General features: G+C 46.4%; 2 protein-coding genes across 3 annotated transcripts; both read left to right on the top strand.

Moving 5' to 3' along the window:
- The first annotated feature begins 1475 nt into the window (after positions 1-1475).
- On the top strand, positions 1476-16677 carry CA1H5orf47 (chromosome A1 C5orf47 homolog). The gene is made up of 7 exons (XM_043573762.1): positions 1476-1819; positions 1980-2166; positions 8353-8377; positions 9980-10174; positions 11411-11559; positions 13367-13405; positions 16263-16677. The coding sequence occupies exons 1-5, from the start codon at positions 1543-1545 to the stop codon at positions 11534-11536; spliced, it is 810 nt and encodes a 269-aa protein (XP_043429697.1). The 5' UTR covers positions 1476-1542; the 3' UTR covers positions 11537-11559; positions 13367-13405; positions 16263-16677.
- Positions 16678-39343: 22666 nt separating this feature from the next.
- NSG2 (neuronal vesicle trafficking associated 2) lies at positions 39344-94451 on the top strand. Of its 2 annotated transcripts, XM_043595658.1 has the most exons (5): positions 39347-39508; positions 40411-40561; positions 57422-57505; positions 93115-93225; positions 94145-94450. In XM_043595658.1, the coding sequence occupies exons 2-5, from the start codon at positions 40433-40435 to the stop codon at positions 94334-94336; spliced, it is 516 nt and encodes a 171-aa protein (XP_043451593.1). In that variant the 5' UTR covers positions 39347-39508; positions 40411-40432; the 3' UTR covers positions 94337-94450. The 2 variants fall into 2 exon arrangements, with proteins under 2 accessions (XP_043451603.1, XP_043451593.1); XM_043595668.1 differs by lacking the exon at positions 57422-57505 and having other exon boundaries at positions 39344-39508; positions 94145-94451.
- The last annotated feature ends 49292 nt before the right edge of the window (positions 94452-143743 follow it).

The raw sequence follows: 143743 nt of genomic DNA, 5'->3' as shown, positions 1-143743 counted from the left end.
AAATGAACATGTGGAGCAACTAGAATTCTCATGCTTTGCTGGTGGAAGTGAAAATTTGTACAACCACTTAAATACCTGTTTGTCAGTAGTTACTAAAGCTGAACCTATGAATACCCTAAGCAATAAAGTATACCCCTTGTGATATATGTTCAACAAAAGATATATTTTAATGTTCCTTGCAGCACTATTCATAATGGCCTCAAACAGGAAACAACCAAATGTTCACCAACAGTGGAACCGATGAATAAATGGTGGTGTAGTCAAATGATGTACAAACTCGTGCCATACCTTGTACCTCACAAACACAACTTGAGTGAAGGAAGTCAAACACAATGGGCAAACCTAATTGCTGCGGTTTGAATTGGGAAAGAAGGAAAAGGGATTGGGCCTGGGTGAGGACATGAGGTGCTTCTGCATTGCACCATTTCTGAACGTGGGTGGCTATTACATGGATATATTTAGTGTGTGAAAATTCATCCATCTGGATACTGATGATCAGTGCACTTTTCTGCACGTATTTATAATTCAATTAAAAAGATTCATTTTAAGAAAAATAGGTCTCTGCCTATTACTTTGGGGGAAGTCACTCATTTTGGAGCTTCAGTTCCTCTGCTATAAAATGCTGCATGGATTTAAAAGGGTGGTCTATGGGAAAACCATTTGTAAAGTATAAATGTAAAGATATTACCATGGGCACTTCATAGGGTATGTACTCAATAAATGTGAAATGTTAAGTCTAAGTCTAAAGGAACTATCTCTATGTGCCAGATGCTTAAAATGCCTTATTTTGATTTAACAACCCAGTCATGCGGAGTTTACATCTGGGGAAACGAGGTTTATAGAGGGAAAGTAGCCTCCAGGTAATCCAGCTGGGGAGCAGCAGAACCACGATGGGCCTCAAGTCGGCATGCGTAAGCCGCCTACCTCAGGCCCTTGGCCCAGCACAACATATGCCATGCCAAGGTCTCACCGGAACCCTGTGGCAGTAAAGGGTGCCGTTTCCCCTCCCCTCCCCCCAGGCCCCCAACTTCATTGACTGACACTCCAGATGGGTCAAGTCCAGGGTCAGCTCATCACTCGGAAACCTTTCTCACCCTCAGCCACGGGAAAGGGAGCCCCGGTGGCCTGCTTCCTTTCCCCCATCCTCTTCTTGGTTCAGCTCATTTCTTCAGAGGGCTGTGCCCCCACGGTCTGCTCCCCACCCCCGAGTGATCTGGTCCCCAAACCTCAACACCACTCTCCAGCGGAGTGGTCCACCATCCCCGCAAAGAAACCCTTCCGGGTACCCCGCCCTCTAAAGGGTGGTCTCCCGAGTGATCACCGGGCGTCCCTCCTTCCTCACGCACATCCCCTGCCCACGGCCTGCCCCGCGATCCCGCTCCAGCGCTCGCCCCTCAGCCCCCGCCCCGCCCCGTGGCCCACCCCCTTCCCCCTCCCCTTCCCCCCCCCCCCCCCCCCGTCCGCCGGCGTGCCCGCTCACTGGACGTCGAGCTCCGCCGGTCGCTGAGGAAGCTGCACGGCGGTTGCGCGACCCAGGCGGCGATGGCGGCGGCCGGCAGGGAGCAGGAGCGGGACCTGGCGCGCTTCGTCTACGTGACGCGCTTCGGCTCGCACCGGTGCGGCGGCGTCTTGCAGCTGGGCCGCCGCCGGGCTCGGGGCCGCGGGAGCACCGGGCGCGGGGCCGGCTGCAGCCCCGAGGAGCCGCGGGCGGCGGCCCGGGCCGGCGCGGAGCTGGTCCCCGGCCCCCGGGCTCCCGCGGCCTCCCCACCGGCGCCGGCGTCGAGCGCGCGGAGCTGTCCCCGGGCTGCGGCGCGAGCAGGTGGCGCCTAGGGGGCGGGGGGCGTGCGGGAGCGGGGCGCGCCGCCCGTCGGGGGCCGGTCTGGGAGTCGGCCCCCGCGTCTCCTGGGCCGCCGTCTCAGGGCGGTGGGGCGCCTCGGGCCTCGGCCTTCCGTCAGCGTCCTGTCAGCCCTCCCGCCCAGCCGTGGCCCGCGGCCCGCGGCCCGCGGCCCGCGGCCTTGGTGCGGGGCGGAGCACTGGGGCCGTCGGCGGCCAGGCTCCGCCTCCCGTCAGTCCGGCTGCCGACGCGGGGGGCAGAAAGACGGGTCCCTCGCGTGCCCGGCGTCACGCGTGCGGCGGAGAGGGCGCCCAGGGGCACACGCCGGTCATGTGAGGTCAGCCCGACGGACAGGGAAGGGCACCGGAGGGAGCGCCGGCGTCCCCCAGAATGAGGGGGGCGTCGGGGTGCTTGTCGGCGTCCCTAGCGCTCGCTGAATTTACAAATCAGCTTGCGCAGAACCGACGTCTTTACCCTGTTGAGTCACTTCCTCTCTGAAAACATTTCTTCCATCTGCTTCGGTGTCCTTCGGGAATGTTTTCCATTTGAAACGTTTCCATAGGTTTTGCGTATATCCTCTTAAATTTATTCCAGGTGTTTGGCCTTCTCGTCTGTTCCTCTTCCGTAAAGTCCTCTAAATGCTTGTTGTTTGTATATAGGAAACTTCTTGATCTTTCAAAAATCACCTTTTGTTTAGGATTGATTTATAGACATTTTGAGGCGGTTGACAAGGTTATATTCTTTAGTAACTCACCACCGCAGTTAAGATAGAGAGCAGTTCCTTCTGGAAAAGTCCTGCCTCTCTTTTGAGGGCTCATCCCTCTACATGTGCTTTTTTTTTTTTTTTTTTTTTTGGAAATTTTATTGAGATATTCACAGTTCATTCAACTCGCCTATTTAAAGTGCACAATTCAGTGCTTTTCAGAGTTGTACGACCATCACCACACTCAATTTTGGAACATTTCTGTTGCCCTCCAAAGAACCCTGTACCTATTAGCACGTACCCTGTATCCATTGACACTCACTGTTCCCTTTTACTGGCCTCCCCTACCCCTAACCCCAGCCCTAAGCAAGTGTTGAACTTTCTATCTGCATAGATTTGCTTTTTCTGGACATCTCGTATAAATTGTGTCATACAATATGTGAGCTTTCCTGATTGTCTTCTTTCACTTAGCCTGTTGGTGTGTTAATTTTAGGTCCTAGCACTTCACTGCATTCTTTTATTATTAGAATAAGTTTTGTCACTGTTCAGGTATACTATGGTATTATTTGTAAGTGAGATCATTTCACTTCTTTTTTACCCATTCTTATGCCTGCCATGTATCAAAATATTGCCTGTTTTATCTTACTGCGTGCGTAATACTGCATGCATCAGCTAATACCTCGAGTACAATGTTGAATAGTAGTGGAGATTGTGGGGTATCCTTGCCTTATTCCTGACCTTAGGGGAAATGTCTCTAGTGTTGCCCATTATATAAGGTACTGGCTTGAGGACCAAGGCATTTATATTTAAAATATTAAAAAGTATTCTTCAACTTTTATTTTTTCAGTGTTTTTATCATAAATGGGTGTTGAATTTTTGTCAAAGGCTTTCTCAGATCTCTGGGGATAAATATATTTTATCCTTAGATTTATTAGTATGGCATATGATATACATGGATTTCCTAGTATTGAACCAACCTTGCATTCCTGAAATAAAGCCTACTTGGTTATGATGTGTCATTCTCTTAAAGTAGTGTTGGACTCTGCTAAGAATTTGTTTAGGTTTTGGCATTGGTATTTGTGACAGATAGGGATCTGTGGTTTTTCTTTCTTTGTACGTTTTCATCTGGTTTAGGTATCAGAGTTATACTTACTTCATAAAAGGAATGAAAATAAACTTTTCCTGCTTTTCTATGCTCTGGAATAATTTATAGAACAGTGGGACTACCCGGTGTTTGAAGGTTTGGTAGAATTCTTCTGTGAAACCATCTGGGTCTAGTGCTTTTTGTGGGATAATTCCTTAACTTTCTTTATACCTTGTATGGATATTGTTCTCTTCAAGCTTTCTAAGTCTAACGGTAATCTGTATTTCCCTAGGAAATTATCTATTTCATCGTTTCCAAATCTGTTTGCATAGAGGTCCGCAAGTGGTATTTTATGATTTTTAAAAAATTTCCTGGGGCACCTGGGTGGCTCAGTCGGTTAAGCGTCCAACTTTGGCTCAGGTCATGATCTCGCGGTGCATGAGTTTGAGCCCCGTGTTGGGCTCTGTGCTGACAGCTCAGAGCCTGGAGCTTGTTTCAGATTCTGTCTCTCTCTCTCTCTCTCTCTCTGACCCTTCCCCGTTCATGCTCTGTCTCTCTCTGTCTCAAAAATAAATAAATGTTAAAAAAAATTTTTTTTAAATTTCTTGTGTTTCAGTGCTTATTTCCAAATTGTCATTTTTTTTTCTGTATGTACGTGCTTTCTCCCTTTTTCTTGAGCAAGTTAGCCAGTGTCTTGTCCATTTTGTTAATTAAAAAAAAAACAGGATTTTGATTTATTAGTGAGACATCTTGTTTTTCTGGTCTCTTCCTCATTAAAAAATGAAGATAGATAATAAAGATGAAACATGCTTTCTTTTGGTTTACTGTGTTCTTTTTATACTTATTTTCAGCAGGACATTTCATTCATTTATTTTTATTCTTTTTATTGATAAAAATATTTAGTGCATGGGGCGCCTGGGTGGCGCAGTCGGTTAAGCGTCCGACTTCAGCCAGGTCACGATCTCGCGGTCCGGGAGTTCGAGCCCCGCGTCGGGCTCTGGGCTGATGGCTCAGAGCCTGGAGCCTGTTTCTGATTCTGTGTCTCCCTCTCTCTCTGCCGCTCCCCCATTCATGCTCTGTCTCTCTCTGTCCCAAAAATAAATAAACGTTGAAAAAAAAATTAAAAAAAAAATATTTAGTGCAATGAATTTTCCTTTAACCACTATTATAAATCCCATAGATTCTACTATGTAGTATTTTCAGTGTCACTATTTTTTTTTTCATTCTGTAATTTCAGTTTGTATTACCCTTCTCACTGTGGAGTTAAAGTTTAAAAAATTTTTAATTTTCAGGACTTTTCTGTTTTGTTTCTGTTAGTAAACTCTAGTTTTATTGCACTGTAGTCAGAGTGTTTGTAAGGTCTCCACTTTATGGGTACTACCGATGTTTTCTTTGTGACCTAATTTATGATCCTTCCTTTTTGTTCTTTTTCTCCCCCAGAAGCCATGCAATTGAAAGACTGTCCCTTTAAATCATGCTTGCCCTTTTCAGTTGAGTCAGTCCCATTAAATGGCATGTTTAGTACTTTATGTGGTGTCTGGGCCTTTAAATTGACCATTGAACTCCCTTCCCTGTAATTTGTGCTATGATCCATAGGGTTTTGTCTTAGTGTTTTCAGATTTAGGGTGGATTCAGTCTTTCTGTTGCTCCAGCTCTCCTGCAGGCACTTTTTCTAGTGTCCTTCCTTTGGCTTCCCTGTTGGCTGCAAAGCCCTGCTTGGGGTGAGGGGGGAGCACATGGGATCATAGCTCTGCGATTCAATGATTTTTCTTATTTTACTTCCAGTTATTTTGCAGTTTCAGTGTTCTGTGTCTTCAAGTAATGCTGAGGGCGTGGTCTTATGTAGAATTTTCAAAAGGTGAAGTTGTTTGGGGTGAAATTTTGGGAAGTCAGTTACCACACCTTCTCCATTGTCTTCAGTGACTCTGAAATCCTAAACTGAAAGGTTTTGAACAAGAGAAGTGATGAGGTTGGATTAATTTAGGCCATGCTGTCTGTGTAAGGGAGATTGAATTGGAGGTAGGCAAGACTGAAGCCCAAGTTGAATAATCTATATTCTGTATATTCTATAATTTATATTCTATAATCTATATTTGTTTGGTATCCTTCCAGATTAAATTTGCTTTGATAATTTAGATGTATAAAATGGTACTCTGTATAATTTGATTGACTCCTGAGAATGAGCTGTGGTGGGAAGTCTTCAGAGATACCTAAGCAGGGTCATTATTTTGGACTTCAAGCCCGTCTGATGGCCTCATTGTTAAAAGGCACTCCGGTTTTTGTGTTTGGGTGTTTTTTTTCCTGGCCCCTCTGCTGGGGATTAAAAAATCCAGGGGTAGTATAAAACATTTTAGCCCTGGGTTTCCAGCTTCTTTGAATAATAGAAACAAATAAAAGTCCTGTTCTAAGAAGAGGAAAGAGTATGGTGGTGGTGGTGGTGGGGAGCTCTACAGCTTTGGCAGGAAGCCAGGACAAATACCATGGATTCAACAGAAAGCCTGTATTGCTTTAGGGCCACAAATGGTGAGGACAAATAATAGTCCCTCAGCAAGGTAGTGGATTGGAAGTGAAGAACACTGAAAGCAGGTGAAGAAGCTGGTGGGGAGAAGGGAGGGGATACATGAATTCGTGCTGGAGATCCCCACCTATGTCGGTTAGAAGTAACTGGGTAGGCAGGATTATGAAAGCAGTGTTGCACTGTTGTAACTTTACCCCGTGCAGACCTAAGGTGTCCGTCTTTCCTCTAGTTGGCTTCTCTTTTGGGATTTTTGCTGCTCCTTTGTGGCAGGGGTGACAGGATCCGATCTGGAAGAAGGAGAACTATGATGGGGTTGGCTGGGAGACACTGGAGTCTACAGCCCTGGTAGGGGGCACAGTGGTCCAGTACAGAGATGAAAGGCCTGACCTAAGGCAGAGCAATGGAGCTGGCACACAGGACCAATGGCTGACGGAAAGATGGAGAAGGAAGGGTTCATGCCAACTCTGAAGTTTCTGTGCTAGGCAGCTGGGCAGAGGATGGAGCCCTTAACTTCGGAGCCCCCCCCTGCTGTGCTTGGGCGACCAGGAATAGAGTCAAGGGAGAGAGGTCCTGGCATAGATTTATATTTAAAGCAAGCCAGAAAGTGCTTAAGTTTTACTCAATTTTGGGTGGATTTAATATTAATATTACAGGGACATTTATTAAATGCTTATGCCCAGCTCTTCTTGGGGAACCAGCTGAATTACTTGTTCAACAACATGAACGTGTCCCCCACTGTGGACACTAGATTAGGTGCTCGTGACATAGATGGATCAGACAAATATTCCGCTCGTAAGGAACTTCTAAATGAATAATGTGAATATAAGCTAGTAGACATGAATGCTGTAAGATGGACCCCTTCAAAAGGCTTTGATAGTTTAGGGAAAGGAGAGGCATAAAGGCAGGAAATCAAGGGACATGAATGGAGAAATTCCTAGTGGGGTGGTAGAAATTATCCAGGGTATTGGCTTTGAAGTCAGAAAGACATAATCTTGGCTCTGTCATTTATTAGCAGTGCGATATTGACCAAGTTAGTTAACCACTCTGATCCTCAGTTTCCTTATATGTAAAATGGGGGTAATAGTTCCTACCTTAATAAGTCACTATAACGACTAAATGCAGTATGCAATGCATGCATAGGGCCCAGCCCAGTGTTTGATATGGAATAAATGACCAGTGAATGTTGGCTTACTGAACAGAGATGGCTTGAAGGGAAGGGGGTGGTTATTCCAGTGAGTGGTATATAGTGAGAATGGACTAAATATTTGTAGAATGAATGAACAGCAAGTTTTGGACCATATTGTGGATTGCCTTGGAGACAATCATTTTATAGTCACTGAAGATTTTTGAATGGTGGAGTGAAGCTATCGGAGACAGTTACACTTCTGGAAGATCAGCAAATTTATCTTCGGCTGTTTGTAAGATGCAGTGGAGTTTAGAAATCCAGGGACAGGCAAATCAGAAAACTCTTCTAACATTTCAGGCAAGGCTGATAAGTTAGTTCTCACAGAACTTGGGAGATATATTCATAATTGATATATCACAGGGGATGACAAATACTATTGTGGAGGTACAAGTAAATGCTTTCGGAGTGGTGAGTAATTGGAGGAGGAGAGAATTAGGGAAGACTTCACAGTGGCAGAAACTCCACGAGAGTCCCACATGTTGCTGAGCTAGGAAGGAATTATATGTGGGAAAAATGTGTGAGCATAACCCTGGGAACGGATCCATGATGGAGAGTGATGAGGGAAGAACTAGAAGCATATTTTGAGTGTGTACAAACTGTGCAGAAAGAAGGCTAGAGTTGGGACAAAGCCTTTGGTATGTACTGGAGGTACCTTCAGTGAAGTATGCAAAACAAGTAGAAGAAATGATTTCATCCTTTCTCTTTTTCGCATCCCCTATACTCCTTGACACGTTTTAGATCCCCAATAATTACAGGTCGACTTGATGGCTCCTATCCTGAACCCGGGGAGTAATGTGTAGGTTAGGAAAGGCTTACAAATGGAAAACATTTGGAATGATGCAAGTATAGTATTCCAAAGGCTTAGGCATTTAGGGGAGAAGGGTCCATATGGGTAAATGAAGAACAGAGATTTCCCAGACTTGAGTTCTTTTCCTATGCCCTATCTGCATTTCATCTGTACTATCATTTGCTTAATGTATTTACTTAATATGTGCATTTTCCCCTCTCGACTAAATTTTCTTTTTAGAACACGTTACATCATTACCTCAGCGGCAAGCCTGTACCATTTGCCACAAATAGAAATTAATTAAAAGCAATCTAATAAAGGAACAACAATATTATTAAATTCTAGCCAAATAGCTTGTCTAATAAAGGTGGCCTGTGGTCATAAAGAGAGAGGAGCAAGTCTCAGGGAAGTCTTAATGACATACTACTTCCAAACTTTCTCCTTGATGTAATCAGAATGAAAAAGAATGGGAGAGAATGAGTTTCTCACTGTGTGAGTCAATGTTCTTGAGTGCTGTGTGCGTGCCCCACACGGAATTCGTGGTGTGCTTCTAAGAAATTGGGCAGTGCCATTTTACAACATACTCTAATTCGCTAACAAATGGAATGTTTACTGCATTTCTAATGTGTATGGTATTAGATATTGGATCTCTAATGAAGAATAAAACAACATGGTAAACGTTATGATTACTGAGCATATAGGGTGCTTTGTGAAATCAGAGAAGGTTCCTGGAAAGCTAAATATTGAATGAGTGGAAGAAAGCCAGGTATAGAGTGGTGATGGCAGGGTAGGAATAAGGTGGGTAAGTGTTCGGGTAGGGGAATATAAAGGCTTTCAGGGAACACATGCTTAGTGTTTTATGATTTTGTCTTTGGACACACAAGCCCTTGGGTTTTCTTCTCACAGTTAATATTTGGGAAGGCAGCATGGTCTGGTGAGTAGAGAGAGGAAGCTTATTCATTCCTGACAAACCTTTATTAGTACCTACTGTGTGTCTGGTAGTGTGGCTAGAAAGATGACTAAGACCCACATAGTTATTACCCTCTGGGAGGTCACAGCCTAGTGGAGGAAACACATTATAAACATGTGATATAAAAGTGTGCTAAGGGGGCGCCTGGATGGCTCAGTCGGTTAAGCGTCCGACTTCGGCTCAGGTCATGATCTCACGGTCCGTGGGTTCGAGCCCCAAGTTGGGCTCTGTGCTGACAGCTCAGAGCCTGAAGCCTGCTTCGGATTCTGTGTCTCCCTCTCTCTCTGCCCCTCCCCTGCTCATACTCTGTCTCTCTCTGTCTCCAAAATAAATAAAAACATTAAAAAAATAAAATAAAATAAAAGTGTGCTAAGTGCTCTGACCTAAGCATTCCTAGAGCCAGTGCTGTTCAGGGGACTGTAGAGAGGAGGTGACGGTGTGAGCTGAGTCTTGAAGAGCAGGGAGAAATTTGCCTGGCAGGTGTGTGTGTGTGTGTGTGTGTGTGTACACATGCATGCACACAGAGTGTTTTAGCCAGATAGAACAGCATATGCAAAGGCTAGGAAGGATAAGAGCAAAACATTTGAAGAACCACAGGCATTTTGAATAGTTGAAAGCATAATGGGTGTCTGGAGTTGAACGGAGAAGAAAGGAGAGTTTGGAGATGCATTGGGTTAAGATGTGGCCTCTGGTATTTGTTTATTCTATTGCTGATTTTTTTGGGACTCACCTTTCAAATCAAAAAAGAAAGGAGGTTTCTAAGGGATTTCTAGACATTTCTAAGGGAGTTTGTCTCTAGTTTTCTTGGTTTTCTCCCCCAGCATAGTATTAGCTAGTTGGTAAACCGGTAGCATCTTGTGATCAGAAATACACCAACGAGTGTAAAAATCCCCAAAGAGAGCTCAGGAGACATTTATAATTGTCTTTGTTCTCAGGATAGTGAATCCTTTAAAATATGTGCTGGCCTTGATAGTTTGCCTTTCACTCTCTCTTTTTTTAAAATTAGGTTTAACCCAGAAGAATTTAGCTAAACAGTTTGATTTCCCTATACCTTTGAATGAAGCTCCGAAAGTAATGAAGAAAAAGAAAAAGGTATATTATTATAAAGGAGAATGAGCAATATTTGAATTTTAGATTAACTTCTCTAAATACAAATGTGTGAAGATATTCAACAGTAAAAACAGTTCCATCTTTTGAAAATTTAATTTACTGAAATGAGAAAATAGAATTAATTTAGCAGAAATAGAACTGGGTTTGGAAATATTTATTAACTATAGAGAACAGTCCTTCCAGTGTTTGAAGATATGAACACATTTTAATCAAAACATAATGGGAGATTTTTCAAAGCATAAAAATATATGTTCCACAGAATATAACAAACTCTGATAGGTAGTGTAATATAAGGAGAAAATCATGGATTTCGCAGAAAAGAATAATGTATCTGTATTAATGACATATTGCTCTTTTAAAGACAAGGGACATACATTTACTTCCTAGAAGAAAAGCTAACGAGGATGAACCTTTACTGCTGAACCATTTTCACCTCTGGTTGTCCAAATGTCATGGCAACTTGAGTGTTTTAAACATATTCGAGATCAGTAGCTCTACGAATCTTTGTTTTCCACCATGGATCTTAAGCACTTCAGCTTAAAGAAATCGTTAGTTGGTAATGACACGTCAAATTGTATTGTTTCTGAGCTTTGAGTTTATATGAGTTATAATCCATGTATAGTGTAAAACAGCATTCAAGGTGACTAACCCCAAATGTCATTTGAGTGTGCACCTGATCTTCCCACTATACTAAGAAATATTTCCTCCAAGAATCAGTTCCTCTTGGGTGAAGAGAACAGAGCAATAGCCAATATTTACTTGTAACTACAATATGCCAGACATTGGGGTACGTGCTTTACGTATATTTTTCATTAATCCTAATAATCCAGTGTATGAAGCTATTACTAGATGAGATGTAAAACAGTTGCCCATTAAAAATTGAGTAATTTCCCAGTGGAATAGAAATTCAGTATTTTAATAACTGTTGAAAACAAAATTGAATGTGTTAGAACCATTTGGATAGGACCTTATAGGCATTGCCTTCATCCAGGGTAGCTCATTTAAATAGTACAGAGAGGAAATGCTAGGAAATTAGCAGAAGAGATCACTGATCATGGGAAAACCGTCACATTTAAGTTTTAGGTCTGTAAGTGCTAGAATTGCCTTAGCGTGGTTTCAGTTGAGGTACAACACAGTTCAGTCACTGCCAGTTGCCTCTGTCAAAATGTATTTCCACCTATCTGCTCGGTGTTCCTTAACTGTGTTTATATTTTTAAGGTTCGCGTATGGAATAAAGTATACAAAGTCATTTCTAGAATGCTTGAAGAAAATGAAAAATACAGACTCAGGCTGAAATACCAACAACTATCCAGTGAAAGCAAGTTAACACAGTTGATTGTATGAAAGAAGACTGGCTTTCCTAACAGGTTAGTCACCCTTGGGTCACATTAGTCTAGTAGTTTTCCTAATTGTCACATGCGTGTGTGCAGAACTGTAGAAATGAGGCTACAACTATTCAACGTAATTAAAAAGCACAAACAATGTTAAAGCACTGAGTTATAGACTAGACCGCCGATGTAGGTGTGAGTAGAGAAGAGCAGAAGGTAAATGTTGATGAGAATTTACTGAGCGAAAGGACCACACTTGCCTGTGATTTAATGGCAGCTTTAAAAAAAATTTTTTTTTAACGTTTATTTATTTTTGAGACAGAGAGAGACAGCATGAACGGGGGAGTGGCAGAGAGAGAGGGAGACACAGAATTGGAAGCAGGCTCCAGGCTCTGAGCCATCATCCCAGAGCCCGACGCGGGGCTCGAACTCACGGACCGTGAGATCGTGACCTGAGCTGAAGTCGGACGCTTAACCGACTGAGCCACCCAGGCGCCTCTAATGGCAGCTTTTTAATAGAGATTACAAAACTCATCCACATCGATGAAGACAAACATTTTAACTGCAATATAAAATTACACATCCTGTGTCACTTCTTATAGTCAGTTCCTTTCCATGGATGCTGCAGTATAATTTAATGCTTTTGACAAAACTGCTCTTGAATTATGGCCTTGATGTCATTATTTCATTCCTGGGAAACAACTCATAAATTAAACTATGTTCTAAAGCTCCATCAACAAGGAGGCAAACCATAAGAGACTCTTAAGAACTGAGAATGAACTGAGGGTTGATGGGGGGTGGGAGGGAAAGGAGGGTGGGTGACGGGCACTGAGGAGGGCACCTGTTGGGATGAGCGCTGGGTGTTGTATGGAAACCAATTTGACAATAAGTTTCATATTAAAAAAATAATGAGTTGATATTGTGGCCAGAGAAAAATTAGATGTGATCTAGTATATTTATTAAAGTCACTGGAAATTCTGGATTCTCAAACAATTAAGTTGGATACAATTTATGTAACTGATAATGCCACATCAATTGATAAATCATAATAGTTGTTTCCTTTCCTTCACATGCTTGTCCTAATACACATGTTACCATGCTGAATGCTTCTGTAGGCTCTTACTACAGTCACTCGATGACAACTTCTATTTTGACAGTCAGTAAATCTGCAGAATTTAATTTTGTGAAGAATATTTTCATAAGATAATAATTAGGACAGAATGCCATTTTGTAAGCAATGCTACACTGGAAACTCATGACTGTTGGTGTAATATTGCGTCAATAATAGCATAAGTTGTTTGCTATAGTGGCATATAAACAATGTTCAGATTAGTGATACTCGGTTTTATTTGTTCAATTAAGGAGAAGAATGAGGCAGATGGGGGGATTAGGAAGAAAAAGTAGTCCGTGATTTATTGGGAGAAAAAGATGTTTGAATAGGCAGAACAATGTGCAAGAAACCTGGACATTGTTCCAAGTGTTAATCCAGATCCAGTTACTTTAATAAACATATTAGATTACATCTAATTTTGCTCTGGCCATAACCTTGATCTTGTCAGTCTCTTGTGCCTCAGTAAGAGGGCTTCTACTAAACATCAAGTAATCTTGTAAGAATTATTTAGTAATTTAAAATAATATGCTATGCTTTTCCAGAAATAGCCTGTTATAAACAAGTATCCTTGTAGTTCATTATTTTGTATTATAATTTTAAACCAAATTACAAAAACTAATAGAAATACATTTAGAAATGTATTATGACTCTTATTTCCTAATATGTATTTATTAATGGGAAAACCAGGACTAGAGGCCAAGTTGAATTTTCCCATACATTTTATGTTGTTCGTAGACTCAGATTACACAAGATGAATCTTCTTATCATCTTCTGGTAAGAATTCATTTATATGATAATTATAAAGTATAGACTTTGTTTCCTCCCCTTTTATATCTGCACTTCTCCAACTTTTAGTGTATACCCATTGCTAATTCCAGCCTGTTTCCTTCCTTAAACCCAGTAAGGCCTCATTAAATATTTGTTGAAATTTAACAAGCTTCATTTGGGCCCTGTCTTAACAGTGCTATTGTAACTACTCTTTCCATGGGCCACGGTTTTTGGTTTTTTTGTGTGTTTCTGTTTGTTAATATCTCTTAGTTCTATTTTCTCTTTGAACTTTTCACATTTTATATTATCTCACTGCTACTTTCAGTCTTTTTTTTTTTAATTTTTTTTTCTTTTTTTTTTCCAACGTTTTTTATTTATTTTTGGGACAGAGAGAGACAGAGCATGAACGGGGGAGGGGCAAAGAGAGAGGGAGACACAGAATCGGAAGCAGGCTGCAGGCTCCGAGCCATCAGCCCAGAGCCTGACGCGGGGCTCGAACTCCCGGACCGCGAGATCATGACCTGGCTGAAGTCAGACGCTTAACCGACTGCGCCACCCAGGCGCCCCTCAGTCTTTCTTTTTTAGTGTCCTGGGAGCTATGACATGGTTCACTTTCTGCCTTTCTGACTGTATTTTCCCTCCTTCCCCTGTAATTTGTCCCTTCTGTTACCACTTGATATCCAACGCTACCCTAGGAGTAGTTGTTGGGTCGACTCTCTCTTTACATATTTATTCTGAAATAATTTACCCATTTTATAGCTTCAGTTACTCTTTCTTGATGTATGACCCCTAAATCTCTCTTCTGCCTTTGACCTCTGAATTTCTTCAGGCTATTCTACAGTTATTTTGAAGTATTACATGTTTTAAATCGAACGCATCATCTCTCCTCCATTTATTTCAGTTGTGTCTTGGTTTGCTAATTACCTGGGCTCATTAAATTTCTAGGGAGAGATGACACCAGTTTAGTGGGGTTTGGAAAGTACTAGAAAAGTAAGATGGGTGTTGGAAAAAAGAAATCAGACTTTTGTACATGGGAAGGTGGGGGAGGGAAATATATTTTAGACATGGCCGTGAGTAAGTTCATGGAGTCCAAGAAAATGTCCAGGAATATATAGTTTGATCAAAGCTCGTTTATGGAGTCCTTGTGAGGGAAGGTATAAAAGTCCACTGAGACTGTATTTCAAAGGGTCCTATGTGAGCACTGGACCAAGGATTTGTACTCAGTTAAGTAGACAGTAAAGCAACATGAAACATTTTCTTAACCCTTTATTCTAAATGATTTCAAAAGTATAGGAAGTTTGCAAGAAAAATTCAAAGAACTCTAGCATAACCTTTACCTAACTTCACTGATTTTTAACATTTTGTCACATTTGCAGGTTCATTCGTAGGCACTTTCTCTCTTTGTCTGTGTGTATGTATGTGTGTTTAAAATATTACCCCTTGGGGTACCTGGCTTAGTTGGTTAAGTGTCTGACTCTTGATTTTGGCTCAGGTCGCGATCTCATGGTTCGTGGAATCGAGCCCCATGTTGGGCTCTGCACTGGTAGCATGAAGCCTGCTAGGGATTCTCTCTCAGCCTCTCTCTCTCTCTCTCTCTGCCCCGCCCCTGCTCATGCTCTTTCTCTCTCTCTCAAAATAAATAGATAAACATTAAAATAAATAAATAAAATATTACCCCTTAATACTTTAGTGTGTATATCCTAAGAACAAAGGTATCTTTCATAAAGCCACCCAACAATGATCAAATTCAGGAAATTTATGTTTCCTTTTGTAATTAATAAGTATTTTGTGGAAACTTCATAAAAGACTATGCAAATACCTCAAACATCACCAGTATAGAACATTTTAGAGCAGTGGATTGATCAGATCTGCATTTACATCAGATCTGATGTTACTAATGTGGAAAGGTTTGGAATGGAGGCAAGATAGGAAATGAAAATCCAAGGATTCTAACAGCAGTCCAAGTGAGTGAAATGCACTTAAATGGAAGTGGCAGAGTTTGTGGAGAGGAGACGAAGGATTGGCCATAGGGGATAAGAGAGATCATCTTGAGATCTGAGAATGAGGAGATAAGAAAGAAGGAAGTCAAGAGAAAGAACCGATTTTGTGAAGCTACTGAGTTTCATTTTGGCATGTTGAATTTTAGGTGATAGTGAGGTGTTCAGGTAGAAATTCCAAGCGAGCAGCTTGAAGTTTCATACTGAGGCTAGTGTGCAGTCTATGGTGCGTGAAGGTCGTAGGTAGTTCTGGCAGTGGATGTGCATGAAAACCTCAGTGTGAGGATGGGAGGAGAGGAAAGGAGGAGAACAGAATGTCGGTGATGTCTAGGATGAAGAGCAATTCTGAGTTTCAAAGAGTGATTCTGGGTGCTTAATCAGGAGTAATGAGAAGTGATGGTGGGGTGGAGGGGGATACGGATGAAGCTTGCAGGAGACCAGGGGCTTGGCCGTCCAAAGGAGGGCAATGGCCTTGTTCAGTGAGAATGTAGGGGTTCAAAAAGTAGGAGTGTAGAAATAAATCAGCTAGGAACAATGTCAGAGTTCCTAGAAGTAAGGCACAAGTGCCAAGTGATGACATTGGCCAAGCAGTACCCTGGCTTGTGAGTGCCTTGAAGTGGCCTGGAGATGAAGGCCTTTGTGACACAGTTTTTGTGACACAGTTTCTGTAAATGGGGCTGTTGAAGTCGTCAGTATTATTGGCCGGTGCTGGAATGGAGGAGAAAAATCTGGAAGTAAAAGTTACCAAAACAGTGAATACAGAGAATGGCTAACTGTTGCTTTGCAATGTTAGAAAAGTTAAAATATTTTAGTGACTATTAACCGTTTTATAGTAACAAGAATCACTTTTGTCATCTTTTATTTAGGATTAACCTATCTTTGGATCCGTTTACCAAAGAAGATTGTGAAGAGTTTAAAGATGGAACTTTAAATTGAATCATAATTATATGTTAATTTTGGTGTGTTTTGTTGGTATTGGGACTTTAATATTTGAATAGAAAAACTACCTTCTTTATAAATTAATAGTATTTGTTTACAAATTGATTAAATATGGTTGTATGCACACAAGTGTTATGCAAGTGTTTTTCAAGTGTGAATTAGTACTTATTCTGTATTCTTTTAAGTTAATCTTATACATAAAATTTAAATTGACATAGCAATACAATTGCAGGCATTTATATTTACCAATGTTTCCCTTTAATGAATGTGTCTGCAAACCACCACTTTATTCATCCCTCATTATGATATAACTGCTTTAAATTAAACTTCGATTCATTTAAATTGTTTCTGGCTTCCTTTTTCTAAATTTCCCAATTGTCTTATGATAAAAACCTACAATTTACATAGTGACAGTTATTTTCGGTGTTAAAAGTAATGGTTATTTAAGCCATCTTTTCATCCTAAATAATGTTAGAAAAGTTATGCAAATTCTAAATTGTAATATGGAGTATTTTAGGATAATTTGGGGGCAAAGATCAAAGGAAACATTCTTCTCCTTTTCAGGCCCCTAACTAATAGATACATTATTTTTTTTTCAGTCAATAAGTGAGAGATTGAGAATTCTGAAAATAATTTAGAAATGTTTCTCCGTGAAGAACCATTATTTTCTACTCAGTATTAAGTAGTAATCAGCTGTTACGTAGATCATTTTATCTGCTTTTTGTTGATGCAGTCTCTTTCCCTGCATTGTTTTAAAGGCCTATATGGAACTGAAAACTTAGGAGGAAAAGACAAAGAGTTTGCCTGTGATAAAAACAAATAAAACAAAACAAGACAAAAAAATCCCATATGGGGGTCCTGGATGACTCAGTTGGTTAAGGTCTGACTTTGGCTCAGGTCATGATCTCGCAGTTCATGCTTTCAAGCCCTGCGTTGGCCTCTGTGCTGACAGCTCAGACCGAGCCCGGAAGCTGCTTCCGGATTCTCTGTCTCCCTCTCTCTCTGCCCCTCCCCCACTGTGCTCTGTGTCTCTCTCTGTCTCTCTGCCTCTTTCTCTCTCAAAAATAAATAAACATAAAAAAAAAAAAATTCCACATCCATCCTGAATTTCTTGCCACAAAAATTGAAGCACGTGCGTGGTAGACCTCTTTGGTTCTAAAGGCAGTACGTTCCTCACCTAGAAATATTGACCAGGCCAATCTATTAGCTGACACAGAAGGTTGCCAACTTTGAGTGGGACCCAGTTCAGGAAAGGGCTTTGCAGTAGGTCCAGCCCCGGAAATAAGCAGTCCTGCTCCTTGAATTATATGATTTGGAAGACCCTTTGGTGTTGGAGATATCATTAGTGGGAAAAGATGTAGTAGGAAGCTTATGAAAAGCCAACCAAAGGGGCCCCATAGTGGAATTATAAATCAAGGTCATACTGTCCACAGCATAAAATTAAATGCCATTTGAGAGATAGCTTTAACATGTTTGAGGCTTGGGTAGAAACAAATCGCTTGGCCATGAGGCAGAAAACAAAAACAAACAAACAAAAACCAGCAGCAGACTCACAAAATGGAAATAGCACATCTGCGAAGGAAGACTTCCCAGCAGAAAGTTCCTAAGTGGGGCCAGACAGCACAAGCAGCAGGCTGTGTGAGCAGATAGTCCAATCCTCATGTCACCGACATCAGTTGTACTAGTTCCCTTCCCTCTGCTCGCACCTGTGGCCATATAAGCGGTCCCATACAACCAGATAAAAGAGGAGGAAAAGTCTGAGCTTTGGTTTACGAATGGATTTTTCCATTGTGGGTGCAAGTCAATATAGATGGTGTTAGTACTATAACCATGTTCCAGAGTGGCCCTGAAAGATACTGGAAAGGGAAAAGGGCAGGGTTGTGAGCTGCACAAATGGTTATCCACTTTGTGTGATAGGTGGGGTGGTTCAAGGCGAGAATCCATATGAATCTATCGATGACCTGGTCATCTGATCTGGGGCGTGGTAGGAAGGACTGGAATATTGGAGACAAAAAGATCTGATACAGAGGCATATGGATGGACATACGGGAAGGGGCACAAAGTGTGAATTTTTTGTATCACTTGCCAGTGCTCATGAGAAAGTATCCACTGCTGAAGAGACACTGACCAACTAAGTAGACAGAATCATGACCAGTTGGTGTCAGCCACCTGTCATCACTGGCTGCCCAGGAACTTGATCGATTTCTTTAATTTCAATTATTTTTTTCCTCTGCCTGCTTTGGGCTTATTTTTTATTTTTTGTAGATTCTTAAACTGGGGGCTTAGATGACTGATTTGAGACATTTCCCCTTTTCTAATGTATGCATTTAGTGTCATAATTTTTCCTCTCAGCACGGCTTTAACTATGTCCCACAGGTTTTTGTATGTCGCATTTTCATTTTTTATTTAATTGTGTATTTGTCTATGCTTTATGTTCTATCAGTTTTTCTTTACATATTTTGTATATTACTTGGTGCAAACATATTTAGTATTGCTCTGTGTTCTTTGTGAATTGACCCTTTATCATTATATAATTAATGTTCCTCCCTGTGTCTGGTAATTTTCTTTACTCTTAAGTCTACTTTATGGGATCTTAATATAATTACTTCTGCCTTGTTTTAATTAATACATCTTTTTCTAGCCTTTGACTTTCAACTTGCCTATATCCTTCATTATATTTGAAATGTTTATACACAGCATATAGTTGGGTCATGTTTTTTAACCCACTCAGCCAATCTCTGTCTTTTAATTGGTATATTTATACCATTTATATTTTTTATTTTTTTTTTAATTTTAGAGAGAGACAGCAGGGGAGAGGCAGAGGGAGAGAGAGAAAAAAAAATCTTAAGGAGATTTCCTCATTCAGTGCAGATTCCACGACTCTGGGATCATGACCTGAGCAGAAATCATGTGTTGGATACTCAACCGACTGAGCCATCCAGGCACCGCATACCATTTATATTTAAGGTAGTTCTTGATATATGAGGGTTTAACTCTTCTATTTTATTTTATGTTTTCTGTTTCTTCTTTTCTCTGTTTTCTTTTTCCTCCCTTCCTGCTGCTCATGTGATGTCCATTGACACTGTGTCAACAATGGAAAGGGGGGAGTAAGGGAGTGTGGGAAGAAAGAGAAGCCTCATTACTTGCCAGTGGGGTTGAAAATTCTGGCTCCCTACTTGGCCTTTTCTGACATAACCCCATTGGGTTATGAGGGGACATTTCAATTCAGGGGAAAGGTGGAAGTCTGAAGTCTCCACTCAGCCTTTGCTGCCATGGGTGTTATTTGGGATCCAGTTTTTTTTTTCTGTGGTGTTTGGCTGGAGAAGAGAAGTTATTAAAATTTTCTGTCTTTCTAGGCTATTTTTTTTCAAGTAGAGCAGGCTTTTATTGGGAATTTTTTGTTTGTGCCCATTGGCATTTCCAGGTTGCTGGCTTCTTGGGTACTCAGGTTCTTAGCTGATCTGTCTTCTTCTTCACACCTTTCAGAGTCTTCTTATGTTTGTTATATATATAATATCCAAGGTTATATATATAATATCCAAGGTTTTAGTGGTAGGAATAGGGAAAAGTATATCTATTTTCCCAGAAGCATAAGTCTCGATATTTTATAAAGAAAAAGGACAAAGGCAATTCAGTGAAGAAAAGTAGTCTTTTCAATAAATAATGCTGAAACAATTGGATATTCATGTGCAAAAATATGAACCTGTACCCAAACCTTACACCTTATGTAAAAAAATAATCAAAATGGATCATACATGTAAATATAAAATGTAAAACCATAAAATGTTTAGAAGAAAACATAGGAGAAAGTCTTAATGACATAGAATTAAGCAAAGGGTTCAAACTGGATTGGTCTGATTTCATCAAATAAAAATACATGATACTTATAGCATCTTTATTTATAAGAGCCAAGAATTGAAAACAACTCAGATGCCCTTCAGTGGATGAATAATTAAACAAACTGCTGTCTCCATACCATGGAATACTACTCAGCAATGAAAAGAAGCAAACTATTGATATGCACAACAACCTGAATGAGTCTCCAGAGAATTGTGCTGAGTAAAAAAAAGGCCAGTCACAAAAGGTTACGTACTGTATTGTTCCATTTATGTACCTTCCTTGAAATGGGAAAATTATAGAAAATAAGAACAGAGTAGTGGTTTCCAGGGTTTAAGGAGGAGGTGGGGCTTGGGAGAAGTGCATGAAGCTCTAATAAAGTGAATTACATTGGTTGATTATAAAACTCTGAGCAAGCCTTGCATTCCTGAAATAAACCCTGCTTGGTTGTGATGTAATATATACATTTTTAATGTATTACCGGAATTGACTTGTTATTATTCTGTTGAAGATTTTTGCCTTTATATTCATGAAGGATATTGGTTTATAGTTTTCCTTTTTTTTTTGTAATTTTTGTCTCGTTTTAGTATCAAGGTAATGCTGTTCTCATGCAATGTGATTAGGTGTATACACATTTAGAATGGTTTGACCTATGGTAAAGGAGAAATTGACAACTTTATCACTAGGTAATGTCTTTTTATATTCTTGGTAATAATCCTTGTTCTGAAGTCTACTTTGATATTAACATAGCTATGCTAGTCTTCTTTTGGTAGGCACTTGCCTGGTATATCCTTCTCCATGCTATTCGTTCTAACATGTCTGTGTTTATATTTAAGGTCTATTTCTTGTAGAAAGCCTATAGTTTTTAAAATCCAATTTGGTAAGTTTTGTCTTCTAATTGGCGTGTTTAGACTATAGTAAATACCGTTATTGATATGGTTGGATTCAAGTCTGTCACCTAGGTAGCTATTTTCTATTGATTCTGTCTCTTTTGGTTCTCTTTTTCTGTTTTCTTCTATGTTGGGTATTTTTTATTACTCCATTGAATCTAAGTTATTAGTTTAAGCATTAGTTACCTATTGCTACATAGCAAATTATCCCAAAACTTAGTGGCTTAAAACCACACACATTTATTATCTCACAGTTTCTAGGGGTCAGGAATATAGACACAGCTGAACTGAACCCTTTGCTTCATGGTCTCTCCCAGTGCTTCAGAGTATCAGCTAAGTGTCTCTGTTCTTATCTGAAGTATCAACTGGAGAAAGATATACTTTCAAGTTTACTCATTCGTTATTGGCAACCTTAAGTTTCTTGCTAGCCCTTGGCTTATGGCCACCTTCAGTTTCTTGCTGTTTGGGTCTCTCCAAAACAGTGAGAGTCTGTAACAATGTGGAAGTCTGGTCTTTTATAGCCTAATCACACAAGTGATATTCCATCTCTTTTGTCAAATTATATTTTGACAAATTAGTTTGAAGCACGTCTCTAGGTTCCTCCCATATTCAAGGAGAAGTGATTATCAGAAGAAGATATCATTAGGGACCATCTTAGAAGTCTGCCTACCACAGCTTATACTTTATTACTTCTTTAAAAAAAATTTAGTGGTCTCTTTAGGGTTTTCAGTATACATCTTAAATTATTTGGTCTACCTTCAAGTACTATTTTAGAGCAATTAAAAATAATTTAGGGGCACCTGGGTGGCTCAGTCGGTTGAGCGCCTGACTTCGGCTCAGGTCATGATCTCGCGGTTTGTGGGTTCCAGCCCCGCGTCAGGCTCTGTGCTGACAGCTCAGAGCCTGGAGCCTGCTTCGGATTCTGTGTCTCCCTTTTTCTGTACCCCTCCCCTGCTCATGCTCTGTCTCTCTCTGTCTCAAAAATAAATAAAAACATTAAAAAAATTTAAAAAATAATTTAGAAGTGAATGCTATATTTACCTTAATTTATGCCATTTCTAGTGATCTTCCTTTATTTGTGTAAATTTAAGTTTCTGTCTGCTGTCATCCTGATTAGAGAACTTCCTTTAGCATTTCTTGTAGTGCATGGCCGCTAGTAATGATTAGTCTGATTTTTCCTTCTGAAAAAAAAAAATCTTTATGTTTTTCTTTATTTTTGGATAGTATTTTCCCTGTGTAGAACTCTGGATTAATTTTCTTAAGGATGTTAAGGGTGGCACTCCAGTGTCTTCTAGCGTGCATAGTTTCAGATGAGAAGTCTGCTGTGATATATGTCTTTGTTTCTTTGTATGTCAAGTTTCTTTTGTCTCTGGCTGCCTTTAAGGGTTTCCCTGTTTTGGGTCTTCAGCAGTTTGAATACGATGTGTTGAAGTTGTTGCAGCTTGTTTGTTTTTGTTTTTGTTCCTGATATCTTCTGAACTTTTTGGATGTGTGCTTTGGTGTCTTTTATTACTTTTGGAAAAATTTGCCACCATCTCTTGAGATATTTCTTCCATTTCATTCTTTCTGTCTTCTCCTTCTCGTATTCCAGTTACACATACGTTAGACATTCGGTATTGTCTCACAGCTTGTGAATGCTCCGTTCTCTTTCGTTCCATTCTTTATCTTTGTTTTTTATTTTGGGCAATTTTTATTGATTCATCTTCCAGTTCGTTAATTCTTTCCACCACTGTTTCAAGTTTACTGATGAGCCTTCAGAGAATAGTTTCCATCTCTTTACTGGCATTAAATTTTTTTATTCCAGCACTTTTAAAATTCCTAATATTTTCACTTGATTCTTTCTTATGCTTTTAATTTTTCTGATAAAATTTCTCATCTGGTCATGTATGTTGCCAATCTTTTCCACTAGAGATAGGGAAGGATCTGAACGCAGCTTTGTGCCTTTCCTGTGGTGCAGCCATTTTCCTATGCAAGTTCTACACCATGAAGAAGGCTTTCTCTGGCCTTTTGCTGTGTCCTCAATCTTTCTAGTGAGCACCTGGTGAAAGATGCGGAGAAGACCTGTGAACAGGTGAAAATTCTCATGTCTGTTGTTCCTGTGGATTCTGTACTCTCAGACTGCCTCAAATTCAGCTTTTCACAATCCATTAAAATTTTAGCTGAATTATTCTTACCAACTTGTTAAGTGTCTGGGTTCTAACTCAGGTAAGAAAGTTACTGGCATGCTTATCTCTCTTTAGATTTCAAGTAAGTTGGTTCCACTGTAGCCTCAGTACTCTGATGGGTTAAAGGAAAATTGTGATTTCTGCAGATAGTCAGCTCTCTTTTTGTTAGGATGGGAGTGATGGTCCTTCCAGGTTGGTACATACTAAGCTGAATCCAGAAGTTTGGGCCATCAACTATTACTTGATTATGTTTAATTTCATGTCATCATGAAAGTTTGATCACCATATCTCTATCCTGACACACTTATGAATCTCAAGGGTAGAGATTTCGTTAATCATTAATCTTGGTTCATCGCATTCTCATTGATCAGCGCATGGTCTGCTTTTATTTAGTGACTTTTAATAATGCAATAAGCAACTGTGAACCTATCCCCGAAACAATATCTTGAAAATAAGCAATATCAAATCACATTAACACCTTCAACCCATCCTCCCTCCCTTTCCTGTATTCCAGATACTCATCCTGCTGATCATGCATATGATTTTTCTACTTTCCTTTTTATGTAGTTTTTTTGTAATTACGTGTCCCCTTAAAATTTGTGTTTAATTTTTGGGGCGCCTGGGTGGCTCAGTCGGTTAAGCGTCCGACTTCGACTCAGGTCACGATCTCACTGTCCGTGGGTTTGAGCCCTGTGTCGGGCTCTGTGCTGACTGCTCAGAACCTGGAGCCTGTTTCAGATTCTGTGTCTCCCTCTCTCTCTGCCCCTCCCCCGTTCATGCTCTGTCTCTTTCTGTCTCAAAAATAAATAAATGTTAAAAAAAAAAACCTGTGTTTAATTTTCAAATGAGTACATTAGGCTACATATAATCTTTTTGGAGTTTTAATATTAATATTTTTAGTATCATATTGCCAACATTCATATGTATTGTTGACCATCACTGTGGTTTATTTTATTCTTCACTTTTTAAAAGTGAAGTGAAGTGTGGAAAAATATCCACACTTCTGGCAATAAAACAACTTGAGCCTGGATTTTCCCACTTTTTGTTACGATAAATTCGTATGTTCCAGATTCTCTTCTAGGCCCTGGAGGAATAGAAGCAAACAAAAGATGTAAAAATCCCTGTCTTCAGGGGAAGAGAGATAATACACAAAATACAAAAATAAACATCAAAAAAAAATACTATGGAGAAGAATAAAGGAGATGAAGGTGTGTGTCGAGGGATGCAGTGTTAGGTAGGGAGCTGAAGGGAAAACCTCACGTAGAAGGTAACATTTACATAAAAACCTAAGTAAGGAATATATGCAGATATATGAGGAAAGACCCTAAGAGCATTCTACGTAGAGGCCAGTGCCCCAAGGCTGAAGAACAGGGGGGGCAAAAAACAGGTCCAGTGGCGTGAGTGAGAGTGAGTGGGAGGAGGAGATAAGGTGAGAGGGTGACAGAGGCCAGATTGCATTGTGCTGCTTTGAGGACTTTCCTTTTCTTCAGAGTTAGAGGAAAAACTGCTGAACAGTTTTGAGCAGAGGATTGATACGAACCAAGTGACATTTAACCGAACCACCTTGGCACCTGTTTTGAGCATGGACTGAGAGGAAGCAAGGGCCCTTTTACCCTATATGGGTCAGCGAGGGATGAGTTTTCCTCAGTTCTTTAATCTAAACATAAAAAAGTCAAGCAAGTAGAACTTCTCTGCCAAAAGGAGCTTTTCATGGGAAATTTTCAAATGCCGTAAGTTTTCATTCCTTGCCGACGTATAGAGTTCATAGTCTGAGAGGGACGCTCACATCCTTGTTGCTCTTTGTTTAGGGAAAACAGGCATATAAAAAATGCTACACATCATTAATCGTCAGGGAAATGCAAATCAAAACCACAATGAGATATCACCTCACACCTGTTAGAATAGCTAAAATTCGAAACGATAAAAGATAACAACTGTTGGTGAGCATAGGGAGAAAAAGTAACCCCTGTGCACTTTTGGTGGGAATGTTAATTGATACAGCGATTATGGAAAACAGTATGAAGGTTCCTCAAAAAATTATAAATAGAACTACCATATGATCCTGCAATCCCACTTCTGGGTATACATCCAAAGGGAATGAAGTCGGTGTCTCAAAGAGATATCTGTCCTCTCGTGTTCGCTGCAGCATTACTCACTATAGCCAAGGTATAGAATCGACCTTTGTTCATCAAGGGATGAATGGATAAAAAAATGTGATAATGTGATACATGTATATATATGTATGTATACAGTTGATCTTTGGACAGCATGGTTTTGAACTGCATAGGTCCACTTACACACTGATTTTTTTTATTAATATGGTACAGTACTGTAAATGTATTTTCTTGTCCTCATAATTTTCCTAACATTTTCTTTCCTCTAGCTTATTTACCACGAGCATGTAGTCTGTAATACAAACAACATACAAAATATTGCTACTTGACTGTTTATGTTGTCAGTAAGGCTTCTGGTCAATAGTAGACCATTAGTACAGTAGTTAGTTTTGGGGGAGTCAAAAGTTATATGTAGATTTTGGACTGCTTGGGGGATCAGTGCCCCAATCCCTGCCTTGTCCGAGGGTCAGCTGTATGTATAATCACACACATGGAATATCATTCAGTCTTAAAAAGAAGGAAATCCTGTCATTTATAGAAACATGATTAAACCTGGAGGGCATTAGGCTAAATGATTAAACCAGGCACAGAAAGCCGAATACTGCATAATCTCATTTATATATGAAATCTAAAGGAGTTGAACTCATAGAAGCCACAAGTAGAATGATAGTTGCCAGGGGCTGGGAGTGGGGGAAATGGAGAGGTGCTGGTTAAAAGGTATGAAATTTGAGAGATGATACAGTTTGCTGTTATGCACAATGAATATGTTCTGGAAATCTAATGTATAGCATGGTGACTTTGGTAATAATACTGTACTGTATATTTGAAATTTGCTGAGAGAGTAGATCTTAAATGTCCTCACCACACATACAGAAGAGTGGTAACTATATGATGTGATGGATATGTTAGTTAGTTTGATTGTGGTGATCATGTCACAATGTATACACATATTAACACATTGTACACCTTAACTATTTACAATACTTATTAGTTACATCTCACTAAAGCTGGAAGAAAAAATAGTAAAAGATATTTACAGTCTATAAATCCTCTCTGGTGTGTCAGAGAGGAATAAAAGGAATTTTCCACGAAGTGTTCCATAACACCCAGTAAACTTGCACTCAACTATTTGATCTCACCATGTTGGCTGACTTACCTTACTAAAAAAAAAAAATGCTGTTGTTTAGAAAAGTTTGTTTCCTAGAACTCAGTAGAGTTTTCTCTAACAGAAAATTACTCATTTCCCTCCATTGATTTAGAAATAAAGAACATTTATTTTATTTTTATTTTATAATGTTTATTTTTGAGAGAGAGTGCAAGTAGGGGAGGGGCAGAGAGAGAGAGGGGGACAGAGGATCCGAAGCAGGCTCCGCACAGAGCCTGACGCAGGGCTCAAATTCACGAACTGGGAGATCATGACCTGAGCCGAAGTCGACCGCTTAACTGACGGAGCCACCCAGGTGCCCCTAAATCACATGTTTTGAGAGAGATGAGCAAAGAAGTGTTGAGATAAGAATGAAAATCCACCAAAATTTCATCCAGAAAAATATCCATAAACATTTTTATATCTTTCAGTCTTTTTTACTGCAATATATTTGACACATAACATTGTGTAAATTTAAGGTGTACAACATGTTAATTTGATACATTTACCTATGGTAATATGATTGCCACTATGGCAATAATTAGCACCTCTGTCACATTTCATAATTATTCTTTCTTAATGTTTATTTATTTTTGAAAGAGAGACAGAGACAGAGCATGAGTGGGGGAGGGGCAGAGAGTGACGGAGACAGAGAATCTGAAGCAGGCTCCAGGTTCTGAGCTGTCAGTGCAGAGCCCAACACGGGGCTTGAACCCACAAACTGTGAGATCATGATCTGAGCCAAAGTCGGATACTTAACTGACTGAGCCACCCTGGCACCCCATATTCTTTCTTTTTAGTAGTTGGTATTCAGCCTTTATATTTTCACAGAGTCAAAATCATAATGTCTCTATAATTTTGAGTACTCTTTTTATTCAACATTATAAACATTTCCCATGTTACTTAATAGTCTATGACATCATTTTAATGACTGCATAACAATATTTCATCATATGATGTGGACCATCTACCTCCTGGTTATTGAGATTTAGGTTGGAAGAACTCAATCCCTACTCTCATTAAGCCATATTTACACAAATAATCATAAAAAGTTTTAAGAATAGTAGGTATTTCGACATAAAAAACAGTCTTATGGGAGCCAAGAGGAGTCAAATATAGTCTGAGGTCTCAGGGGAGACTTCTCTGATGAAGTCATATTTAAGTGACTCTGAAGAATTTTAAGAAATTATTACAGGAATGGGAAAGAGCACTCCCTGAAGAGGAAGTCATAGAAGATACATCATGTGGAAAGTCTCTGGATTGGGAAGGAGTGTGTTTGGGGAGTCAGGGAAGCTGGAGCATAGCTGTAAGGGGAAGAGTGGCAGGGGTGAAACTTGTGGAATAGACAGAGGACAAACCATAAAGAGCCTTTCAGGCTAAGTTTGAAATGTTGGACTTTATCTTTAAGGAGGAGGAGGAGAGGGAGGAGTGGGGGGGAGGAGCAGGAGATGAAGAAGAAAAGCCTCTGAAGGGTTCTAAGTAAGGAAATAAAATGACTAGACTTTCATTTTATAGAAATGGCTTGGACTACAGTATAACGAATAGATTGGTGGGGAGGAAAATACAGTTGCCACAAGACTTGTTAGATGGGGAGACAGGATAGATTCAGGAGTCATGGAAATAGAAGGGTGGACCGATGTGAGATGTATTTTGGAGGGAGGATGATCAGGAGCCGGTGACTGGATGTAGGAATGAGGAATCAGATGTCAAGAAATCCTTGGTTTTTTGGTCGGATAATGGATGAATGATGGTGCAATTCACCATGAGGCAACACGGGAGGAACAGGTTTGAGGGGGAGAGATCAGGAGTTTCGTTTTGGACATGTTGTGGTTCAAGTGCCTGTGAACCATTGAAATGGAAATGTCAAGGAAAAGAGTTGTATGTGTGCGTCTGGAGTCCAGAAGAAATCTCTCTGCTTGAGACAAACATTTAGGAGTTATTGGTTTATGAAGGATATTTGAAGTCCCAGGTTGTGACTGTCGAATGAGGGAGCGCGAGGACAGCCTAGGACAGAGCCTGTGGTGGATGCCATGCTGCGCAGTTAGATCCCCCTTCAGGACTGAGAGTCTTTTGCCCCTCAGGTGTTGGCTGACAGCCTTAGCTTCTAGCCCTCTCCAAGAACTGCCCTTGGCTGAAGAAAGCCACATTGCCCAAGGTCTTGCCCTCTTGGAGAAAGGTGCCCATCTGCATCTGAACTCAGGACAACTGAGAAAGGCCATCATAGGTACTTGTGAGATTGTCTGAGGGCTTTGTTGAGATTGTATCACAGTTCAGGTTCTCCCCCTGGTCCTGCTTCCTTCCCCCTTCCCTTCTTCATTGTGAGAACATTCTCTAAAATGTTTCATGCATTCAGAGCTCTCAGAATTGGATTTTGGGGGAGCCTCTTCTACAACCAAAACTTTCCACTCAACTGTGACTCATTTTACAACACAGACTGAGAAAACTTTTGTCGGAAGGCACAGGTGAATGGATCATTTAACAGGAAAAATTTCCTTGGAATGCATTTTAAAGACGTATACTTCTAGACAAAATTTGAAACTTTTAAAAGGTTTTATTCTTATCAACTTATCTCTAGGCAGATCCCCAGACTTAATTGGAAGGGTTCTTCATAAGTCATCCTGCTTGAGTTAAGCTGATGTCAATTTCCACCCCCAAGACTCGCCTCCTTTATTTAGAAATCCTTCTTCTGCGTCTATTTCTAGCCAATCCGAGAGGAAATGTGGACTGGCCTTTCTGTCATTTGCCTTTCTGCCTCTCTATTGTCCATTTTTCCTTTAAATCAAAAGTAGGCAATGCCCTCTTCCCTTTTTTAAGAAGAAAGAGAATCTCATGCTTTTCATAGCTTTCTGACTGCTGTTGTTTGAAATTTAAATATAGAGCTGCTAGCAATAGTATGAGCATAGCTTCCTTTTATGCTGGCCTCTGGGAGATTCTTAGAACAGATTTCTAAAAAGCTTATATTCCTACCACACCATTAAAATTTGAATAACATTCTTAAACTGACAACTTAACAAGATTTATAATGAGACATTTAAATTGCTTTTATCATCTCTTTCATTGGAGATATATCTTATACATGGAAACAAAACAAAACATTAAATGCTAAGATGTAATGAAAACCTATCACAGAAGCTCACAGATCCTTTGAAACTTATGTATGTAACATTATTTTCAGATACAGTCTCACTGAGCGCTTTGGGAAAAGACTCACACTGTGTTCACTTTTCTCCCACTCTGAATCTTGACAAGCGTGTCTCAGGAAATGGAAATACAATGGGAAAATGTGCATCAGGGAAAGTAAAGACTTGGGTTTAATATCTGATAAATGTGGGAGAAATGAGAGGCAGGAAAAGGAGGAGAAAAAAAATGTATGCTAATCGTCTCACTTTACATGGGAGGAGATCAAAGGATTTTGTTCTGTTCTTGAAGCTGGGAGATGAATGTTGATTCAAATATGTCTTTGGTATATTAAAAAATAACTGAAGACATAATTTTAAAACATTATGTGTGCCTTTCAAATTAGTAAAGAAAAGAATGTATGTAGAAAACCATGAAAGAAATAGCAAGGAGCCATGAAGATTATGACAAGTATAAGACAATACATGTCTTCATAAGAGTTCATTTTAAGGAGTTAAGTTCCCATATTAAAAAGACGACTTATAATGACCTAGGCAAGAAATAAAGTCCAAGTTCAATCCAAAAACTGGGAAGAACAAATACAAACCATAGAAAGAGGAGTTTGTATTTGTAGTTTAGATAGAGAGGAATTAAAATCACAAAGCACTAAAAAGGAATAATAGGTCATTTTACATCCATAAAAGCAAAATTTACAAGAAGATGTGACATCATGAAGCTGTATGTCAGATAACATAACTTTACTGCAAGGAGAAATACCACGACAGTGATCAAAATAGCATCACCTATCTCTAATTTCCTGATAGATCAAGCAAGTGAGAAATCAGTTGGGGTACAGAAGATTTAAATGTTTTATGTAACAGATTTGACTTAATAGTTATATATAAAAAAATCTGTATTGGGACAGAAAATGATTTATTTTCTTATGCTCAGAAAATTTTAACAGAAATAGTTCATATGTTAGGCCACAAAGAAAACTTAATACATTCTGCAAATCAGAAAATTTACAGAAAACACGCTGGACTACAAACCATAAAACTGGAAATGGATCTCAAAATATACAAATTAGCAACAATGAAGAGTAAGCATTTGAAATGGAGCATCTGGGTGGCTCAGTCAGTTGAGCATCTGACTTTTGATTTTGGCTCAGGTCATGATCCCAGGGTTGTGGGATAGAGCCCCAAGTTACACTCTGTGTGAACACGGAGCCTGCTTAAGATTCTCTTTCTCTCTCTCCCTCAAAAATGAAAAAAGAAACGTAAGCATTTATAAATAAAAATAAAGCTATTTACTGAGTGACTCTTGCGTCAGAGAAACAAATCTTTAGTTATGAAATAGTTGAAGAATGATAATGAAAGAACAGCAATAACCAGAGGTAAATTAAAATAATAACATTAATTTCTCATTTTCAAACAGGAAGAAAGCAAACCAATAAACTAGATATTTGTTCCAGGAAGTTCAAAAGAGAAAAATAAAATATACTTAAGGAAATCAAGAAGAAGAAAACATTTAAGAAGTATAAATTAGAAAACTAAAAATAAAACTGATTAATATAGGAGCTAGGTCTAAAACAATGTGTATCTAATTATTGAATAAGTTGAGTAAATACTTACAAGTGTTGTTCTAAGCATCTTACAGATATTAACTCCTTATAGTGACCCTACACAGTAAGTATTAGTAGTGTCCTGTATTTATGATAAGGAAACTGAGGCACAAAGAGGTTAAGAAACTTACCCGAGACCAGAAGTCTAGCAAGTGGCAAGGCTGGGTTTTGACCCCAGACAGTCTGGCTCTAAAGACTGTATCTTTAATTTCCATAATATGCACACAATTATTAAGGAAAGTGATTGAAAACTCATAGAAACAATGAATAACAACTTAAAAATTTATAAGTGAAAAAATGCCTATGACATGCTAAACACATGGGTGATGTAAAAATATTCTTTGTAGGTCATTTATGGTGCAAGCCACCTACAATTGTCAGATAATATTTGAAGAATAATTATTTCTCTGTTTCATCCAGGAATGCCAATACATTGTCTTAAGAGTATACTATTTGTTAAGGGTGATGTTGATAAAGTTTAAACTTTTCAGCATGCTACTGTGGTATTTATTTATTTAATTTTTTAAAGCATTTATTCACCTTTGAGAGACAGAGACAGACAGAGCACAAGCAAGGGAGGGGCAAAGAGAGAGGGAGACAGAGAATCTGAAGCAGGCTCCAGGTTCCGAGCTGTCAGCACAGAGCTCGACGCGAGGCTCGAACCCACAAACTGTAAGATCATGACTTGAGCCGAAGTTGGACGCTTAACCGACTGAGCCACCCAGGCACCCCACTACTGTGGTATTTAGATATTTGTTATTTTGAGTGATCAACCCTCCTTCCCACTTTTTGGAAACACCCCCTTCCTTTTTTTCCAAGAAGCGCTTTTGTCCACTTCAACTATGTGGTTTGAATGGAAGTTGTGATCTTTTTCAAATTTTGTTTCCCTTGTCAGAAGTGGTCACTGGACTCAACTAGGGCCCATCAGAGCCCTTCTCTGGGAATTTTGAACTTAGGACCTGAGAGGGTAAGTCCCAAATTCTTGTTTGGCATGATGGAGAAGCTTGGCAATACTTCTAAACTGAGAACAACTAAAGTTTTGGCTAAAATAGAAACAGCTATTTGAAACAATGAGATACAGCTTTGGATTGGCTGAAATCCAAAACACTAACAACGCTAAATGCTAGTAAGGTGTGGAGCAGCAGGAACTCTCATTCACTGCTATTGGGGCGGCAAAATAATACAAATACTTTGGAAGAGTGTGGCAGTCTTTTACAAAACTAAACACGTTTACCATATGATCTAGCATTCCCTTTTCTTGGTATTTACCCAAATGAGTTGAAAACTTACGTTTACATAAAAACCTGCACACAAATGTTTAATGTAGCCTTATTCATAGTTGCTAAAACTTGGAAGTGATCAAGATGTCTTTCCCTGCGTGAATGGATAAATAAATTGTGGTATATCCAAACAATGGAATACTGTTCAGTGGTAAAAACTAATGAGCTATTAAGCCATGAAAAGACATAGAGGACCCTCAAATGCATATTGCTAAATGAAAGGAGCCAATCTGAAAAGGCGAACATACTGTATGATTCCAACTATATGGCATTCTGAAAAAGGCAAATTTATAGTCAGTCCTTGCGAGGGTTTTGGGGGGAAGGAGGGAGAGGCGAAAAGGTAGAGTACAAGGGATTTTTAGGGCAGTGAAACTCTTCTGTATGATGCTGTAATGATGAATGTATTATATACATGTAATGGTAGATACATTATACATTTGGCAAAACTCACAGAGTGTACAATACAAAGTAAATCCTAATTTAAATAATGGATTTTAGTTAATAATAATAATGTATCAATATCAGCTCATCCAATTTGAACCAATTTATCAATTGTGATAAACGTTCCACACTAATGTCAGATGTCAGTAACAGGAGAAACTGGATGTGTGTTTGCACAGGGTGGGTGGTGGCAGGAGAGGGTGTATGTGGGAACTCTGTATACTTCCTGCTCAATTTTTCTGTAAACCTGAACCTGCTTTAAAAAAAATAAAGTTTGTTGGAGCACCTGGGTGGCTCAGCTGGTTGAGTGTCCAACTTTGGCTCAGGTCGTGATCTCACAGTTTGTGAGTTCAAGCACCACATCAGGCTCACTGCTGTTAGCCTGTCAGCACAGAGCCCTCTTAGGATCCTCTGTCCCCCTCTCTCTGCATCTCCCCTGCTCACACTGTGGCCCCAATTAAATAAATATTAGAAAAAAAACTTTGTTAATTAAAACTGAAACAAACAAAACAGCTGTTTGAAGGAGAAGAACCGGTGAAGCAAGGACCTAGGGAGCTAAGGTTCTGAAAAGAAATTAATAATGGACTGGGGCAAACGCTCAATTCTCACTGCTTTTCCCCTTCACACTGCCAGTGCTTAATGATATGCCTAGAAACTTAGCAGAAAGACGTGGCCAAGAACTTTCATCAGTCTCTTGGGGCTAGAGAGCCAAACTTTGAAATTCATGGCTACCAAGCTATCTAGGACTGGAAGGGACAAGATCCTAGAGAAAAGGGAACTGCTGGAAAGTGAGCCCAAACTTCTCTACCATATTTTCCCTCAAGGTGTTTTCTGATTTCAACGTCGTCCTTGAAGCTGATAACCCAAATAGGGAATGGATATGAAGAGACTTAAATTGAACCTTTGATGTTTCATGGTGCCACAGAGAAACAACAATTGGAGTTCAGTGTCTGCCATGGAGGAGGAGTTTTGATGAATACCCTGGGTTATCATTTGAGACCCCCAAGGGACTGTTCAAACCAAAAGTAGATCAGATTTTACAAGAACTGAAACCTGGCCTCTAACTCAATCCCTAATTGGATCCAAATGAATTTGCCCCTATTTAACTACCTGTCAGAATAAAATTAAATGGTCTTTTTAGGAAAATAATAGAATCTACAGCCTCCATATATTTTTCATACACAGTGTGAAATAATCAATAAAAAATTAATAGGCATGGCAGGGTCAACCAAGGGATAATAAAAAGGTAATAGACCCAGGTCCATATGTGATCTGGATACTAGAATGATCAAACATGGACTTTGAAATATTTGTGAATAGTGTAATTAAGAAAACAGGTGATAAAATGCAAAATGTCAAAGACCTGACATCTACAAAAGGAACTATAAAGACTATCTTTAAATAACTAAAATTAAAACTCAATAGACAATTTGCCAGGAAATTGGGCAAGTTAAACAAAAAAGCCCATAAAAACCCTATGAGCCAATTAGAGAAGTGGAAGATAGTTCAAACAGAAAATATCTAGATTAAAGCATGAAGAGGAAAAAGAAAAACACATGGACAATAGAGAAAACACATGGACACGTTCCCTTAAGAGATGTTGGGAAAAGGTCTGACATACATGTAATTGGCATCCCAGAAAATAAGAAGAAGGAAAACAGGGCCAATACATATCTGAAGAAGTAAGCAAAAGGAAATCAATAGAGAAAATCAACAAAACCAAAAGCTGGTTCTTGAAAAGATTAATAAAATTAATAAGCTTCTGACCAGGCTACCTGAAAAGAAAATGAAGGACACAAATTACTAACATCAGAAATAAAAAAGGAGACATCATTACAATTCCATATACCCTAAAAGTATAATAAGACATACTATGAACAGCTCTATGGCCGCAAATTTAATCATGTAGATAAAATGGACCAATTCTTTGAAAGACACACTCTACCAAAATTCACACGAGAAGAAATAGTCTAAGTGATCTATATCTCTTAAAGACATAGAATCAATAATAACCTTTTTTTTAAAATTTAAATTCAAGTTAGTTAACATATACTGTAGTATTGATTTCAGGAGCAGAATTCAGTGATTCATCACTTACATATTACACCCAGGGCTCATCCCAACAAGTGCCTTCCTTAATGCCCATCGCCCATGTAGCCCATCCCTTTCAAAACAGAAAGCACCAGGCCCAGATGGATTCAATGGTGGTTTCTACAAACAGCAAAGGAAGAAATTATACCAATTAACTGCAATCTTTTCCAGAAGATAGGAACAGAGAGAATACTTCCTAACTTATTCTGTGAGTCCAACATTGCCCTAATACCAAAATCAGACAAAGAGTTTCCAAAAGAAGAAAACTACAGATGAATATCTTTCATGAACATAGATGTAAAAATCCTCAACAAATTATTAGCAGATTGAATCCAATAATGTATAAAAATAATTATACACACAACCAATTATACACACAACCATTTATCCCAGGTATGCAAAACTGGTTCAACATTTGGAAATCAACAGGCTAAAGAGGAAAAATTGCATGTTCATGTCAATAGATGCAGAAAAAGCATTTGACAAAATCCATCATTCATTTATGATAAAAACTTTTAGAGGGGAGGGAAATTCTTAACTTCATAAAGAACATCATCACAGAAACCTACAGGTAATATCATACCTAATGTTAGAAAACTGCCCACTAAGACCAAGAACAAGGCAAGGATGTCTTATTACTGTGTTTTCAACATCATACTATAAGTCCTATAAAATGCAATAAGGCATGAAAGGCAATAAAAGGTATACAGATTGGGAAGGAAGAAATAAAACTGTATTTATTTATAGATGACTTGATAGTCTCCGTAGAAAACCTGAGAGAATCAGCAACAAAACTCCTAGATCTAATAAGCAGTTATAGCAAAGTTGCAGGATACAAGGTTAGTATACAAAACTTAATTGTTTTCCTATACACCACCAACTAACAAGTAGAATTTGAAATTAAAAACACAATACCAGGGTGCCTGGGTGGCTCAGTTGATTTAGCATCCACCTCTTGGTTTTGGTTCAGGTCATGATCTCACGGTTCATGAGATCGAGCCCCTCATCAGGCTCTGTGCTGACAGCATGAAGCCTACTCGAGATTCTCTCTCTCTGCCCCTTCCCCACTTGTGCTCTCTCTCTCCCTTTCTTTCTCTCTCTCTCTCAAACATTTTTAAAGAAACCCACAATATCATTTAGAGTATCACCCAAAAATGAAATGCTTAGGTATAAACTAACAAAATATATGGAATGTATGAGAAAAATAAAAATATAATGAATGAAATCAAAGGAGATCTAAATAAATGGAGAGATATTCCATGTTTATGGATAGAAAGACTCAATATTATAAATGTCTCAGTTTTTCCCAAGATGCCAGATTTTCTATTGATCTATAGATTCAATGCAATCTCAATCAAAATCCTAGCAAGTTATTTTCTGGATATCAATGAACTAATTCTTAAGTTTGCGTGGAGGGGCAAAAGATCCAGAATAGCCAATACAATATTGAAAAAGAAGAACAAAGTTGGAAGACTGACACTATATGACTTCAAGACTTACTATAAATCTACAGTAATCTAAACAGTGTTTTACTGGAGAAAGAATAGGCAAATAGACCAATAAAACAAAATAGAGAGCCCAGAAGTAAGCTTAAATAAATATAGTCAACTGATCTTTGATAATGGTGCTGGAACAACTGGATGTCCATATGCAAAATAACTAATCTAGATGAAGCCTTTACACACTTCCCAAAGATGAACTCAAAATGGATCACAGACGTAAATGTAAAACACAAAACTATGAAATCTCTGGAAGTTAGCATAGGAGAAAATCTAGATGACGTTGGGTTTGGTGGTAATGTTTTAAATACAACACCAAAGGCATGAACCATGGAAGAAATAATTGATAAGCTGGACATCAGCAAAACTAAAAAATTCTGCTTTGCAGAAGATACTGTCAAGAGAATGAAAAGATAGGCCACAGACTGGGAGAAAATATTTGCAAAAGACATATTTGATAAGGAACTGTTATCCAATATACACAGGAATTCTCAAAACTCAACAATAAGAAAACAACAATAAGAAATAAAAACAATAAGAATAACAATAGAATAAGAATGACAATAGAATAAGAATAACAACGGTAAGAAATAAGAAAAGAAAACTCAACAATAAGAAAAAAAAAAAACCTGAGCAATAGGAAACCTCTCATTCATTCCTCCTGGGAATGCACAATGGTACAGACACTTTGGAAGTTAGTTTGGCAGTTTCTTACCATACTAAATGTACTCTTATCATATGATCCAGGAATTGCACTTGTTGGTTTTTACCTAAAGGAGTTGAAAACTTATGCCCACACAGAAGCGTGTAGAGCAGCCACATTCATAATTGCTAAAATGCGGAGGCAACCATGATGTCCTTTAGTAGGTGAATGGATAAACTGTGGTACATCCAGACAGTGGAATCTTACGCAGTGCCAAAAAAAAAAAAAAAAAAAAAAGATGATCTACCTAGCCATGAAAAGACATGGAAGACACATAAATGCATTTTATGATGTGAAAGGACCAATCTAAAAAGTCAACTTACTGATTCCAACTATATGACATTCTGGAAAGGCAAAATCACGGAGACAGTAAAAAGATCAGTGGTTGCCAAGCATTAGGGGAGAGGGAGGGATAAATAGGTGTAGCACAGAGAATTTTTAGGGCAGTGAAACTATTCTGTATGATAGTTTGATGGTAGATACATGTCATTACACATTTGTCCAAATCCATAGAATATATAACACCAAGATTAAACTCTAAACTGTCAACTCTGGATGACAATGCTAAGTTTGGATTTAAGACTATTGTTTCATTATTTGTTTCTTGTTTTCTTTGTTTTTGTTGTTGTTGTTCCTCTTTTTTTCCTTCCTGCCTTTTTTGGGGTTATTTGAATTTTTTAGTATTCCATTTAAATTTCCTTATTGCAGTTTTGACCTTATCTTTGTATATTTTTGGTGACGCTGGGGATTAAAATAGACATAGCTAACTTCACTGTTTAGTGGGGATCAATACTTTACCACTTAGAGTATAGAAACATTACCACCATAGTGGTCCCTTTATCCTCCCCTCTTTTTTTTTTTTTTTTTTAATTTTTTTTTTTCAACGTTTATTTATTTTTGGGACAGAGAGAGACAGAGCATGAACGGGGGAGGGGCAGAGAGAGAGGGAGACACAGAATCGGAAACAGGCTCCAGGCTCTGAGCCATCAGCCCAGAGCCCGACGCGGGGCTCGAACTCACGGACCGCGAGATCATGACCTGGCTGAAGTCGGACGCTTAACCGACTGCGCCACCCAGGCGCCCCGATCCTCCCCTCTTTATGTTGCATTTATCCTATATATTACATCTATACATATGGAAAACCTCATAAAGATGTCATATTTTTGTTTTCAACTGTCAAACATATTTTTCAGGACTCAATAGGAGAATAATAGTCTATAGACTATTACAGTAATAGTCTATAGTCTATAGACTAATAGAGTTATATTAAAGGGTTTCCTTGAGCACAATCTTGTCTTATTCACAACCACTCTGCAAGGGAGGAATTATTATTCCCACATCCAAGATAAAGAAATGGAGGCGGGGAGTGAATCCAAATGTCCAAGATCCTCACAGTCAGAACTTTAGAGACCTTGAAGTCTAGGACTTTGCCTTCCCTGATTCCAGACACCAACCTGGAAAGTATACGTGTGGACTGCATACAAACACCTGTGGCCATGGATCAGGGCTCAACTTTCAGTTCCTGGTACTATACCAGCTATGCGACCTTAGCTGACCTGTGTGTTTATAGTGGCATTGTGAGTATAGTAGCTTGTCACATGCAGTGCTCACCATGTTACCTGCTCTGAGCTCCCTTCCTGTTGTTATCACATTCACACCTCATACTAACCCCATCATGTTTTGCAAATGAGGGAAATAGTCTGAAAGAGACTGGAAAAGTGCCCACTGCATGGGAAATACCCAATAAATATTAGTTCCCCTTCACTCCTTACCCCAGGTCAGAGCACAGTGTAGGTCCTGTACCATTTGGGTTTTCAGAATATTGCTCTGGAAGATTTTAAAAGGTGGTCCCTCCTCCTAATGAATATGTCTCCTTTCGTTTTTCTAAAGACTCAAGGATTGCTTGTTATATGGTTATTATTATTATTACTACCATTATTATAGCCAGAATCCCTCCCACTTCTTGAAACCATTTTGTCCCATGCCCTGGTTGTGGCCATGCATGAGAAACAGCAGGTGGTGCCAGATGACAGATGGTGTGGGAGCCCGTTCCCCGGTGGGAGGGGGCGCGAGTGAGGGAGCAGGCAGGCAGCTGCCAGGAGCTCTTCCCCTCTCGCTCGCGCCTCGCTCTCAGAAACTCCCAATCCAGACACAGGCAAGGCGCTGTCCTTTCAGCACCACGAGCTCGGGCTGAGGAGGGAGGACTCCTGGCCGTCCTCCTCCTCTTCAAATTGGCTTGAATCTGCTCTGACCCCCCAAGAGTGCATCACAGTAAGTAGGCGTTTGTTTTTGCTATAACCACTGCTCAATATCCTCCGACCCTTTACCATCCCTTTCACCTCCACAACAACCCTATTTTGTCTAATAATGTTCCATCATCAGGATTGACAAGAGAAATTCAGTTGTCTGGGCTTCTAGGGTTGGGGTGGGAGTACCGTTTGACTTCCAAAGGAGCTTGAGAGAAATATATGCGATTTGTTTATTTAGTTGGCAATCTTGCAATGTGGGGGTTGCTAACTTTCCATGGAAGCAAAAAAAAAAAAAAAATGGCCCTTCGCTATTGAGGAAATGGAGGCATTCCATGGCTGAATAGAGGATCAGGTTCAAGCCAGTCCTTTTTTGTTTTAGGAAATTGCACCTCCTGTACAACCTACATATCATGTGAAAGGGTGCAGTATACATAGAGACATTGAATGTACTTATTGTATTTTAGGGAGATTGCTGAAGCAAAGCCAACATAATAAAATAGCAAGGTGGTAAGGTGTGGTGGTAAGGTGAAATTTATCATACTGCAGAGTGACCCAGAATAATGGGATTTAATTTTGCAGTACAAATAAGCTTTTCACTGAGATTATATGACTGTATTAGCTCTAGTGTCTTGGATTTTTTTTTTAAAGCTTGTATATTGTTTGTGTAAGTCTGGGATTTTCCTTGAGTTTCCCGAATTTTAAGGCTGTTGAACCCCATGGGTGGGTGGCATATTTTGATGATTAAAGAAGTTTTACTGGATAATGAGAATCATGTCAGGAAATCTAGCAAAAGATAGATAGATGACTGATCTCTATATTGAAAGCCGAGTGGAGCTGTTGAGGACAGCGCTTTTTCTCTGTCGTCAGCCCTCTTTTTCCCTGCCTCACCTCCTACTGTAACTAGAACCCCACTGCTTGCCTTAGGTCTGGGAAGAAAGGTGTAAGGATGGTGAAGCTGAACAGTAACCCCAGTGAGAAGGGAACCAAGCCGCCTTCGGTTGAGGATGGCTTCCAGACCGTCCCTCTCATCACTCCCTTGGAGGTTAACCACTTACAGCTGCCTGCTCCGGAAAAGGTAAAGCAGATACTCCTCTCTCCATCGGTCCCTCATGCTTCCCCCACGTCAGGAAATAAAGCAGCAAAAAAAATCCCACCTCTCCAAACCTTTCATTCCCTCAGCCAAATATGTCCCCTTTCTTGTAAAAGGTAGTTATTCCTTTCAGAGACATGACATTTCTCATGTTATTTCAGGTTTATGGTAAGTGTTTACTCATTTTTTGTTCACATATACATACATGGGCAAGAAAATTAATCTTTCTTTTTTAAAGTTTTACCGTAGCAGATGAGTGCTAATAAGCTTGTAGATGGTGACAGAGAAAATTGTCTTGATTATTTGGGGGAGGTGTTTCAAAAATTCACTGGTATAGATTTGAGGACAGAGAATTGGATGCAGTCCAACAAGCATTTAGTTTGCACCTGCTGAGGCCCTATCCCTGCCCTACAAGTTGGTTACGAAAAGACAAATTACAAAATCCCCATCTAGTAAAATACTTAATATAATGCATCAGGGTAAATGCTACACCTGAGAATTTCACAGGTTGTGAGAGCACAGGGGCGGAAACAATTAAATTCTGTTGGGGAGGAAGGGGGCTGGAAGGACAGATTAGGTAAACTGCAGAGGAGAACATTTGAATTTGGCTTGTAAAGGTGAGTAAAAATCTTCCAGATAGACTACAGGAGGAAAAGACATTTAAGACATAGGCAAAGCATGGAGAGCTTTGGAGAAATAGCATGACTAGAGTAGAGCCTCTTTGGGGGAGGCGTGGCTGGAAATGAATGACTGGCTGATGGCACATCTCCTGACATGGGAGTAGTCCATGAAGAATGGAGGTGGGCATTTGTACAAAGGTGGGCACTGATACAAAAGTCATTCCGTGGACAGAGGTGGGAGAAACATTATTGTTTAAGATCCAGTTGAGAGAACTTGGGGTTTTGCAATGTGAGCTTTTGCACACTGTGAGAGTTAGATTTGGAGGTAAATGATATAGTTCCCTGGCTGAAGAGCAAACAATGGATCATTCCATCTGTTTGATTTTCTCATTGGCATCTCCAGGAGGGCATTGTGTGTCTTAACCAATTGGCTCTAGCCAATGAACAGAAGAGGAGCCAAAGCTAGATAGAGGGCCTGGCTGATTGGCTGGGGGTTGAGTCATCTGTTTTGAAAGTGCAGAGGTTGTCAATCTGAGAATGTACATGGGGGTGGCAGAGATAAAGGATCCTTAAGCCATCATGAGAGACTGATAAGGCTTTTAAAAATAAAATGTGAACAGGCACTTAACACTAAAGAAATGTGAAAGAATTAGCTAGGTATGTGAAAGTATTAGCTAGGTATCTGCTACAAGTATAGCAGAGGTTCTCAGTTTTTGACAGCGTATTAGAATCATCTGGGCGGGGAGGGGGGGGGCTTTGAAAATCCTGATACCTGGGCTACATACCAGAACAATTATATCAGAAGCTCTGGGCGTGAGACCCAGGCATCAGTATTAATGAAATCTCCCCAAGTGACTCCTGTGTGCAGCCAAAGTTGAGTGTCACTGTGGTAGGTGCACATCTCCCCATGGGAGTCAGGGATTATGCACACAAATTTATAGGTGAAAAGGCGAAGGCTCAGAGAAATTTGGTTAGTTATCCAACCTTACAGACAGGAGTAAGCAGCAATGCTGGAATCCGAACCCAGATATAATGGAAATTGGAGAGGGAAAAGGAGATATTTTCTTAAGGTTTTGTGAGGCTTCGGGAAGAATCTTTACCCTTCTGCCAACAGCTATAGCCTGGAAGACCTGTATGTCCCTTAAAGGTGTGCAAGGAAAACGGATTGTGGTGAGGTCACCCCTCCCCCAATGCCTATAAACACCTGCAAATCATCCAGAGATACCATGGCCTCTGTCTCCCTTTACTCCAACACCATTCCATCCTCTCACTTTTGGGGCCTTTCTTCTCTGGTTTAGAGAGGAAAAGGAATAATAACCATTGAGTGTCCAATCCAGATGTACCGGAAAGCTGTCCCAAAGCCTGAAGGACAAATACATTGGGGACCTGAATGCATAGAAAGGGAAAGCAATGCATTCTGGAAGATGCAAATCCCTAGAGGGACACATCCTAACAGGGGCTCGTCACAGACATTCATGACAAAGTTTTCCTACCAGGCACCTCAATTTCCTCCTTTCTGAAGTGGGGAGGATCATCCCTACCTCACAATTGTCAGAACAAAGTTAGATATGGCCTCATATGTACAGTACCTGGCATAAAAGTAACTATACAAGAATAATAATAATAATTTTCTTTTTTTTTCAATGTTTTATTTATTTTTGAGACAGAGAGAGACAGAGCATGAACGGGGGAGGGGCAGAGAGAGAGGGAGACACAGAATCGGAAACAGGCTCCAGGCTCTGAGCCATCAGCCCAGAGCCTGACGCGGGGCTCGAACTCACGGACCGCGAGATCATGACCTGGCTGAAGTCGGATGCTTAACCGACTGCGCCACCCAGGCGCCCCAATAATAATAATTTTCAAGTGCTTCCTAAATACTAGGTTCTGTTCTAAGCTATATGTAAACACACTAACACACACACACACACACACACACACACACACACACTTTTCTTTCACGCTTTCAATAGTTCATAGGACTGAATAAGGGAATTGTTACTTTAATTTTTGAAGATGACAAAATTCAAGCATGGAGTGGTAAAGTAACTTCCCAAAGCACATAGTTAAGGGAGCATCCTGGCAATGTCTAGAGAACCCAGAACCCAAGCAGTGTTGTTCCAGAAGCTTCCACTTCAGCAGAAACCAGGAGCCAGCTGGCCTGAGAGTCCACCGACTTGGGCTTTGGCTTGAGCTCAGTTGCCAATCTAACAATGTGACTCATGTGACTTTTTTCTCCTCCCTTAGACCTCTGTCTTCTCTTCTCTGAGCAGGAAATTATCGTAGCGGTTTTCCATGCTAGCGCTTTGATTTTATAATATTCGCAGGAGTAAACACATTTCCCCCCGACGTGACAACGGATGCCTTAGAAGTGAAATTGCACTTGGGGTCCTCCACGTGCTGAGCTGGCAGCAGAGATGCTGAAGCCCGGCCCTGCCCCACCTTTTACTATTTTGCCCTGGCTGATGTCTTGCAGCAAGTTTCTTAAGCTCCCTCAGCCTCTTCATTGTAAAGTGGGGATACGGGTATTGGGGCTCAAGTCACAGGACTGTAGGGAAGGTGAAGTGAGTCCCGATGCAGCTTTTAGTTCTTTGGTTAGGTTGCAGTCAGATGGTGAGTGTTCGAAAATGGGCACATCAGAAGGAAGTATGTTTAACCCTCATGTTGAACAATGTTGTTGTTGTTTTTTTTTTGAAAATGTGAAATGCAGAGTGTGCTTGGTGTGTGATAGTGACAATCGTCTTTAGGTTTGTTCACTAAATGTGCTTTAGTATGAAGACGGAGTTTCAGGGGGAAACCTTTCGGAGGCTAACTGGAGAAATGAGCGTGTCTGAAGCCCTGTCTCTGGGCTGGGAATGGGCCTCACAAGGCATTCACATCCATTATTTCAGTTAATCTTCCCCAATGGCTCTGTTGGGGGGTGGATAGTGCACCCATTTCACTGATGGGGAAACTGAGGTTCAGGTCAATAGAGTGACTTGCCCAAGCCTCAAAGACAGAGTGGGAGAGCTGGGGTTGGAATCCCAGTGCACCTGAAACCCCGATTTTCCCCTCTGCACGGTGCTGCCCTCAATAACAAGAAGCCTCCCACCCCCAAGAATGCTTCCTCAAACTCTCATCTGCGGCCCTGCTCCTCCTTGAGCTCCCTGGATCAGCAGGTGAGGCCTGGGCACCATCCTCCAGAGAGAACATCCCAGCCTCCAGTGCTCCCTCTCTGCCCAATACTGGAGGGATTGGTGCCTGCCTCAGGAGGGGAGATGGGCCAGCATCCCACCTCCACACTGCACCTGAGGGGGCCTCCCTGGAAGATGGGACCGGGCCCTTCTCCCACAGGAACCTTTTTCAGTCATCTCCACAGTCTACACTCCTCAAATCCTGACCTTGGCAAATCCTTCTCTGCCCACTGGCTTCCATTCTCACCACTCCTACTTTGTACTTTGAACACCAGCAGGTCAGACCTACCTAGAGCAGTGGAGGGTGATTTTCCCCTCAGTGGGACATTTGGCAATGTCTGGAGACATTTTTGGTTGTGAAAACTGTAGGTGGGGGGACACTATTGGCATCTGGTGGGTGGAGGCCAAGACTGCTGCTAAGTATCCTACAGTGCATACGATGCACCCCCCAAATGTCAACAGTGGCAGGGTTGAGAAACACTACCCTCGAGTTTTCCACACTCTCCAGAGTGGTTCCTGCTTCCTCCTCCTTGCACAGGCCATTCTTTCTGCCCAGAATGCCCTTATCACCCCTTTGCCTAATAAGCCAGAACTCATCTTCCTAAACCCAGCTCAGATGGCAGCTCTTCTGGGCACCTTGCCTAGCCACCCATACTTATAGCTATGGTTTTACTTATCAACATGGAAGGTATTCACTCACTCAGTCACTCCCTCGTCCAGCACATCTTCTTGGGCGCCTTCCATGTGCCAGGCACTGTGCTCAGCTACGCATAGCCAGCCATGAAAAGTCAGGCGGGACCACTGCTTTCACGGAGTTTCCAGTCCAATGGGGCAGACTTCAAGCAAGCCATCATACAAACAGCTGTACAGGGACGCAAGCTGCAGGAAGGGCTCTAAGGAAGGAATATGGGGCTGTGATGTGAGAAAGAATAAGGCGCAAGAGACCTGATTGTGATGCAGGCTGGTCAAGGGAGGTCCTCCCGGGGAAGGTCCCTGCTTGACACCTGGGGGATGGGTGGTAAGGGGAGTAGAGGCAGAGGGTCATGCATGTGGATAGGCACTGAGGGAGTTGGAGGAATAGGCAGGAGGCCAGGTTGGCTGGGCATTCTGAGTGAGGGAGAGACATTTGAGAGATGAGGTGAAGTGGGCCCAAGTTCATGGGGGGCTCAGTGTATTTTCTGAAGGGGTTTAAAGTGGGAGAATAATGGATCAGGTTTCTATTTGAGGAAGATTCCTCTGGCTGCTGTGGGCCACCCTAAGGACGAGGGACCCATGCTGGGTCTCCTGGTCTCCTCTTCCTTGTCCCTTCTCATGGATCCTTCTTACAAAACCAGAGTAGTTTTCCCAAGACAGAGGTGACTGGGTTTCCTGCACCATGCCTCTCCCATGAGTGGTGGAAGGAGAGAAGTGAGTGGCAGGCAGGAAGTCAGCTAGAAGGCCACTGCCATGTTCATGAGGGAGGCGGTGGTGGCACGCACTAGGGCAGTGGCAGTGGGAATGGGGAGGGGGGCGGACTTAGGTTGACTTGGTGTCTGGTTGGCACTGAGGGTATTTGCCCACTAGGGCCTGAGGGCCCTGGCTCTGCCTCATCGTGCAGCCTGGCATGCAACGGGCAGTGGGAAATGCTGGCTGAGTAAGGTCCCCTGTCCCTTGCGTAGCCTAAAGCTGGGCTTTAGTTTCTCCACTTGACAGATGTAGGAATAGACTTGAATCCAAGCAGTTGGGTGGCTTCTGCAGCCCATGAGCACAAGCTTTCTAGAGGCTGGAACATCCGTCTGCAGATACCATATTGTAGGACATGCCTTTAGGGCCCTGCTGCCTTTGGTGTATCTAAGTGACCACAGTAACTCGGATGTCCCCACAACCCATCTGTGAGGTTGCAAGCATTATGGCCATTTTACAGATGCAAAAACAGACTCAGAGAGGTGAAATGCTGTCCTAGGACACCCAAAGGATCAATGCACCAAGACCTGCACACAGGTGTGCTAAGAGATGCCAACGAATGGGCGGCAGGTCTGCAGAAAGCGAGCCACAAATGAACACAACTCCACCTTGGCAAAGCCCCAGATGAATCATGTATTTGGCAAGCTAGCAACCAGGCTGTGGGCAAACGTTCCTTTCCTTTCTACTGATTTAGTAATCAGTAGTCTTTATATGTCCTGGACGAGGCTGGCTCACCTGCTTGTGGGAGGAAAGGAATGCAGACTTTTGGAGATCCAGTATGGATGTTTGGTACACTTTGTATTTTGCGTGGTAAACCACAGGTGCTTTGTAGCCCCAGAGGCCTGGGTTTGGGTCTCAGCTAAGCTATTTACTTACTGTGTGGCTTTAGGCAAGTTGCTTAGCATCTCTGGGCTGTGTGTGTGTGTGTGTGTGTGTGTGTGTGTGTGTCCTATAGTAAAATGAGCATAATTCCTACCTAACAGGGCTATTGTGGGGAAAAAGCATGAAAATGGTCTAATGGCACACAGATAGCTTCCTACCTTTCACTGGGCATCCTGACTGTGTTTCCTGAAGGTCACATTTTTGGACGGTGACTATAAAAATAAAAGATGCTGAGAAGGATGGGGTTTTCAAGGTGAGGGTACAGGGGGGCCCAACAGGGTGGACCTGGATGAATGTGGCCAAAGAAAATGCCTCTCCTGTCACTGAGTCCTGTGTGCTTTCTTGGCCTCTCTTGTGGCTTTACCAGAGGGTTCTTCTCTCTGCAACACAGGATCACAGAACCGTCAGCCTTTCCTTAGGGAGCAGCAGAAGTGCACGTCTCTGCAGATTTGAGATTCACAGAGCCCCCTTATTCTATTCTTCAGACACTCTCAAGAAACAGTTTATAAATCGCCCCGAATTGGGGCAAAGGCTCTGACCAGGCAATTCCATCAAATAGATATAAAATGACCACTAAGCATATTTAAAATTACAATTTATGGGGCGCCTGGGTGGCGCAGTCGGTTAAGCGTCCGACTTCAGCTAGGTCACGATCTCGCGGTCCGTGAGTTCGAGCCCCTAGTCGGGCTCTGGGCTGATGGCTCCGAGCCTGGAGCCTGTTTCCGATTCTGTGTCTCCCTCTCTCTCTGCCCCTCCCCCGTTCATGCTCTGTCTCTCTCTGTCCCAAAAATAAATAAACATTGAAAAAAATATATTAAAAAAAAATTACAATTTAAAAATATAATTTTAGGGGCGCCTGGGTGGCTCCGTCGGTTAAGCGTCCGACTTCGGCTCAGGTCATGATCTCACGGTCCGTGGGTTCGAGCCCCGCGTCGGACTCTGTGCTGACGGCTCGGAGCCTGGAGCCTGCTTGGGATTCTCTGTCTCCCTGGCTCTCTGCCCCTCCCCCACTCATGCTCTGTCCCTCAAAAATAAACATTAAAAAACGAAAAAAAAACCAATTTTAAGCAAAATATAACTTTTTACCTATTAGATTGGCAAAAAAGAAAAAAAAAATCCCCAAATGACAACGTTTGGTAACGTCTGGTGCTGTTAGCAGAGCTAATGTCTGGGGCTAAGCAGAGCTTCTCGGCACACTCTTGTTGGTTACATAATGTGGTGCAGTGTTCTGCAGAGGGTGTGTTGACATCGCTTATAAAATTTAAACTATAGATACCACTTGATTGGTATGCTTCTTACCGGAAGGTAGTGACCTTAGGGGTATATTTTTTTCAAGTACGCCAAGGCTTATGTATTTAAAAAAGGCCTGTTGAACAACTGGAATGTTCCACGCGCTTGGATGGGTGGGATGAACTTGAGTGCAGGGCTGTGGAAGGCTAAGTGGCTGTTGTGAGAACGAAGCATCCTTGCTTGTGTGATGTGGAAGGAGTGACAGACATCGCTCCGTTAAAACAGCTTTCAGGAGCACGGTATGGAGTCATCCTATTTGTGGAAACACATCTGTGTGTATGTTTTGCCCTTAATTTCACAAAACAGGTTTGGAGAGACTCACAAGACACCATTCAATGTTGAGGGAGTAGGGATAGGGGTTGGAAGGTGGCCCGTTTGAAGGCTTTCATTCTCTATTTTTCATACTCTTTTTTTTTTTTTTTTTTTTTACCATGAGCATGTACCAGATTTTCCGCTTCTAAAAAGTCACCCCCATTCTCCCAGATGGTGAGACAGTCTTGGAGCATGGAAGTGACTCGCACACTCACACAAGGAGCAAACCGGTGTCCCCGCATGTGGCGGAAGGCATTGTAGCAGCGCGCTTTGAATCTGAACCCTAACTCTGTCACCTACTTGCTGTGCGACCCTGGGCAAGTTTATTAGCCACTCCGTACCTCTGTTTCCTCGCTGTTAAAAATGAGGACAATCATCTCTTCCCGTGAGAACTGTTTTAAGGGCGAAATGAGCCAATGTAAGTCGCATGTTCACCCGGCTGTCCAGCGCGGAGTAAATGTGAATGAAAGGCTATCGTTCTTGTTGCTGTTGCTATTCTTATCGTTCTCAGCAGCTGAGTCCCAGAATCAAGATCATCGTGGAGAGCACAGGGCTGGCCTCAGACCACAAGCAGTGCTGAGCGGTGAAGTGGGCTGGGCCTCTGGACCACAGAGGACAGGCTCAGAGGCAGACCTGCGGACCTCTACTCTAAGGATTCTGGCCCAGGCAGCGAGTTTCTGCTCATAACAGGAGCTGGAAGCCTCCCCTTTCCCCGCAGAGGACTGGGTGGAGGGTCCGTCATCTGGCCACGTGCTATGCACTGCCACGGAGTTGGACACACGTAGTCTTATTGGACTACAGCTGGTGCATCTGAGGCCAAAGTGGCCCAGCCTCCATTCTGCCTCTGAGCAAGGAAAGGAGACCTGATCCTGTGGAAAGAGCCCTAGACTGGGAGTGACGAGACCCATACTAGAGTCCTGCTTGTGACCCAATCTTTCTGTGTCAGAAGGGGCAGCAAATCCCTTTCCCCCCTCTGGGCTCCCATCTCCCCTGTGAGAGAGGGGGTTGGACAATACTACCGCTAATGTCCTCTGAGCACTAACATTTTAGTCTGTTCTGAGCCCTCGCCAAGCTTTGAGGGCCCAGAGAAAGAGACTCAAACCCCAAAAGACGGAGTATGGGTTAAGAGGCGAGCGGGGGAGCTGGGAAAAGGTTCCCAGCGAAGTACTCAGGCCCCATCTGATCAATTTCACCTTGTCTCTTTAGAGATAGGACTCATTCATTCAACAGTAATTCATGGAGCTCCTAATGTGTGTCAGGTGCCATGAAAGCAGAACCGGAAGGTGATAGTTCTTGAATGGTGGCGTTCTTAGCGGGTGGTACTTGGAGCTGAGCCAAAAGCTTACATTCGAGGTCTGGCCCTGCTTTTTCGTAGCCGTGTGTGAGGTGGTGAGGTCATTTCTGCTCTCCAGGACTCAGGTCCCTCATCTGTAGAATGGGGATAATCACTCCTACTTCAGACTCACTGAGAGGGTTTCCTGAGAAACAGGCTGTAAAGCTTTTGGCACAGTGGCAGAGTCAACGACAGGAAAGAGTACGGGGATCTTGAGTTTGAACCACCAGTTCAGCCACTTACCAGTCATTTGGTCATAGGCAAGTGGCTGACGTCTCTGAGGCTAAATTCTCTCATCTGAAAAGAAATGGGACCACTAATGATTTTAAAGGGGTTGCATGAAGATTGGGGAGAACGTTGTAAGGAGAGTTAGGAGAATTAACCAACTACACATCACCAGGGCCCCTAGCAATAGGGCCCGGCACACGGTAGGTGCTCAGCAGATTCATTGTCCTGCTCTGAACTTCTCTCTTAGCTGCAGAGACGAGCTTCAGGGTGCAGCTTCGATCTATTTTCAGCCCGTGCAAGTCCAGCTCATAAAAATACAATCTTGCTCCTTGTCAACACTTCTGCACTTTTATTTATTGTTCTTGCCAATCCTGGGGCCTCTCCATGTGGGAACCTCTTCATTATTGATAATCCCAGGAAGTAGTATTTTAAATTTTTATGATCTGTACTTTGTGCCATCTGAACCACCATGTATTATCTGGCCTTGCCAGTGAAGGGGGAATATATCCAGACGAGGGGTCCTTTCGGGATGAATAATTTATCCCGTTTTCACAATGCCAATTATGTTAAATTATGTTCTTCATATCAGCCGCTGACAGGACAATGGGGACTGATGTAAAATATGAAAAGAAAACAAACTTGTATCGGGGCCCAAATCCACAAGGGTATTTGAAAATCTGGAGGTTCATTTTTTCCCAAATATTTGTAAAACCCTACTTTAAATAATAAGAAAGAATGTGTCCTCTTCTCTCTCCATTTCCCCACCCTCCCCTCCCCATTTCTGTTATTAATCAAGGAGCTCAGGGCTCCGGGTTTTTTTTTACCTTTCTTTTTTTTTTCAACTGCAGAGAATAGAGCCTTTCTTTGCAAATTTATTTTCTCTTCTCTCTTTCTTTGCTTATGTAAGCTGATTCCTCCAAGGTACAATTAATGATTGGCTCACATTTCTTATGCTTTCCCCTTCATAGTACTAAAAAAAAAAAAGGCGACTGTTGCCATATCTTCTTTTATAGAAGGGAAGTGTTTCTGGCTTCCCTCCACGGGAACAGAACATCAAATTTCATGACACGCCCAATAGCCAGTTGATTCCAATAACTCTGTAGGGTTGTATTTTGTTCTCCACATCTTTTTAGTGTATCTCACTGTGGCCAGAGGCTTCTCCATTATTTGTATGATACATCTGGAAAGCCACTCTCTGGTTTATAATCCTTCCTTGGCTTTTCACTGCTTTCAAGTTAACCTTCAAGATGCTTGGTGGCATTCAGAGCTCTGTTTCCCCCTCACTTCACCTGCTCTATGTTCTGGCCACTCAAAACCGCTCATTGTGGCTGCTCCGTGTGCCAGCCTCCTGAGTGTTTTCTGAATGTGTAGTGGTATCTTCTGTTCCCTCGATCTAGAAAACTCTTTTCCCTAAGTTTGGGGAGGCAAGCATGGAAACAAGAAGCTGGCCAGAGAAACCATTCATGGAGAGATGATGATGCTCTGGACTAGGGTGGTGGCAATGTAACTGGACAGGTGGACTGATTTGAGAGAAATGCTTGAGAAGCCGGAGCTGGTGCTGAAGTGGATTTGGGGAGTGAAGGCAAGGGAGGAGTCATGGGAGAATTCCTGTATTTGGTTTGACATGAGCACTAGCCTGGATAATACTGCTGTTTGGGGGAGATGACTTGAGGAAGAAATGTTGAGAGGCAGGTGGATCCACAAAGAGCTTTGCTGCGGACGTGGTACATTTAGGCATGTTGGTCCAAGGGCAAATGTCCAGTAGGGTAAGCTGAGTTCTAGATGAGGTCTGGATTAAGTTATAAGGATAAGGATGGGCTTGGAAGTAATAGGAGAGCAAATACTCAGAGGGGACTTGTAGGAGGGAAGCATGGCCATGACCTCACCCTGAGAGATTCTAACACTGAGAGGTCAAGCAGAGGGGAAGGATCTTGAAGAGGGAACTGAGGAGAACTGGTCAGTGAATGGGAAAAAAACCAAGAGCGATACTGCCATGATCCCAAAAGAGAAGGGCGTTTCAAGGGGGAAGGAGTGAACAAGAATACTGAGAGGTCAAAGAAGAGAGCAGAGGACTATTTGTTCTAGGTACATGGGCAAAGACCTGCTTTTGATGTGGATATGGAGTTCTAATGAGCTAACACTTCCTTAGGGGCCAAGGTAAAATATTACACGGTAATCTGGGTTACTTTTAGAGAAAATGTAGCTTAGTTAAAGAGAGGAGATGACTGAGGACCAGCATGGGTCACCAGTGTGACCCTTGGCCTGTGTTTGAACTCAGTGGCTTGAGGAATGGGATTCCAAAACCAAAATAACTGTTTACATTAGCAAGCCACTCAGAGCAGGGGTGCCTGGGTGTCTTAGTTGGTTAAGCATCCAGCTACAGCTCAGGTCATGATCTCACGGTTTGTGGGTTCGAGCCCCGCGTCAGGCTCTGTGCTGACAGCTCAGAGCCTGGAGCCTGCTTCGGATTCTGTGTCTCCCTCTCTCTCTCTGCTCATGCTCTGTCTCTCTCTGTCAAAAATGAATAAACATTTAAAAAATTAAAAACAAAAAAAGAAAGTCATTCAGGGCATAAGTAGCCAGTCATAGAGGTTCAGGGAAAAAGCAGGACACGGTTTTTAAGGAGGCCTATGACCCCCACTCTGTCAAACTCAGCACCTCCCATTACTGCAAGTGGTAAATGAGATACTTTAAGAAGAAATATGGTATATAATTATAAATACTATTATTATTTATGTATTTATTGTAAATATATATAAATTATATAAATAAATAATATATAAATTTTTAATATATATTTTGAACTTGATATACGTGAAATCAATCATATAATATATAGAAAACATTTGTGTCTGATTTCTTTTGTTCAATGTAATGTTGCTAAGATTCACCCACGTGTGTGGCATTCCATTTTATTATGAATAAACCGCACTTTATGCATTCTCTTATTAATGGACATTTAGATTGTTTTCAGTTTGGAGATATGAAAAAAGTGGCCATGAACATTTTTACTGTATCTTTTGGTGGACGCATTATATTTTGAGGTGATTTTTTTTGCTGGTGCCCCCCCCAAAAAAAAAACCCCTATTGATTTTGTGATGCTTCTTTGGCCATCTTGCTAAATTCTAACAGTTTTCAGTTCATTTTTCTTGGAACACATTTTTATCAGATAGAGCTTTTTACCTCAAGTAACAGAAAACCTAACCCACATTGGATTAAGGTCCAAGGAGTATATATTTGTCCCTAGAACTGCAGAGTCCAAAGTGGACTTCAGACAAGGTATGATACAGAGGGCAGCATGTGATCAGGGCCCATCTCCGTTTCCCTAGGTTCCTCCGGGCTCCGCCCTCCTTCACCTGCTACCTTTGTCTTCATCTTGGGTCCTCCTCATTGGGACAATAATCTCTACAGAAGTTTCAGAACTCAAGTCCTCAATACACCAACCAGAGGAAGAGCATGCTCTTTGAGGAACACCCATAAAGAGCAAGGAGGCTTCTTTCCCCAAGTCCCTAGTCAATACTGCCTCCTATACTATTGGTCCAAATTGGGTAACATGACCATTTCTGAGCCAATCAAAGTCTATGATCAATAGGATGGTATGCCCTGATTGGCTTAACCTAATTAAGGGACCGTTCCTACCATGAGGGAGGCATCGGCCCGACCAGACCACATGGCTGCCACGCACTGGGGCAAGGGTGAGTTCCCAAAAGGATATCTGGAAACTTTTGATCTAAATGGATGCCAGAGATGCAACCACAAAATGTTTATTATGATAATTAGAATGACAGGGCCTATAATGATTATTCATTATCTCAGTCCAACGGTAATATTTTTAAGGTTCTGTCACCCATCTTGAGGTATCAGAAGACATCTTTCTCAAGATGTCAGCTATGCATAGGGTCTTTTAAATTAATGTGGAATGATGAAAATGGTTTTGGGCTTTTTGAGCTTTGGAAAAGATGTTTGTAGAAATAGCGGGGCAGAAGAAAGGTTGAAGAAGCAAATGTTTCTTCACGTTTGATGTGTGATGTGTAGATGGCCGAGATCTGATGGCTAAAAATCTAGCAGCAAAGGGATCAACCCAAGAGATGGTTGATTGTTGAGATGGACTTGGCCATGTGGGAAGGCACATCAGTTTTCTAGTGTCAGACAACAACTTTTCAAAAAGGAAATGGCTTAAAACAACACCATTTTATTATCTCACAGTTTTTGTATGTCAGAAGTCCAGGCACAGGTCAGCTGGGCTCTCTGCTTGGGGTCCCACCGGTCTGAAGTCAAGGTGTTTGCCACTCTGCCTTCTTGTCTGGAGTTTGGGATCCCCCTCCAAGCCCCCTGAGGTTGTTGGCAGAATTTAGTTACTTGTACTTGTAGGACTGAAGTCCCCATCTTCTTGAATGACCTGGCTGTCAGGCTGGGTCACTTTCAGCATCTAGAATCTGCCCTCAGGTTCCAGCTGCATGGCCTTCCTGTAACATGTCAGCTTACTTCTTCAAGGCCAGCGGGAGAATCTCTCTCCAGTCTGCTGTGATGGAGTTTTATAACAGCAGAATATCACCAGGGAGTAACTATGCCATCAAAGGCCATCATCCTATCCACACTCTTGAGGGAGGAGACTATCCTGCACACATACACTGGGGTGGGGAGCGGTGGGGTTAGGAAGCTAGAGGGCCATCTGAGAATACTACTTACCAGAAAAGGCAAAGGCATTTATTGCCCCAAGCCCTATGGTTCACATGACACAATGACCAGGAAATTCACTATGTCTAGAAATAGATACCAAGATGCATTATAATACACACACACACACACACACACACGTACGTATATATACGTACATACAACATGAAAATAGGGAAAAGACATTATAATTCCCAGCTTGTGAATATTTCAAAAAACGTCGATCAGAATGAGCAGACATCTACGTTTTCCACACCACTTTATAACCTGACAGTTGATCTAGTGATATCCAAAATATTTTGAATCATTAACATTTGTAGAATAGCCTCTAAGTTCACAAAGCACCTGTACATACCCAGAACATTGAGTTAGGTAATAATAGAAGCACCTAGCATACGAGCTATGCTTTAAGCAGTTGCTTCCTTAGTTACTTTAGCTCCCGACTCTCAAGTATCCATTGAAGTTCACATGAAAGCAAACAGCAAACTGTGTAGACCACGTGGTATCTCACACTTTTCTTTCTCTGGCCACATGGTTCACTTTGCAGAAAATGTCTTTCCTTGGCTTGCTCACCCAGTAAACTTCTGTTCATCTATCACCCCCTACCTTTTTTTTTTTTTTCCTTTTCCAGACAAGGAGGTCAGGAGGAGCATGCTTGAACAGCATTCCTCTTGAGAAGTCCTTGCATTGCTCTTGATGGGCTGGGTAGGGAGGACCTACGGGCTGACAGGTACAGGACAGCTCAATTCCACATCTGCTTCAAACATCTAGGGAAGAAAATTTGTCAGCACTCAGAGGCAGTGTTCAAATAAACATTTGTTATTGAATGAATGGTCTGAGTGCTTATCCTCTACTAACTCATTTAAACCTTATAACAACCTAATGAGGTATTTATGGTCACTGCCCCATTTTATATGTGAGAAAACAAAGATACAGAAGGCTTAGCGGAGCTAGTATTCAAAGGGTATTCATACCCTTACACCTCCCTACAATACCGACAGTACCAGTATCTACCCCACAGGATAGAATTGAGATACAGACGTCAAATATTCAGTGCCCGCTATCTGCCATATAGTCAATTTGCAAAGAAGGAGACCTGCTTTTATTACCTGCAGGCAAAGAGGCATCTGCTTTCCTGTCCTTTGGAATAGGAGGCTGAAAGAAAATAAACAATTAACACAACGATCCATCTCCCCAGTAGCCCTCACCTTTATTTGGCTGCCCCACTTCCCTATCTCAAGGAGCCAGGGCTTGCTTCTGTTGTTTGGAGAGAGGTGAGATACAAGAGGAGAACTGACATCTGTCAATGGGCTCTCGATGATGGGGAGGAAGAGAGGGGCTAGATGGGCAGGGCCCCGAGCCTCCTTAACTAACATATTGAAGTTATCCACACGGGAGATGTTCAGTAAAGTAGTCCTTTCCCCACCTTTTCCTTTTTGAGCTACATTTAGTCAATGGCATGCCTCACAGACTTAACATGCTTCACAGGAGAAATTTTTGCTCGAGTCAGTACAATTGACTGCTGTCTCCGGGAAAACGTGGTGGGAGTTTTCAGTGAAGATTCAGTTAATCTAAGCTCCGGCGAGAAGTAAGAGTGATCATGGTTAGAGGACAGCTTCCTTGTAGCTGTGTGACCTTGGGCAAGTGACTTAGTATCTCTGAGCTTCAGTTTCCTTGTCAGAAGAATGGAAACAGTAGTGGTATGTAGATAAATGCATATGAAGTGCTCGATCCAGTTCTGGCACATAATAAATAATTCCAGAAATATTACCCATTATCATCTCATTTAACCCTCAAAACAACCTTGTTCAATAGGGGTGACGATTATGGCTATTGCCCATGTTTTACAGGTGAGGCCCTGAGTCTCGGACAGCTTCGGTGTTCTTCCTGATGCTATGGCACTCAGCCATTGTTATTGATTACCTGTCAGGTTCTTTTTTCTTCCACTTTGCATACACAGTGGGACGCAGTTCCATAAATGCCTTGGCAGGTTGACAGCGTATCTTGATAAGATATTAACCACCTCTGCAAAATATTCAGACTTCAGAAAAATATGATCCAAGAGATTCAACGACCTTTATGTTTTTCTTGGTGCAAGCCCTTAAATCAAATTGCAGTGAAGTGTATGTAGAAAGGTTGAGCTTCAGGTTGTTCATCATAACTTATTTACATCACCCAAACTGTGGAAACCACCTAAATGTTCAACAATAGAGACCCATCGGACTAATTGTAGAGTACGCATCTGTGACATATTATGCTGCATCAAAAGGCAAAATACAATTGCGTATTTGTCTACATTAAAAAATGTTAGGGGCGCCTGGGTGGCTCAGTCGGTTGAGCATCCGACTTCGCTTAGGTCACGATCTCACGGTCCGTGAGTTCCAGCCCCTCGTCAGGCTCTGTGCCGACAGCTCAGAGCCTGGAGCCTGCTTCAGATTCTGTGTCTCCCTCTCTCTCTGGCCCTCCCCCCATTCATGCTCTGTCTCTCTCTGTCTCAAAAATAAATAAATGTTAAAAAAAAAATTAAAAAAAAAAAAGAAAAATGTTAGTATATTGTTGTATGATAAAAGTAGGTTATGATTCACAAAGCACGAACCTGTTACATAAAAATATATATGTTTGCATAATAGCACACATATACATCATAGACGCATATAGACACATATAAATACATCTGGAAAGGTATGACCAAAACTGTCACCTATGGTTGCCTCTGTTGCAATGGGGAAGTATGGATAATTTGAATTTTCTCTGCTCTTGTGTGTTTGAGAGGGAAGTTCTTTATTTTCTGTTCTTTGTGCGATGTATAAAAATTCTAGTTACTGAGAAAAAGAAAAGCAGAGAACTGTTTGAAGTCTCCACGTGTGCTAACACTGGCTGAACATTTCAGGTGATTGTGAAGACAAGAACGGAATATCAGCCTGAACAGAAGAACAAAGGAAAGTTCCGGGTGCCGAAAATCGCTGAATTTACGGTTAGTTTCTTGACGGGGTGACACAAACTGTAAAGGTAAGGCTGGTTTCCGCCAGCTCAAGTTTCTTCGTGCCAGTAGAGTAGCTGCTACTGAAGAGTGGGAAATGGCATAGGCTTTTTCTAGAGGATTTCTCGAGGCCACACTGTCCGGGGGCACAGAGTCTAATCAAATAACAAAAGCTCTGCCTCTCGAACACTACTTACGCTCTCTTCTGCACTGGAATGCTCAGATAATTTGATAATTGATACATGTGTCTCCTTTCCTCTTTCTCCGCCTGTCCCCGTCTCTCTGTCTTTCCATCACAGTCCCCGGGAAATGTGATGGAAATGTATTTTTACAAAACCCTCAAATTTCAGTCAGTGGATGGTTGCAACAAAATGCAAAAAAGACAAAAGGAAAGAAAAGCTGACCTCTTAGTGGAAAAAACCAAATGGATGACTTTCTATTTCTTGGTCCTCCTCACTCGGAGGACTGATAAGTATATATCACTGTGATAAGTTGCGTGAAGGAGCCATGAAGCACGCTGTGCAAGGAAGACCTCAGGGAAATAACCTGGAGAAGTCACTTAGGTAGCTGGGACGAGCACAGCTTGTGCAAAGACCCTGAGGTTGGTCCCAACTCTCAAATAGGAATAAGGGCAACGAGGCGAGACTGTCGGCAGTGGGTAGGGATCAGGCAGATATGAGACAGGAGAAGTGGGCAGAAGGCAGACAGTTCTAGGCCTTGTAGACTATATGTGGGAATTTGGGTTTTATGCTAGAAGCATAAAGGAAGCCTCTGAAGGACTTCAAGGAGGGGAGAGACATGATTTAAGTGGGTTTTTTTTTTTTAACGTTTTTATTTATTTTTGAGACAGAGAGAGACAGAGCATGAACAGGGGAGGGGCAGAGAGAGAGGGAGACACAGAATCGGAAGCAGGCTCCAGGCTCTGAGCCATCAGCCCAGAGCCCGACGCGGGGCTCGAACTCACGGACCGTGAGATCGTGACCTGAGCTGAAGTCGGACGCTTAACCGACTGAGCCACCCAGGCGCCCCAATTTAAGTGGGTTTTAAATAAAGCACGCTGGCTTTTATGTGGCTGATGGACTGCAGCAGACACGAGGGAGCGTGGGGAGACTATTAGGCTACTGCAATCGTCCGAGTAGAAAGAGACGGTGGCTTGAACAAGGATAGCAAGCAGATAGAGAGACACGGGAAGACCTAAAAGATATCTAGGAAGCAAAATCAGCCATGATTTTACTAGAACCAGTGGTTCTGACAATGGATATGGGAGCAGTCTGACTGGGTAGGAGCCCTGTCTCCACCTTAGACCAGTCAAGGGGCCGCGCCCAGCCAGCAAACCTCATTTGTCGAATGGAGGTGATACTAGGGTTGCTGGGAGGGTGAAATACAGAAGACATGCAGAGCCTTTGGATCTGTTCATGGTAAGTACCCAACAAACCGTAGCTATTTAGTGTCAACCGTGACTGGGGATTTTGAAAGTAAAAACAGCTCTTGGTTGGTTTTCTGGGACTGGAGTGTGTATATGGTAAACAAGCCGTTCCCCATCTCCCTGCTAAATCTGTGTTAGCGCAGCTGGGTGTGTGAGCCCGGGAGGGAATGCGGTCCCTCTGTATGCATCCCTCGGGAGGGTGAGAATTCCTTGGATGCTGACCACCTCCCCCACCTCTGAGGGCCGGGTTCTCTTACTTTGGGCTGTAGCTTTCCTGTCTGGCTCAGCGTGGGCCCGGTGACTATGGGCGTGGCCTGAACTGCAGACCTTAAAAGAATGAGCACTGAGCTTCCAGGGGAGGCCGGGGCCATCCTGGAGCATAAGGACGCACTGGGCCAGAGAGTGAGCTGACCTGTGCCTCCCCCCCCCCCCCCCCCCCCCCCCGCAGCGGAGACCATCAGAAATATGCCCGGATTCACGAACCACAATGTGCACTGCAGTGTTATTTATAAAATCAAAATATTTGAAGCAATGCTACATTGTCACCAACCTCCTCAGGATTCTGTAAACAAGCCCCGTGTCCCTATGATGGGCTATTTTGGCAGTTTCTCAAGGTTTCCTTTTTCTGAGAGAGTAGTTAGTTTACTCTGAATTACCCATGAGATATTTTCGTCTTCTTTTGACTTTCCCCTGCTTTCCAAACTTGATATGAGCATGCATTATTTCAGTAATCAGAAAAGAAGTAGAATTATTATTTATTTATTTATTTATTTATTTATTTATTTATCTTTACCAAATAGAGTGTTACAAGCTTCTGGTGGAATTATTCTTTATTTGGCAGTCATTTTAAAATGACGGTGATGAAGACACACAATAATTTGGGCAAATACTTCAGAGAGAAAGTTAAGTGAAAAAAGCAGAGATTAAAATTGTGTGTTTTCCAGGATTGGAACTATGGAAAAACACACACACACACACACAAGTAAACAGAGGGGGGAGAAACGTGGAAGGAAATGTATCAACATATGCCGTCTGTGGCCGTGTTATCTGGGGTGGTGCTGGATGATCTTTTTTTCCTCTTCTCTGAGCACTTTTGGTATGTTGCCATTTAATCCTATTTAACGTCCACAAGCCCCCGAGAGACTGATGTATCCCTCCGTGTCTCCAAGGGGAACCATGGCTCAGGACAGTGACCGTGACCTGCTCCTCTAGCCAGCAGGTAGCAGGGCCAGGGCTCAGAGCTGGGCCAGACTGGCCTTTCTGTTCATCCAGGTTGCCCACGGTGGTCACTTCCCGCTCAAACAGAAGTGGGTCAACTAAGAGAAAAGGAGGGGCTCAGTCAGGGTCTGGGCCTGTGGAAGCTCCCCATGCAGCTTGACTCGATTGGTCCTGGGAGTCAGGAAGGAAGGTATTGGGTTTGGGGGCACCTGTCCTTCGTCAGCACTGACTGTCAGGTGTGGGCGGGAGCCCCGTTTGTTTACGTAAAGCAGTGAGCATTCACAAGCCTCTCTGCTTTCTCAAAGAGAGCTGCCCCTGAGCAGTGTGGAGGGTATATCTGTAGGGGTGAGGGGGCCTGTATCTCAGGGGCCTGGGAGGAGGCTTTGAAGGCAATTAGGAAGAGTCTAGGGTCTGAGCTGTTGGCTGCAGCAGGGTTCAGGGATCCGGTGGAGAATGAGAGGACAGGACCGGGCGGGGGAGATGAACCGAAAAAGACTGGCTGAAAGAATCACCTGGAATGTTTGCCTTTTCTAAAACCAAGAAGGCTCTTGCGAGGGGTCACAGACTTGAGAAACTGTTCATCAGGCTATTTGAGACAACAGGAGCATGCAGAGAGGAGCCCTTCCTTCTTTCTTAGTCCTGGGACCTAGGTGTTCTTCTAAAGCTGATTTTGCCGTGAAAGGTGCTATGGAGGGTGCTGGCACCGTGCAAGGTGCTGGTGCTGGGGAGGATGTTGGTGTTGTGGAAAGTGCTGGTGCATCTGGCCATGCTGTCAGACCCGCTTGTCCCCCAGGCTGGTGTGAGAAGGAACTGAGTGTTGCATTTGGAGGCCAGCGTGTCAGGTGAATGAGAGGTGTTCTGGGTCTTTGGGGCTAGGATGACCTAGGCAACTGAGATCACGTCCCTGTCACCTCTTGGCTCCGTGACCTTGGGAAAGTCCCTTCACCTTTCTGAGCTCCTGATTCCTCAGTAATAAACCAGGCCACACAGTTGACATAACAAATAGTGTAAGTCCTTGGTACCCTCTAGGTCTTAATGAATGATCATTTTATCTCCTTCCTGTTCAGATCCCCTTTCTTCCTCCTGGGTTCTTAGCTTCCTGCCTAATTAGCCAGCTTTTGTCTGCTGGCTGGAGGCAAATCTGGGCCTCCCCTTCCAGCTTTCCCCCTTGGGAAAGTGCAGGAATTGTTCAAGGAGAAGCCAGTTCAATGTCTGGATTCATGGGCCGTCTCTCTGGCTATCTACAGGGACCTCTGGAGCCACCTTTTTGCCTACTGAGGAGTGTAGGCAGATTTTTTGGTAGGCTGTTCCTCAATAGATCGGTTATAATAGGAATAATCCTAGTATTTGTTAAAATATGCTTTTAATCCACTTTTCAGCCTAATAACAACCCAGAGGTACTCCTATTGTTATCTCCATTTTGCAGATGCGGAAACTGATGGTCAGAGAAGTGAAGTGGCTCCGAAGGCCATTCAGCCCGGTTATGTTAGAACAAAATAAGAACCCAACCCTATCCCACTCCCTCTGCCACACCTTCGTGCCACCCTGGGATTGCCCTTGCCAATTCTGTGGCTGGCTTGCCTTCTTTCCTTCCTTGTTCTTCCTCCCCTTTCTTTTTTGTCTTTATCAGTATTTGCTCCGAGCTGGGGCCAAAGGCCCGTTGCCGGGAGACGAAGAGTGCATGAGACAGAATTCTCTCGCTCTGGAAGGAGCTCACAAATGTGGATTAGTCGAGAACATTCTGGCCACCTTCTCAGCTGTACTGTCCCTGTCAGATCAGCAACTCTGGGCTGCTTCCCCTGATCCTCTCAGCTGGGTTTGGTGCCTCCTCTTGGTTCTGCAAGTAACACGGGGGCCTTGAATGCCGCTGTAGGGTAATTGGCTGCTCTCGCATCCGCAGCCTGGCCCCCAGCCTCTGATCCCTGGAGGGCCTACCCACACGGTTCCCAGCACAGGGCCTGGCATAGACTGGGAGTCTGGTGTGTGGCAACTGGAATCCCAGTCTTTTGGAACTGCCTCAGTATTCATGTCTGACCACATCCTGATTCAGGGTCTAGAAAGTCTGACTCTGGTGGCCATGGCCTAGGCAAGCGCAGATTGGGGGCCGTCCAAGTGCGTGGGGAAAGATCCTGGGGATATCTGGAGGACACCCAGAGCATGATCAGTGGGAGAAGACGGAATGGGAGGAATGCATTAGTGCAAAGGGACCAGAACTCAACGTTCCTGTCAGACAAATGGACACATTAACAGGAAGTAGGGTGGGGGAGCCCTGAGAGTGGGAGGGCTAGTAATTCTTAGAGAACAGGGGCCTGTGGGTTATTACTAAAAGCAAGCAACAACAAAGAAACAACACAAAATAAACAAAAATCCATCCACTGATCCACTCAATTCTTTGACCCACTCAGTTCTCAAGGCTGCTTACAGTGGAAGGGAACTGAGCTACGAGTGAGTAGCTCCCCGGGGACGCTGCTAAGCCAATTTGCCTGCCAGGTTTTCCTTTCCTCCTTCTCCTTCTCTTCTGGGTGACCGAGGGACGGGGTCTCGGCCCTCTGTCTCAGGCCTCTGCTCCGCTCGTGCACCAACATAAGAAAGGACATAGTGCCGTGCCAGAGCCAGCCTGCCAGGGTCGGTGGCCACGTCTAAAAGCTGGAAGAGTCCAGGCCTCTTTCCCTCCTGAAAGTCTCCAATAACTGTACTCTCTTCTCCGTTCACCCATCCTCTCAAGGCCCGGCCTCGTCCTGGGTCCCCCTGCCTCCTTTCTCAGGCGCCTGTCCTCACCGCCCCAGAGAAGGACTCTTCCGAAGGAGCCCATCCCATGAGGGCTTTGCCACCTTTAAAACCCGTCTGCAGTTCCGCTGCTCGCCTGCCTCTCCCACAAGCTCCGACTGCCCAAAGCGCTCCCCCCACTGCCTGCCTTCCTGTCTGTTCGTGCTGTCCCTTCCAGCCAGAATGCCTTGGCTGCCTTCACCATTGCACACATTCCCTACTCATCCCTCAACACCCAACCCGAGTGGCCCCTGGCCCGTGTGGTTCTGCCAGCTTGCCCGCATGGTCTATCCTTCCTTTTGGGTTTCCTGCACCTGCTGTACGAGCCTCTGTTCTAGCACCAGTAACATGGTGTGGACGTCATCGAGTTACCTGCCGCGTCTTGCACTCACTGGGGGCCACAATGGTATCTTCTTCATCTGCGGACCCCAAGAGCCTAGCCAGTGTCTGGCCACCTTAGGAACCAAAAGATGGCTTCGATAACTGAGTGAACAGATGAATGAGTAGACCAAAAAAAAAAAAAAAAAAAAAAAAAAAAAAAATCCCCCTGGCTGACCGAGAAATTCTGCCTTTATTAATAACACCAGAGCTCTGCCTGCCTCATCTTCAATATCTTTATTTAAAATCGGGGCCTCATCTTTGCTTCTCAGCTCCTTGACAATGACACATTCTTATAAATGTCTCTTTTTGACGCCACATTCCGAGGGAGGTGAGACCCCATTTCTACCTTTGCCATTTGCTTCTGCCAATTTTTCATCAAAACCCCAGGGGCTGCTTTCCTCGGGAGGGATTCTAATCTTTGCTGACAGGGGCAAATGGAGATAAGATGCTTTACTTTATTATCTGTTGTCTTGGTTTTTATGGCTCTCCTATTTTTTTATTGTGAGGAATGTCATAGGTGAGTTATTAAAAACATTGCCTGCTGGGTTAAGAGCAGAGTCATTATCTGGCACGGGAAGAATCTGCATATGAGTACCCGGTGGAGAAAGGCCATGATAGTATTTGATGTTTATGCTTGCATTTTTGGCTAGGGTGTTACTGAAAATCAGAATAAAGATGCTGGCCTATGCTTTTGTCTGGGCACTTTCTCGGAGCCTGATGGAATTGTACTGTTAGGGTAGCTTTCAGAAATGCGTGTTGTTGTTAATTGATCGTTGAAAACCAATTGTGGCTTTTCTGTTTTGTTTTGTTTTTAACAAAAACATCCATGGTGCTGTCTCAGAAGGAATGTGCTCAGGGTTTCAGGGAGGGCCGGGGCGACTCAGTGACCACTCCATAGTCAAATAACTGAAGCTGCTTTTAGTGCTGGCTTCTCATTCTCGTCGATGCAAACAAGCCTTGGTAAGTAAGTGCTACAAGAAAGCAAGTGACTGGGTGAATACATCTGATGGCCAAGAAGACTGCTAGAGTGTTGTGAACATTCTTCTTTCCTATGGGACTCCTGCAGGGTGGGCTGGAGCTGGCTCACACCCTGTCCTGAGAGCCAGTTATGAAAAGTCTGCAAACCAGTTGTTAAACTGTTGGAAGCTCGTAACGAACCATGGAAATGGGCAAACATGACGAATCACGCCCCGTCCCCAAGAGCGTGACGAAAGGCCACACGGAAGAAGGGGGAGTACATGGGTTGGGGATTTGTGTGACTAAAGCAGGTCATTTCACCTTTCTGAACCTCTGTTTCCCTATCTGTAAAATGGGCTAGTGATGTCCACAGTCTAAGCCTGGTGTGAGGACGGAGTTAATGTAAACTAACACCGTACCATGGGCGCCCTTGTACTTACGCAATAATATATTTCTGGGGAGTCGGTCACGTGACCCGATGGGATGCATCCACCTAGGCTGGGCCTCCAAGGCAAAGCCGTGCCTCGTTCCATCTCGGTTGGCCCTCCGTCTCAACTGACGTTGTCTTGGCACACGTGTCCCTCCTCACTCACCCTGTCCACAGTGCCGGCTTTTGAACTTCTGTCTCCATCTCACCCCCTTCCACCCAGCATGAGCAAAATCGCATCAGATCACTCTATCTTGCTTGAGGAATCTTCAGTGGCTCCCTACTTCCTACAGGCCAACAGCATGGCATTGCAGGCTTGTCCAGAGGTGGTCCTTGCTGCTAGTTCCTGTCCCTCTGCCACTGACCTCCTGCACGCCCAGGGCTTCAACTTTCACATAGTTCTGCAAGTCTGCCGTATGTATGCCCGTTCTCACCTCCAGGTCTTTGCCCGTGAACTTTTCACTCGACTCTACCCCACGTGCTCTGCCTTGTGGCCCAGCTCAACTGTCACCTCCTCCAGAAACCAGTCCTCGATCCCCCACGTTAATTCTTCACCTGGGAGCCCCACGGTCCCAACATTTCCCTCGGCCCCTGTGCCCGTCTCTGCTTCGGCAGAGATCTCTTGCTACCTGGCTAGGTTGCTGAACGTGCCACCGAAGGCAGGACTTCATGATGTTTTCTCCAGTCCCACATTGGGGTCATAAGAGGAAGGTGTTCGTGGAAAGTAAAACAATATTTAAAAATTATTGTTTGCAATGAATTAATTAATAACAATAACTTCCATTTTATTGAGCTTCTGTATGTGTCAGGTAGTTTGCTAGTCACTTTCCATGCTATCTTCACAATAACTCATGAAGGAGAGATCAGTTTTCAACGTACAGAGGAGAAAACTGAGGATCAGAGATGTTAGTTAAGATACTCAAGATCACACAGCCAATAAAGGGTAGAATCAGGCTTTTCTGACCCACTGTGATGTGTGTGTCTATGGATGTTTTCCTTCTTTCTTTCTTTTTTTTGTTTTGAGAGAGAGAGAGAAAGTCGGGGAGCGGCAGAGGGAGAGAGAGAAAGAGAGAGAGAGAGAGAGAGAGAGAGAGAGAATCTTAAGCAGGCTCCACGCCCAATGCAGAACCCAAGTCGGGGCTCAATCTCACGACCCTGAGATCATGACCTGAGCCAAAATCAAGAGTCAGACGCTTAACTGACTGAGCCACCCAGGCACCCCTCTATGGGCGTTCTTGGGTGTATGTGTGAGTGTCTATATGTGGTCTTTTGTCTATACCCATCTTCCAAATTGGGAAAACCTACACATTTTGGGAATTGGCTAAATTCAACTAAACTGAGAAGTGTTGTTCTGTTAGAATGCTAAATTTTGCTGCCTGTCCTTGCTGTTTGCCAAGCATTAGTCTAATTTTGCTTTGGCTCTTTTCTTCTTTCTTTTCTTTGAATACACTGTTTGGCCAAGTGCTGAAATGCATTGATCCAAGAAGGAAAAAGAGAAGCAGAAGTTCCCAAGGGAGAAATGCCATTTTCCTCACTGCTTGTCACGTGGCTTTGCCTCTCGGTCCCATCACATGGTGGGAGGGTTCGTCTCCTGACTTTCTTGCTCTCTGGGCCTCCGTTGCCACAATGCGTGATTATATGAAATGTGATTTAAAAAAATTTGTGATGTTTAAGCTCCTGGAACTGTCAGAGGTAGACAGGTCCTAACAAAGTGACTGTATGTGCAGCTCATGTGTCCCCACCATGTTCTATAATTATAAGAAAATTAGTTGTCATAGCAACTGCCACACAGGCCTAGCTTCCTCCTAGAGGTGCTGACAAGCCCCTCAGCTCCACGATCTGAGAAACTGGGAGGGAATTCAGTTCTCTGGGAACAGTCAACTCTTACTTGGGTGTTAATCGTGAGCTCATTCTAATTCTCCACAACTTGAACTCAGTCGCGTTATGCAATCTGACAGGTGCTGGTTTGAACTTAGTTCTAGAACACTCATTGGCTGTTTGACCTTGGGCAAGTCACCTGACCTCCATGGGTCTCAGTTTCCTCTTTTGCAAAATGGGGTTACCCATGCCCACCTCCAAGGATTGTTGTAACGTTTACTTTTTTTTTTAATTTTTGTTTTTTTAGTGTTTATTTTGAGGGAGAGAGAGAGACAGGGCACCAGCAGGGGAGGGGCAGAGAGAGAGGAAGACACAGAATCTGAAACAGGCTCTGAGCTATCAGCACAGCGCCCGACGCGGGGCTCGAACTCACAAACCGCGAGATCATGACCTGAGCCGAAGTCGGACGCTCAACCGACTGAGCCACCCAGGCGCCCCTGATTATGTTTGTGATGTGCCTGTCAGAGGCTCTGGCACACAGTAGCCCCTGGTATATATTAGATATCTTCCGCTTACCCTCTTCACTGTGAACAAGGGGAAAACAAACAAACAAAAATGCCGAATTAGAGAGAGTGGATGTTTTACTAATAACATAATTATAATAGGGACACCTGGATGGCTCAGTCGGTTGAACGTCTGACTCTTGATTTTGATTCAGGTCGTGATTTCACAGTTCGTGAGTTCGAGCCCCAGGTTGGGTTCTGTACCGACAGCACCAAGACTGCTTGGGATTCTCTCTCTCTTCCCCTCCCCTGCTTGCATTCTCTCGCTCTCTCTTTCCATAAGTAAATAAACAAACTTAAAATTTTTTTAGATAACAACAACAACAACAATAACAATAATAATAATTTTGGTCGCATTTGTGGCTAGAAAACCAAATCAGTAAATAGAAGTTCTAGGATGAATCATGTATATCAGGGAAAGAAAGAGAGAAGGCAGAGAGAGGAGAGAGAGAAAGTATAAATGAATACACACGTAGATGAAGCTGACTTGAATGAAAATTCTGCCGATTTGTTTTTAACTGCATTTCTTTGAAGCTAAGAAAAAGATCTCTAGTGTCCACAAAAAATCTCTAACCTGGGTGAGGATGCCTGACTTCCAGGCTCAGTCTCTGGACCTCAGTTTTCCCATCTGTAAAATGAGGAAGTTGGGTAGGATTGTCTCCAAGGGCTCCTCTGTCTTTGATGTTCTTACAGTGGTTCTCGACCAGGGGTGATTTTGCATCCGGGGGACACTTGGCAATGGATGGAGACATTTATGGCTGTCTCGGCTGTGGCCTGTGCGTGTGTTTGTGTGTGCACCCGTGTGTGTATACTATTGGCATTTAGTAGGTAGAGGCCAGGGATGCTGCTAAACAGCCTGTATCGCACTGGATGACCCCTACAAAGTATTATCCTGCACCAAATGTCATGGGTGCCAAGGAGAAGAAGCGTTGGTCTAGGATTTGCCACCATGTTTATTGGTCGAAAAACAGGAATCACGCCACTCTTGCCCCACTGAGATGTGTCAGATTTGTTGAGTTATTCAGTTTCTTATCCTAGCCATCTCCTGGAGATTTGAAGCCCTGGAAAAATTAGTTAAGGTAAAGACAAAAGACTTCTCAAGGTCCTAGGGGTTCAAGAAAAATGAGATGGCCATGGGGCGCCTGGGTGGCGCAGTCGGTTAAGCGTCCGACTTCAGCCAGGTCACGATCTCGCGGTCTGTGAGTTCGAGCCCCGCGTCGGGCTCTGGGCTGATGGCTCAGAGCCTGGAGCCTGTTTCCGATTCTGTGTCTCCCTCTCTCTCTGCCCCTCCCCCATTCATGCTCTGTCTCTCTCTGTCCCAAAAATAAATAAAAAACGTCGAAAAAAAAATTAAAAAAAAAATGAGATGGCCTTGGGAGCTGGGAAAAATACTGCCCTTTGAATTTTCTTTTCCCTTGGTACTGCATAACTCTAAACAGACCAAATGTGATTGTTTCATGAGCAGAATGCAATTTAAGACCCATAAATAGCTTTCTTATTATTTCTCTATAGAGGCTAAAAATAAGTCTTGTATATATTTCAACTGCACCCTCACTTCCGCCTTCAACCTTTGATTTTGACTTTCCATGTCACAGCCAATGTGTGTCTCTTCTCAAAATCATTGTGATCACTTTTTACACTTGCTTGAAATCATTTTGGGGCTTTCCCTGGCCTTCACAGTGATATCTGAACTGCTTAGTTCATTGCACGCGGTCCTCATGACCTGTCTTTTGCTCATCTCTTCAATCTCCCCTCCTTCCTGCCTTCAAGTTCCTCCCGCCAACCTATATTACTCACAGGCTCCTGGGCACACTCTGGCCTATCTCCTCCACTCCTCGGCTTAGCTGTTTCCTGCACCCTGAATACTTTTCTCTCCCCCAGGGTCTAGCGCCCACCTATTTATCTCATTGACCTGGCTCAAACATCACCTCCTGGATGAACACCATCCTAGTAGCTTGTCCTCCCTTCCCCTCTGTCAGATGTGGAACTGTTTCCTCTGGGATTTTCCTCACTGGAGAGAGCTGGTCAACTTCACCTCCTTTGTGCAGCTATTTTCTTAACTACAATTTTCCAATGCCCTGTGAAAGCCTGGGCTCTTGAAGACAGATGTCACCCCTGCCTGAGTTCTACATCCCCTGTGGCCTTGAAAACAATAGGTGGTCCGTAACTTTTCTCTTTAAATAAGAGTAACACATCTACATGTGCAAAGTTCCTACAGTATAAGAAGCATAAACTGAAAAATGTCTCCTTTTCTCTCCCTTCCTAATCCTTCCCACCTCAACTAGCCATTGTCTATGTCTATGCTGTCCAAACTGGAAGCCTCTAGCCAGATGTGGCTATACTCACTGAAATTAATCAAAATGAAATAAAATTCAAAATCTAATTCCTCAGTCACACAAGCTACATTTCAAGTGTTTAATAGCCACAGGAGTCTAGTGGCTACCATATTGGATGGCTCAAATTTATCGGACATTCCCATCATTGCAGAAAGCTCTATTGGATGGTCCAGGAATGGTTTATGTTCCCATCTAGAGACATTTTCTACATGTCAGCATATATAGATTTACGTATGCATAGATACATTTGATATCCTTTTTGTTTTCTCAGATGGGACCATTTTATATATATTCTCCGGCACCTTGCTTGATTTCTCTTAATAATACGTCTCAGAGATCTTTCCACATCAGCACATTGAGATCCTTTTTTGTTCTTGTTAATGACTGTCGACTGAGGGTTTTCATAATCTTTCAAAATCAGTGCCCTATTGTTGTTCTAGCTTTCAGTCTTTTGTCGTGAGAAACTCTGCTGCAGTGAACCTCCTAGTGTGCGTGTCCACACACACACACACACACACACACATCTTTCATATATTTTTCAAGTATATTTGTAGAATATGAGAATCTTTATCTTACAAGCTTTGCCAAAGAGTCTTTGGGTCTTCAATTTTAATAGGTTTGGCCAAGTTATCTACTAAAATGTTTCCACCAGTGTGTTCTTCCTCCATCATGCCTGAAAGTGTGCTCTTCCCCACATTGCTGATTTTAACAATCTTTAAAAGCTTTACCAATCTGATACGTAGTAAATGGCACCTCACCTTTGTTTAGGTTTGTGTATCTTTCATTATCAGAAAGGGATGGAGCCCCTTTCTGTTTACTAAATGACTGTTTGACCTTTGTTTCCTTCCTGGAAAACATCGTATTTGGTTGGACCACTTGCTGTTCCTTCCTACTGATGGGCGTGGCCTCTTCCCAAAGCTGAGAACTTAGTCATTCTCACTTATTTGGTATTTTCTCAGTTGACCTTTGCCTTTTGGTTTTGTGTAGGGTGTAACTTATTTATTAAGCCTGCAGGATTTCCTACTTTTGCTTTAACTTAAATTAATCACCAACTCCAGAAGGCATAAGGGAAAATACTGATACATTTGATTCTATAAAAATCAAGGCCTTCTCCCACCCTGAACTCATGTTTTCTTCTGACACTTTTATGATTTTATTTTCTATGTTAAAATCTTGATCCATCTGGAATTTGCAATGAGTAAGGTAGGAATCCAGCTTTCTCTCTTTGTGAATGGCAGTTTGCCACTTGTTCCACATTCATTAGTTAACCTTTCCTCTCCCGGACTTGTCATGCCACTGTTTTTAGATACTGCATTCCCGTAAATATTTGAATTTACTGCTGGGCTCTCTCTTCTTTCATTGATCTTATAACTGTTTGCTATTGAAAATGGAGACCATACCAAGTTGTCTCCATTACATAATTTTATGACACATCTTACAATCTGTGTAAACTGTGCTTCCCTCATTCCTTTGATTTTTCAGAGACACCTTACCCCCTTCTAGTGTGTTTCCTTTTCCAGATAAATACTAATATAATTTTCAGGTTCCAAAAAAACCCATGCTACTTTTTCATATTAGTTACAAGAATTAATAGATTCATTTGAGGAGAAGCTACATCTGTAAAGTATTGGGTCTATGTAGCTACACATTTAACCTTGCATCTGCCAAAGTCTTTTTTAGAGGTTCTAGCTGAACTTTAAAATCATCTTTACAGTTCTGATTAAGTTTATTCCAAAGTATTTTATCTATTTTTTTGTTGATATTGTAAAAGGGACCTTTCCTTCCATTATATTTGCTAACTGGTTGTTATTTACACTTGATAAAAATCCTTTTGAATTTTGTACATTTCTTTGCCCACCGGGTAGTTGTTACTAACTTCTCCTGTTTTTAATACTTTGTTTAAAAATGTAACCCTTTGTGTTCTCTACATATGTAATTGTACCATCTGCCACTAATGCTAATATTGCTCTCCTATCTGATATTTAGTCTCCTTGTGCTCTTTCCCCTGTAGTTTGTTTTTAGACTCCTCATGTCATTTTCTTGTCTAATTGCATTGGCCAGTACCTTCAGGTCTGCTATTCCTAACATTTCGCCATTTATATTTTCATGGATTTTTTTTTCCCCAAATGCCTTTTCTGCATGTATGGTTTGTCTTCTTTGGCCTGGCATTATGGTAAATTATGCAAACAGATTTTTAAATACTAAGCCATTCTCACATGTCCACATTTGGTCACGGTATACTCCTGAATTCTGTCTGATAATATATTATTTGGAAATTTGGCTTTAATAATGTTGTGAGGTTACGTTGAGTGATTTTGTGTGTGTGCTGTTTTTGTCAGGTATGGTATTATTATTATGTTGTCTTTGTAAAGAGAATGAACATGACTTTTTCTTTCTCAGTGCTCTAGAAAATTTGAAAGAACAGAGAAATCATCTGTTTCTTTGAACTTTTTAAAAAAAGAATTAAAACATAAAGTCATCTGGCTTAGTATTATTAGGAGGGTGTAGGTAGTTTTCAGTAAATATGTGAAAAATTAATAAACAAAATTTGTTTGTACCCAGCTACCTCTCTAAAGCTTTTATTTCAATATATGAAATTTATTGTCAAATTGGTTTCCATACAACACCCAGTGCTCATCCCAAAAGGTGCCCTCCTCAGTACACATCACCCACCCTCCCCTCCCTCCCACCCCCCATCAACCCTCAGTTTGTTCTCAGTTTTTAAGTCTCTTATGCTTTGGCTCTCTCCCACTCTGACCTCTTTTTTTTTTTTCCTTCCCCTCCCCCATGGTCTTCTGTTAAGTCTCTCAGGATCCACATAAGAGTGAAAACATATGGTATCTGTCTTTCTCTGTATGGCTTATTTCACTTAGCATCACACTCTCCAGTTCCATCCACGTTGCTACAAAGGGCCATATTTCATTCTTTCTCATTGCCACATAATACTTCATTGAATATATAAACCACAATTTCTTTATCCATTCATCCGTTGATGGATATTTAGGCTCTTTCCATAATTTGGCTATTATTGAGAGTGCTGCTATAAACATTGGGGTACAAGTGCCCCTATGCATCAGTACTCCTGTATCCCTTGGGTAAATGCCTAGCAGTGCTATTGCTGGGTCATAGGGTAGGTCTATTTTTAATTTTTTGAGGAACCTCCACACTGTTTTCCAGAGCGGCTGCACCAATTTGCATTCCCACCGACAGTGCAAGAGGGTTCCCCTTTCTCCACATCCTCTCCAGCATCTATAGTCTCCTGAGTTGTTCATTTTGGCCACTCTGACTGGCGTGAGGTGATATCTGAGTGTGGTTTTGTTTTTTGTATTTCCCCGATGCCTCTCTAAAGCTTTGAAAGCTTTTTTTTTTTTTTAATGCACCCATTGTCATTCTCTTAATTGTAACCCCCTTCAGCAATTTTTTTCTAAGTGGCCCCATTCAGTCAATAAGTATTTACCAAATAGCCACCGTGACCCAAGCCTTGGGGTAGGTGGTATGGGTGATTCATGGAAGTACCAGACCTGGCCCACAATCTAATGTTCTGGAGATGATGGCATACAGTTAAAACCTCCATGTGTTTATATTTATTTGATTTTAAAGCAACATCACTTATCATTGAATACCAATAGAGCTCGGGGCTCTGTATTTACAGTTTACCCTTTAGGCACACATGAATTATTTTTGGCTCTAGATTACAGCATCTCACTCTGAAGAGACAGCACATTGTCTCTTCTTTCGTGTTGGAGCCTTCTGTCATCTCTGACGCTGGTCTGCAGAGTAGGGCCACACTTATTTTCAGCCGTGGAGCTCCCAGTGTGATTCACCTCTCTTTACTTCCCTGAGCTAGGTTTTTTTTTTTTTTTTTAATCTGTAAAATGGAGACACCAATCTTGTTTAGTAATACTTAGACGAGAAAACATTTGTAAAGCATCAAAATGCAGCGGGCACCCAGCAGACCTAGGTTTATTTCCCCAGCTACCTAGCTCCGTGCTAGGCCCTGAAGAAGCCACTCGTGGAATATGTGTTCAGGGCTGGACTATTTTTAGAGCCCTTGACTGGTCTTCCCACCTCCCAATTTTACCCCCTCCAATCGAATCTCCATGCAAACTGCCAGAGCAATATTTAATGTTCAAATGGAAGCATGTCAGCGGACACCAGATATTACACACATGTTAGCTCTCCTGTCTTCCCAATAAACTCTAGTCTGACCCCATACTCCTTCTCGAGCTTGCCTCTATTTACCCATCAAGCTTCCTCTTTCACCGTCTGGTAACATCCACATCCCCACGCCTTTACACACGCTGTTCTCTCTGCCCACGTCACTCTTCCCGCTCTCCTTCCAGGCTGGCTTCCTTGCGTGGTGCTGTCTTCCTCACAGCTTTCCTTCTAAAGGGCTCTTTTGACGGTAGAGACCATGTAGCTGTCCACGTCCCTGAGGCCCATGTGCCTGGCCCTGGATCTGCCATGGACTAGGTGTTCCGCCCCTATCTGTTGTCGGGTGCATGATTAGTCTTTAGGTTACATGGTAACATATGAATGAGATTTTTCTCCGTTTCAGCTCTCAGAGGAGCCCTGGGGAAATAGTTCTTTAAAACACGAAAAATGAGGCCAGGAAAATCAATTGCATTTCTCGGCTGCAGGAGATGTCGGAAAAGCGTGACTTTCCCGAGCCTCCCAGGGCACGGCACCATAATGGGGAGTTGGAGGCACCTTTCATTTAACGTGGATCTCAAGCAGGGCCCAGGCTGGAACTCACCAAACCATTCAGCCACCCACTGCTCGTGAAATTCAGGAGCAGGCGTGTTTGAAAAGCCCCGAGACGCCTTGCACAGCTCCTTTCTTCTTTTTAAGTAATAATGAGCTGGCTGGGCAGCCTTGCCGATGATTTTACAGTTAAACACCCACACTCCAAGATGCCTCCTTCAATAAGTGGATGGGGAAAAAGGCCAGAGAAAATATAGGAGGGCGAATATTGATGGAGTGTCTTCTGGGCTCCAGGCACTGGGCTTGCCGTCTTTATCGTCGCCTGGACCTTCATAACTGCCCCGGTAGGGGGACAGTACTGTAAGCACTGCCTTTGTACAGAGGAAGACACAGAGGGTGAGACAGAGCTGATTTGCCCAAGGCCACACAAGTCAGACGAAAACCATTTGTGCATCTTCCGAGCGGTTTGTTTTTATCTTCCGGACTCTAAGACATCTACTTCCTTTCTTTGGTCAGGCTGCTCTAAACCCCGAGTCGATTTTTGCCCCTCTGCTCCAAGTATGGGCACTGTGATAACACCTGCCTCCCATTTATCCCATCTTTGTTCCTTCCGCTTACTTCCTTACTATTTTCCTCATCTGCCAAATGTGGGTAATCCTAACAATACCTGGCACAAAGGATTGTTATGAAGACACAGGGGAGAAGCCGTGTAAGGGACTCAGGGCAGAACTTGGCACACTGTGAGCCCTCAGTGAATGTTAGTGATTACTAGATCACGTAGCATGTAGGTTGCTTTCGATCACTTCTGGGAAAAGATGGGCGGGGGAGGGGTGTCATAAAAATAAGACAAATGAAACTAGTTAGGTGGCATTTACTTACTTCATACGGATTTATTGAACACCTACTGCAGCCAAGCCCTGGCCAGATACAGGGGCTGCCAAGATGAATCCTCAAGGCTGGGGACTCTCAAGGAGAAGACGGCACAGGCGAACGTCGCACTGACTACTCAGCCACGGAGCCTGTTGTTAACAACGTCCTACTCTCTGCGTCTTTTGCCCTGCTTGATTTCCACGTCTGGGAAGCAGCCCTGACCTGAACCTCACTCCCAACCCTTTGGTTTTCTGCAATCCTGCAAAGAGCGGCGGATAGGAAAGGACATGACCCTTCACTCTGGGTCACAATGCCCAACTCATCCTACCGGGGAGGGACTGCCGAGAGGGGAAAGCCTGAGGTCACAGCCGAATGAGCACACAAACAGGAGCCCAGACTGCAATCCCCGCAGGGAACTCGGCAGAGGGAAGGTAATTTCATTAGGTTCCAAGCCTTTGCTTTAGTGTGCTGCTGGGGAGAGGTCTCTCTGCGGCCTTGCAGGCTGGCTGTGTGCACTACTTTGTGTGTCTACTGGGTGATGGGCTCGTGTTTGTAGAGTCAGAACAATTTATGAGGGACATGCACTTCCATTATTGGGAGCCAGGGAGAACGGGCGAAATGCAAGGGCGCGATCCCTGCCCCAAAAACACCGTGCAAAAGTTAATTAAGGCTCTGACTCACCAGACCATTTCTGATGAAATTAAGAGGTACAGCTAAGCGTCGACGATTTCAGTGACAGGAAGTGAAGCAGTTGCTTCTACGGGTGACCGCTTCGGGAATGTATTTCAGTAATAACGACAGTGATGATACTCAGCGTTGTTGGAAGCTTTACATCCAGTGTCTTTGCGAGTCCTTCCAATGTGGCTGGTAGGTAGCTGGCATGATAATCCCATTTTTGCAGATGGGAGACTGAGGCTCTGAGAGGTGGCGCTACTTGGTTAAGGTCACACAGCCAGGAGATGGTGGAGCAGAGACCGGATCCCAGGCCAGTCTGGTGCTTGAGCCTACCTCCTTCTCCCACCTCCCACTGCTTCCCTTTTAAGCCCCTGCTTCCCCGTCTCTGCGAAGCCAACACTGAACTTCCGTGCCACCTGTATGCTGATCCCTCAGAAGCCTTTTGTTTCCTTCACACCAAATTAAAATCATAATCGTGGCCGCAGTAAATAAAGCGCCTGACCTACCTACCTGCCCACAGCCCATTTTGCCTGCATGTTGGGTCAGATTTGTAGCTACAATCACTCCTTGTGGAAACAGCAAGGCTTGTGTGACATCTTAATTTCCTGAGTTTCACCTTGTGCAAAAGAGCCCTGGCCAGATTTGTGAGCGTCTCCTTGTCTGGACCCTATTTACAAAATGCTGGTGAGTGACAAGGTTGCTCCAGGACTCACCTTGCTCAGCAGCCCAGGCAGGAAGAAGGCCCGGCCCAGCACATGTTAGAAAGCAGGCCTTGACCTGGCCTTGCCGTGTGACCCGGGTAAGTCCCCTCACCTCACCTCGGTAAAACAGGGACAGTCATATCTTCATCAAACAGTCGTTGTGTCGACTCAGTGGAGTGATGCGTGCAAAATCCAGGGCCTGGCTCGTAGCAGATACTCAATAAATGTCAGGTCCGTCTTCTCCACACCCCCACATCCCCCGCATCCACTGTGGTAGAAGGTGCTAGGCCTCTTTGGAGATGTTTTGTGGACACATGCTCCAGAGCCCTTTAATACCAGCCCCCTGCCCTGTCCAGTAATTGGTCATACGTGTTCATGGTGCCACCTGGGAGCTGGCTTTCCACTCAGCTCCAAACCGCTCACCTCGGACCTCATCCCTTCCCTCCTAGAATCCTTCCAGGGGCCAAGTCCTCGTTTCAACCTTTGTCGCTACCTGACCCTGACCCAACCACTTTTGGAAACTTATTTCCTATAAAGTAGGGCCGCAAAGGCCAATTTTATAAGGTCTTTGGAACATTTAAGATGAGCAATGAAAGAAAACATAATTTTGCACCTGCGGCCCCTAATTTGAAAATTGGGATGTTTCACTTGAAGTTCAGAATCTCCGTCTTTTCTTGAAAAAGCAGAAAATCAGCTGTAATAGGTCCTCATTCCTGTCCTTGGCGGCATTTGCCTGGGTCTGAGCTGCCGCTGTCCCCTGTCGATGTGGCCTTTCCCCCCCACCTCAGTTAACCCAGTCCTATGGCCCACCACCAACCCTCTTCTCTCATTTATGTTGCTTGGCTGTTCTGTACTTGCACATAGTAGATGACCAGGAAATGCTGACTCCTTGCATCCTAATAGGTTGTTTGGATCAAGGATGCACTTTCTTATGTCTCTATTCTGTGTTTGTGTTTCATTCGTCAACTTAGAAAGGCACAACCTTGTGAAGTAAGCCCTCAGCCTCTCCATCCTGTAACAGCCTCCCTGTCAGAGGTCTTCACGTCCTCTGGCCCAAGTCGAACAATGGTTTGTACTTTGGAAATGAAAAATACTTCAGGAGGCCAGAGGTTTGTCTCCCACATAAGCTGGGCCCCCGACCCTCATTTCTTCTTTCTCATGATTATGCCAATAGCAAATTAAACTGAGAAAAGAATTGCTTTGGAATGTTCCAGTTTAAATTCTGCTTTTCCTCTTTCAAGGGCTCTACAAACATCAATGAATTCCTGGCTCTACCTCGGTCCACATTTCTACACCTCTTCCATAGGGGGTTTCCCTTTCCGGGTTCTGAGAAAGACCCTTGAATTATTGTTCATATAAAGTTTCAGGCCACAGATGTTTCCTTTTCCTTTTCCTTTCAAAAAGCAATTTACTTAGCGGGATTCATTGGGGCCCAGGAGAATAGGTTTTTTTAATGGGTTTTTGGGGGCTTCTGTGGGGAGCTGGCCAAAGAGTGTAATAATACAATCCTTTTGGTTTAGGGATGGAGAAGACCTTTGTATTCCAAACAGCCACTCTAATAGTAGCCATTCCAGAGGAAGCAGAAGGAGTGGAAGATCCCAGCCTTTGGGATCATACCTGAGTTCAAATTCTGCTTCTCAGTTCATTATTTGAGTTTACTTAGGAGAGTGACTTAATGTCTTTGGGTCTTATGTTCCTCATGTATTTTATTAAAAAAAATTTTTTAAATGTTTATTTATTTTTGAGAGAGCATGTGAGAGAGACAGAGCATGAGTGGGGGAGGCCCAGAGAGACAGGGAGACACAGAATCCGAAGCAGGCTCCAGGCTCTGAGCCATCAGCCCAGAGCCCGACGCAGGGCTCGAACCCATGAAATGCGAGATCATGACCTGAGCCAAAGTCGGACGCTCAACCGACTGAGCCACCCAGGAGCCCGTTATGTTCCTCGTTTATAAATGATAAGACCTACCTTATAAGGTTGGTTTTAAAAGTTACAAATAAGAAATGAGGTTAAAACGACTATACTGTGTTTAATAATTCTTACTGTCCCCCTTAAACCTTTGCAATGCAATCATCTTGGATATGGAAGCACAGCCTATAAACAAAAGCAACTCCTTCTCCAGGAACTGACCCCGGCAGGGGAATTAAACAGAATATGGGCGTGAACAAAACGAATGCTCACTCTCGAGGCCTATCACACCATTTTAGGGTCAGCAGTTCTGTCCAAGAGGTAACGTGACAGAAATCATTCTGCCATTTGCTGAATGTGTACTGCTTCAGAGCAAAGCTAACCCGATCTGGATCACCTCACGGCACCTTTCAGTGCTTCTGTGGGCTAGGAATCATTGTAACGCCCGTCTTAGAGATGAAGACACTGAGGCTTAGAGACGTCGCAGAACTTGTCCAAAGTCATGCAAAAAAGCAGGGGGAGGAGCTGGAAGTAGAGAGCACGTCCGTTCTGAGTCTGCACCGGCTTCAGACCAGCCCTGGCCTGTAGTGATGGCCGTCTTCAGTCTTGGCCAGGTATTTCCTAAGACCCAAACACTTTCTTTCCTTCTGACTAGGCAAACAGACCTACAAAAACATCATGGGTCTTTGTCTGGGTCACTCCGCTTATCTCTCCTTCACAGGTCTGTCCTTCAGTCCAAGGAATCTAAAAATAAGAGAATGAACTCATTAGCATTCAATAAGTGCAGTTTGTTTGGCATGAAAAACAAACAGACAAACCACCATTCAAAGCGTGGGACTGTGGGGCAGTCAGAGGAAATAAGATTTTAGATCCTGAGGTATGTTTATTCCTCCCAGATCCTTGATGAGGACTAAGAAGGGGATGGACATCTCTGGGCACTGACTCCGTGACAGGCACTGTACTCAGTATTTTCACATAGTGATCTCATTTTACCCTGACCCCGGGGCTTCGAGGTAGTTATTATGATCCCAATTTCCAGATGAGAAAGCTGAGGCCGGGGACGTGTAAATGGGACCACCACTGCACTTTTCTCTCTTCATCAGGACAGAACAGACTGATGGAAAAATATTCCACCTTGAGGCCACACTGAAACATCTCCGGCTGACCCGAGAATATTTGGGCCTTGAGGGAAGGCTCAGCTTCTAGGTATTACCTGAACTTGACAATGGTGAGCATCTTGAATGGGCCGAGAGGCTGTGGAGTCAGTCCACATACCCACATCCGTAGATTGACCAGAGCTAGGAAGAGTTTTGGGTGCCAGAATCTTTTCATTCTTTCCTTCCGAGGCTCCCTGCCACGGATGTCCGTACATTAGGAGGCAAAGTACTCCTGGTGAACACCCGATAACTGAGAGACAGCTTCTTCCATGAGCAGAGTGGGCTTGTATCTATTGGGGGGAGGCCTAGAGAGTCACTGGCTTCTCCTCTTGGTTTGCCCACCCTCACCCCAAAGAGGGATCTTGTACTACGGTCGGAGGAAAGGGCAATCGAAAGCATCTGAGGGAAGATGCTTCACCAGAGGGAGGAAACATGAGCCGGGAGATCGGAGAGAGAGAGCGTTTGCTCCCAAATCCTAACGTCAGGCTGACCCAGTGATCACCTACAGGGAGAGGAGGTACAGACGGGAGAAGAGATGGCTCAGACTCCTCCTGTGCAAGAAGGTGGAGACCCTTACCCTGTCATGATCCACGAAGCAAGAAAAGAAGAGATATTCGTGGGGCCTGAACTCAGAGGGGCAGGGAGGGCAAGATTACGGGCTGGAACCTGGGGCCCGTCTTTGAAGACATAGCGTCCATAGATTTGCCTGCTGGGCTCTGAAAAATAAGATCCACGATGCCTCTCCTTTAGGGGAACCAGAAAGGGGGACAGTGAGGGGCGCTGTATCAGAGGTCCCCGGGACCACCTCTAGATTCATTTGAAGGGCTCGCAGGGCCCAGGGTATGGCTGTATTCGGCACTATGCTTTATTATAGCGAAAGGATACAAAACGCTGTTGGTAAAGGAAAGAGGTACATGGGATAAAGCCCAAAGTCCAAAGCCAAGCACGAGCTTCCAGAGTCCTCTCCTCTCAGAGTCACACTGGACACACCCAATTCCCCCAGCAGTGAGCTGTGACATGCGTGAGGTGGTGTCTACCAGGCAACTCGTTAGAGACTCAGCGCCCAGGGTTTTTCCTAGGAGCTGGTCGCATCGGCACCCCTCGCCCAGCACGTACCCAAGTTCCAGAGCCCCCGAAGGAAGGCCGGTGTTCAGCACAACCCATGTGATGTGTACAGTTAAGGCACAGTGAGCCACTCTTCTTAGGTCTGGGAATGGCGGGGCCCTCCTGATGCGCAGGCTCCCAGACACCAGCCAAGCGCCAGCCTTGCAAGTGGACCTTTCCAAGGGTGACGGTCTCTGTAAAGAGAAGATGGGACAGCCGAGCTGCTGCCTCCCCCAAGCACAGCTGACCCCCGCCCGAGGACCCTCTGCCGTGTGGCTGTTGTAGCAATGGCAGGCCTGCTTTTGCACCCTTGCAAGATTTATGGGAAGACGTGGGGTAGCTTATGTGGCTTAGAAACGCCCTACTGGCGTTCCCAGCAATGCCACACTTCGGAGCTCAGAGGATGATTTCTAATTTCCCAAACCAGTTTTGCTGACCTGATTCTCTCTCTCCTTTTTTTAAAAATCAACTCTTCCGCCAAGAAAGGGGATTGAGGAATGAAAGTAGCTTAATGGAATGGGCTATCTGGGCTGCAGGGCCGGTGTTTCCATGGAGATACGGCTGCAGGCTGCGTCTAGACGAGGTCGGCTGCGATGCAGGGAGACAGCTGTGTGCGTCTGAGGGTGGCCGTGATGTGCACGGAGGGCTTCCTGGGTGGAGGAGACCCGCCCTGCTCTGGGGTCTGGCTCTGGCTGTGGCTGAAGCAAATGGGTGTGAGTCCTTCAAAGCTGACGCGTATGTTCTTTGTGGCAGGGCCGGAACAAGAACTGGGCAGGTCACTGAGGCACAGCCCCTGCCCTGGAGAAGCTCGTGGTTCCGGTGGGGTGGGTTGTTGGAACAAGAAGTCGTGTAAACACAGAGCAGTAAGTGACTGTGGCCAGGACTCAGCACATGGAGCTTCAGAGAGGTGTCCCTCCGGAGGGATAGGTCCAGGAAGGCTTCCTGGTGTGTGTTGTGAGATACCCTCCAGGGGGAAGGGAGTGGAAAGTCATGCCAGTAGCAGGAAGTCTAAAACTTTCAGGAAGTAAGGAGGGAAATGGGGAGGGCGAGAGAGAGGGGGAGAGAGGGAGTGTGTGTGTGTGTGTCCGTGTGTAGGTCTCTGTGAATCTCTGTGTTGGTGTGCATATGTGTGTCTGTGTTGGTGTGTGTGTGTTTGCCTGTGTGCATCAGTGTGTGCGTGTGCATGTGTGTGTGAGGGTTCCTGGGGCCGTAGCAGTTGGTGATGTGGGCCAGGAACACAGGGGCCAGGGCAGTGCTGAAGAAAGAAAATGTGTTTTGGATCTCAACAGATCCGGCTTCTAGATCTCGCTCCACTACTGATGGGCTGGAGAATTCTGGCAACTTACCCAGTGCCTGCAATGCTCAGGCTCATCGTCTGAAAAGCAGGAGCATCAACCATACGCACTCTCTGGGATGCCGGCTGGGACTGAGCGAGCTCGTATGCGTAACGTGTCGAGCACTTGCCAATCGAGGATGTGAGCTTCTTGCTCTCTTCTCCTAGAAGCCGGACAAAGTTTTGGTCTTTGCCTTGCTCTAACTACAGTTTCCAGGCCATCTGCGTCCCAACCTGTTGGGCTTGCGTGGAAATGCTGGTTTCTGGGTGTCAGGGCAGATGGAGGGAACCAGAGTCTCTGGGTGTGAGGCCCAGAAGCCTGCAGCCGGTCAGTCTCCTTAGACGGTTCTGATGCTCAGCAAATCGTAGACGCACTGTGTCGGGACAGGAGGTCAGGCTCGCCGGAGGCTGAGATGGGATCTTCAGCCCCACGATAAAATGCGCTGAGGGGTAATTTAGGAAGATCCTTTTGGGGGCCAGCAGGGATGGTGGATTGGGAGGGGAAGGCAGGAAAAACCAGAGAAGGGATGCCCCCCATCAGAGGTGCCTTTCTGCCCCAGCGACAAGAATCACCAGTAGGACCCTCAGGCCCTTGGAAGCCCAAAGACAGATGCCATCGCCCTGTCAGTCAGGGAGGACGGGCCACAGGTGAGGGCAGCCCAGGGGAACACCCGATGGTCCTCACGCCGAGGAAACACCCGGACCGAAATCAGCTCTAATCCTGCACGATTATAACAGCAACAGTGACGGCCGCAAGGAGTGTTAGCATTTACATGGTGCTTTTGCCTTTTGCATTATTCATCTTGGTTGTACCTCGTGACGGTTTTGTGTGGATTAGGGTAATGACTCAGAGCCCTTCGGCAGGTGATAGATACAGTGGAGGTCTGCCTTGGGCAAGGAGGAGTCAGACTCGGTATGTGAGGATGCTTTCTATGTGATCACAGGAAGTTGGATGGGCCACAAATGGGTAAAATGGGAAGAAGTGGAAGGAATCGAGATTTATGCGGGGATGCGTGTTGATAAGAATAAATAGCAAGTGTGTAAAAACAGACTTGAGATGATGGCGCGATTGTAATGGGTGTTTTCCTCTTGGATTTCCAATGTTGTTCTTATTATAATGGTGCCATGCGCTTTGAATAAAAATAAACTGTAACAAAGTTATAGATTTATCAGCAGTATAGCATATGGTAAGGCAGCTGTGTTTCTGAGTTAGGCAGACCTGAGTTTAACTCTTCACTCTGCCTTCACATATGTAAAGTCATTGCCATCTGTGAAATGGGCACATTGATAATACCTTCCCCACCGAGTTTTGAGGACAAGAAATGTACGTGCTCCATGGGTGCTAACTAAGCTCATTATCACAGGCGGGGCCCATCCCGAAGGCTTCATGCATTACCACATGCTGTCTTACAATAGCCAGTATGAGGTAGCCATCAGTATCACCCCCATTTTAGAGACAAGTAGGTCAGGGATTCCCAAGGGCAAGCAACTTGCCCAGGGTCACACAGCAGGTTAGTGACAGAGCTGGGCTTTCGGTCCAGACAATCTGGCTCTAAAGCTCTACTCCAGTTTAGAGCTTGGTGCTAGGGAGAGGGCTAGCGGAACCAGAATGTCACCGGGGCAGAATTTATGGAAGCTACCATCCCCTCGCACTTTCCACTCAAGGCCTATTGTCAGGATCTTTGGGACCGAGCCAGGAGCAAGGCACCGGGTGGCCTAATTCCGTCTCTGGAGGTTCCAGCTGTCACACGCAAAAAGATGAATGTGTGTCGGGCAGCTCCGTTTTTATGTCCCCACAAAGTTTAATTTCCCCGATGTGAGTGGTTAGATTGCTTTGAGGTTTCCAGGGTTTGCATTTTTCATAAAAAGGGCGGTTTATTGGGCATTGTGATGCCGCGAGGCTCTAGTACATGAATGTTAATGAAATTCATGGTTCCTGCCCTAATGAGGATCTTAGATCCTTGGCAGTCGGTGGAAGGGTTCTGTTTTTCTCCTCTGTCTTCCTAACTCCTGGGATTTCCACGTCTAGGTGACATACCCCTAGCAAGTTTAGAGTCCGCGCTGTCTGTTGTTTCGTTGCACTATTCCAAGCCAAGGCAGCAGCAGGACAGAAACATGTTTACCAAAAGGCAGTGGTTAGGGCGGGGGGAACTGCAGGATCAAATATTCCAGACTTCCAATCCGGCTCCGCTACTCAATAACCAGGTAGCCTGGGGCCAGCTACATTGTGCCTCTGTGCCTTTGTTTGCACAGCTGTCAAGTGTGGGTAATAATTGGGCTTGTAGGTTTACCGTGAAAGATTTTAAAAGATAATACACAAAAAGTGCTCGACACAGTACCCAGCACAGTACTGCACAGGCGGTAAGTGATTGCTGTTATTGGTTAAGCTCCCCCCCTCCCTGCCCTCCCTGAGCACCAGGACAGCCCCAGGCAACGTTACAGGCGTCATCTCATTTAATCCTCCCAGCGGTCCTGTGGGCTGGGATATTTGTCCCCATTTAACAGATGAGGAAACGGGCTCAGAGAGGTGAAGTGTTTGCCCCAGATCACACAGCTCACCAGAGACAGATGCAGGGTGAGAACCCTATTGGGTTGGGATTCCCCCACCCCCTCCAAAGAACTTCGTGGACACTGCCCAGAATGGCGGGTCTGTCCTCCCAGCCATCTGAAGGAAGCCTCTCATCTTTGACCGGCACAGCAGACAGGCAAGGAAATCGCTTCAGGGGCAACCAAGAATTCTTCCAGCAGCAGGCAAACGACTGCAGACGACCTCGTGCAGTGATTGTATCCAGTCACCCTGCAAGGCTGCAGAACAGTTAAGAAGGGCCCTGGAAATTCGCTGCTGGCAGTGCTTTGTGCCAAAAAATGAGAAAGGGGGTGTGGGGTAGGGAATGTGGGATATGCATTCGCATCCGCCTGGCCCCGTACCCCGTGCCAGCTCGTGAGCTGGAAGCTGGGGCCAAAGAGACAAACAAGATCAGGTCCCTGCCCCCGTGACACACACTCAAGAGAACAGACAACCGTGGTACGGTACGGGAGCTGAGCGCTAAGTGGTGCAGGAAAAAAAAAATGTAGTGAGGGCACAAGTAGGCAAGGGAAGGCTTGCCAGCAAAGGCAACGTGCTGTGAGTTGGGTTTTGAAGCATGACTAGGAGTTCACTAAAGGGGGAAGGGCTGAGAAAGCGCACCAGAGCCACACACGTTGAGAAAAGTGACGGTCTTCCCGAGTGGCCGGAGCTTCTGAAGAACACGCCGAGGAACGTGGCAGGTGACAGGGAGAAATCAAGGAGCTCTCCCAGGTGCAGCATGGCCGGCCACTGTGGGAGGGCACTACAGTGGCCGTGGCAGAACACATTACCGCAAACCGTGTGGCTTAATGCAATAGAAATTTAGGCTCACGGTTCTGGAGACCAGAAGTCCAAAATCAAGGCAGGCTTGCGCACCCTCTGAAGGGTCTTTCCCTGCCTCTTCTGGATTCTGGTGGCTTCAGCTGTCCCTCGGCTCACCAGGGTATCATTCCAGTTTCTGCCTCTGTATTCAAATGACCCCTCTTCTCCTTGGGTGTTCGTCTTCCTCTGTGTGTCCCGTAGAAGGGCACTTACTCTTGGATTTAGAGCCGGCCTGCATAGTCCAGGATGATTTCATCTTAAGATCTTTGACTTAATTGTACCTACAAAGACTTCATTTCCGAATAAGGTCACATTTACAGGTTCCAGAGATTAGGACATGCACGTATCTCTTGGGGGGCCACTGCTCAACTCACTCCAAGGCTTCGCATTATCTGATGTAATCCTCCAGCCTCTGAGAGGCAGAAACTATTGTTGTTCCCCTTTTATGCAAGAAGAAACTCGCTAAAAGGGTAACCTTTATGAGAGCAGGGACCTCCCCTGTCCTTGGCATTGGATGCCCAATGTGTAGAATTATTTTTGGCACATTGTAGGTGCTCAGCTGATATTTAGCAAATAAATGCCTTATGGGGAATATCGCATGGGCTGAAGAGCCCGGGCCAATACTTCATTGAGTTAGACTCCAGACTGTATTGTTTAATTAACTGTATGAGTCCGACAATGAGGTAGCCTCTCTGTGCCTTAGTTTCCTCATCCAAAAAAATGAAGATGTATCTACCTCAGAGGGCTGTTGGGCGGCTTACAAGGATAAATCCATATCCAGTGCCCAAAACAGTGCCTGGCACATAACCAGTGCTTAGTAAATAGAAATGTGAAGTGTTATTCCACACTGCCGCTCAAGAGGGGAAGCAGACCAGGGGTGGTTAATTATGGCACACTGAGAAAAGTGCCAGGGAGCTGTGAGCAGCCAGGGGAGGGGCTAAGAAGACTTTTGGGGAAGACTTTGGGGAAGAGGAGCTACCTGATCCGGGTCATACAGGGCCAGCAGGTGCAAGAGCGTAGAGGTGGGGGAGTCAGGGTGCATCAGGCAGTGGGAGGAAGGGGGCTGAGCCCGAGGGGGGATGTTGAAGACAAATCAGGAAAGGCCTTGTCTTCTGACTGAGGTGGAAGATACCGGGCTGGTTCTGGAATGGAGAGGTCAAGGTGCCGTTTAGGCGCCTCAGTGTATTGTCTGCACCTAGCTGCTACCAACTGTGGGAACTCGGGCAAGTCACTTAACCTCTCCGAGCCTCAGTTTACCCGTTGGCTAAGTGGGGATAATAATGCTACCTGTTGCCTACAATTGTGCCAATATTCATATACAGTGAGTTCCCAACAACTCTTAGCACCTATGGTTAGTATTGCTATTCCTACCACTGTTACTGTCATTGTATGGACATATGGCTCATGGTGGGTGGTCGTTATGGCCCCTGTCTTGGCACGGCTTTGCCAGAACTGCGAGCTGCATACCCCGTGTTGAGTTCTTTGTCTTCTCTCTCTCTGACCTACACTCGAAAGTTTGAGGAGAAATCTCAGGCAGGTGTTAGCGGATTCCAACCCAAATCCTGATCCTTTTCAAGGTTAAGGTGCTTTCGTTTGAGCGCGTGTTGTGGGGGCTGTAGTGGATGGGATTGAGAATAGGGGATGGAAAAGACCAGAAGGCCAAGTGCAGGTAATTCAGCGCTCCATCCAGGATACACGCAGCGTGGTTTGGACCAGGTTGCATGTCTGTCTGCTTGTGTATGTCTGGGGAAGAGTGTGTGTGTGTGTGTGTGTGTGTGTGTGCATGTGTGTGCGTGCGTGCACGTGTGCATTGCACGGTCTTCATTCGATTCAGCATTCCAGTTCAGGAGATGTTTACTCGTCCCCCTGTGTAGGAGTCATGGTGCTGGGCACAGAGGAAAAGATGAGATATACTCACTGCCTGAAGCGTTCCCTGGGAAACGGAGGGTTCAGAGGTATGAAGAGGTCATGATGACAGAGTAAGCACCCTCAGAGCAGCCTCAGAAGACCCTGTCCAGAGCCGGGCAGAGAGGGGACAGTGGGGCTGGACGGAAAGGCTGAGGAGCCATTCTCCCTGACGAGGAAGGACACACGGGAGTTCCGGGCTGAGAAGCACAAGGACAGGAGAACTCTGTGGGGCTGGGCATGGCTGGAGGGGACCGTGTGGAGCCAGGGAGTGGTGGCCGGAGCTGGAGGCTGGCAGAGACGGGCCAGACTGGCCCTGGGGGGCGAGGCTGAGCAGGTTGTTAGCTGAAAGCACGGGGATGGATGTCGTGGGAAGTGCCTCTCCTGGACAGGACAAGGGTGACCTTGGTCTCAAAGCCCTATGGTGCCTCATCTCAGCGGCCTCTCCTCTTGTCCCCTGTCTCAGCTACACTGCTCCTTCCAGGCCCACTGGGACCCTAGACTCTCTCTGTGGGTCTTTGGGCTGGCACCTCATCCTGGGCCACTCTCTTAGGTGGAGCCCCTTCTCCCACCCTGGCCCACCCTATCCCTGGTCCGCACAATTCCGGGTCCTGCTCAGGGCTCGTTTCATAATTATTTCTTTGTGATTCGCTTGTTCAGCATCTGATCCCGTCTCTGCCATAGGCTCTGGAGGCGGTGACCGTATGGCAGCAGTTGGCCCGCTGTGGGCCCTGCATCAATGTGTGTTGAGCGGATGCTCGGATGAACGCGCGAGGGGCGGGCCCGGAGACGGGGAGCGGCGGGTATTCCCAGCGGTGAGGATGCCATCCCTGCAGAAACCCAAATCTAGCCTGGATTTATTTCTAGTCCCAGGTTGTTGCATCGAGAAGTGGGGCCGAGGGCTTTGGGGCCTCTCTGAGGCTAGATGATCGAGTCAGTGACTCCTGGCGTGTAGTTAGGTCTTCACATTCCGAGGTGCTCGTGGGGAGGTGAGAGCTTCTCTCTGGGGTCCTCTCTGGGGATCCCCCTCTGTGCTGGGAGTTTTACTGTAGGGACCAAAGCACTAACGAATCTGCCAGAAAGGGATAGGCCAGCTGAGGACGGCCGGCTCCCCCGGATGCCCCGTGGAGACCCCTCCTCAGGGAGTAGCTCATCCAGGTACCACAACGGGAACCTTGGTCTACTCCTCCTCCCCATTTCCCTTCCGACAACCAATGCTGCTCAGCTCACAAGAATCCAGACCAGCCCTAATGTCACCCTTCGTCCCCAGAGTCCCCTCCCTCCTTCCCTTTCACCTCACTCTGCTTACCTCCCAGGAGCTTCTCAAAACATCCATCCCTCCACCCTCACGGCCCCAGGCCCGGTCTCAGCGCTGGGGGCATGGCCTCACGCATCAGCTATCGCTGGCCTCTCTGCCTCCAGCCCCTGCAAACCTGCCTCCGTGTTGCTCACAGAGGCATCGTTCCAAAACATAATTTGTATCCTGTCACTTCCCTCCTTAAGACCTTCAGGGGCTCCCTGTTCCCCTGGAGATAAAGCCCAAGTTGTAGCCTGGCCCTTCCTTATCTGTTCTCTTGCCACCATCCCGTTGCGCCAGACCCCTCTCTCCCTCATTTGCATCCTCTGGGCCAGCCACGGTGAACCATGTGATGCTTCCAGAACAGTCCCAGCTTCCACCCCGTGGCAGATACGACTTCTCTGCTCAGAACCTTCTTCCTTCCCTATCCTGGCGTTCCTCCCTGGAGTCACTTCCAACGTTGCCTCCTCCAGGAGGCCTTCCTGATCCTCTCCCCGGCCCCCCACTTCCAGACTGGTTAGGCCCAGGAGTCCCCCGTGCTGCTGCCCTCACGGTGCCAGCCCTTGTGTTGCACGTGCCCGCCCCCATCTGTCCACCTCTCCCTCACCCAGTAGGCTGTGAGGCTCCGAGGGAGGGCCTGTGCTTCATTCACAGCCCTGTGTTCCCTGACAGGCTTTTAGGAAATGACTGGCTTCCAGCTGCAGAAGTTACCAAGATTCAGGACAGGGACACACACTCTTCTTTGGTTCAAATGGCCTCTTCTCACCCTAGTTCTGGGGCTACGGAACATGTGGAAGGAGTTAGACTCGCTCAGCAAAGCCCCTCGGGTGGGTGGCACTTCTGGCGTCCTTCTCAGCGCCAGACCCTTGTCTCTGGCAGTGACATAGGGCACCCTGCCCAGCGCCTACGTGCCACACTCTTCCCTACACTTCTTGTGCACGACAGCCACCTTGGGGCTTGGACTCGACCATCAGAGACGCTGGGGTGATTGGTCTGGGGCAGGTCCAGAGCATCAGCATTATTTCAAACACTGCCCAGGTGATTCTAAGAATGGGTAGCCAGTTTGAGAACCACTCACACCTAGTCATGCTACGGTGGCGGTCCTCGTCCCTGGTTGTGCGTTACAATCACCCAGAGAGTTCATAAGATTTCCCATGTCCGGGACCCACCGTCCCTGACCCAAAACATCAGAATCCTGGCCTCAGCACTGATTCCTACAGGACCTTCCCTCCCGCCCTCCTCCCCTCCCTCCTTCTCTCTTCTTGTTCCAGAAACACTTGTTGTGCTTAACCGGTCCAGCTCTGGGACTGCTATGGTAAATCACACCCTGCCCCTCCTAGATGGGGGTTGTTCACTCAGGGACATTAGGAAGGGAAGGGCCTCCGTCCCCTTAAGGGGAACGTGTCCCATGGGCAGGTGTGCTGGGCCCTGCTCCAGCTCCCGGTGCTTCCTCCTCCTCACCGACCTGCTGCTGACTTGGGGATGCGCATGCTGGGCTAGGCAAAGAGACTGTCTCTGCCCAGTCAGGGATCGCACATGGTCACATTAGGATGGGGGCTTCCTGGGGGTTCCCCAAGACCCGGCATCGGGTCAGCAGTGGTGGCGGGGGGGGGTGCTGCATGCACCTTGCCACGCATGAGCTCTACAGCTGCCCTTTGTGGGTGGCTGCGTCTGCAAGCATGTCTGGGTCTGTCTCACACGCAGCTCTGGTGAGGGGATGCTAGCAGGACCTTAAGGTCCTTTTGAGGGACAGAATCAACCTGAACTCTCGGCATGTGTCTTTCAATCGGGGTAAAATTCGCATACAATATTAACTGAAGCAAAGAACTCGGGGCCATTTAACGCATTCACAGTATTGGGCAAACTACCACCTCTCCCTAGTTCCAAAACATTTTCGTCACCCCAGAAGGAAACTCGGTTCCCATGAGCTGTCACTTGCCACTCCCCTTACCCCCAGGCCCTGGCAACCACCGATCTGCATTCCGTCTCTATGCGTATGGACAGACGATGTGCTTCTTCATCCATCACTTGATGGACATTGGGGCTGTTTCTGCCTTTGGCTATTGGGAAATCTGGGCATTGAAAATTCTTTCCGTCTACTTCACACATCCGCTGACCAGGTATTCCTAGGTCCTTAACATTAGCTAGTGGCCTTGTACTCATCAAGTACTATCTTCAGAGTGTGTAAGGGGGTGTATGCGGGTTTGGGGCATCTCTCCCTTGCTCCAGGTTCCAGCCTCTGCTGGTATCTCCAGCTCTCTCCACATCTCACCCGAGTGCTTCTGGTCTGATCTCTGCGCTCCCCCACGCCAACCTTGGGCAGGAGGCTGCTGAGGGTTCAGCGTGCACCCGGAGGGGGTGCACAGTGCACTGTGCTGACGAGAGTTTAGAAGTGACTTTCACATGTCACCATCTAGAGCTACCTTTTCCTCCATGCTTTCACCACTTCTGACATCAGACGTGCGGTGGTGTTCCCACACCAAGTAATCCTACGATTCTCGGTGGACGCTGAGTAGACGTCCTAGAATTTAGCTGGACTCTGACGGTGGCCGCTGGACTTAGTGCAAACCCCCCCCCCCCACAAGGTTAAGGGCTCAGTCCCACAAGCCTGCCCCAGTTCAGATGCGGGTCCCAAGTCCCAGGTTGCATCTGTACTCCTCACCGACTCGCCGTTCACTGGGGGCTCCTATAGCCTCCTCTCCGGTTTTGATGATTTGCTAGAACGGCTTCCAGAACTCAGTAAAGTGCTTTACTTAGTATTACTGATTTGTTACGAAGGATACAAACGAACAGCCCCCAGGGGAGATACACAGGGCAAAGTCTGGAAGGGTCCTGAGCACAGGGCATCTGTCCCCGCGTGGAGTACAGGATGAGTCGCACTCCCCCCATATGGACGCGTTCTTGTTCACCAACATGGACGTTCTCTGAATCTCTTCAGTTGAGACTTTTATAGAGGTTTCGTTACATAGTCGTTATTGATGAAATCACTGGCCATCAGCGATTGAACTCAATCTCTCCCCTCCCCCGGGGGGCGAGGGGATGGGGTCGAAAGTTCCAACCCTCTAATTGAACTCAATCTCTCCCCTCCCCCGGGGGGCGAGGGGATGGGATCGAAAGTCCCAACCCTCTAATCACTTGGTTGACTCCCTGGCAACTGACCCCTATCCGTTGGGATTTTCCAAAAGTCCCGTCATTAACATAAACTCAGGTGTGGTCGAAAGGGACTTGTTATGAATCCTAAAAAACACTCCTTTCATCTTTATGGATCTGGGCTATTTCAGGAACTGGGCACAAAACCCAAATATTAGAACAAAAGATGCTTCTAGTACTCTATCATTTAGGAAATTACAAGGGTTTTAGGAGTTCTGTGCCAGGAACTGGGAACAAGACCCAACTATATATTTTTCTTACATCATCATAGCACACTGTCCTAAAACTTGATATACACATGCAGCCACATAGACTTCCATCCCCTCTGTCCTTCCTGGTTTGGGAAGGAGATAGGATTGGGGACCCCCTAGGTTGATTTGATTTTTATCCTGAATCAAAGAAATCTTCTCTCCGTGAGAGGAATTCTACCCTATTTCTGGGCCAACTGACTCAAAAGGCCACCAGCTTTTAAAAATAACACGAAAAGACATTCTGCTTGTGACACGAGGCACCCAATGTCGTGGGGGTTACCCCACCACTTTGTACACGGAGTGGGATGCGGTCAGCGCAAGCCTGGAGGGAACCCCGAAAGTAGACATTTACTCCTTTCTGATAAATCCTCATGGTGCCCTCAGTCTGTTTAGCGTTGTGTTATTTTTTTAAAGCTTGCTTGTAGATAATGGTTAGGAGCTGGGCTTTCAGTGTGAGTAATTTAGAGACGGTTAGATGCTTCTGAGCAGAGAAGGGACGTGCCCTGACTTAGATTTTGAAAGGACTGTGCGTGACTGCGTTGCCTGGGTCGAGGAGGCTGCTAGTCAGGGGCTGCTTTGGAACTGCACACGAGAGAATTGTTGCTGGCTTGGCCGGGTTGGAGATGGCCGGGGTGGTAAGAAGCTGTCGATTTACGGATATGTCGGAAGGCAGAAACAGTAAGTTCCACTGTAGATTGGATGTCGAATATGAGAAAAGGAGTCAAGGATGACTCCCAGGGTTTTGGCCTGAGTGGAGCTGGGGAAAAAAGGCAGGAGGAGCAGGGGGTTGGTCTGGTAACGCGTCCACGGTGTGTCTGCGGTGCCTATGGCATGTCCAAGTGGAGGTGGAAGAGGCCGTTGTGTCTGAGATGGGAATTCAGTAGTGGTAGGGAGGGTGGTGGTGGAGGAAGGCGGGAGCGCCGGAAGGGACAGGTGGCTTAAGGATCACCGCCCCCCCTACCCTCCGTGCACGTGCACACAATTAACAGGAAACGTAAACGGGGAGAATCACGCTTGGGCCGAGAAGGGGCTTCGGAGAGTATCTAGCAGACGGGGGAAACGGAGGCCCAAAGAGTACAGGCGCTCTTCTCCAGGTCACCCTGCAGGTTAGTGACGGAGTGAGACAGAGCGCGTTCTCTGGGCCCCAGGCCCCTGCCCTTTCGGACGCGCCACGTGGCCTACAGCTCCGGAATTCGAAGGCGGCTGTGCGGCGGACGGAAGGCAGGGTGGGCTGAGGCTGGATGACTCCCAGTTTTGTGTTCCTCCAGGTCACCATTCTCGTCAGCCTGGCCCTCGCTTTCCTCGCCTGCATCGTGTTCCTGGTGGTTTACAAAGCCTTCACCTATGACCACAGCTGCCCAGAGGGATTTGTGTATAAGGTAAGGGACTTCTGGCAGGTGAGTGGCCCCCAAGTGACTGCCAGCTTCAGTCAGAGGGTTAATCAAGCTCACCCAAATTCAGGCAACCTCCCTGCAGACTGATTAAAATGGAAGATGCGTCACGCAAGGAGTTTCACGAAGGACTTGGCTTCCTTCCGGCAGGCCGTAGAGTTCTTCCTCCCAGATAGTGCTCTCCAGAGTCAGGAGTCCGGAGGTGGTCCCACTTTGGGGTACAGGCTGGCGGTCAGGGAGAGCTCACTCCTGCTTGAGATAGGCTGGTCCCTCTACAGAAAACTTGGCCCTGGGCACCAGTCTTCCCGGTTTGATGTCTGATTCCCAGGTCCTGTGGTGGCCCCGTAGAGATGCGAGCACAGGGGGCGGGTGCTTTTGAGGTCTCCCTGAGTCCTACTGGTGGGCCCTTTGCCCTGCACCCCGCTCTGGGCTCCTTCCCTTGAAAAACCGAACCAGCTACGTGGCTTTAGGGCATCTCCTCGCCCCTCTGAGCCTCAGTTCTCTTGCCTGCAAAATGGGCTCCGGGAATACCTGCCCCCAGGATTTTTGTGAGGCCTTAAAGGAGAGAATTTAGGTAAAACCAGTTAGCAAAGGACCTGTTAGATGATGGGCTCTCGACAAATATTAGTTGCACTAAAGACAGAATCTGCTTTTCAGCAAAATCAGGTGATAGAAATATTTATAAATTGCCATTTACCGAGTACCTATTATAAGTCACACCCTTTCTTAGCTATTTGCATAAACATTACCTGAGTTGTAATGTGGCCTGGTCCAGGCCAGGTGACATCGCCTGGCCTCTGGCTGAGAACCCTATGTGGCGGTGGCCCCCAGACGGGGGGGCCCCGGCGTAGGTTGGGTTGGAAGCAGTCTGCTGAGCTCCCCCTGACTCTGTGTCTCTCGTCCTCAGCACAAGCGCTGTATCCCGGCCTCTCTGGATGCTTACTACTCATCCCAGGACCCCAATTCCAGAAGCCGCTTCTACACGGTCATCAGCCACTACAGTGTGGCCAAGCAGAGCACTGCTCGGGCCATCGGGCCGTGGCTGTCGGCGGCTGCTGTCATCCATGAGCCCAAGCCGCCCAAGACCCAGGGCCATTAGAGGCCCACCCCCAGCCAGAGTGGGGGGTGCAGAGGGGGACCCCCCCATTGGCTAAGCCAAGCTCCAGTTACAAGACACCACTGTACTCCTGGGATATGGGGGTGGGGGCGGGGCCGGGGTGGGTAGGGGGAGGGAACTCACCGAAAATATCGTGCACTGGAGTTGTCTGAATCGATATTTCTTTTTGTCTTTTGGTATTGTTGATTCGTCCCCAAGTCAGGATTATGTACAAAGGCATGTTTCGTGTTGATTGTTCCCATGTAAGATATTTTCAAAGCCACTGCTTATTACTTGTTAGGAAAATTTAAAAACAGGAAGGGAAACAAAATGAACAGAAAGAGTCAACTGGCTGGATCTGGAAGACGCTGACGGGCCGTAAAGAGCACAGCCTCTGGGCTTCTTAGCAGAGAAACTGTAGTTTCAGCATGGGGTTTGGAAGGTACCGAAAATGTGAGTGATGCAGGCTGGGGCTGTGTGGCTGGCCTCTGGTCTGCAGGAGAGGACTATGGGAAGTTAGGACCGGCCTAGCTGGAGAGAAGGGCTGATTTCGGCATTGGTAAGCCCGGAACACACACGACCCAAAGTGAGGAGCTCCCACCACCGGTGTGTTTGGCCAAATTAGCACAAACTGTCCATATGGGAATCTAAGCTAGGGCTCGGGCTGACCCAGGGAGCCCGGGGATGGATACAAGCAAACTCTGAGCAGCAGGCAGACGTTCTCTGTCTTTTTCTAGTGTTTCTAGATCTACACGTGGGTACCGCCTATGTTTAAGAGACAGCGAGGGTGGAGAGGAGAGGAGAGGAGAGGCTGCGGGAAGAAAGAAGGCACAGGACAGGCAGATATAACATTCGGCCAAGCTAGACCACATTTTAAAATTCGTGTTTGTTCTTCTTATGATAAGGGTCATAACCAGGAGCCTCAGGTGACAGCCAGGGAGACGTAAAGATGGGGGCTGCAGCAATGCCAAATCGGTCCTCAGAGAAGCTGAAAAATGTGGACCTTCCTTTGCCCACCTGTTGCACTGACAGCCGTTGGACAAGCACCCAAAGTCCCCAATCTAGTTTCAGAAGCTCCTGGCTAGGGGGGCAGCATCTGGCATTGGCCGGGCCTCCTGCTGCCTGGGACCACATCAGCCTGTGCCTACTCCCACCCAGCTCTCCTGCAAAGGGTTCCGGGAGGCCCATGCTGTGGCAGGTGGCTCCAGGGCCAGAACGGGCTGGGAGAGTTGGTTGTTCGAGATGCAGTACCGTCTCCCCATGAAGCGGTGACAGGCCGTTTAACGGGCATTTTCTCCTGGCTTGCTATGTTGCCGAAATCTTCGTACCCAACAGCCGGGTAATAAGACTGGCATAGCTCAAACTATCCTGCCAAACGCGATCATCTGACGTTCCTCCTCCCACCACATCCCCTCCAGTCACCTGTAAATTCATTTGTCATCGAAGCGGGATAACAAATTGTCCCTAGCAACACCGCTGAGCGCTTTATAATTTTGTGGCGTATTTTTGTCAGTAGGCAGCAGAGGCTGAAGTATTTTTTGGTGTAACTCTTGAACTTTTCTGACAGGAGACAAATAAAGATAGATGTGTCTGAAAAGTCTTGACCTCCCTTTGCCACTTTCTTTGTCTTCTGGCTCGGTGAGCCTGGTGGGGGAGGGAAGATGCTGGGGCCAGAGTGGGCTCTGGGGGCAGAGTATCCTGTTAGACTGGGGCTGGAAATGGGCTGTGGGGGGAAATCTCGGGCAGGCGGGCCCGGAAATGATGCTATGGTCAGAAGCTGGGGCTAAGAGATACACCTGGTCCCTTGTCTTACAGTGCAGTGTCCTTCACCCCTTCAGTGTCAGCTGAGCACCCGTGGAGGGCCAGGCTGTGCCGGGCACGGGGCATTCAATGATGAATGATGCATAGTCACCGCCCTGACGTCTGGAGACAGACCCGGATATGGGCACAGATATGGCACAAGGCAAGTTTGAGGATGCCACTGAGATAATACCATTGGCTGTGAGCCAACAGCTTGAGGAAGGAGGTGATGAGTGATCACTGGGGTCCTTTGCCTAATTAGCTGTAGGGTTTATTATAACCACGGCAGGGAGGAGCTGGTGACCCTCATTTTACAGAGAAAGCGACTGAGGCTCGCTCAGAGGGATAAAGACCCTAGGGCCATAGCAGATGAGCTGGGATCCGAACCCAGGTGCGTGTGATTCCTTTGTCCCCCCCCCCCCCCCCCCCGCCAGCCTGCTTTTGTAAGACCTTGAGCAGCCCTGTCAAGGTTATAGTTCATTCCCCCCAAAGTCGAGTCACAGCTATCACAAAAGCAAACCGGCTCATTCTCCGCTGGGGCTTGGCATCAGTGGGTAAGGTTAAGAAGAGCCAACACGTGGGGCGCCCGGCTGGTTCACCTGGTAGAACATGCAAATCTTGACGTCAGGGCTGCCAGTTGGAGCCCCACGTAGGGTGTCGAGATTACTTAAAAGCAAAAAATCTTAAGGAAAAACAAAAGAATAACCAGCACATGGATGCCCTTTGCTGCGTGCCGGGTGCTAAGCATGTCATATAACCCTCCACCAGCTCCATGAGGTAAGGACCCCCCCCATTGTTGGCGTCACTGTCGCCATGCCGACATCGTCCTCCCCACTTTGGGATCGAGGAATGTGGAGGCACGGAGCCGTGCAGCACCCTGTACCAGGCCATGGGGTTAAGAAATGGCCGGGCCACGATTCTGACCCACAGGTTTTGGTACTGGGGTCTTAACCACGGTGCCCCTGGGCAGTAACTGCTCATCCCTGTACTTTGCTTGGTGGTTTGTGGTTTGTGTTCATGGTTCTTCTCAAACTTGAATGACCAGATATTGGAGGGAGAGACCGGGATTGACTCTGGGCAGAGTTGGAAGCTGAGGCTCCAAGCCCATTGCTAACACTGGGGATTGGGGCCATTCATGCATGCCTGGTGGGAAGGGGAAAGAAGATAGCAGGCCTCCTGCCTTTGGGGTTGCACAGGCTGCTGAGCTCCGGCATTAGACAACCCTACCCGCACCCACAGAGCCCTGGAATTCAGCCTCTGTTCAGGGCACCGTGAAGCCAGGGCAGGGATCTGGGCTGGCATCCCAGTCATCGAGGCAGGCTGACCATATGGCCAACGTGTAAACACCCGCTATTTTTTTCAATTACACAAAGTCAACTGAAGACTTAATGAACACATGTTCAAACATTGTGTCATAAATGGATTTGCCACTCCATCGCCTCAAAAAATAAGCCAAAGTCATCTTTTCTCTGGAAGGAAGAGACTGTGAGTGTGTGACCGGAAAGAAGGGAGTGGATGACAGATAGGAGACGGGGGACAGACACTTCTGGTTTTAGGGGCAACCCTGGGGCCATGTGCTATTCTTGGTGGAGTCACAGCTTCCCCAGCAGAACAAAAAAGAGGCTACCTAACTCCTCCCACAATACCTAAGGAATGGGGGGATTCGTTCTAGAACAGTTAACCAGAGGGGCTTGTCAGGGAAAAGCAGCTCTGGGGTTTGGAGGATGGGGTTTTGAGCACTGCTAGCTGATGGAGAGTTACGGGAAGACAGGAAGTCGTGATAAAACAGCACCTTGGTTCACAGAATAGGTTCCGTTTGTGGCTTTGGCACACTTTTTAACCTACTCACCGACATTGGGAACCGCTCCCTGGAGAGGCACACAATTGACAGGGAGATAAGACAGAAGGGAAGGTGTGAAGGAAGGGTGGAGGGGAGAGCGTGACAGTGTGGGCGTCAGTCAGGGGTCCTTGGGGGAACTGGCTTTAGAAGTAAGCCTTGATGGGGCGCCTGGGTGGCGCAGTCGGTTAAGCGTCCGACTTCGGCCAGGTCACGATCTCGCGGTCCGCGAGTTCGAGCCCCGCGTCGGGCTCTGGGCTGACGGCTCGGAGCCTGGAGCCTGCTTCCGATTCTGTGTCTCCCTCTCTCTCTGCCCCTCCCCCGTTCATGCTCTGTCTCTCTCTGTCCCCAAAATAAATAAACGTTGAAAAAAAAAATTAAAAAATAAAAGAAGTAAGCCTTGAAGGACGAGTTGCATTTTGATGGTGAGAATTTATGAGTGTGGAGAGAAGACACCACTGAGCAGAGTGCTCCCCAGTAGCAGGAAGAGCACCACAGAGGTGTAGGGGAGAGACAGCTCTGGGCTGCTCCTCACAAATGCTCCTGGGATGTCTCCTCCTTGCCTGTGCCGGATGCAAAGATTAAACACGCACAGGAAGTAGGGGCTGCTCCCCTGGGGCTCCCGACCCAGGCTGGGGGGGGGGGGGGAGGGGAAGGGACAGGCATGAAGAGACAATTGCTGCACCTTGGGGACAGGCAGTGACGGCACCAGGATGTTCCCAGCTGTCAGTCACTTCAGGAGACATTTAGGGAGACATACATTTTTCTGGAAAATCGAAAGACTACCTGTCAGAACTGCTGTTGATCAACTTATCCTGCTCCCCTCCCCTCCCCCCTACATTGTGTTCTAATCTGACTGGGGCATCACGTGGAAGGAAAAGGAGGAGGAGGAGGAGAAAGGGAAGGAGAAGAAGAAGAAAGAAATCCCTGACAATTTTTCCAAGAAGCACACATCACCATCTCTTTAGAAAAATAGAGCTCCTGAACAGTTGAGGCGAAAAAAAAAAAAAAAAAAGACTGGTTTCCATGGCAACATCAGTGTTGTTCCCCACAGATCAGACTCAGATCTGGCACAGCCGGGTGTTTATCTGATTCTGCCCTTTTGTCAGAAATGGTCTGTTTCTGAGAATCCAGACCCAGAGTTCATTAGTCAAAGTTGCCCTCAAAGATGGCCACCCCCTCTCCAGACACTCTCTCCCTCTGTCTCTCTTCTCTCTTTGTCTTTCTCTGTCTCTGCCTCTCTGTCTCCTTCCAAGGGAAGGATGTCCAGAGGCTGTGGACTGAATTGCTGTAATTTCTATTTCAACTCAAGGTCCCTGGTGAGTGCTGTGTTGGGTGTGGGTGGGCATGTGGCAGAGGGGAAATGGAGTCCCTGGGAGGGGCGCTGCCCTTCCTGGATCTGTGGCCTTCCTCCCTCTCAGCTTCAGCCTCCCCATCTTTAAAATGGAGACAATAATGGTACCTAACTTACTTTGCCAGAACTCAATGAAATAGTTAAAGATTTACCTATGAAGGGCATTCAACAAATTATAGCTACTTTATCTGGAATAACCTCCCCACTCAGCCTCAGTTCCCTCATTTGTAAATTGGAAATATTTATAAATAACCCCTCCCCCTAATAAGATTGCTATGGCTTAAAATAAGGCAGTTCTGTAAAGTGCCCATAACACAGAAATTGGTTACCTCCCACCTGCCCTTAGGAAGTTCATGGGCACCGCCCCCTCCTTCCAGGCATCCTTTACATGATCACCCCAGATGCCTTAACACAGACCACATGTCCTCATTTTTCTCATGTCTTCCAATAATTTTTTTTATTAAAATGATTTTTAATGTTTATTTTATTTTTGAGAGAGAGAGAGAGAGAGAGAGAGCAAGTGGGGGAGGAGCAGAGAGAAAGGGAGACACAGAATCCAAAACAGGCTCCAGGCTCTAAAATGTCAGCACAGAGCCTGATGCAGGGCTTGAACTCATGAACCGTGAGACCATGACCTGAGCTGATGCTTAACCGACTGAGCCACCCAGGTGCCCCTCCGATAACTTTTAATTTATAAATTCAGTTACACAAATATATCATTTTAATGATAACATTAATTTAGGCAATTTTGATCAAACTCTTTACATGTATCAAAAAAAAAATAACCATCCTACAGATTTTATTCAGATTTCGCCAGTTTTCTACTAAAATTCTTTTTCTGTGCCAGGATATGTTCCAGGACCCCATGTGGTATTTAGTTGTACCTTAGCCTCCGTCGATTTGTGACAGTTCCTCAGTCTTACTGTCTTTCACAACCTTGATACTTTGAAGACTGCGGGTCAGGTATTTTGTAGATTGTCCTTCAGTTTGGGTTTGTCTGATGTTTTCCATGGTTACATCGAGAATATGGATTTGGGGGAAGGATGACACAGACGAAATCTCCTGTTTTCAGAGCATCACCTCAGGGGGTAGGTGATAGTGATCTTACTCCTGGTGATGTTAACCTTGATCTTCAAGTTTAGGTGGTATTTGTTTGGCAGGTTTCTCCATTGTGATGCTACTATTTTTCTCTTTAATTAGTAAAAATTTGGGGAAGGTACTTGGAGAATATACAAATACCCTGTATCTCCTTAAACTTGCACAAACTATTTTTAGCATTCATCAGTAGATCCTGCCTGTAGCAATTGCTACTGGAGTGTTCTAATTGTCATTTTTTATTTCCCTCATTTCTTCTACATTTATGAATTGGGATTCTTCTGTAAGAAAGGGTTGTTGTCCCTTCTTCTCATTGATTTGCTGATTCCATCATTTATTTATATTATTATGGACTCAGATATTTATTTATACTTTGGGTTATCATCAAATACTATCACTATTTATTTTACTGCTCAAATTGTTTCAGGTTTGTCTTTGGGAGTGCTTTCAGGTTAGCTCCCATGTTCTTTAAATACATTTTTTTTTTTTTTGGTACTTCCTTATTTTCTGGCACCACGGATGTTCCAGGCCTATTGTGTGTTTTCCCTTTCCCGGATCTGGAATCAACCATGTTTCGAAGGAGCCCTGGTTCCCTCCTTGAGGAGTGGTGTTTAGCAACCAAGACCTGGGTATTGTGTGAGCTTATTGCTAGAGGGGTGTCATTGTTTCCAGACCTTCTCAGCAGGCAGGGTTTGGAAATCATAAATGTATCATAAATCATGTATACACCTCTGTCTCTCTTTTTGTCTATCTATCGTCTACAATTTGTCCATCTATAAAAATCAAACACGCATAAATTTATTTTGCTAACTCTGTTTCTCATGCAGAACCAAAGGGTTCATTCTAGCATCCCCCCCGCCCCCGCTTGCTTGCTCGCTATCTCTGACAGTGGAAAATATGATGTCATTATCTACTATGTATTTACTTATTTATTTGTCTCTAGTATACAGGTAAATTCATTTTAGATACATGCATTTTTTTGACACTTAGCATTTCTAACATCACTAGAGAGTTTTTGAATCGTTAACTTTGTGTTTGAGAGTCTGTCACTTTCCTTTGTGTTTAATTGTAAAGACTCACAGATAGAGCCATTTGTTTTCTGAACGTTAACACTTTTGGAGGTCAATGCCTTGTGTTATATCGAAGCTCGGTTTCCCAAGGCCTCACCAGTGAGAGTAACGATGGGATCTTATTAACAACAATACCTTAAATGTCCTGAACACATGCCTCCATCTGCTCATGGAGGATTCCAGCTCCTCTTAAAGACCTTCCTCCCTGGCCCAGGTGGAGTCTCACATGTGCTTGAGACCAGATGTGAACCTGCTGGGTTCTGCTGGTCTGCTGAGCCCCACGGATGCCCCAGACGTTCTTAGACACTGCTGGACAATGTCACAGATACCTTAGAGTCCATGTGGTTTCGTTTCCTCAGGCTCTGGTGAGATAAGGGAAGACAGTGTTCCTTTGAATTTCTCTCTATTACCAGGGGCCCAGCGCACGACTGTTTGTGCCTCTAGAGCCCTATAGAGCTTTCTTTATTCCTTTATTGTACCCTCAGCATTCCTACCTCCTCTGTGCCTTACATGGGACCACTGTGTGAATCCACAGGGATTGCACTGAAAGACAAATGGGAGTAACATGCTTGGGTGAGAAGGAGATGACCACCACCCTCACTCCTCCTATCTGCACCTATGGCAGGCTGTCAATCAATTGCATCTCTCTTTCTCCCTGGGCCCTGTTGCAGCCAAGGAATCTCTCCTTATACCAGTTTTCCATACTTCCTCCATTGCTCAATTTGTTATTGTTGGTGACGGACATTGCTGGCTCTCTAAAACGTGCCCTGACCCCATGGTAGAGCGTGCAGTTATCCCTAAGAGGGCCCTGACGGACTGATGAGGGATCGTCTGTCCCAGCCCACCTTGTTTCCCAGCTTGATGGCAGACTAGTGTTCACCATTCAAATGTGAGTGAAAGCGATGTGTGCCACTTCTAGGTTGGCACGTAGAAGCAGGTGATGGGGCTTCTCTACTCTCTTCCCTCCCGTTCCCCCCTCCTCTGCAACATCTTGAAGCCAAGGACCCTCGGGCTTTGGAATAATGGAAGGAGCCTGGACTCCTGAATCTCCATGGGGAGGAGAGCCACCTGCCTATACCGGGTTATTACATGAATGAAAAACAACTTTTATGATGTTATTAATGGAATTTTAGGTTTCATTATAGACAGCATTGTCCAGACCAATACGCAAAGAAGTCCATTTTCCATCTGGACCCCATCTCTTGTTTCAGGTTGATTGTAACAGTGGTGAGGCCTTACACGGGGCTGGGCTCATGACCAGCTCCGTGATCCTTCAGATGAGCAGTCTCCAGACAACTCCTCAGCCTCCGACCTCTCTCACCCATCATGCATATTCTAGTTCATGCTTCAGGATGCAGTTCAGGCATCACTTGTTCTGTGAAGTCTTCCCATCTCTCCCAAACTGGGTTGAATCCTCCCCTGCATCACAGAGGCACACAATCTATTTTTATGATCAAATGACTTGTCTGTGAACTCCTGGGCGGATGATTAAATCAATGGATGAAAAAAGTCTCTGTGTCAATAACTCCTCTAAGTGTCCGTCCCCGGTGCACACCTTCTCCCGGAGAATCACACTCACATACACCTCTTCCTGCTGATCTCTAACTGAATACCCTTGCCTGCACCTCAAACTCAGTATGTCCCTCAAAAGCTTCATTGTATTTTATCCAAATACGCTTCACTTTTCACAGCCCTTAAACTGGGTGATGACTTCATCACCTACTTAGCTTTCCAGACTGGAAACCGAGGTATCGCTTTAGATGCGTCCTCCCCACCCCGCCTCCGCCGCCGCCCAAATCAACCAACATTTGGTCAGCTGCTAAGTTCTGCCCACTCCACTTTCAAAGCATGACTCGAGCATGCCCCTTCACCTGCCAGAACCTGAGATCATGACCTCCTCACCTCTTGTCTCACAGCCTCACTGTCTCCCTCCACTCTCTCAAGGGCTTGCATTGACCCTATCATTCACCTGCCTCCAGTCTCTTTTGGCTCTTCCTGGCCCTCAGGATCAAATCCAGGCTCCGAAAGCCCATCGCAGTCTTAACCCTGGCTCCTCCTACCCCCTTGCGTCTTCTGTGGATGACCCGCCCTTCCTACCCACACTCAATCCCACCAAACTGGCCCTTCATGGATGGCACCCACAGCCTCAAATGCCCTTTCATCTGGGATGATGTTTTGATTTGATTTTTTCCCCTTTCTCCATCCTCCTCACCACGCCCGAGTGAAATAGGCAAATGTCTTTGTGTTCATTGTGTGGGAAAGGGATATGGCAGGGAGTAAAGCAGAAAGTGCCTTCCTGACCTTCTTGCTTTTGTTTCCAAAATCTATACCACCGAGGGGAGATAGTTCCTGCATACAGATGAAGTGTCTTGAAGAAACATGGGGAAAGATTTGTCTTAGTCCAGAAAAAAGGATCCTCTGAAGGGAGCAGACGATAGAAGAGATAGTTCTGTGGGTCATGGAGAGGAGGGAGCCCTGCATACCGCTTACCCCCACCAAGGGTGACCCCCTCCCAGAGGAATGGCTATGGTGGCATGTCCAAGAGGATGGATGGGACTTCAAAGACTGGAGGCAGCTCAGAAGACGCCTGAAAGAGGCCATGGAGACAGGCACACTTGTTGCTAAGAGATGCCTAAGATTCCAGAACCAAATGCCTCAAAGGACTGAGGTTATGTCTCTTGCTAGCCTAGCAGACTGGGGGCTCAGATAAGAATGTAACTGAGTTTGGGGGAAAAAAAGAGGGAGATCTTGTCCACTTGAATTTACAGAGTAAGGTTCCCACTCTTTTTAAACAATTTTTAAAAATAGTTATTGATTTATTTTGAAAGACAGCAAGCAGGGAAGACAGAGAGAGAGAGAGGGAGAGAGAGAGAGAGGGAGAATCTCAAGCAGGCCCCATGCTGCCAGCACAGAGCCCAGTGTGGGGCTTGTACCCATGAACCATGAGATCATGACCTGAGCCGAAATCAGGAGCCAGACGCTAAACCAGCTGAGCCACTCAGGTGCCCCAAGGTTCACGTTCCCTCTGCCCTTCTCACCATTTCCATCTCTTCAGTGTTTATGTGCTCACTCTGCAGGAGATTTTCTCCGAGTTAGCCCGTCTCCTGGGCCCTCACTGCATCTCGTCTATCTTTCTAGTGTATTACTTATTTTAGAATTGTTGATTCACTCCGTAGAATATGTGCTAGGTGTTATCATTATCATTTCAGTTTACGGATGAAGAAATGGAGGCTCAGAGAGGCAAAGATGGGGTTTGAACCTGCCCTGCTGCTCCAGCTCCTGGGTTCGGACCTTTGAACCCCCGTGTGCTGTCATTTGTGTCTGCCCTCGCCATCCGCCATCCTCCCCCCTCCTCACAGCCTCTGCCCTCTGGCTTGGAGGCTCCCGGGTCCTCCTCTCCTGCAGGACTGTCTGTGGGGCTGAGCTTTTCCCCTGGCAGCTTTTTTTTATTTTTTATTTTTATGTTTTTAAATAGACGTCACGTCCAGCTCAGAGCGCAACACGGGGTTTGACCTCGCGACTGTGAGATCAAGACCTGAGCTGAGACCGGGAATCAGACACTTAACGGACTGAGCCACCCAGGCATCCCTCCCCCTGCAGCTTTAAACAAACACATGTGATTAGGAGGATGTATCTCTTCATGTTGGCAATTTATTCCGTTCTATGCAAATTGTCCAACTAATTGATAAAGAAAAAACAACGCAATTCGGACCAGTGAGCTTTTGAAAGAGAAAATGAAGGAGCAAATCAGTGGCATCCAAATAGTCCTGGGCTTGAGTCTGAATCCCAGCTCCACTGGCTTCTGCTCTTGGGACCTCGGGCAGGTCATATCGCCAGTCTGAGTCTCACTTTCCTCATCTACGAAGGGAACGTGCTGGTCCCTACTTCACAGCGCTGCTGGGAAGGTCATTTAAGAAAGTATCCAAATGGTTTGGGAACTCCAAGATGCTACGGAAGGAGCAGTATGGGAGGGAAAAGTTCTTGACATGCAATTGCAGAAAAGCCCGTCGGGGGTCTTTGCATTCTCTTCAAGTCTGTAGAGCATACGGTCAACACCGCCGGAAACTCAGGGAGTCGTGACCGTACTCAGGTCTCGTAGACTCTGTTGCGGCTGAAGTGTGTCCGCCACCAAAAAGGTATGCTGAAATCTCAGCCCTTGGCACCTCAGGATGCCTTATTAGGAAATAGGGTCCGTACAGAGGTAAGCAAGTTCAAATGAGGTCATTAGGGGGCGCCTGGGTGGCTCCGTCGGTTAAGCGTCTGACTTCAGCTCAGGTCATGATCTCGTGGTCTGTGAGTTCGAGCCCCGCGTGGGGCTCTGTGCTGACAGCTCAGAGCCTGGAACCTGCTTCGGATTCTGTGTCTCCCTCGCTCTCTTCCCCTCCCCCCACTCATGCTCTGTCTCTGTCTCTGTCTTAAAATAATAAATAAATATTAAAAAAAGAAAAAAAGCGGGCCCTGATCCTGTATGACTGGTGTCCTTCTCAAAAGGGGGAAATTTAGATGCAGAAACATGGGCGCAGGGAAAACACCTGGTGAAGACAGAGGAACAGAGTCATGCATCTGGAAACCAAAGCTGCCCGCAAAGCAGCAGAAGCCAGAGAGAGGCCTGGGCACCTTCTCTCTCATGGCCCTCAGAAGGCAACGACCTCGCCAGCTCCTTGACCTTAGACTTCTAGCTCCAGAGCGGTGATTTTCAGCCCCTCGGCCTGGGGTCTGGGTCAACAGCGGCCCTGGCCGACTCATCGAGGCCCCGGAGGCTGTGCTCTTTTCTCTAAGCTGCATGCCACAACCGTTCGCTGTGTGCTTGTTCTAATAAATGAACACGGGTTTGAGTAAATCTATCCGATTCAGCGTCAGTCCCCTGAGCCATGTGCCAGGTCTCTGCTAGGAACTGGGGAGCCAGTGACTCCCGAAATGCAGACCCCCACCACCTTCAAGGTGATGGCGACGGATGCCAAGCACAGCTCCAAAGCGATGCCCTCCATTCTTTTAAATTTCCCGCAACCACTGGAGCAGTGCCCAGGCCTGGAGCGGCTGCTGGGGACTTGCAGAGGGGAGCCCCCGGCCTCCGCCACAGCCTCTGGTGTCAGGCGTTTCACAGCGTGGTGGTGGGGACAAGCACCCCCAGATACTAACAACCTCCTCGCGTCCACAGGCACACATCCACGGCCGCCAGCCCTGAACTGGCCAGGAGAGAGACCATAGGAGCGAAATGAAACTTCATTTGGACTGGATGAGCTGGAAACAAACTCTCTCGCTCACGTCTTTGCTGTTAGCTCTCCAACGCCTTTGCAATCAGGAGCTAGATAGAATAGCATCAGCAATTTGGGCTTGGCATCAGCAATTTGGGCTTGGCATCAGCAAAGGTACTTGGCACGTAATTGCCTTTGGAAGGGACACGGAAGGAAAGATTTTAAAGTCATTGTTGTGCTTTTAAAGTCATTGTTGTCATTTTCTCCCGAGTGAGAAGTGGTGCTTTTCATTAGTTGTTCTCTGACCCCTTTCCTCAGCAACCCCGGGGGAAGCCCGGTGGGGGCCCGGTTCAGGCCAGCCCTAGGCCGGGCCGGTCTCCTCCGCCCTTGCCCGGCGATGCCCGGCTGGCTGCTGCCGTAGGGGGACAGCAGGCCTTCCAAGGGAAGGACGACAAGGGCGTTGGGGACTCAGCATTTGCCATTGACTTGGGCTTCGGCCTGCAGCACCTTCTTACAACTCTGGGAAGAAAGCCTCTTTCAACTGAGGCCTGGAAGTTATGTATGCCCAAGAGGTGGGCCTGAGAGTCTGCTCCTCTGTGATAGGTCTGTCTTTGATCCAGGCCTATTAGACAGCTTTACTGTGGCCGATTGAATCTTTTGCAAATACATTTCTTTTTCCCAAAGCGAAGGGACAGTTTTGTTAGTTTTATTTCATTTTTTTCCCCTGCAACAATGAAGCAGGGAGAAGTCAACACTCCAGATTTCCTTCTCAGAAGGGCACGGTGTTTATGTGGAAGAAACACCTTGAGAAAGCAGCTTGGATGGATGACAGGTGACATTCCAAGACACAGGGCTTCAAAATATTTCACGCCAAGTCCCCTGAAAACAATAATAATTTAAAAAGCTTCGTTTTCCCCTGTACCTTTTCAGGTCGATATGTAAATCACAAGTTTAAATAGTCGTAAAAGATGCTGCTTACTATTTATTGTATGCTAAGTATCTGCTTTAAATACATTTCCTTTGAGGGGCGCCTGGGTGGCGCAGTCGGTTAAGCGTCCGACTTCAGCCAGGTCACGATCTCGCGGTCTGTGAGTTCGAGCCCCGCGTCGGGCTCTGGGCTGATGGCTCAGAGCCTGAAGCCTGTTTCCGATTCTGTGTCTCCCTCTCTCTCTCTGCCCCTCCCCCGTTCATGCTCTGTCTCTCTCTGTCCCAAAAATAAATAAAACGTTGAAAAAAAAAATAAATATATTTCCTTTGGAACGTTGAAGCTGCACATTTAAGCTTTTTCAGTTTTGAAAACCCGTCTGCTGCCTTGTCTAAATGGCAAGGCCATTTATTTAAACTATCAGCCAAATCAAACCGTCAGGAAGCATCTGACTTCACCGCTTCGTTGAAAAAACTGAACCCTGACACGATCGCCCTTCTGAACTCCAGTTCTAAGTTGGACAGACAGACACACAGAGAGACAGACAGACAGGTAGATACACAGACAGAAATAGACCAATGAACAGTTGAATAAAGCCAGAAGGAAGCCCCGTAAGGAATTTCTTCACTGAAGGTCTTTGCTTTGCTAAGGGACTCTCCCCCTAGAGCTGTTCGTCTCAAATCTTTCCCTCTATTTGGGCCTGGCAACCTTGGCCCCCTGTGGCAAAGCCTTACAGTACTAATTATGATGGAAGGGAAGCAAGCCTTTCTTCTGTTAGGTGCCGGACAGGGTTTTGTAAAAGGGGAGGTGGGAAAGGAGAACAGAGACCCTACAAGCTGGTGGGGAGCCCATTTTGGAAGGATGCGCTTTTGCAAGCCGAAGATCTGGCAACCGGTTCCCTAAAGCACATCCAAGTCTTTGTGCACTCCCAGGGCTCCGCTCCCCCAGTTGGAAGATTCCCAGATAGTATAAGGAGAAAAAGCGATTGATGACAATTTGCGAAGAGGTTCACCGACGCGTGGAGAGGGCTGGAGACCCCAACTCCGGGCTTAGCTCCCTGGCCAGCGCTCAAAACCATGTTGAAGGGAGTCCCGATAAGGAGGCCAAATGCAAGGACTCCATTCACGGCAACAGCTGTAGGGCAGGGAAGGAACGGAGAAGCAGTGTTGGAAGAGTCTCCTCTCTCAGCCCGTGCTATCCCCCCTCCCACCTCCCACCCGGTATGAAAGAGTTCAGACATTTTCAGAGTTAAGAAAAGAATGCACTGGCATGACCTTTAAAATAGTCCACATTTGTAAGTCTTTTTGGTTCCAAGAAATGACTGTCTAAAGAATGGAGCCCTCTCTCTCTGAGCTCCGTCTTGTGTCCTGGTCAGAGTTCCGGGTTATTCGAGACAGACACGGAGGATCAAGGTTAGGCTGCATTATAATTTTTCTTAGAAGAGACGTGTTTGTGATTTGGGAGGTACTTGTCCAGCCTCTGTCGCCCTGCCCCAGAATATTGCAAAGTCCTCCCAGTCAGTCACCTGCCTCCCGGTTGGTCTTGTTTTCTTCTTCCAGCCCGTCTTCCTCAGAGGCCACCAGAGCGATCTTCCTTTTTCGGAATCTTAAGAAATTGTTGGTGGGAATATACACTGATGCAACTACTTTGGAAAAAGTTATGGGAGTTTTTGTTTTTGTTTTTTTAATGACACGAAACATAACCCTACTGCGCGGTCAGCAATGGCACTCTTCAATATGAAGGCACATGTCTACACAAAGACTCGTGTAAGACTCTCCATAGCAGCATTTTCCACAATGGCCAAAACACGGGAAAGAGCCCAGGTGTGCGTCAGTGGGAGACTGGGTGGCGGAACCGTGATGTCTCCACATGATGGAACACCACCAGGAAACCAAAGGAAGGAACGCTGGTCTATACAATAACGTCGATGAAAACCAGAAGCATGATAGTGTGTGAAAGTAGCTTGCCTCCGAGAGTACAGGCTCTATGGGGCACCTGGGTGGCTCAGTCAGTTAAGTGTCCCGCTCTTGATGTTGGCGCAAGTCATGATCTCACAGTTTGCGAGTTCCAACACCATTAGCACATAGCCTGCTTGGGATTCTCGCTCTCTCTGCCCTTCCCCCCACTCACCTGTGCCCTCTCTCTCCCTCAAAAAAAAAAAAATGAGTGCAGACTATCAGATTCATTTACATAAAGTTTTTCAACAGCCCAAACTAATCTGTAACGATAGAAGTTAAGACAGTGGGGGGGGGGGGGGGGGAAAGAAAAGAAAAGAAAAGAAAACCCTTTACAGCACTCATAGAAATAAATAAACATATGATTTTTCTATTTATATCAATTAATGGGAAATATATTAATAAATATATAAATAGTGAAAAAAACAAAACAAAACAAAAAGACAGTGGCTGCCCCTGAGGGTGGGTGGGTGTGGAGATCGAGGGGCAAGGAGCACCAGGAAGGTTCTGGGGTGATGTGAGTGTTCTGTCTTGACGCCTGCTTGCGTTTCACAGGGGCGTCATTTGTCAAAACCCGTCAGCAGGTACTTGGAAGATTTGTGCATTTCGCCATATGAAATTCTACCTCACAATACATAAAAGAACTGTAAATGGATATTGAACACTGGTTGATGACACGCATCCTGAAACGTTTAGGAGGGAGTGTACTTTGAAATGCATGAAAGCTAAGGTAGGATAGGGACCGGATGAAGGGTGGAGAGATACGTGATTAAGGAAACGCAGCCAAGCGCTGGTTACATCTGGGTGGTGGGCGTGGCTCCTCCCCGTATGGGTCCTTTAAGGTAGGTTTGTCTCAAACGTCACATTCTATGCCCAGGGCTCAGCACAGCGCCTGCTTTGAGCGGCGTCTCAGGCATTTTGCTCATTGGGTCACCATAACAATCTGATGAGGCATGGGTCACCCGAGGTTACAGATGAGAAAACAAAGTTTCACCTGTCAAGTCAGATAGTTGGTTAGAGGTAAGCCTGGGTTGCAGCCCGGGGCTCCGCCCCCAGCATGCATATTCTAATCATCTCCCCAAGCCCATTCTTTCAGAGGGCAGTAGCTACTTTAAGTTCCGCTGGCCACGTCCAAAAGTGTTTCCTGTTCTCCAGCCACAGACCACGAGGACTTCACAGAGGCTGGCTGACTTTGGTGTAGTAGCTTAGCGCCCTGACCTGCCACCTGATCTTTCTCTCCTAAACATTTTGACTTTCAGACAGTGACTCTAACGGATTGACTCGTGTCCCCCACGAGTTCATGGGTTTAAGTCCTAACGCTGAGAATCTCAGAATGGGACCTTATTGGGAAATAGGGTCTTTACCAATGACCAAGTTACAAGGAGGTCATTAAGGTGGGCTCTAATCCAAGGTGACTGGTTTCCCAGTAAAAGTGGGAAATGCGGACACAGAGACAGACATGGCCACAGGAAGATCGCCACGTGAACGTGCAACAGAGATCAGAAAGATGCGCCTACAAGTCTAGGAATGCCGAAGATTACCGGCAAATCGCCCAGAAGCCGGGAGAGAGGCGGGGAATACGTTCTTCCTCAGAGTCAACAGAGGGAACCCACCCGCCTTGACCTCAACTTCTGGCCTCCGGAACTACAAGACAATAAATTTCTGTGGTTTAAGCCACCTTTCTGTGGTATGTGGTTACAGCAGCCTTAGCAAACTCACATCGCATTCTTAGTCCCAGGCCATTTTATTCTGTGACTTGTTTTGAGAGCCATCTCTCACATGCACTCCAGGGTGCAATACTGTACGTTTAGCTGAGTCCTTAAAGACAATATGGCTTAGGGGCCCCTGGGTGGCTCAGTCGGTTAGGCATCCGACTTCGGCTCAGGTCATGATCTCACGGTCCGTGAGTTCGAGCCCCGCGTCGGGCTCTGTGCTGACAGCTCAGAGCCTGGAGCCCGTTTCAGATTCTGTGCCTCCCTCTCTCTCTGCCCCTCCCCTGTTCATGCTCTGTCTCTCCCTATCTCAAAAATAAATAAACGTTAAAAAAATTAAATAAAAAAAAAGACGATATGGCTTAGCTACATTATGCTACATATCAACATGTCTGTGGAAAAAAGCAGTTCATGCTCATTTAAAACAGTGAGGCTTAAAGGGTGAATGGCATTTTTTCCCCCCACCTAAAGGGGAAGGATAAGTCACATTCTTTTCCTCTGTCCTCTTTTGCTTCCTTCTTTCCCTTCCTCAGCCCAGCTCCTCTAACATAACATGTCCAGCCCTGTGCTAGCTGCTCGTGACAGTATATGGAAGACTGTCCACACAAGATTCATGTATCCATTCCCTGGGGCAAGAAAGCAGGCATTGAGCTCTGGACTACATTTCCCAGACCCCCTTGTTTCTAGGAAGGGTTCATATGATTGAGTTCTGGACAACAGAATATGGGAGGAAGTGATGTATGCCAATTTCCTGTGAGCTCGGTTCTTATTTTATTTTATTTTATTTTATTTATTTTATTGTATTTTATTTATTTTATTTTATTTTATTTTATTTTATTTTATTTTATTTAAATTTAAGTTAGTTAATATGTGGTGTAGTATTGGTTTCAGGAGTAGAGTTTAGTGATCCATCACTTACAAAAACACCCAGCGCTGATCCCAACAAGTAACCTCCTTAACACCCATCACCCATTTAGCCCATCCCCCCACCCGCCTCCCTACCAGCAACATTGTTTGTTCTCTGTATTGAAGAGTCTCTTATGGTTTGTCTCCCTCTCTGGTTTTGTCCTATTTTTCTTCCCTTTCCCTATGCCCATCAGTGTAAGCTCAGTTCTTAATAAATTAGAACAACTGTCCCTTAACTTGCAGATACTTCACTTTGTTATGATGCTTTTAGTTGCAATGATCGGAAACCTATTATCAGGCATAGATGAAGGGGAAAGAAAATAAAAAGCTTATCAGGGGACAGAGAAGGGATTCATTAGAACTCCGGCTTTTAAAAATACCGCTGATACAGGGAGGTGTTTTAGGAGATTGGAGAAAAGGTATTAAATAACATTGAATCACACTAAGAAAAGGTTACTGTTTTTGTATATCTCTATAAATCCTGATTACATTAATAAGGAAGTCTTGGGGTGCCTGGGTGGCTCTGTCGGTTGAGTGTCCGACTTCGGTTCAGGTTATCATCTTATGGTTCATGAGTTCGAGCCCCTCATTGGGCTCTGTGCTGACATCTCAGAGCCTGGAGCCTGCTTTGAGTTCTGTATTTCCCTCTCTCTCTCTCTCTCTGCCCTTCCTGCTTGTACTCTGTCTGTCTCTCTCTCTCTTAAAAATGAATAAAACAGGGGCGCCTGGGTGGCGCAGTCGGTTAAGCGTCCGACTTCGGCCAGGTCGCGATCTCGAGGTCCGTGAGTTCGAGCCCCGCGTCAGGCTCTGGGCTGATGGCTCGGAGCCTGGAGCCTGCTTCCGATTCTGTGTCTCCCTCTCTCTCTGCCCCTCCCCCGTTCATGCTCTGTCTCTCTCTGTCCCAAAAATAAATAAACGTTGAAAAAACATTTAAAAAAAATGAATAAAACATTAAAAAACAAACAATAAAAAAAACCAAACGACAGGCTGAGTAAAGATTTTTTGCTGTATTCCATTTCAACCAATCACTGGAACATGTGCTATGTAAAGAAATCCTACAAACCAATTAAAGAAAATACAGAACTCAGGATATAGGGCAACGAGATGAACATTTTCTTCATAGACGGGGAATCCCAATGGCCGAGCCATATGCGAAGAAGGGCTCAGTCTCACCATCAATGGGGGAAACGGAAGTGAGAACAACACCATGACGATCAATTTGTATGATTAGTGCGGCAAACATCGGTAAGCGAATAATTCCAAGTGCTGGTGAGGATGTGGGCAACCAGAGCGCATGGGCTTAGAAACAAGAGCCCAGCTCGGGCGGAGTCCTGGAGAGTGATCTGTAGCACGTAGCAAAGTTAAGGATGCATGTGCCATGTGTTGGCAGTTAGTACGTCGCTGGGTATATAGCTCAGCTTGGTTCTTTCCAAGGTCTGCAGGGGAAACATGTACTAGGATAGTCATTGCTAGGATCTGTGTGGAAGGGGAGGCGAGGATCTAAGGCAACCTGGGTGCCCATTAGGGGCAAACACAAGTCAGAAGTGCGGTGGGTGCACACTGTGAAATACTACCCAGGAGCCAGGTGCCGCAAGACAGGTGCATATCCCGCTGCATGGAAAGATCTCCCTGCAATGAAACAGAGAGAGAAGGGAAACCCGATGGGGTTCACAGCACAATACTATTTTTTTTAACGTTTATTTATTTTTGAGACAGAGAGAGACAGAGCATGAACGGGGGAGGGTCAGAGAGAGGGAGACACAGAATCTGAAACAGGCTCCAGGCTCCGAGCTGTCAGCACAGAGCCCGACGCGGGGCTCGACCTCACGGACCGCGAGAGCGTGACCTGAGCCGAGGTCAGCCGCTTAACCGACTGAGCCACCCAGGCGCCCCAGCACAATACTATTAAGTTAAGTTGAAACACGTTCCCTCCAAAGCAATGTGACTTGGCTGGCAAGAATCAATGCACAGTTAAGGCCATATGAGACACATCAGACTGGGGTCAAGAGAAGCAATGTTAACAAAGAATCGGGAGGAAAGAGAGAAATGCAAAATAAAGAAAAAGTAAACAATCAGCAAGATGTCTGACCACTGGCCTGGGTGGTGTTTAAGTTAGGTGGTGTATGGGACACGGCTGGGACAGAGGACCCAGTTAGGGCACCATGATACTAGTCCAGATGAAGGAAAAGAAGCCTTGAACTAAGTAAATAGTAAGGCTGGAGCAATGGCAACTGACTTTTTATGAATATAATTTATTGTCAAGTTGGCTCCCATACCACACCCAGTGCTCATCCCAACAAGTGCCCTCCTCAATGCCCATCCCCCACTTTCCCCTCTCCCCCACCCCCCATCCGCCCTCAGTTCTCTGTATTTAAGAGTCTCCTGTGGTTTGCCTTCCTCCCTCTCTGTTTGTAACTATTTTTCCCTCTTCCCCTCCCCCATGGTCTTCTGTTAAGTTTCTCAAGATCCACACAGGAGTGAAAACATATGATATCTGTCCTTCTCTGGCTGACTTATTTCACTCAGCATAATACCTTCCAGTTCCATCCACGTTGCTGCAGGTGGCATGATTTCATTCTTTCTCATTTATGGCAACTGATTTAAGAGAGATATGGGAGGAGGCAGAAATGATGGGGCATGCGACAAATTGGACGTGGGGGATGAGAGAGAGGGAAGAGTCTAGAATAGTTCTTTGTTTCCAGACACCTAAGTGAACTACCCTGGCCTTACTAGGACAGGGAAACCAGGAGAACCAGGTTTGGAGTGAAACTAACGAGTTCCTTTCTGGTTGTCAATACATGATGGTCCACGACGAAGTGTCTAAATGTTTTATTATGGCTAAACATTTGGGCAGCACATTTGAACAGATTCCCTGCCTAATACTACACATGTTGCCATACTAAATTAGCCTTAAAAAAAAATGTTTAGGATGACTTAGTAAAACAAATTTCTGGACTCAAGAAGAAAGAAAATAATATTTATACTCCAGTGAAGGTTGGAAATTGGACAGACCCAGACCGAATAAGAGATTTTCATTTGAAGTTGAAACCAAAATGCCAGGGCTCATTTTTAAACCTTAGGGTTTGAGACCTGTGCAAAATATTTTATTCCCCGCGGACTCCAAATCGTGAAGAACAATATTTTAGAGCTTTCATAGTGTAATGCCTGAGTTTACTGAAGGAAATAAATGCTCACGCCGGTGATCAAAATTCAGTCCCCAAATTCCCAAGCCATGTGGAAGTTGGCAGCAGCTGGGGATGAGGGCTCGGGGGGGACATGAATTTGACCGTTTGCAAGGAATCCCCCCCGCAAGAATGGCTTTGAGGAGGATTCATCCTTGGCTGATATCCTGGACTCCACAAGGGTCTTGCTAGATGTTGGCGGGTAGCAGAGAGGAAGTTGCGTGAGAAGCAGGGGAAGGGGGCTGAGCTCGCTGCTAAGAGGCCCAGGTTCCAGTTCTGCCACAAACCCCCGGGGGGGCCTGGGGCCAGGCACCTCCCACCTACTGTCCCTGAGTCTCCTGTTGCCTCGTATACGGGGTGAGCCTGTTCAACGCTTGACTCCAGCCCTTTCTGCTGTACCCCAATCTTCTGCGTGCTACAGCTGTGTCCAAAATTCACTCCCACGTGCGCCGTCCGTTACGAAGACTTTCCTTGTCACGACCTCCTTGGATTCCTCGTCACGTATCCGTAAGGCAGAGCGTATAGGGCTACGGCTCACTTTTTAAGGGAAGAAAGTGTAAGGCACCCATCTTGCATTCTGGTGGGGGAAGATGGGCAGTGAGTATACAAACAAATGAACAAGGAAACGCGTGCTAGGGGTGAGTGCTAGGCTAGAAACCAAAAAAAAAGTCTAGTATGGTGGCAAGTGGTCAGGAAGGGGTGACTCAGATAGTGGCTCAGGAAAGGGTTTTTAGACAAGGCTCAGAAAAGGGAAACCACGCCCCCAGCGCGACACAGCTACGAAGCAGGATGGCCAACTGCCTCTGTCTGACCAGGACTGTTCCAGTTGGAACTCTGTCACCCTCGCCACAGCCCAGGGAGGCAGGTGCTGTTACCATTTTCGGCTTGTGGATTCAGAAACCGAGCCATGCAGAGGCCATGGGACTTGCCTAGGGCCACTCGATTAATGAGAAGCAGGGTTGACTTTTGAACCCGGACAGTTGGGTTCCAGAGCCCATGCTCGCAGCTACTGAGCTGTGTTTGCAAAGGTGTAACAAGCTGTCTGGGACCTGTCTCAAGCCCCCAGCCCCCTCTGTGGGGGCCCTTTCTCCACGTACCAGGGGAAGCCCTCCGGCTGTATTGGCTATTCCTGCCTGGGCATGGGACAGGACAGGACAGGTCAATGGAGACAATCACACAAGCATCTCTGGTCCACACCCTCCAAGCCACTGCTGGGGTGGGTGAAAGGAGTCAGGCTCCAGCAGGGCTCGCGTCGTGAATTCTCTGGATGTTTGGAGAAGAGAATTTTCAGCCTCTCTTGCACCCAGCTGTCTCCAATTCACGAAATTTATGAAGTTCCAAGATCTCACCAAACATACCTGTTTGTTCTGTCAGTCATTCATTCATTCACTCATCCGCTAAGTCACTCGCTCGTCGATCGGTTATTTATTGAGCGTTTACTGTGTACCGGCCATCATACAGAGGGCTTTGGAGACGTCATCTCGTGCAGTCCTCACAGCCCGCTTGTAGGCATCGGTATCTCCATTTACAGGTGCAGACACGAGGGTTCGGGGGCTTAGAAGCTCATCCAGGGTGGTGGAGGTGGGGTTCCAATCCAGGTCTGCTTGACATGAGCGCTTTCAATGAATGGGCCCTTGAGATAAATGGTGACCTGGCCCCAGCCCTCTGAGGATGGGACAGCAGGGAGAGGCAGTACCGCAGGCACAGCTACATATTTGCACAGCAGGGGTGATTCCCAGTGTGCTCGAAGAACTCTGCTGGGGCGGGGGTGATCTGGGGGGGGGGGTGCAGGAGAGGGTTCAAAAGATCCTGACCATGAGCTTCCCTAAGCAGAGTGAGGCAGAGGACGTCTCTGATGGTCTCTGTGCTCCTCCCTGCCACAGGTTCCGGCAACCCCCCTCCGGCTTTGCCCGTGACATGTCTTCTGTCTGGAATGCTCTTTTTCTCCCTTCCTCCCTTCCAGCCTGAGCCTCTTTCAATTTCAGTTACTTAATTCGCTCACACGCTCATACAGGCATTTGTTCAATAAAGATCTACTGAGCACCTCTGCTGTGTCAAGGTTCACCCACGTTTGGGCATGCAGCCATGAACAAGACAGACTGGGTTCCTGCCCTCAGGGAGCTTACATTCTAGCAGGGTGAAAGGGGACTCGACTTTTGAAGGAGGTATTAGAGGGTGCCTGGAGCTGGAGGAGAAGGGACCAACCATGTGAAGAGCTAAGGGCAGGGCGTCTCAGACAGGGGAACCACAGGTTTGGAGGTCCCCAACAAGAAGAGGCAGAGAGGGTTCTGGTAGCTGCAGAAGGCAGAATTCATTGATCCCCCCTCCCCCCCGCCCCCAGCCAAAAGGGAATTAACCAGGTCTCCATCTGTGTTCCCACAGCATTGTGCTTGCTTCGGTTCGAGTTTGTGCCATATGGTAATTATTGACTCAGGTCTCTTTCGTGTCTCTGTCCGCTCCCCCCACCCTCCCGCCCCACAGCCCTCGGAGTGCCTCTAGGTCAGGGACCATCTGTAACATGTGCTTGGTAATAGTTGCAAGCCTTACAAACCACACAGGGTCGTTGGGGAGATTAAGGATATCATCCATATGAAGCCTGTAGCACAGTGTCTGGAACTCGTAAATGCTCAATAAAAGTTAGTTGTTATTATGGATGGTAACCAAGTGTCTGCCCGCCCAGGTGCGACACAGACAAAGGATGAAATGCCGTTTAAGAATGCCCAGGAACGAAGGAAGCAGGCAAGCTGGGCCAGCAGTAAAGCCATTGAAAGGTCACCTCCGACGAGCGGGGGTTTCTGCTTTCAGGACAGTGTGCCTACTGTGAATCCCAGTCCACAAACCTGGTGCAAAAAATACAGCCTCGCTTTCAGTCGTTTGTATCAATCCTATTTTGAGACTCCTTTCTAGAGGGGTAGGCGCAATCAGTCTTCCCTCATGTTTTCCTAGGGCGGTACCTAAGATCTGGAGAACTCAGATATGGCACAAGGCTAAAGGAGCTACTCCTCTGGTCTTTGCTAACAGCCATCAGGACTCAGGATTCCCCTCAATGGACCCTTGGTTAGCTGCCAACATGGGAAATTTATTTATTCAATAAATATCCAGCCATCATAGGTGAAATGTCAGGTGCTGTCCTAAGTGCTGGAGATACAGACACGAAAGAAACAAAGTCATGCTCTCACATCAGGTACTCAGGTAGTGTTGGAGCTAGAATGAATGAAAGGAGTAGGTCCCATGTCAGCTGGAAACATTCCCAGTCATGCGCAAAGGCTTTGAGGTGGCCTGTGAGGTCGGAGGAACAGCCAGAAGGAAATGATGGGGGATGAGGTCCAAGAGGGGCACAGGTAAGACCTTGCAGGTCACAGAGGGAATCTGCGTTCGGCACCAGGTGAACTGAGCGCTTGCTTTAGGATTGTGAGCAGAAGGGGACTGCGTTTTTAAGGGATCACCCTGGCCGCCGTGGGCAGAAAGAACTATGGTGGGGTAAGGATGGAAGTCAGTTAGGAGACTATTGTATGTAGTAGGTCAGTAAGAGATGGGGGTGGTTGGATCCAGGGTATGAGGAGGGTGAGAGAAGTAACAGAAATAGGAATCCTGGTGAGACAATCCCTTTCGTACTCATGTTTTGAAAGATCAATGCAAGATTTGCTGATGGGGCGTGTGTGTGTGTGTGTGTGTGTGTGTGTATAAGAGAGAGAGAGAGAGAGAGAGGAAGGGAGAGATAAGGGAGGGAGAAAGAGGGAGTTAAGGCTGCTTTCGTTCAGTTGTGATGAATCTGCCGGACCCCTGATTTGGTGTCTCCTCATCGGATGCCTAAAAGTTATTTCATTGCTTCCGCAGCCCCCGGTTCACCAGCACGTCCGTGTGAGGCTGTCCACAGCCTTGTTTCCAGGACACATGCATCCCTTTCCTGGGCTCCCTGTGGGAAGCCAGGGGTGGGTGTTCTCTCTCTGGGATCCACAAACCTCTTAGGGATTTTGTCATCCTTATGGGGGGAGGGGGGCGGGCTCAGCCTGGAGAGAGATCAAGGCTCTTTCTTTAGGACCCAGCCAAGGTATCTTGTTTCCCCTCTCAGATCCTCTCTCCAGGGAGACACATGCCCAGTCTGAAGAAATCGGTTCTGATCCGAGGGGTAGCAAGCTGCAAAGGAAGGGGAGACCTTGTTCCTGCAGCCTCATGTTTCCTCCTAAATATTTCGTCGGTGGGTGACACTTCCTTCTCCTGAGGGTTTAGGTTGTCAAAAGTTGGAAGCTAAAAACCAGCAGAAAGCCCCTTTTCTCTGCTTTAGGCACGATGTTCTGTTCTTGAGGCAGGGGAGGGGAGGGGAGGGCCGGGAGCAGGGAAAGTGACAGGGGTGGGGGGTGGAGGGGGGTGGGGGTGAAGGGGCAGATATCAGCTACAGAGTTTCCAAAGATTATCCAGCTCAGAAGCAAGAGGAGGAGTCTGGTTTGGATCTGAGCACGCACGTTTTGAAATGGCTATGCTCATCCACTTGGTTATTGGATAAAATACCCTCCAGCGTTTTGCCACGAGGCTGTTGTGCTTTTCTGTTTTGGAAGAAAATAGACTGTTCATGCCGCTGCCTCGGAGGAAGAGGTTGAAAAGGGCAGGAATCAAATGGTGAGGTGGCCGTAGACAGAGGTCTACAGGGCTGAGGATTGAGAGCTTATTTAGGGTGAAGGCAGGCAGGCTGGTTCATTGTCCCTCGTATCTTCCCTTTTTTGGAGTATCCGAATTCCTGCGGGAAGAATGATACTCTGTAAAGTGAAAAGGCTGTAGTAGCAATAATATATAACTGATGAAAACAATGGTAAATAAGTAAAATGGATGATCTGAGAACAGGCTTTTTGAGGGAAGAAAACTTAACAGACGAGCCTCCGTATCTTCCCCCGTTTGGAGCCTTTTAATACCTCCCTTGACCTTGACTTCCACACCCTGGCAGCCTTCCCTCTGTGCTTGGGGCGCAGGCAGAGGCACCAGAGGCTTAGCGGTCTCTCCTTTCTCTGCCCCCAATCTCGGTCCATAAACTCTGCACCAAGCTTCCTGCAAGGGCCACCCGGTTGGTTCCCCGGAGCCTATTTTGGGAGTCAGACAAGTGCATGCCAGCTGTGTCCTCCTCTACAATCCTGATTCCCCTGGAGCAACCTGGAGGCATCTCCCTGTCTAGGGGAGGGTCAGTAGAGACCCGAGTCTGTGCTACCCCCCAAATGACCATTTAGACATGTCACTCTGATCCTAGCGTACCTGCTGCCTGCACACCGCCAGCCGGTGACCCCTTCCCCTTCCCCTTCTTTCCAAAGGAGATTTCTGGGGAACGTGAGCTTCCTTTAGTCAATCAGGGCCAAGCTGGCTTGGCCGGAGGAAGGGGAGATTCTGGGGGGGAATTGGGAAACAGACTAACCTAGCCCTGCCACATGCTAGTCACTATGTCTCTATGAGCCTCTGTATTCTCACCTATAAAATGGGGATAAAACTCTCTCCTTGAAAAGTCAGCTGTGAGGGTATAATGAGCCACTGCTTGCAAAACTTTGTAATTGGAAGGTGCCATTCAAAGGTGAGTCGTTGCTCCTGAGAACGGATTGATTAGTTCGATGTGTTCATTTGTTTGCTTCTCCTGGATCAACCAATTACTTTAGAGGCTGAGCAGTGACCTCATGGGCATGGTGACCACTGCAGCTTCACCTTACCCCTTCCCTGTGTCTGACCGGTGGTCCAGACCTTTTCAATCTACTGGGGAGTTCCTGGGAAGTATATTTTCCACAGTAAGAAGGAGGCATGTGGCAGTAAACTCTTTGCTTCCTCCCACCGCTGCTCTCTGCCCTCTGTCTATGAACGTGGTCAAGTGAGGCCATGATGCCTGGTGCTGTGGCAGCCATCTTGCAACCATGAGAAGGACAAGAGAGTCAAAGAAGGACAGGAGAGTGATGTAGCTCGCTCACGTTGTGGAGTTGATACACCAACCCTGAGCCACTTACCTCCTGACTTCTTCCGATGCGACAGAAATAAATGGTCTTTGTGTGGGAGTCACAGGCAATGGGCTTTTCTGTCACTTCGGCTGAAGGCCACCCAGTTGCATGCTCATTGTGAGTGATCTTGAGTGGCATCATCTTCAACTTCTCATTAGGCTCAAGTTCTTGTCCGTCCTTATAGCCAGCCCATCCTTCCAAGGTCCAAGAAGGAAGCAAAGAGAAACCTGCTGGTTTTTCTCTTTTCTGCCTCTGTATGACCCTCACAAAAGCCTAGTCAGGTAAAAAAAAAAAAAAATCACGTCTACATGGCAGACTCCGGCCACACTTTCCTTCTTGTTGTACCTCAGACATCTTGCTAATGTCTGCCTCAAGATCTTTGTCCCTGTCGCCCTCTCGTCCAGTCACATGACCCTGCCTCGGTGCAAATAGAATCTCCGTATGTGCCCGGGGAGGGTCTGGTGAGCATACGAGCCTGTCTTCTTCATGGTGGCCTTATGCCAACCCACCTTCACAGCGTTGACCCTCTGTGTCCTGCTGGGTGGGGACAACTCTGTTTTCTGGGTATATTTTTGAATGCAAGCACGGGACTCACTGTGAGGGCATGATTGGTCAACAAACTGAGATGGAACAAACATGAGGTAATCAGACACTAAACTTGGAATGAAAATACAAGTCTAGAAGTTGATGTCACAGTGAACAGGATCCCATCTACCAACATGCGTCTTGCGAACATTTGTTGAGTATCCATGCTGCGCCCTGTGATGAAGAAATGGCCACGGGCCACCCACATGGTGGCATGAGCCCAAACGATGGATACGATAAGCTCAGTCTTCACTTCCTAGCGTGACGCTTGTGTGAAAACGTCCCCTCTGAGTCTCAGCTCTCTCATCTGTAAAATGAAGATAATCATACGTCACGATTCAGCAATCTTGCACGCAAAGGCCCCTAGAGTAGCAGCTGTCTCTTGGGTGTTCAGTTACTGGGCTTTCCCTTTCATTTAAGAGTTTAGACTATCTGCTCTGGAATTCTCATTTGAAATCCCAAGGTTTTGCAGAAAACCACAAGAGAGGGAGCAAAGCGGGTCAGAGTTTAGGGGTCCACAAACTCACTTTGTATTCACAAAAAGGGAAACAGTGTCTGAACCTAGGACTGAAGAAGGATTTAAGATCTTTGATGTTAACATAATCAGTATGGAAGAAAAAGGACGCCTTGTTCTCTTTACTATTGACATTTAGGCAAAATTGGATTTGGCCACGAGAAAGAAGAACCCCAGAACGTGAGCTCCAAGCTTGGTCCTTCTGAGCTGCACTATCGAAATATCACTGAGTGGGTGGCTTATTAGCAACAGTGACTTACTACTGACAATTCTGAAGGCTAAAAGGCCAAGTTCAAGGTGCTGGTACGGTCACTTTTTGGCAAAGGTGCATAGCGTGTGCCTTTTTGTTATGTTCTCATGCGGTGGAAGAGACAGGGATCTTTCTGGAGCTTTTATAAGGCACCCGTCTCGTTCCTGAGGGCTCCACCCACTTGACGTAGGCAAAAGGCCTCACTTTCTAATACTATCATTTTGGGGAGTCAGGAATTCAATGTATGAATTTGGGGGAACACATTCAGACCACAGCAGGCAGCATGATTTTGCTCTTTGCTATTTTCTGCTCTTCCCCTCCTCTGAGTACCTGTTCCCCTTGAGGCTTCTGGGAGGTCGGAGATATAAGGCAAGGAAATTGGCTTTTGATGTCAGAAGGACCGGGATTGATTCCTGGCTTTGCCTTACATGTGAAAACTTCTATAGATGTTTCACAGAAGTGGCCTTCCTGCCATCTGACCACTTCACACTTCTGCCCAGAAGCTCTCAGAGCTCCCCACTGCTCTGACAATGAAATACACAGGTCCTGACCTGATTTCAGATACCGCTCCCCCTCCCCAGCCCCACCTGCCTCTCCCGGTGGAACCCCGGGAACCCTGTGCTCTAGAACGTATCCTACTACAAAGGCAACCTGTCATTCAACACTCGGGTCCTTTGTACCCACAGCTTCCTCGTCCACCTGGCTAACTCCTACTCATCCCTCCTACCTCCTCTTGTTTTGTCCTTACTATTCCTGTTCACCTGTTGTCACGGCACTGAGAGCACTGAACTGGGACCATGCCCAGACTTGTCTGTTGTTCCCCACCAATAGGAAGCTGCACTCGGGGTGCCTGGGTGGCTCAGTCGGTTGAGCGTCCGACTTTGGCCCAGGTCACGATCTCACAGTCCGTGAGTTCGAGCCCCGTGTCGGGCTCTGTGCTGACAGCTCAGAGCCTGGAGCCTGCTTCGGATTCTGTGTCTCCCTCTCTCTCTGCCCCTCCCCTGTTCATGCTCTGTCTCTCTCTGTCTCAGAAATAAGTAAACATTTTAAAAAATTTAAAAAATAAATAAATAAGAAGCTGCACTTACTCACCATTTATTGATAAATTCAGTCAATAGACGTGTATTCAATCTCTCATAGCCCAGGCCCCAGGCTGGCACCGAGAAGCGGGTGGGAACAAGACAGACAAGGTGCCCGTTCTAGCAGGAAAGGACGGATAGTAGACAGATGGGTGAGTGAGAAGCGTCTGATGGTGATAAGCACTGGAGAAAGAAATATTTCGGCAGGAGACAGAGTAGAGGGGTGGGGTGTGTTGAGAGATCTGGTTGTTTCTCAGTATCCCTCATAGAAGGCACTGGAATGCTTGTTGACAGACACAAGGAGGATGGGGAGGGAGGATGGGAGCACGTCCCTCTTTCTGATGCACGTGGCCTCGTGACTAGTGGCAAGTTCCTTAGTGGGGAGTCATGGACTCCAAGTGCGCTCCTGCTCAATATTTTTCCAGAGTGAAAATTCTCAGATTGGACCTGAGTCGTAATAAAGCTGACAGAACCTTCTCTTTCTCACCATAACCACTGTGATTAACCCCCGGGTGGGAAGACCGAGGCACAGGTGCTGGAGGAGAGCAAATGTGGGCTCAATTTCAGAGAAAGCTCCGGAACGGTTAGCGTGACATCCTCATCATAATGGCAATTATGATAAAAATAACCCTCACCATCCACATGCAGCTTGCCATTTCAAAATTACATCCACAGCCGATATCATATTTGGATCTCTCCGCAGACCTGTGAGATCACAGGCCCTATTTATGGAAAAGGAAGCTGAAACCCAGAGGAGGGAAGCAGCCTTCCCGGGGTCATATGCTGAACTGGATGTCCAACCCAGGGCTCTAATCCCAAAATCTGGGTTCCAGAAAGGGCCGTCTTGGGAAGTGGTAAGCTCTCCGTCAGGAGGGTATGCAAAGAGAGGCTGAGCTCCTCGGCGAGGAGACAGAAGAGGTGGGACATGTGGCTTCCTGTGCCCCTGCTCAGATGCCGATCTTTTCAGCCTAAGACAGCACCGAGAATGTATCACCAGGCACTTAAAGCATAGCCCCCCTTCCTTGCCTCCTGGAGATCAACCAAAAAGCAAGCCTGCCCTAACTGAGGGGTACTTGAGCCTTCTGTGGGGTTAGGAGGAACGTCTGTGAAAAGTAGCCCACATTTTGGCAGCTGAACCCTTTGAATTTTCCAGTTTGATGTGCCTCACACAGATAATGGAATGTTGCACTGATAAGACCCAGGACAAAGGGCCAGAAGAGACGGGTGTCTTGGTGAGGCCACTATTTGGGTCCCAGCCACAGATGGCCACCTCTTGGGACATCTGGAATGGTGTTGACACAGGAACTGGTCAAACAGACGTGTCCAAGGAGGGTGTTGGGGGCAGTACTTTGAATCGGGAGACCAGAGCCACGGAGGCGGCCCCTCTTCAGCTTCCCAGTACCGCGGACCATCGTGACATCTCAGTGAGGTGACATCTCAGCGAGGTGGGCACCAATGCCCCCGAGATAACTGAGTGGCACTTTCTCTCACTCCGGGGTCTTTGACCTTGCTCTGATCGGGAGGCCTTACGACAAATACAGGGCAGTGGACGGTGTGGGGATCGGGGAGCTTGTCAGCCGCCCCATGTGCTAGCATCCCACAGCAAAACGGGACCCCTGGCTTCTGGGGGATCCTTGAGTCCCCATGTCCCTGAAGTGCAGGTAGGAGAGTGTTCTCAAGATGTCCAAAAGGAGTGCCTCTGACTTTAGGGCAGGCGTTCAGTTCCTGCCACAGCCAGCGTTCGCCCTTCTGGAAGCTTCTGAGGTGGGAGGTGGGAGGAGGGTGTCCACTCTCAAAGCTCCTCGTCGCAGCGGCTGTTACATCAGACAGAGCGGGTTTGTGTCCTGACCCCACTGCTGGCTCACTGGGGACCTTGGCCATAGCACTCTGCCCTCTGGGCTTCGGTTCCTTATCTGTCACCGGACCCAGCATTCCTACATGTGAGGATCTGTGTACGTTAGGCACTCAGCAGAATAAGAGCTTGGTCCTGAGAGTGGCTGCCTGTTATTATTACTGTCGTTCTTTATGATTATTGTGATTCCGGACCGTATCACTTGGAAGGAAAAGGCCGGGAATCACTAGGCTGAAACGCCTCCCTAACAAAGCAATGGCCTTGACTTTCAGTGATCCCAGCATCCAGCTTCTTGTGGCAGGCGTAATCAGCCGGGTACGGAGGCAAGCCTTTGATGTTTGGGTCTCACTTCAAGGTTTTGGAAATGAAAAAGAAACCTTTTATGAGAAATAAAATAATAATAATAATAATAATAATAATAATAATAAATAGCTGCTATGTGCTGAATGCTTAGTACATGCCAGGCCTTGTGCTAAACAGTTTTTAATCATGAACTCATTTCATCTTTTCAACAACACCATGCACCTGTTGGTATCGAACCATCTTCTAGCCGAGGAAGTGGCGGCGGAGTGAGGTGAAGAGATTGCCTCCAGGATACTGGATTAGTTATCCATCGCTGTGTGACAAATTGCCTCCCCTTGTCCCGACTTGATGGCTGAAAACAAATGTCTACTATCTCCGTGTCTGTGGGGCAGGAAGCCCAGACTGGATTAGCTGGCTGGTTCTAGGTCGGGTCTCTCCCGAGGCCATGATCAAGGTGTTGGCAGGTGCTTCCAGCATCTGAGGGAACGGCGGAGCAGGGGACCCACTTCCACGATGGCTCACTCACATGGCTGCTGGTAGGTGGCCTCATTGCCTCGTCACAGGACCTGTGCTAGGACACGCGAGCATCCTCATCACGTGACAGCAGTCTTTCTCCAGAATGAGTGACCCAAGACAGAGGACAAGGCAAAGCTGGGGCACCTCTTAGGACCTGGTCTCAGAAGCCACGCCTTGTCATTTCCCCTTTATTTTTATTTCCCTCTTTCTTAGAGCAAATCACCAGGTCCCGCCCACGTGCTGGAAGAGGGGCATTTGGTTCCAGCTTGAGAGGGACCGTCAAAGAATTTGTGCCCATGTCTTAAAACCACCGCAGTCACAGCACTGCCTAAGTTGCTTCACTGGGATGCGAGCCTAAGTCATCACGGTCCGCAAGCCTGGGGTCCTTCTTCCTCTCCGTCCACCCTTTCAGGACTAACGTGACGCTGGTGGTCGGTGTCACTGGGGTAATTGAGGATTGCGTGATCTGAACGTGACTGGAGGGTCCAGAATCAGGGAAGGGCTGCCCCTGACCTAAAACCCAGGACGTGTTTTTCCTGGAAGACTGCTGGGTTGCAGTCACTTAGGTGCCCAGCTGTGCTCGGCTCATCTGTCACCAGCGAGCAGGGAGAAGCTCCGTCACCCACAGTCAAGAGGGAAGGGTGTGCCTGTGTGCGTGCATGTGTCTTTGGGGGTGAGGGTGTACTGTGTGTGTGTGTGTGTGTGTGTGTGTGCGTGCGTGTGATGAGCAGCAAACATGGGGACTAGATTGTGTGAGGCCTTGCAGGCCCTGGCTGAGTTTGGGCTTCGGCTTTGGTAGGTGGAGCCATATAGGGGTCAAAGCCAAGAGTGCCGTGCCGAGGTCCCATGGGGCCTTTGGAAGGAACTGCGTGGGGGAGTGTGGGCTACGCTGGGGAGAGGAAGCCATGGCCAGGACTGGGCTGGACAGAAGAGTTGGGAGGACAGCAAGGGAAGGGAAAGGTTGCTGGGATTTTGTGACCCGTTGGCCTGGAGGTTGGGGGGCAGGGTGATGGGAAGGGCCCAGGATGGCAGTTACTTTATTAGACACTGCCTGGGGGCATCTGTGTCATCACTGAGAAGACAGCCCAGGAGGAAAAAGATCTGGATGAGAGAGAATGAGGAGGCCAGCCCTGATCATCCCGAGCGAGGGGCCCACAGCTCATGTAGGGTGGGCCAGGAACGCTTGCCCATTTGGCTCTGGAGCCCTGTGGAAAGGTGAGGGTGGCTCGCAGGATCTAGGAGTCCCTCTGTGACATAGTCAAGGGCACGATCTTGAGGACACAGTCTTGAACTTTGGATGGTAGTCCTCTCGGGGCCTCTGTGTCCTCAGCTGTGAGTGGGGGACAAACATTGCCCTCAAGACTGTGAACACGCATCGCACGGCAGAGTGTTCTGGCATACGGTTGGCACACAGCCAACTCCAAGCCCCCTCCTTGCTCCGGAAGGCCCCGGGGGGATTGTGAGGGGGCAGGTCTCCGCGGAGAGAAGGAGGGAGCTAGAATTGGGGGTTGGGCCCCGCCTAGAGACAGATTCTGGGCGTATCCGTTGCGATGCAAGGATGCAGCTGCTGATGCTGTCGCTAGGCAACCGAGCTGCGGCACAAATCCTCTGAGGCCGCTGTGCCCCTCACCCCTCAACCCAGAGCTGCTGACGGTGGCTAATTTGCAACTGGCTGTAGGAACGGGGAGGGGCTCACCCGCAAGTCCAAGGGTATGTCAGGGCAGTGGGTGTTTATGTGCACGGTAGGGACAAAAAAGGCAGCGACGGGAAACAGTTTCCGTTTATCGAATGCTTGTCCTACAATCGCCTCTGTCCACGAATTAGCTCATTTAATTTGTATAACAGCCCCAGGATGCAGGTTCTAACCAGCCCCACTTTACAGATGAGAAACCCAAAAGTTAGAGAGGGAGAGAGGCTTGCTCGAATCCATCCAAATGCTCAGCGGCGGGGCTGAGATTTGAACCCGGGTCCGTCTGATTCCAGGGCTCAAGAGAGGACGTGAGATTCAGCTTTGATTTCTCACCTGACTTATTTTCAGCACTCCCTGCTTCATCCACCGTCCCTGCAATTCCTTCTCTGCGAAGCAGCCAGAAATCACAAGTGCTCCTGCTACGGTCCCCCCGTGCTGCCCAGGGCCCCCAACACACTCCTGACATGAAATAGTATTGCCGTGTGTGGCCTCACGTGGCCCAGCCCTCCCACGGCATCGCTTCCCCTGCCCACTCACGCCTCCTGCTCCTTCTTCTTTGTGCGTGCCTCTTCTCGAAGCTTCATGTTCTGTTGCCTCAGAGCAGGTGACATCCCCCCTCCAGACCTCGGGAGTTCTTCCTCCTTCGGGTGTTAGCTTGAACCCTCTCCCCTCCCCAGCGGCCTTCCCCACGGCCAAGTGCAGGGCCCTTTTGCTCCCAGGTCACCCTGCTTACCCCTCTCTGCCACTCGCGTGACTCTTCTCCAGCAGGCCCTGGGATTTCCTAGCTTCCTCCCCACTTTGTCGACTCTAACACCTGACTCGACTACGTAGGTTCCGAATGAATGAACGTCTGAAAGGTAGACGTTTGAATCTGTGAAGCGACATTCCTGGGGTCTTTGGTCTCACGTTCATTTGGGGGAAAGCAGAGCATTGACATTAATCTGCCTCTGTTGTGCGCCAGACTCCGTCCCTAGGTAAACACTCAGGCCTCACGAGTGGCCCATTTTGCAGATAAGGAACCAGAGGCTCAGAGACAGGAAGCAACTTGCCCAAGACAGCACAGCTTGTAACTCACAGCGCCGGGATCCCAGCTCGAGTCGATCTGGTCTCACAGCTCTGCTGTGAGGTTCCGGGTCTCTGAAGAGCGTTTGAAAAGAAGCGGCACAGAAAGATGAGCCCTGACGTTTCCACACATCCACGGTGCTCGCGGACACCTTCCGTTCGGAGACGACACCTGCCAGAGAATGAAAAGGCCAACGGAGGGTGGGAGCAGAGGAGGGTGGAGAAGAGCAGGGTGAGGGCCTACGGGCAAACCACAGCGAGGGCAGCCTTGCCCCGCATCCGGCCCGGCCCTCCCCGGGGACACCGGGAACACCCTGCGCCTCCCACCCACCGTGCTCAGCGGGATCCCAACCAAAATGCGCTGCGCAACGATGGGTCAATGGGCCTGGTGCCCTCAGCGGCTCCGGGCACTCGGACCCTGCCACGCTAGCAGCGGGGCAGGGCCTCCCCAGCCGAGAAGGGGCCTCAGCCAGCCCTGGGCCGCAGCAGGTATTCTCAGAACGTGGAGCAGGAGCTGCCTGGAGCCTGGCGAAGCATCCGGAGGGCTCTGAGACAGAGCACTTAGAGGGGCTGTCTGTCCACGATGGTTTGCCTTCCAGCTACTTCTTGGCACGCTCATGCCTGCCCCAGGGCCCTTGCTTTTGGATTCTTCCTGTAACACCGCACCCAGTCTTTGCACAGCTGACATTCATGCCTCAGCGCGTGTCATGGTAGCCATGAGGACTTTCCTCTTCTAGTAACTGTTACATCACCCTATTTATTGGAATCTTCCTTATTGTCTTTGCTGTCCCCCCTCCTAACTATGATATAAGCTCTCTGAGAGTAGGAATAGGTCCTGGTTACAGCACCTAGGACAACGTCAGGCACTATGCAGGCAGGGCTGATGTACTCTATAACCTCAGGGAGCATGATTCCCATCATAGTCTATAGGAAGGATGCTCTGGAATAGTGCAGTGCACAACTTAGGCAATTGTATTTGGCAGCCCTGGGGATATATGCTAGTGAACAAGAAAGAAATAGTTCCCGATCTCAAAGACCCTCCAGTTTAAGGGGCCGATTTCAACAAGCAGAGCCTTTTATAATAGTAAGTGCCGGTCACTAACAGACAGTTCACATTTATAAACCACATTTTTCTTAACAGAATCCACTGCCTTACAGATTAAGAAACTGAGGCTCAGAGAAGTCAGATGGTCCGCTTTAAGGTCACCTATCACTCATATGTGGAACTTGGGAAACTTAACAGGAGACCGTGGGGGAGGGGAAAGGGAGAAAATAGTCACAAACAGAGAGGGAGGGAGGCAAACCATAAGAGACGCTTAAATACGGAGAACAAACTGAGGGTTGGTCAGGGGTGGAGGAGAGGGGACCAGGGGTGATGGGCATTGAGGGGGGCGCTTGTCGGGATGAGCACTGGGTGTTGTCTGTAAGCGATGAGCCACGGAAATCTACCCCAAAAACCAAGAGCATGCTTTACACACTGTATGTTAGCCAACTTGACAATAAATTATATTTAAATAAATAAATAAATAAATAAAGGATTTAAAAAAAAAATAAAAAAAGGCCACCTGTCTAATAAAGGACAGAGCCAGGACACGAACAGACTTCAATCTGGTGGCAGTCCTGGTCCTTCGAAACGCACAAGCTAGAGGGTCACTGTCCTCACAGAGCTCGCCATCGTCTCGGGGGAGGGGGGCGGCTCATCTTGACTGTGGAGTTTGCACGTGCCCATCATGATGACAAGCGGCAGCGGATGTGCGTTTTCTTCTCATGCTTGAAACCTCACGGCACTGGGGACAGAGACCCAAAGAGGGAAGGGGACTTGCCCAAGGTCATGCATAGTGAGCGGTAGCGTTAGGAAAGGGAGCCCCAGATTGTCTGATCTCCCACTTCCTCCTCCTCTGTGGTGCTGACCGGAAGTGAGCACAATTAACCGTGGCAGTTGCTGTAACCGAGGAACGAGCTGAGGAGCGACGAGGAAAATGTCCACCTCTGCTCAGAGTAGGACAAGAGTGGCAGAAAATGGCCTCAAAGCGAGCAGAGCCTCCAGGTGAGCTGGTGGCCCCCCAGGGGACGGGCCTGGAGAAGTTAGCTCCGGGGTAGTGACCATCATTAGACGTGACCATCATTAGACGTCCAGGCCGGCCGTTTGCTTCCCCCAGGACCCCGGGTGCTTTAAATATGCATCTCCCCACCCTCCTGGGCCCTCATCAGACATCGGCGGGGATCAAAAGGGGGGTGATTTTCCAGCGATTTGAGCCCTGCTGAGGGTTCTCATAAGCCCTGTTTCCATTTCTTTCCAGGGGTTTCCACCATTTACATAAGGGTCTTCCAAAGGTGAGAGCTGGCACTTAAGAGAAAGAGGACAGTTACGTGACTCTGCCTCCAAAGGCTTCAAGTACTCGTGAAGTTCTCTCTGCGGTGAGATTGTCGGCACCGATGCTAGGCTCCTGCTTTCAGGGGACTTCTAATCATCCCCTCCCTCCATGACGTCCCAGCTGCCTTCTTCCATCTCATCTGAGCAAATGGCAGCATCGTGCACCTTGGAAGAGAGCAGAGAGCTGGGAGCATTCACGCCTCCTTCCTCCAGCGTCCCAGCTCTACTCCGTCTCCACATTCTGGGCATTCTGCCTCCCAGTAAAGCCCAGCCCTGCGCATGGCCCCCGTCCTGCAGGCCTTTCCCTCCAAAGTTCCTTCAAGGGGGTGAGCCAGCTGTGAGAAGCTGCTGGAAGGGGGCCCGTGGGCATGAGGAGAGACTGACTAGCTCTTTCTGGGGTGGGACAAAGGGGTGACATTTGAGCCTCGCCTGGAAGACTGGGTGAGGAGGTGGTCACCGACGACAAAGGAGCTGCTGCCTGAAGGCCCCAGAAAGTTCTGGAACCAAGCATCCGCTACCCCAACCCCACCGCCCCTGCCCCAGGGAGGCAGAGAAGGCACAGGACAAGGTTCTACGTGTGGAAAGAGGGGATGCCCTCACCCCAGTTTCCTTGTCTGCGCAGTTGGGGGGCTCATATCTGCCGCCTGTGGGAGGGTTGAGGGGGTCATGGCTGACCGTATCCTGTGGGAGGCGAGGAGACTTGGGTGGTCATGGGGGGAGAGCCCGGGGTTGGGGGTGTGCACCTGGAGGGGGGACCTGGGAGCCCAGCCGCAGGGTTTGAATCCCCCCCACCACTGCCCAGTGAGTGGCCTCGAATGAGCAAACTGCCTCTTCCCACCGTTTCCGCAGCGAGGCCACACAGAGAAAGCTCCGATGTGTCTGTCATCCTGGAGAGGCCAGATGAGTTTGCGCCCGGTCACGGACTCGGGCCATCGTCAGCACTGAGGGCGTGGGTGCCGTCTCGGCCCACCCCGACCCCACCTGGGCCACTTGGTGGGAAGCATGACATAGCTCTCGGAGCTCCGGACTCCTCACCTGTGCACGGGGACATTGACAAAAACAGCATCGCCTCCCGCAGTCGTAGTGAGGGTACAACGAGAAAGTCTATGCAGCACGCTCCGGCCACGGGACGGCTTCAACGCCCGTCCACTCTTCTCGTCCCTTCGCTCCCCTTGCTCCGCGGCTGAGATCGGTCCGTTCCCTGGCCCTGCTCTGCCTTAAGTGGGCTTCTGATGGCCCCCAAGAGTCTCCTCACACGTGGCCCAGCCCCTCTGCCTCAGGGAACGACAGGAGTGGCTTGTGGTCTACGCATCCAGCCCCGGTGAGTCTGGCGGATTCCAGCCCAGGCAGCTGCAGGTGTCCTCACCAGCTCGTGCCTCTGGTCTTGCCAAGCTGAGGCAAGGCCTCTGACCTGTGCATACACGTGCGCACACACACACACACACACACGGGGGGGTGTGGGGGGATTCGGAGAGGGGCTTGTCTGGGGCAGAGGTTACTGGATCCTCGGGTTAGGATTCGATCCTCATCTGGGCTGCTTCAACTCTTCCCCGTGCTCCCATGGGGTTGGGCGGGCACTTGGTTGATTCCAGTTACACACGGAACCTGGGACACCCCCCCCTTCCCTGGCTCCCTGCATTTCTAGCCTTTTCCCCTCACTTCCTGGTGGCTGTGGCCGCCCTGGGTTCTGCCCTCTCGTTCCTCAGGCCATGTAGACGGTGTCTTTTGTTTGCTTGCTTCTTTGAATCAGAGCTATGGTTACCTCAGACCACTCCAAGTTCACAGCCCGTCTTCAGACCAAAGCTGCAGACGTGAGGATTTCACGGGGTGCTAGTCCTTTCTACGGTTTGGCTCCCTCCCAAACTGGCTGCCTTGACACCCCCCCCCCCCGCCCCACCTCCAGAGTCCTGGGGGGGGCTTTACCTTCAGCGGAGAGTCCCTTTTGTCTTGTGTCCCTTGTCTGTGCTTATTGTTTCTTTTCTTTTTAATTTTTTAAAAATATTTATTTATTTATTTATTTTAATTTTTTTTCAACGTTTTTTTCTTTTTTATTTATTTTTGGGACAGAGAGAGACAGAGCATGAATGGGGGAGGGGCAGAGAGAGAGGGAGACACAGAATCCGAAACAGGCTCCAGGCTCTGGGCCAGCAGCCCAGAGCCCGACGCGGGGCTCGAACTCGCGGACCACGAGATCGTGACCTGAGCTGAAGTCGGACGCTTAACCGACTGCGCCACCCAGGCGCCCCGTTCTTTCTTTATTTTTTAGACAGAGAGAGACAGAGTGTGAGCAGGGGGAGGAACAGAGAGAGGGAGACACAGAACCCACAGCAGGCTCCAGGCTCCGAGCTGTCAGCACAGAGCCCGACATGGGGCTCGAACTCCTGAACTGCAAGTTCGTGACCTGAGCCGAAGTTGGACGCTCAACCGACTGAGCCAGAGGACTGATGTCTGCTAGCAATTAACTCACCATACTCTAAACAGACTAATGAGCTGCGTTTTAAAGGGAAAGAAAAAGTTCCTTATGGACAAGTAGAGGGAAAGGACATCGAAGGGAAAAGCGTATGCAGGTACAGAGGGACGGAGGTAGCAAATGTGACGGGCTCAGGTCTCCCCTACAACGGCTTTCCTTGGATCCACATACAAGAGAAAAGGCTCCCAAGCAGATACAGCTAGGTTTTGGCATCACTACAGCCTGCTTTTCCCCTAGAGAGAAGAATTGAGATAATGAATGCATTAAATTCTTCCGCATTCCATCGCGCGCACGCTCTTGGGCACAGTCCGTTAGCCGGGAGCCCTGCAGGGTAAATGATACGTTCCGGGCCCATCGCTTGAGACAAGGTCCAGAAATTTATTTCTGGCACCCGGATACTATCAAAAGGAATACATCGTTTTCTGTCTCTTTAAAATTCCTTGCAGACTTCCGTGACATATACACGCGTTTATCCAGAAACAGGATGGCGGCAAGCTCAAAGTCAATGATTGAGATGAAAATGCGGCCCTCTTTGGACCACCCCCCCTCTCCCACATCTCTCCACCCACCCCAACCTGGCACCCGCCTCAGGAAAGCGGTCTCCCCCGTAATCGATGCCGTGGGCTGGAAATGTGACCAGAGGGTGTTATATTTCATCCCCAGAAAGCTCGCCAACGTGCCACGGCAGAGTGAAAAGCAGAAATAAAAAAACCGGTTAATTTCACCTGACTCATGCATTTCTGACCTTCGTGAAAATACTTCTGAAGGCTAAATTTTTCATGGGTAAGAAAAAAAAAATGGGTTACTCTTTCTGCTCATTTTTTTTAAAGTAAAGGAAGAAGTAAACCTAGCGGGTTGTTTCCACTCCACACACATCCGCCCGTAGTATCGGGGACGAGTGAAGTCAGAATGGCTTCACAGAAGACGAACGTGATGTTTTATTTATGGAAGTGTTGGCTCACTTTGCTTTTACCAGTTAGGATTTACTAGGAGATGAGTGGGGTGTGCGTGTGCGTGTGTGTGTGTGTGTGTGTGTGTCTCCTTTCCCTCCCTAACCTCTTCCTGTGACAGCTGGTGCTAAGACTGCAGAGACCTACGTAGGTTACGTGCCCGGCTCCTGGCCTCTCTCTCTCAACAGGAGCCCAGCATGTGGCCTTCGGCCCTGAAGGCAGGGTACACAGGGTACTCCGTGGGCTTCCGTGGAGGCTGCTCCCCTCTCGGCACCCTGTGGGCCGTGGAGGGATGGGCATGGAGGTGTTGGGGCCACGTGCCGTTCCTGGCTGTGTCCATTTCAGCCAGCGTGTCCCCGGGTCTGTGAGGTGGATGCGGCATTGTTTAGTGGTAACACTCTGGGCTGTGAAGGTCAGGCTCATCTCTGACCCTTCTTGGCCACGCAAGTACCCAAGCATGCTTCTACCTCAGGACATTTGCACATGCTGTTTTCACTGCCTTGGATTAGGAGTCTCATCCTCTCATTTCATCTCTCCAGTGTCAGCTCTTCATGGAGGCCCTCTGCTGACTACTTTCTCCCTGCTTCCCAGTTTTGTTTCGCCTTCCAAGCACTTGTCAACCTGTGACCTATTTTATTTTTATTTGGTCATTGTATGTCTCTCCCCACAAGAGTGTTAGCTCCACGAGGGCAGGGGCTTTGTCTGGCTCACTGCTGTATTGTCCTTTGAACAATGCCTGGTACGTGTAGGTGACATTGAGAAAAATACCTCAGTAATGGAGGCCCTGTCCACTCTCCCTACCCACTGTGCCCTCCTGTCTGGGGACATTCAACAACTCCTGGAAAATGTGAAGCATCACCTCTCCGGCTGAGCTTCCCATGACCTCCCCAAATCAAGCAGCTTCCTCTCTCCCTGGACCCTCCACAGAAAGGCAGCACCCAGGAGTGCCAGCTTGGGAGTCAGATGTGTTTGCCTTCAATTCTCGGCCCCCTGCTTGGTCACCGCCCTGTGGTCCCACCCATCAGAGCCTCGTTTTGTGCGGCTGAACACGCACAAATGCCTCCTTCTCGGGGCTGTTGGGAAAGAAATGAAGTAAGTTGGGCAAAGTTTCTGGCACACGGTAGGTGCTCCATATATAATGGACCAGTCCTCGTTATTATGATCGCCTCCTTTGTGCTCCTTCTTCTCACAGTGTGTTACCACCTTCAGTCTTCACGTCCACACCCGGGCCCCCATGAGGGTACCTGGGTCTTCTGCATCGTGGCCCAATGTCCGGAGCAGGAGGGAACACTCTCCAGCCTGCCTCCGGTTTCGACAAATAAAGTTTCACCGGAACACGGCCACCCCCGTTTGTGCATGTGTTGTCTCTGCCACAACAGCAGCATTGAGTAGTTGCAGCAGAAACCGAACGACCCACCAAGCCTTAAATATTATTCACAGTCTTGCCATTTACAGGAAAAGTTTGCTGACTTCTGTCCCAGAACAATGCTAGCACCTAATAGCTAGGTGCTCGTAAATACTTTTCAAGAATGAATAAATGGGGGTGCCTGGGTGGCTCAGTTGGCTGGGCGTCCTCCTTTTTGGCTCAGGTCATGATCTCGCATTCCGTGGGTTCGAGCCCCGCGTCGGGCTCTGCGCTGACGGCTCAGAGCCTGGAGCCTGCTTCGGATTCTGTGTCTCCCTCTCTCTTCCCCTCTCTCCCCACTTCCCTCTCTCTCTCTCTCTCTCTCTCTCTCTCTCTCCCCAAAATAAAAATAAACATAAAAAATATTTAAAAAAAGAATGAATGGGGGTGCCTGGGTGGCTCAGTCGGTTGAGCGGCCGACCTCGGCTCAGGGCATGATCTCGCGGTTCGGGATTTCGAGCCCTGCATCGGGCTGTGTGCTGACAGCTCAGAGCCTACAGCCTGCTTCTGAATCTGTGTCTCCCTCTCTCTCTGCCCCTCCGCCACTCATGCTCTGTCTCTGTCTCAGAAATAAACATTTAAAAAATAAAAAAAAAAAGAATGAACGAATGAATGCAATATAACCATATCCTATAGCTTGGGCACCGTGGACTGTGGTAATGGGTTAGCTTAACCAGAATTTTCCTCTTGTTAAGTTTTTGGATTTTTTTTTTTTTTTCTGGCAAGTAGGCTCTCTCCCTTGAGTTAACTGGTATTTAAAGCTGACACCCTGATTATTAACTTCATCAGAATGTGGCTGCCTGTGTGGGTGGCGAATCCCTGGAGAGAAGAAAATAAGAGGGGAATAAACGAGGAAAAGAGAAGTGGAGAGGCACAGAAATGGCCCATCCCCCCCCATCCTTCTCTCCTGCTCTGGCCTCGGGCAGGCCCTGTTTACATCAAGCCTGGACTGGTGCAGTAGCCCAGCCCACGGCCTGGCCCAGGGGAGGCTCTCAGCAGACTTTTATTGGGTGAATGAAGGCGATGGCTCAATGTGGAACATTGGAAAGAGCACCGGAGTGGAAGCAGAGACTCCAGCCTTCTCTGGCCGAATGACCTCACACAGGCCAGTTTCTCTCTCTGCTCCAGTGGGAACACAGATCCTTCCCCTGCTTCCCTCCTAGAAGTGCACAGTGCATGGCTTAGTGGGCACCGGAAGGGAGAAAATTCATTTATGGAGCAGTTACCATGTGCTGGGCATCGAGGAGGACATTTCATATACTTTCCTCACTAGGCACGACAAACCGGTGAGGTAGAGACGACCGGCCAATTTTACGGATGGAAAACTGAGGCCCGGGAGCCTAGGCTGACGGTCTTTTCGTATCTCTTTGAGCTTTCCGATCTGGGCTTCTCCCAGGCAAGGGGAGTGACTTCCAGGCCTGAGGGGGTGACCTTCCTATCTGGACAATGAGCGAGAACACATGGAGAGGAGTTGACAATGGACTAAGAGCATGCATAATTTATCATCTTAAGTTGATGAAATATCATGCTACCATTCCGTGACTGTCTATTTTGTGCCAGACTGTCTGGGACCTGCTTTGCTGTGCATTTTTATTTTGTTGTTGTCGTTAACCTCATCGGATGGTGGGAGGGAAGCCATTCCATCCCCATTCTATAGATGAGGAAACTGAGACTCAGATGCTAGGTGACTTGTCCGAGGTCACAAAGCTAGTCAGGACAGGACTGGACTGGAACTGTCATCCGGGTGACCCAGACCGCTAGGCTGCTGCCTCTCGTTCTGCAACATATTTGCGGCTGAGAAAGAGTTTGCTTTGTTTTCTTCCAGAAAAGAGGTCCCTCCCCACTTAGTGCTTCGAGAGTATTGATTATGATAATTATAATATTGTGCAAGTTAAGTTTTCAGGGCAGTCAAGTCCGACACCATAAACACAGCCCAAGCAGCCCCACTTTTCGAAAGAGCTGATAATTACGTTGCTGTAATTACACACCCTGTTTTCACGGAGATACAAAGGGGAAAAAAATGGGTCTCTTAGGCTGAGGGAAAGCCCTTTGCCCATTGTCAGAAACAACTATTTTAACCAAACTGGGAAGATGCAAAATGTGAAAATATGCCTTCGAGGGCTGGAGTACCGGGAGCGTGTGGCTAATGATTTTACATCTAGAAGGTTGTTTTCTTTGTCGTTGCTGGGTTTTTTTTTTTGTTTGTTTGTTTGGTTTTTTCACGTTTAGTGACTATAACTGAAACACAAAAAGGCTTAGGCGAGGCTTAATTTGAGATTGGATTTCACCGAATCCAGTTGGTGCTAAAGGCAGGCGTTGGGTTACACTGTGGCTCGGGGTACACTGGGCTGTGGACCCGGGTGCTGCTCTCCCCAGCAGGTGCCCCACCTTCTTCAGGTACTAGAGCTTCGTGTGGGGGCACACCCCTCCCCTACTCAAAGTTCTTTGCGTGTGAAGAGCCTGGGACATAGCAGGTGATCTGGGCAAGCAAGCTGGCCTCAGGTTCTGAATCCGTGCAGTGGGCAAGGTCATCATGCCCGCACAGCAGAACTACTGGGAGGGCTAAGAATGATAAAACTCGTCAACGTCCGGCATGCAGCAAATGCTCAGAAATGGTAGCTATGATCATGATTATGACCGCTTATCATGGTTTATGAAATTAAGGCCTATTCGTGAAACTGTTAGACGCACGTAGGTCCTTACGAACCCCTCTGAAGATTTCAGCCATCAGTGCTCCTTGCCTGGGGGCTGGGTGCATGCCTCAGCCTCCTCATTCTGTCCTCTAATCGTAGCGCCTGGCCTTCTTCTCCGTGTCCGTTTTCCTTCAGCCTCTCACAAGTTGGGCTAAAGGGCCAGTGGCTTTTCCAGCGTCCTCCTCTCGTGCTGACAGTGCCATGAAGGGCGTTCACCATTTGGGGAAACAATGTCCATGCAAGCCGGCCAGCAGGTGGGGTGCTGGGGGGTGTGTAGGGCAAGGGAGGTACTTGACAAGGTGTCCTTACAGGTGAATATTGCTCTGTTGAGCTCCTGCTCGGAGCCGTGGCTGGGGCATCTGCGAAACGCTCTCCTTGGGGCTTAGCCCTCATGCCTGGACCCCCGGAGGGCTCCCCCTTTTCTCCTGTACCATCCTCTTGGCTGGGCGCAGCTTCTCCCTGTACCAGGGCAGGGTGACCAACTGCCCCGGCTTATCTGGGACTGAGGGGGTCTCTGGGGCTCACAGGATCTCATTTCCCTTCTCCCTCTTCCTGGTGTGACGCTGACTCCCTTCCCAGACCCTTTCATACTGCATGTGCAAGGGTCCTGTATCTCTCTCCCTTCCTTCCCTCCCTGCCTTTCTCCCCTGCTCCTCCCCAGCACCCCAGGAAGCCCCAACCCTAAAGAGAGACAGGATCGGAGCCTCTCCTGGGATTGGGACTGGCTCACATCTGCTGTCCCTCACCATGGTCCAGTCCCGGGCAGCCTGCACTGTTTCATCCTGTTCCACCCTGTGCGGGAGGGACGGACATCACTGCCAGCCTACAGACATGGAAGAGTGAGATCTAGGAGATCTATCTCTAGGAAGACGTAGCCAGGGTCGCCCAGCAGGTGACTTTGACCCTGTCCTGCCCCCAGCACACATCCACCTGCTTACCCATGCACCCTGCCTCCCGGCTGGGAAGGAATCTAGGGCCACAGTCACAGCCACAGCGAATCAAGACATGGGAACCGCTGTCCATAGTGACTCAACCGTTTTCCATTCCCTTTCATCTCCGGCAGCTCCACCGGATGTCGGCTGCATCGCACTTCGTTATTCCCTGATTAGCTGGTTGTAAAATTCAAAAAGCATTTTCGGAGTGTCGGCGACACGCCTGGCACAATACTAAATGTTTTACCTACCTCATTCAACGTCTGCTTTAGGGGGCGCCTGGGTGGCTCAGTCGGTTAAGCGGCCGACCTCGGCTCGGGTCACGATCTCGCGGTCCGTGAGTTCGAGCCCCGCGTCGGGCTCTGGGCTGACGGCTCAGAGCCTGGAGCCTGTCTCGGATTCTGTGACTCCCTCTCTCTCTGCCCCTCCGCCCCTCCCCCGTTCATGCTCTGTCTCTCTCTGTCTCAAAAAAAAAAAAAAAACTGTTAAAAAAATATCTGCTTTTGTAAAATCCCACAACAACCTCAGAAGGTGGATGTTAAAGAGCCAATTGTACAGATACAGAAGGAGGCTCCGCGGCGCTAAGTAAGGGTCCACGTGGCACAGCTGGTGGCCGTGGGCCTGGGTGCTGGTCTCCCCTGGTCTCTGTCCCCAGGGCTTTGGCCTGAAAGCCAAACTGGGGCCTCGCCTGGGGCGTCCATCTCCAGCAAATATTCCCCTTTTTAAATCATCAGGCAAATGACAGACTCTCCCAAGCACGTCTTTATCATCCCCAAGCTGCTTTGACCTAGTACTAAGCACAAAACCCATGCTCAAAACGAGCCTTTGCATCGATGTTTCCACACAATTACCAAAAGCTGTCGGCGAGGCTTGTTTCCTTAGTGGAGGGATTAGTTACAGGGTTCTAGAAGTCCAGAGGGAAAGGACGGTTGATGGGCACCCGGGCTCTGCTGGGGATGCTGGCTCATGTCGCCTCACCATCCCAGAACTGCAGCCGCAGAGCGTGGTTATGGCCATTTCAAAGATGAGGAGACCGAGGCCCGGGAAAGTTAGTTCTTGTTCCCTGGATCCCACCGATCACGCAGGGACTGCTTTTCTTTTCTTCTTCTTACACACACTTTGTTTTCCATGCTTCAAAGCCGCCTTGACCAGAGTTGTCACCTCAGTGCAAAGGGGGCCAATTAATCAGTCTCCTTCCTGGGCGACTGTATTTGGTCAGATCCTGTGACAAAGTTCTCCAAAATTCCTGCTGGGACACAGAATGACAGTGACTCAGGTTGGCAGAAGCGTTTCTCATTAGCACCTTTGGGAAGGCTGGAGCAACCGTGGCTTTTCCTCAAGAAATCAAAATCAATACTTTTGGTGAGACCAAACCCCGGGGAAGAAACTCCCTGAGCCCCGGAACTCTGCAGGAAATTACAAATTCTCCTTGAGTTTGGTTGTGGGACGGAGATAGAGAAAATCTTTAGTTTGACGAATCTTCAGCCAAGGGTGTGCAGGGGGAATTTATGAGATCAAGCTTGCGGAAAAAAATGCAAATTCCGTGACTGCTGTCCCAGAAGCCACCAACGGTGCTGGCGGAAGAGGCCTGACTTGTCCTTGACGTGGCAATTGGCGGATTACATTATTCAGGAAATGCCAACTGAAGGCCCAGAGGAGAAAAATGGCCCAAGGCCCACCAGCAAGGTGGTTGAATTGTTGAAAACTTCCGGGGAGAAGAAATGAGACTTGTCTCACAGGAGGGAGAAGGGAGTCTGCTCCTGACCCTGGGAGGTCACAAATCAAAAGGAAGTGTCCACAACTGCCATCTTGCCAGGAATAGTTATCCGGTGACTACTGAGTGCCTGTGGGGCCAGGCAGGCTTCTAGGTGCTGCGGACGGGACAGACAGGGAACAAAGTGTGGTCCTTGCCCTCCCCCATTCCAGCAGCAGACAGAGAGTTTGATGTATAAAATAACGCCATAAGAACCGAGGAGCGGGAAGGACACAGTAAATGGGTGCTCAGAGCTTGCTGTGTGCCTTTTTGCTTTTCCTTGGGGGGGGGGTGGTGGCCTCGGTATGCACTTTGCACACACTTTAGATGGGGGGGGGTGTTCTGATTCCCCAGTTGGGCTGGATGAATCAGGAGCAGTGGTAAATACAGCTAAGGAATATCAGAAGACTAGAGCCCAGAGGTGAAGGCTATCCCAGAGACGGGGGTCATCGGAGTGAGGACCAAGTTCAAGGGGGCCAGACAGAGACTTGGAACTGTCTCCTGAGGAAGTGGACTGTGCCTGGGGACAACAGACAGGCAGGGGTGGGGACAGCTTGTTTAACTCCCCATAGCTCCACATCTATTTTGCTGGCACCCAAGGTCTTTTCTATGGTGGACGATGGAATTCTTCCTTTTTTTTTTCCTGAACAATTATTATTGAATGCATAAACTCAAGAAATGCACAAACACATTTTCAGCATGAAAGATTAAAGTAATCTAGAATACAGAACAAAATGGGAAAATTTCTCACCCGCCCTCCCCGTTCTAATTTCCTCCCCTGGAGTATCCACTGTGAACAGGCTCACATCCATCTTCTGAACTCTGCTGTGCCTTTATGTTCCAAAATGTCCTGCACCTTAAATCAGAAATGGAATTACACTAGGCATATTGTTCCATGACTTACCTTGTTTCACTTTACAATATGTATCGGAAATCTTCCATGTTTGTGAGTATGTTTTTCATTATTTTTTAATGAAATAATTTTTTCATAAATTATTTATAATTTATATATATATATATTTATAAATTATTTATAATCCATATAATTATGAATATATATTATATTCATAATAATTTATTTCCATAAATTTTTAAATACCATCTTCCCTTTCACCTACGGAGAAAGACCTCTTGTTTGTTGAGTCGTCCACGTGTTATCATGAAATAAATTCTAGAGGCTCTATTGGTTGGTTTTCATATTCTCTATTTTGTTGTAGTAATGGGTTGTCTATTTCAGAGGTGCCGAACTCATTGTTTTAACTACTGTAGCTTTACAGTATGTTTTAATATGTGGTATGGCAAAAGTTCTATCTCATTGTTCTTTTTGAAAGGTTCCTTAGAATTCTTACGACAGTTTTGATGTCAAGTTCAGAATCTACTTCCCAAGTTTCATTAAACATCAAGCTGAATTTATGATTGAGATTACATTACATCCGAAGATTATGTGGAGAGAAAAGACATCTTATCATTTGTCTGCCGTCCAGGATTATGGCATGAATCTCCATCATATAGGACATTTCGCAGTTGCTAGCATTCATTTAAGTAGGGTTAATAATTTTCTTCATGTAGGTTTTGCACAGTCTTGTCAGGTTTATTCTTGGATGTTGTATGTATATTTTTTTTGGTTTTTTGTTACAAATGGAAACCTTAGTTCCATTTTAGAGTTGATTTTTATGTAAGTAAAGGAAATTCTTAATTTTTAAGTGTTGCCTAATCTCTACCTACTCCCCCTTCATTGATGCGTCTTGTTAGTTCTCTCATTTTGTTAGCTAATTTTCTAGGGAGATAATAATATTGCCTACAAATAATGACAATTTTCTTTGTTTAGAATTTTGATGTTTGTTAAATATCAACTGTTCCGTTATTGTTTTATTTCAGCAGAAACAGGTATTTAATTTTGTTGTGCTTTTGTGGCACCTATTAAAATAGTCATATATGCTTTTCTCCTCTTATCTGTTAAACTGGTAAAATATATTAACAGATTTTTC

The sequence above is a fragment of the Prionailurus bengalensis genome, chromosome A1 (assembly GCF_016509475.1).
Source record: "Prionailurus bengalensis isolate Pbe53 chromosome A1, Fcat_Pben_1.1_paternal_pri, whole genome shotgun sequence".
In the NCBI taxonomy this organism is placed as follows: domain Eukaryota; kingdom Metazoa; phylum Chordata; class Mammalia; order Carnivora; family Felidae; genus Prionailurus; species Prionailurus bengalensis.
Note: the sequence above shows the minus strand (reverse complement) of the source record. Positions and strands in the feature narration are given on the sequence as shown.

Excerpts from the sequence above, each read along its gene's own strand:
- CA1H5orf47 (XM_043573762.1), top strand. The coding sequence starts at position 1,543 with ATGGCGGCGGCCGGCAGGGAGCAGGAGCGGGACCTGGCGCGCTTCGTC. Across the intron at positions 2,167-8,352 it reads CAGGGGCACACGCCGGTCAT|AACACGTTACATCATTACCT; the intron begins GTGAGGTCAGCC and ends TTTTCTTTTTAG. Across the intron at positions 10,175-11,410 it reads TAATGAAGAAAAAGAAAAAG|GTTCGCGTATGGAATAAAGT; the intron begins GTATATTATTAT and ends TATATTTTTAAG.
- NSG2 (XM_043595658.1), top strand. The coding sequence starts at position 40,433 with ATGGTGAAGCTGAACAGTAACCCCAGTGAGAAGGGAACCAAGCCGCCT. Across the intron at positions 57,506-93,114 it reads CGAAAATCGCTGAATTTACG|GTCACCATTCTCGTCAGCCT; the intron begins GTTAGTTTCTTG and ends GTGTTCCTCCAG. Across the intron at positions 93,226-94,144 it reads CAGAGGGATTTGTGTATAAG|CACAAGCGCTGTATCCCGGC; the intron begins GTAAGGGACTTC and ends TCTCGTCCTCAG.